The sequence below is a fragment of the Balaenoptera musculus genome, chromosome 1, assembly GCF_009873245.2.
Source record: "Balaenoptera musculus isolate JJ_BM4_2016_0621 chromosome 1, mBalMus1.pri.v3, whole genome shotgun sequence".
In the NCBI taxonomy this organism is placed as follows: domain Eukaryota; kingdom Metazoa; phylum Chordata; class Mammalia; order Artiodactyla; family Balaenopteridae; genus Balaenoptera; species Balaenoptera musculus.
The window spans coordinates 164180424-164324602 of NC_045785.1; the positions used below are offsets into that span (position 1 = coordinate 164180424).

The following is a 144179-nucleotide window of genomic DNA, read 5'->3' on the forward strand; positions in this document are numbered from 1 at the left end:
AAGGCAGCACAGCTCTTGAAAGCAGGGATTAAATATTAACACCAGATCCAAACCATATACTATACACATTTGCACATTATTTTGTATACATTTTAAAGAAAAGCAAAACTTAAAATTGTGTTTTAGGATTTAAAATATTTTTGGCCAACCTCTCTTGGAACTTCTGTGGAAAGAGAAAGAATGATGGTGATTATCTCAAAACCTCCAATTTTTTGTTTGCAATCAGACTTTTGTTATTTTGTTATCATTTATTTTTCATAATTACCTTAAACACATTTACTATTCTTGACAAACATAAACAAACCAAGAATGACATCTAAATGTGTAATAAAACAATTTGCACAAGAGCCCTTATCCCCTTAGGTTGAACTGTAGGAAAACACAGTTGCAGAACATGTAACTTGTTTAGGCAAATGTTTCTCACTAGAGCTCTATTGGCATTTTGGGTGGAATATTCCTACCAGTTGCAGGATATACAAAAATCCTAGCCCTGGCTATGAAATTTTAGTACCATCCTTAGTCATGGTAACAAAATAAAAATTGCCCCCATGCATCCACACCCCTCCCCAGTAGAAAGGACACCAACCTCCCAGTTGAGAAGCACTGCTTAAGGCTTTTGTTAAAATCTGATCAGTTAACAAAGCACCTGCGGTTGTGAATATTCTGTAAAAGAAACGAATTATAATATCAACCTAAGAAAAAAAATCCCTATATATCAAAGTTACTTGGATCTACAAGGGAGATATATATATATATATATATATATATATATATATATATAAAATTAAAGCTAATACTACCTTACTAGATGTCTTACATGTCTGAATTTGAATTTTCTCTCCTCTGAGAGGGGTCTTATATTGTTCTACTTCCACATTCCCACATTTGTTCCCTCTTCCGCATTATCTTATCTTAAATTTACACCTGAATTAATTGTATTTTTTTCTTTGTATTAATAGTCAAATCATGGATATATTTTGAATTATTTGGAATGACTGTAGAGGATTTTTTTCCCTTTATTCTTAACAAAAGAACATGCTTCTCAATTAAAACTTAGGAGAATATAGGTTGAGATGCAGTATGTAGAGTTATTTGGATAATAATTGTCATTAAGTGGGAATTCCCCGGTGGTCTAGTGGTTAGGACTTGGCTATTTCCTTGCTGTGGCCTGGGATTGATCCTTGGTGGGGGAACTAAGATCCCACAAGCCGCGAGGTGGCGTGGTAAAAAAAAAAAATTGTAATTAAGTAAATATACATCATCTTCATGACGGCTGATCTCATTTACCCCTTATAACCAGGTTTCTCCACAATAGAATGCAGTTACTCCTCGGCATTAACAGCTACCAGTTGTATGTTAAAGCACCCAGGAGAAGCAATATAGTCAGTGACTATCATAATGATTGAGATGTATGATGATATCAGTAATTATTTTTAGTATAGATATCTTTTGGATACAACAATCATCACTAATATGATCATGTATCTTTAAAATTTTATGTATGTATGTATGTATACTAATCGAATCTCTGTTGGGAGCATAAACATTAATTGGTACTCTAGAACAACTGTTGGCAAACTATGGCCAATAGGCCAAATCCAGCCTGCCACCTGTTTTTGTAAATAAAGTTCTATTAGAACACAGACATTCTCATTCACTTACATTTATCTATGACTGCTTCTGTGCGGCAACAGCAGAGTTAAATAGTAGTGGTGACAGAGAGACTGTATCACCTACAGAGTCTAAAATATTTACTGTCTCTTTAGAGAAAGAGTTTGTTGACCCCTGCTGCAGATTGTAAGTTAAAGGTCAGCAAAAAACCTACACAAATGATTTTTCTTTTCTTATGGCTAGAATGAATTTTATGGAATGAGATCAAGGAGCTGTTAGTTGTCTTGGGCCAAGGTCTCTTCCTTATAAAGGAGCATTTAGGACTGGAAATCTTGACACTGTCTCATGTCAGAGGTGAGAAAACCTGGTGAAGTTCATTTTAATGAGATTTAAGAAGTATCTTTTCTAGAGAATTTTCAGGTGAATCTAATCTTTCTAATTGGTGTCTGAAACATTCTTTATTAGATTGCAGGGAATCTAATAAAGCTTCACAGGAATAATCGAAAAGTTTGTGGGAATAATATTGTCTAAATAAGAGTTTACAGTTTTTAAAAAAATGTAATTCATCATGTTAAGTTGCTCTTTGGCACAATGCAATTGTAAGAACATCTTTTTGTTCCTTAGAACATGTTTTCTCCTAGATTGGAATCTAGAAGTCTTTGGTATGCTTTGCTTTGTTTTATGTTTGCATTTTTGTCATGCCATGTCTTTTTTTCAATCTTGTTTATGCTATCGGTAGTATAGTCATTTTCTTTTTACTCTCTTCTCTCCAACATTTTCTACCAGAATTGTACCATGGAAAAGGAAAGAGGTAGGTAGAGGACAGAAAGATATCAGTGTTAGTTCTTAACTTTCTGTCTTTTGTCTACTGTTGTCTACAGTTGTCTGATAATGTTAAGGTAAATCGGAAATATCTTCTCCATTTTTGTGGGAGCATGAATTTCTAGCCAGATAAAATCCATTCTAGTTTGGCTTTGATGAAATTATACTTCATAGCAGGGGAAGAAATGTAGCCAGACCAAACCTTTATACAATAAAAGTATGGCTATATTATTTTCTGTGTGTCCTCTTGGACCACAACTGTCATTTAGGTCAGCCTTGCCTGTGGAGTTAGAGCAGGGGCTTGAGTGAGACCAAGGATTTATGACACAAAAAGCAGCAGGAGAATTTTTCTCACAAGCCCATAGCTACTGCATAATATTTATGAAGACAACATATAATCAAGTATTTCAGCATTTTAAGGAATCCCTGTACAAATTCTCACTAGACCCTTTAATCACCTGTACAATATTGTGATTCTGCTCAAATGGTTCACTTTCAGGGCAGGGGAAACTCAAAAGATTCCTGTGGGAGCCCATGCCATTATTTGTGCAGCCTTAGTTATGAACAAAACTCTTGTAATGACTTTAAAGCTGCTTCTCTTTAACTTTCACTACTTAGTCCGAGTTCCGTTCTCTGATGCTACGAAAAAAGTCTGACTCTTCCTTCACAGATGAACCCCCCAAATTTTGGAAATATTGTGTTCCAACGAGTCTCTGCTTTTCCAGGGTCATCTTCCCTAGAACCCCTCAACTTTCCCTCATTTCACATTTAACCATCTTACTTTCAACCCTTATTTCATAAGTTCATCAACGTTCCTCATGAAAAGTGACTCCAGACCGGTGGACAGAACCACTCCCGCTGAGAAGGAAAAGATATTCTCGTCCAAATTTTGGGGGAGCAGTCAGAGTCATTTAAATTCAAAGCTAAACCTTTAATGAAAAAGGAAAAAGATTTCAAGGAAGCAATTAACAGGCTGTGCAGAGATTTATCTTGTTAGGGCCACGAGCCGCGCCTCCGAGGCTCGCGGCACGCGCCAGCAAGCCAAGCAGTAACTGAAAGGTCGTCGTACGGGGGACTACTCGAGTAAACTGACATTCTGCTATTTGGACTGTTACCCTCATCCAGCCGACCTCCCGTTGCATTAATCTTCATTTGCAACTAAAGTCTCCCACTTCTTTCCGCTGAGACAGACTAAGATGTACACCTGGGTCCAATCCAATGGGAAGGCGGCTGCCCACGGCCACTTCCGGGTCACTTCCGGGTCGAGGCGCCTCCAGCGCCCAATCGGGAGTTAGGGGCGGGGCTGCGTCTGCGCGCCGCCGTAGCGTCGGGGTCAGGTTTTGTACACTTCCGCTCTCAGGTCGCTAACTCCGCTTCCCGTGAGAGTTTGCTCACGCTGGTCCGGAGTCTGGAGACTGAGTTTGGTGTCGCAGAAGAACTCTGGCTTTAGGCAGGTAAGTCCCGCGGTTGTCTTCCATCTCGTTGCCTGCGTTCACAGTGGAACGGGAATGGCTGTAGTAGGTTTCACCCGTGTTCTCCTCATATTTTCTCCTGATCCTCTGAAACCTTGAGTTCTGAGGGCGAGCCTGGAGGGGTGGGGCAGCTTTGGTTACCGTGACAACTGCAAGACACCAGTTTAGGCTTCGAGAATTTGGGAAGGGAGAGCATCTTCTGAAATGACTCCTTAAAATATGTGTGAGTCGGGTTCAAACTCAAGTGTTATTTCAAACCCGTGCTCGTAACCACAGAATTTGATTTTGAAAGGTTTATTCGGGTTGTGATGTGGAGAAGCCAAATTTGAGGCAGGGTAAATAGTTAGAAAGCTAATGCAGCAATCCAAACACAGTTTGAAGGTGTCCCGAGCCAGAGGAGTGGTGTAGAGTTGCGGAGCAGAGAGAAGATAGGAGAAGTACTAGCAGGTATTACCAGCAGGACCTAATAGTCAATTGGATATGTGGAAGGAGGGAGAGGGGTTCTGAGCATCTGGACGGTTAAGTCCAAACTCAGCTTGGCACAAGGCTGTTTTTGTAGATTCTTTTCCCGTCATCTGCCTTCCGCCCCCCTCCTCCACTCACACCCCAAACTCTGTTCATGCCAAGTGTGTTTGGTGTTCTAGTTCCCAGAATATTGTCCTCACCTTTTTGTGACACTGAGCCAGGTTACATAGTTTCACTGAGCCCTTCAGTTTTTTTCAGCATGAAAATGGAAGAAAGTAATACCACTTACCTCCGGATTTCTGTAAGGATTAATAGCCCTGGTGTATAGAAAGGGCCCAATAAATGTTAACTACTACTGTTATTATTTGTCATATTGTTTTATTATATATTATTTTGATGTTTCTTCCTCTAGATGACTTTTTTTAAACTTAAAAGGTTAGTATCTTATCTATCTTTGTATCTTCTTGAAATATAGTAGTAGTTGCAGTTGTCTTTTTTTTTAATGGGTCATTCATTTTGACTGCTGCTGACATAATTAAATTCATTTCTTTAAAGGAACTACCAGGTACAATTAATTTTGTTGATCATTGATATTTATTAGATAAAAGATGGCTGTCTTTCTGTATAACTCAGAAGCCTGTGGATTAAGATGTACAAAAAGTAACTGATATTCTCAGTCTGGAATAGGTATGAGTGATTTCAGTGAAGAATTGATAAGGCCCACAACAGAGGATGAACAGGAGGAACCGCATGTGCCCTCTGGTACAGGAATGTGTCTTCCTTGGCTCCAAAAGCATATAGAAACCATAGGTAAGTAAAATAACATATAGCCATTTCAGCTCTAATGCAAGGAGATGATAAGATTCAATATGGATACAAAAATGGATAACCAAGCTGGTTCAACTTTCAAAATAAGAATGTATGAGGATTTTTTTTAGGCTGTTAATAAAAAAGAAATAATAAAAATAGATTCTTTTTTTTCTTTTAGAATTCTTTTCCTTTGAATTAATAACAGTCTCTATTATGGTAGATACACTTTTTTTTCCCCCAGTAATACTTACTGAGCATTTATTATATCCCTGGCATTGGTTAAATATTGGGGATACATAGTTGAAGAAGATATGATCTCTACCACTGAGGAGTACATACCAGAAGTTTCTGTTGAATTGCATTGAAATAAGCCCTAATAGAATTGATTTATAATAGATTTCAAGAAAGGAATATTTTCTTCTATTTTCATCTAATGTAGAAATAAATAAGTTTTTCTATGGAATAAATTCCTTATCAGAATATATGAAAGAAGCAGTTTTCTGTATGTTGGCATGTTGGGTCGTGTAGTCCTGGGAATACATTTGAACCAGCACTTTTCTAATTGCCCACAAATATATCTTTCTTAGCCTGGCTTTCTTTCCCTTGACTGAGATTCCCTGGCTCCTAGAGTTTAGCCCTTATTTCTTTATTTTTTAATCTAAATATTATCTCATTTAATTATCTCGGTAAATTAATCCACAGTAAATCTATGTGCAAGGCATTTTAGAGATGAGGGAACTGAACTTCCGAAGAAGTTAAAATTCTTAATGCCGGTATCAGGAGTCAAATCCAGGCCTATCTGATCTCAAAGCCTACATTGAGATACATATATTGAAAAAAGGGATAATATATGTAAAGTGCCTAGCATAGAGCCTCATGCATAGTGAGTGTTGAAAAAATAATAGTTTACTTCCTCTTTCCTCATTTTATTTTTGCTGAATTAATGTACATGGTTTGAGCCAGGTTTGAATGAATGGTACTTCAGAGGGCATGCTACCTCACCCCTTGTAGGGAACTAGTAATCTAAAGTTTCTGCTAGTTTTAAGGCATACCTGGGCATGTGTCTGTCACCAGTGTCCTATAGAGAGCTTGAGTCAGTCCACAAACAAGTAGGTTTAAGACCAGAATTTACATGCTTAGACATGTTTCATATAGTACAGATAGCCTGTTAAACCCCAAATACTTTCTGTCTGCAATGAGAATATAGTTGCAGGTAATATTGACATTGTAGTGGTAATTAACCATAGTAGGAAAACACAATTGCCTAACAATTATTTATTTTTTATTCTCTTAAATTTCTTTTGGCGTTTTGAAGGGTGTGTCCCCTAGAATAAAAACTTGGAAGGTGGGCACCAATCTGGAATAAAGCTGTATGTTGAGCACCTAGAATAGTGCTTGGCTATGGTAGTGCTCAAAAAATATTTGTTGACAGGCTGACAAGTTTCCAGGTTATTTCAAGGAAATTAGAAATTAGGTTGATGGCACTGGTTCTTTATTGTACCTCATTCCATCAAATTTATTTTCCTTGACAGTTATTCTTAAAGTTTATCAGCAACAAAGAAGATTATCTTTTGCTCACGAAGGATGAAATGAGAGCTACTCCTGAGGTAATTAGGCTCAGTTGGAAGACAGGAGGGGAATTTTCCAAGGATTTATGTATCCTAGTCTAAAGTTGATTTCCAGTTTGAGCTGTGAAAACTTGAGAGGTAGAAGGGAGTCTGGCCTGAGATCAGTTTTCCTTTAGGTGAATAACCGAGGTTTTAGGGAAGAGGTATTTTGTCACTTTCTTGGCCTAGCTGCCTGGTGTTGCTGCTGATACTGGGAGTTTGGGTGTAGATCCTGTTAAATGCAGCTTCTAATTCAGAGAGGTGGATGGGACATAGTATTCTGCATTTCTAATAAGCTCCCTGGGGATACTAAGACTACATCAGGAGCCCCAGCTGATTTGTATGTACATTTAAAAAGTTTGAGAAGCACTGGTCAAGAGAAATAGTCTTTGGGACTTCCCTGGTGGTCCAGCGGTTAAGACTCTGTGCTCCAAATGCAGGGGGCCCTGGTTTGATCCCTGGTCAGGGAATTAGATCCTGCATGCGGCAACTAAAAGATCTGGCACACCGCAACTGAAGATCCCGCGTGCTGCAATGAAGATGCCGCGTGCCGCTACTAAGACCCAACACAGCCAAATAAATAAATAAATAAATCTTTAAGGGAAAAAAAAAAAGAGAAATAGTCTTCTACTTTTTTTTTTCCTGAAGAATTAGGTACTGTCTTGCACAGTTTTAAGGTGCCATCTAAAAATTGTATCATAAGTTTGAGAGTTGCAAAAGGCATAATTTTTGGCATATATTGGCAATTTTAAATGAAATTATCGTGTGACTTAAAAAAATAGTTTGGTGGAATCTAAATAATATAGGGATGTGATACCTTTATCATCCATTTAGTATTTATGAAAAAGCTTTTAATAGATGGAAATTTTATATTGTTCCTTTTTCTTTATACTTTTATTCTTGCCATAAAGTATGTATCTACATTTAATTAATTTTTGTTAATATCCTGTAAGGTTTTAAGTATTAAAATCTCTTCTGGATTAAGAAATCATTGTAATTGATTTTTGTACCCACCTAATCAAAATAACATAAGTAGTGTTACAATTTTTGTTAAATTTTAAGTATTAAAGGTAAATTTTTATTGCTTATTTATCTCAATAAAATGGGTAAGGTTATCACTTTTTTCCGGTTCTTATATCTGTGGATGAATATTACGTATTCCTAGAATGAGAAAAGATTTAGCTTCAATTCTACCGTATTTTGTTTTAAATGGTGGAAATTCTGAGAAACTTTAGTCACATAAGTAACTAGCTGGCAATGAATGGAGTTTAATTATAGCAATGTATCATGTCTTTGGATTCCTTCTGAATTATTTATGAAAAAATTACTTAGTGATCTAAAATAAAAAATTATTAGGTTCTCCTACAATTTTGATAAGCAAAGAATTAAAAATCACCTGACTTGCAAATGGATGTGTTAGAGTCGTTCACTTTCTCAACACTAAACACCTGTATTTTCACCTTAAGGTAAAATATAATGATTTTGATCATGAAGCCTTGTGTATAGGCACAGTTTTCTAGGAGATCAATTTTAGGAAAGAATATGTGAGAAAGTTGAAGATCTGCAGGTTGATTGCTGTAAAACTATCTTTGCATGGTACTTACTAGTCTCTGTGTACTCCCAGGGGTGACGGTACCCCAAATGGAAGACTGCTGGCCTGTACGCGTCTTTAGTAGCGTGGGAAGGGAAGAAGAGGTGGCAATATGCCACCTGTTACTCATAACCGGGGTTGTAACTAAGCCCAAATATTCTTAACAAGAGGATTGTCAGTACTTTAGAGATATAAATGCTAATGTCTACAATTATTATCTCATTTGCATTTACATCACTGAGTTACTGGGAACTCAGTCCTTAAAAAATAAAAGTGCACCTCTTGGTGTTTTCAGAACATAGGTAGGTAAAAAAGACCATACTTTCCTAGGATGACCCTGATGATTTTTACCCATTCTAAATACTTGGGACTGTGCTTTTGGGGCCCTCTTTAAGAGATTCTTCCCAGATTGTTTAGTGCAAGGATGAAAGGACAGTTGAATCAGATTTGAAGGATCTGGTGATCCCAGTAGCCCGAGAATGTCAAATTAGACATCTTCTAATTAGACATTTTTTTCATTTGCTAAAACTAGTTAAAATGGATGGAAGAGTTTGTTTCAAATGGAGCCAGCTTTGGAATTGGGGATGGGTTGGGTTAAGTAATACCTACTGCTCTACTTGTTAAAACTATGCTTATCAGAAATAAGTTTCTTAAATTGTTGATTTGGGGTCACTGTGGGTCAAGACTCTCCTCTTTAACCTTTATAGCGACTGGAGGAAAACAGGAGAAGGATTTTGCTCAGACAACAAGTGCTTGTTTAAGTCTTATCCAAGAAGCTCTGCTGAAGCACCAGTGGCAGCGAGCTGCAGAATACATGCACAGTTACTTTCAGATCTTGGAAGATTCAGATAGCAACAAAAGACAGATTGCACCGGAGGTAAGTAAGGTCTGAGTCTGCTGGAAGATAGGACAGAATCCTGGGAGTTTCTGCCTCTTGAACTCCACCCAGGAGAGCTTTTGCTATTGACTGATTTTACTAAAAGCTACTAAAAGTGGTTTTGGGTAGAGAGTTTGTATGAGGACATTTTTTTGCACACTTCTTTTTCCTATTATCATTTTAAAGGAGACAAAAATAGCTTTAAATCTGAATTCTCAGATTCCCCAATACTCATTCACTTAAATAATTCTTTCCCTGTGTCCTTATTTTCCCCTTTCTGTAGGACGTTCCCCATCTTCAAACAAAGATGTTGTTATTTCTCCCATTTAGCATCATCTCTTGACCCCTACTTCTTCCACAGGCTGTGCCCCATTTCTCCATTCTGCCTTTCAGCAAAACTCCTTGAGAGAGTTGTGTGTACCTGTCCATTCCAAACCCTTCCCAGTTAGACTACCCACCGGCCATCACCATTTCTACCAAATTGCTTTGTCAAGGTCAACAGTGATCTCCATGTTGCTGAATCCAGTGGCAGATTCTCAGTGCTCATCTGACTTGATCTGTCAGCAATATTAAACATAGTAGATCATTCCCTCCTGTGTGACATAGTTTCTTTGTCTGGCTTCCAGGACACGGTACTCTCAGTTTTTTCTCCTACCTCACTGGCCATTCCTCGGTCTCCTTTTCTGACTGCTCCTCTTCTCCTTTGCTTTCTGACGTGGGACTACCCAAGAACTCTAACCCTTAGTTGTTATCGTTATCTGAACTCACTCTTGATGATCTCATTCAGTTTCATAGCCTTACATTCAGTCTGCATGCTGGCAATCCCCAATTGTGTATCTGGGGTCCTGACATCTCTCTTCAAGTCCAGATTCCTGTATCCAGCTGTCGACTCAACGTCACCTCTTGATGTCTAGTATCAGCTAGTATGGTACGTCACATCATAGTAACATATCTAAACTAGGTCTTCTGATATCCCTGTCCAGCCTAATTTTCCTCATCTCAGGTGACATTTCCTTTATGTGTCTAATTGCGAGGGCCAAACTCGGGGGTGTTTTTTCTTTTATACCCCATATCCAAACCATCAGAAAATCCTGTTAGCTCTACTTTGAAAACACGCTCCCTGCAGTCTGAGTACTTCTCACCTCCTCCATTGCTGCACCTGGACTCAAGTCCCTCTCACGTCACTTAGATGACTTCTTGCCCTCCCCTACCCCCGCAGTCTATTTTAAGCATAATAACCAGACTGATCCTTTTTTAAAAAAAAACTGGTTTTATTGATATATATTAACACACCATACAACTCACCCATTTAAATTGAGCAGTTCAGTGTTTTTTCATATATTCACAGAGATGTGCAACCATTACAGCAATCTAGATTTAGAACATTTTTCATCTTGCCCAAAAGATGCCCTGTACCCACTTGTAGTCGCTCCTTTCCAACCCCCAGCCCCTGGCAACCAGTAATCTACTTTCTATTCTGGACATTTCATATAAATGGAATCATATAACATATGGCTTATTGTGAATGAATTCTTTTACTGAACATAATGTTTTCAAGCCTTTCCATATTGTAGCGTATTAGTACATCATTTCTTTTTATTGCAAAATAATATTCCAGTGTATGGCTCTATCTCACTTTATGTATCGATTCATCAGTTTTTAGACATTTGGGTAGTTTCCACTTTTGGTTACTATGAATAATGCTGCTTTGAACATTTATGTACAAGGTTTTTTTTTTTTATGTACAAGCTTTTGTATGGATGTTTGTTGTAATTTCTCTTGGGTGTATACCTAGGAGCGGCATTGCTGGGGCATAAAATATATGTAACCTCTTAAGGAACCACTAGACTGTTTTCCAGAGTGACTGCACCATTTTACGTTCCCACCAGCAGTATACGAGGGTTCCAACATCCCTACATCCTCGCCAACCGTATTATTGTCTGTTTTCTTGATTTTAGCCATCCTAGTGGTTGTGAAGTGGTATCTCATTGTAGCTTTGGTTGACATTTTCCTAATGATTAATGATGCAGCATAGTCCTTTTAAAACATAAGTCAAATCATGTCACTCCTCTGCTGAAAACAGTGCTGTGTCTTCCCATTTCACTCAGAGTAAGAGCCAGAGTCTTTCTGATTGCCTGCAAGTTCTCCGTGCTCTGCCCACTCCCTTTCCCCCTTTGACCTCATCTCCTATTACTGTCCAACTTGCTTTTCCTTCTCCAACCTCACTGGCCTCCTTGCTCTTTCTTGAACAACCATACTCCTTCCTGATTGCCTTTGCCTTTGCTATTTCTTTTACTTAGGAAGGTCTTTCTTCAAATATCACTATGGTCACCCTCCTTCAAGTCACACCTTCAGTGGGGCCTACCTTGACTATTTAAAATTGCAACTGGCGCTTCCCTGGTGGCGCAGTGGTTAAGAATCATTGCCTGCCAATGCTGGGGACACAGATTCGATCCCTGGTCCGGGAAGATCCCACGTGCCGTGGAGCAGCTAAGCCCATGTGCCACAACTACTGAGCCTGCGCTCTAGAGCCCATGAGCCACAGCTACTGAAGCCCGCGTGCCTAGAGCCTGTGCTCCACAACAAGAGAAGGCACCACAATGAGAAGCCTGCGCACCTCAACGAAGAGTAGCCGCTGCTCACTGCAACTAGAGAAAGCCTGCACGCAGCAACGAAGACCCAATGCAGCCAAAAATAAATAAATAAAATGAAATTGCAACTGCACACCAACCCCCTTCACTTTCCAACTGGCACTCCTGATCCCTTTATTCTGCTTCATTATTTTCCCATAATACTTGCCAATTTAATTATTATATTTCTTGGTTATTGTCAGTCTCTCTACAATAGAATGTAAATTCCACAAGGGCAAGGATATAGAACAGTGCCTGGCATATATTGTTAAATTTATTCTGTAAACACTTTATCCACAAATAACTTCACATGAATATCTCAAGTAACTTTTACTATTACAGTAACCATTGCATCAGTTAGATATTTAATAGAGCCAAAAAATATTAAAGAAAAAAATTTAACCATTGATTGAAAGTTTAGTTAATGGACTAAAGTTATATAGATCTGTAAAACATTGGGCAAGTTACAGTCTCTTTTGGTCCAGAGTTTGTTTTACAAAATGAAAGAATTAAATCAGTGGTTTCCAGACACTTGTTTGGGCTCTGTTTAAATCACATGGGGCTTTTGTTTAAAGTATAGATTCCTGTGCTGCACTCCAGTTCTACTGAACTGAAGTCTGAATCCCTAGAATATTTATTTTTTAGTGGTGTCCCAGGTAATTCTTACATACAACAAGGTTTAAGAACCACTGTGATAGGATAATCTCCACATTTTCTGTAAGCATCAAAATACTGCAATTTGGTGTTCTGTAAATGAAATCTTGATCTTTCTGAGTTGGGAAGATGAGTATTATGATTACACAAAACAATCAGTATGTATGTTCAGAGAAAGAATTGATTTAAAATCCACTTAAATTTACTTTGAACTCACTATTATTGAAGTACTTTAAATTGGGGTAAGAGAATAGACCATGCAAAAGAAGAGCTCCAAGTTCTGTCACCAAAGTTTTGGTGCTCCGGGGCAAAAATATTTTTATTAAAATTTGTCCATAGCTGATGAAAATTCTTAAATTGGAGCTCTAAATATAGACTAAATATAGTCAATAGTTGTAGAACTTGATGGGATCTCAAGAAACATCTAGTCCATATCTCTCATTTGGTAGATAATAAATATGAGGCTGAGAGCAGTGAAGAAGCCAATATTAATAGAACCCAAGTTTTCTGACATTAATATTCTTCCTGCTATACTAGTTAAAAATGTTATTTTCAATATGTATCTTAACTGCTTACCTTCTTTAGACTACTAACTACTATTATAGTTACCTGGTATTTTTATTTAATCAACAGAAAAGATTTTTATCCCATAAAATATAATATTAGTTTCACTGGGTAAAGTACAGTAAAATGTTTACGGTAGTGGTGTCTAGAAAAAGGAACTATAGGTGGTTTTTTAACGTTGTAATCAGAAAAAAATAGCTTTCTTAGATATTGGTTTAGGCAAGGATTTTACAGTTTTGTTAGTAATTTCTGTTTTGACAGATTATTTGGAGGCTTGGAAGTGAAATACTTTATTATCATCCCAAAAGCAATGTGGAGACTTTCAATACCTTTGCTGACCGGATGAAAAATATTGGTGTCATGAATTACCTGAAGGTGAGTATATAGGTTTTGTGAATTTACATCTGCGGCATTCATTTCTAAAAATTGCTTGTCTCAGTGATGAGGTAGGTAATAATGTAAAAAGCATGAGAAAAGGGGTAAGACACCTGGGTCAATAAGAGAAGCTGAAAGAAAGCAGCATCGTGAGAACCATTTACTTCTCCATTTCCTGTTGCCTACCACGTTGTCTGAGTGAAAGTATCTTCTCTTTGTGTATCTCTGGCTGCCAGAATCAGTCCTTCAGAGATGGCAGTAGTGCGTCATTATGATGATGGGCCAAATTCTAATATGTTTACTTAAGTCAGTTGAGGTCTCTGAGAATTGATGCTTTTGGAAAAGGGAAACAGCTAAACAAATTGGGAATTTGAATACTTGAGAAAAAAATTGTTTCCAGCTTTGTTGAGATATAATTGACATATATCATGTAAGTTTAAGGTGTAAAATGTGATGATTTGATGCATGGATATATTGCCAAATGTTTACCATAATGAGGTAGTTAACGCCTCCATCCCCTCACATAATTACCATTTTGTTGTTGTTGTTATGGTGAGAAGGTTAAAGCTCTATCCTCATAGCAGTTTTCAAGTTAACAGTGCTATAGTCACCGTGCTGTACATTAGATCCTCAGACTTACTCATCTTATGAATGAAAGTTTGTGTCCTTTGACCAACATTTCCCCATTTTCTCCACCCCTCAGCCTGTGGCAGCCAGCACTTTACTCTGTTTCTATGGGTCGGATGTTTTTAGATTCCACATAAAAGTGAGATCATACAATATTACGATTTTCTGTCTGATTTATTTCACTAAGCATAATGCCCTCAGAGCCCACCCATGTAGTCACAGATGGCAAGATTTCATTCTTTTGTGTGGCTGAATAATATTCCACCGTGTGTGTGTGTAACATTTTCCTTATCCATTCATCCATCAGTGCTCACTTAGATTGCTTCCATGTCTGGGCTTTTGTGAATAGTGCTGCAGTGAACATGGGAGTGCAGGTATCTTGTCGAGATAGTGATTTCACCTTTGGATATATATGCAAAAGTGGATTGCTGAATCATATGGTAGATCTACTTTTAATTTGTTTGAGGAACCTCCATACCATTCTCCATAGTGGCTGGACCACTTTACATTCTGAAGAGAATGTACACCAGCAGTATACAAAGGTTCCCGTTTATCCACATCCTCACCAACACTTGTTATCTCTTGTCTTTTTGATGCTAGCCATCTGACAGGTGTGAGGTGATGTCTCATTGTAGTTTTGATTTGTATTTCCCTGACAGTGATGTTGAGCACCTTTTCATGTACTTGTTGGCCATTTGTGTATCTTCTTTGGAAAAATGTCTGTTCAAGTCCTCTACCCGTTTTTAATTGTAATGTGTTTTTTGTTGTGTTTGCTATTGAGTTGTATGAATTCTTTATATATTTTGGGTATTAACCCCTTATCAGATACTTGATTTGCAAATATTCTCTCCCATTCAGTAGGCTGCATTTTCATTTTGTTGATGGTTTCTTTTGCTGTGCAGAAGCTTTTTAGTTTGATGTAGTCCCACTTGTTTATTCTTGCTTTTATTACTTGTGCTTTTGGTGTCACACCCTAAAAAATCATTGCCAAGACCAATATCAAGGAATTTTTTTCTCTGTTTTCTTCTAAGAGTTTTATAGTTTCAGATCTTGCCTTTAAGTCCTTAATCCATTTTGAGTTAATTTTTGTGAGTGGTGTAAGTTAGGGGTCCAGTTTCATTCTTTTGCATGTAAATATCTAGTTTTCCCAACAACATTCATTGAAGAGACTGTCCTTTGCCATCTGAGTATTCTTGGCTCCCTTGTCAAATATTAGTTGACGATATATGGATGGGTTTATTTCTGGACTTCCAGTTCTGTTCCACTTGTCTGATGTGTCTGTTTTTATGCCAGTACCATCCTGTTTTGATTACTGTAGCTTGGTAATATAGATTGAAATCAGGAAATGTGATACCTGCAGCTTTGTTCTTTCTCAAGGTTGTTTTGGCTATTCAGGGTCTTTTGTGGTTCCATACAAATTGTAGGATTATTTTTTTCTATTTTTGTAAAAAATGCCATTGGTATTTTGATAGGGATTGCATTGAATCTACAGATGGCTTTGGGTAGTAAGGACATTTTCACAATATTGACTCTTCTGATCCATGTGTGAAAATGTTTCAATGTTTCTAATGTTTAGGTGGAACTTTCTCCTTTAATAAAAGCCTTATCCAAAAGAATTGACACACTCCAAAATGTTATGACATCTCCCTCTGTCTGGTATATATGAGACTAAAAGCACTTTCTCAATAAAGTTTTTAAATGCTTTGCTTTTTAATTTTTTTTCAGTGCCTCTAAACAAAGTTTTATTGGAACATTGCCACACTCATTCATTTCCATATTGTGAGTAGCTGCTTTTAGTAGGACAATGGCAGAGTTGTGGTAGAGACCATATGGCCTGCAAAGCCTAAAATATTTACCCTCTGGTTTTTTGTTTTTACTTTTCCTATTTTCCAAATATTTTTAAATTGCTGTAAAATATGTATAACATAAAATGTGGTATTCTAACCATTTTTAAGTGTGTAATTCAGTGGCATTAATTACATTCACATTGTTGTGTAACCCTCACCAGTATTTCCAAAACTTTTGCATCACCCCAAATAGAAACTCTGTACCCATTAAGCAATAACTCCTCATTCCCTCCTCCTCCCAGGCCCTGGTAACCTCCGATCTGTTTTCTATGTCTATGCATTTGCCTATTCTAGGTATTTCATATAAGTGGAATTGTATAATATGTCCTTTTATGTTTTGCTGTTTCGCTTAGCATAATGTTTTCAAGATTTATCCATGTGTTGGCATGTATCAGACTTTATCCCTTTTTATGGCTCAATACAATACAATATTCTATTGTATGTATCTATGAAATTTTGTTTATCCTTTCATCTCTTGTTTGGTTGTTTCCACCTTTTGGCTATTGTGAATAACACTGCAGTGAACATTGGCATGCAAGTATCTATTTGAGTTCCTGCTTTCAATTCCTTTGGATATATACCTAGGACTAGAATTGCTGGGTCATATTTTTTGTCATATATACAAATACATATATATATATATATATATATATATAAAGTATGTATGAACATATAATTCTATGTTTAACTTTTTTAGGAATCACCAAAATGTTTCCTATAGTGGCTGTAGCATTTTGTATTCCCACTGCTCTCTAATTTTGAAAAATGATTTTACCTAGTTTAGGATTCTTTTCAGATTTTATTAATTTAGGAAAAATTTTTTGCTTCTCTTATGTGCCAGGTTCTCCCTTATGATCTTATTTTCTGGTAGACCACATACATTATAAGTAGAAACTAAATGGAGGCAGCATATGGTTCTACTTTAGGAAGAATTTTGTAAGTGGACAATTGGAAAAAGGGAATGGCCTGCCTTGGTGTTGTGTGCTCCCATTTTCTTCTTTCAGGGAGAAACTGGATAGCCATTTGATTGGGGAGGGAAGGTAGAGTTTTAAGTAAATTATTGGTTAGATCCTTTTAAGCTCATAGAATCTACTCAGTTGAAGTAAAGAAACCTGAGAGGAACCTTATTTCATACTCTGGAGTCTGAGGGTGGTAGTTAGGATAGGCAATAAAACATGTTTTGCCGTTAATAATTTTAAAAACACTTGCTGCTGTTTTCCAGACAATGTGCTAGCCATGGTTCTTGCAGTAGGGGGAGACAGGCATGTAAATGGAATAAATGGTTATGGGTGCCATAGTAGAAATGTACTGTACAGTGAGAAGACAAAGTGGAAAATGGTCGGCTCTCTGGAATTTTGGAAAGGGCTGGGATTGAATGAGTGGGGGAGTCCGAAAAGAAAGGAAATGAGGCTTGAGATGAGTCTGATAAAGCTAGTGGGTATTCACAGTGCATACTGTGGGAAAGAGTAGTCTAGCATGGCAGGGGGTAATAAAGAGTTTAATAGCTCTGTGTCTAATGCTTTAGTTACTCTAAAAAATCACGTGGGGAGAAACCAGGGGAAGTAAGCTGAACTCTGTGTGCCATTTCTAAGGAGCTTAGATATTTATTCTGTAGGCAATGGGAACTCTTGAAAGATTGTACGCAAATGACTAATGAGATTTCTTTGGCGGTCAGATCCATCTTTGAAGATGGATTGTAGTGGGGCAGGATTAGAGACACCAGTTGAGAAATTATTACAGTAGTTTAAGATGAAGGTTTGAACTCTGACTCTGTTCAGATGATTAACTGTACTTCCCATTATTCTCCTCCTTAATGTCCTCCCTACTTGTACTGCTCATTCTTTGTGTAATTATTCTTTTTTTTTTAAATTGAAGTATAGTTGCTGTATAATACTGTGTAAGTTACAGGTGTACAGTATAGTGATTTACAGTTTTTAAAGCTTATACTCCATTTATAGTTAATGTAAAATATTGGCTATATTCCCTGTATTGTACACTGTATCCTTGTAGCTTATTTTACACATAATAGTTTGTACCTCTTAATCTCCCACTCCTATATTGCCCCTCCCCTCTGTGTGGAATTATTCTTATTGCTTCTCCTGTATCAGGCATACACTTCCCATTTGAACCAGTGCCATTCTTCAACACCCCTTATTAAGATGTTTTCTCTGAGTTTATATAACATGTATAAAATAATTTATTGTCTGCTATGGGCTAAACTAGGTATTAGGTGGTATACAAATATCATCTCACTTAATCCCCTTAATGGCCTTCAAAAGAGTTAATAATAATTGTTCCATATGAAAGAGGAGACTCACAAAGGGTAAGAGTAGCTTACTCAGGTTTGTGTAGCTTTAAAGTAGCATTTGAGCCCGGACTCTGTCTTCAACGTCCCTGTTCTTTTCACACTGCCTTCTGTTTGTAAGTTTATATAATTTAGTTCTCGTTTATGTAATGATAATTTTTTCATTTGTCTTTCTGCTAGATTGAAATTTTTGATAATGAGGACAATATTGCTCCATCATTTGTGTCCTACCAAGGTCTTAGCCCGAATGTATCATATATTTACTGAGCTTTTTGACTGAGGGTTATCTAATGACCTATATGACGGTGGGCTTTTTCTTACTGTTGCAGATCTCCTTACAACATGCATTATACCTTCTGCATCATGGTATGCTTGAGGATGCGAACAGAAATCTCAGCCAGGCAGAGACATGGCGATATGGTGAAAAGTCATCTTCTCAGGAAGTGTTAATCAACCTTATTCAGGCCTATAAAGGGCTTTTGCAGTATTATATTTGGTCTAAAAAGAAGATGGAATTGTCTCAGCTTGGTGAGTGAATATGAGTGATAAGTAGTAAGACTGACTCAGAGGGACAGAAGGGGTCTGGAGGAGTAATCTAATTCCCCTACTTCCAAGCCAGGCTTTATCCAGATAGTACAGAGAACAGACATTTCTGTGGATGTAAAATTCTTGATCATCCTTTATAAAATTTCTGATATTTAAAAAAACTTTTCAGACATCAATTAGGTGATTTATAGATTAAGTTCATGACCATTTTAGATTCACTGCTTTCTTAAACATGATTTCCAAGATAGGTTACAAATTTTCTTCAGCAGGCATTATTGCATATAAGAAGCATTATTTCCTCTGTGTTTACAGTGGAGTTTAGTTTGTTTCATTATGTTGTTTCTTAGGAAAATACGTTTAAAGAGTAGGGCAAGATAATGTTGTTTCACTTCTGTATAAAGGTCAGAACAGACAGTTTTCTTGATTTACTGACCACCCCAAAAATTGACTATGTGTTCTTCTCAAACTGACTTTCCGTGGTGATGTCATCCTCTCCTGTCCCTAAATTTCTGTTCTTTGGAGCAGTGTGATTCTCTGTACTTTTTTCCCCTTGTATAGTTTTTCTCCATAACTCCTCTAGGATTGACCCCTTCCTTTCTATTTTCACATCCTCCACCCAAATCTCAGTTCTGACATTTATCACATCATTTGTGTTAAGCAGTGTTTCCTTACTGTCCTTATGTGATAGTATTTCCTTGGTCTCTGGGCATGTGGGTTCACTAATCTCAAAATTCCCTTCCTGTTTCCCATCTTTGATCTCCCCCAAGACACTTCTGAAATGCTGTCTTCATCATGATAATATTGTGAGGCCTTTGTGCATTCTCCTCCTCTAGAATGCCATCTGCGCTTCAAGACTCATTAGACCCTGCCTTCTTTTACCTTAAGTCTAACGTATCAGCTGCATGTTCAGCCTATATCATTTGGCTCTTCACCTCTTGCTTTTTAATCATTCTAAGTTTTTTCATGTGTGTTTTGTGTTGTATCTCCCTGTCTAGATTCATCAATCTTTTGAGGTCATATATCTGTCCTCTATTTCTTTTGCTAACCGTGCCATAATGCCTGCCGTAAAGGCTTGCTGATACTGATTTAGGTAAGCTTTAAAGTCAGTATTTACTTTTCTTCTTACACTTTAAGTAGAACTCAAGCAAATATATGATGATTAAAGCAGTTGGAATGTGGCATTTACACCATCACTGCCATGGATAGATAATTCAGTACCTTCTGCAGCTGACACTCTTCTGTAGCAACAAGAGATAAAGATGGGATAATATGTGGCGCTCTTTAGATGGTCTTTAATCTCATGTGTCTGTTTAATGAGAAAAAAAGTTAGGACTAGTTTTGTATAACCAACTCATAAGAATGGAACATGTGAATGTATGCTTAGAGCTGGTTTGGGATTTTTCCTTGCTGCTGTGGCCTGTGCTCGTTGGCTTTGAGGCACTTGGTGGCTGGGAATCCCCTTCCATGGTAAATCCATACCTAACTTGTACTTACTCAGGGATCTGCCTTTCTTTCTTAACCATTTTTTTTTATATCATTTCATACCTACTTTCCTGTTACCACTTCACTTCCAGGTTCATATTGATATTTATTCAATTGATCCACTGGGAAGAGAATACCAATCCCTGTTTGGGGGTGGGGGCTACTTTTTTGGCCAAAAAGTGGCACTGGTACCAAAAAGTGTCTTGTGCTTCTATCAGCTGTTGCTTTCGAAAGACTGATTCTCCTTTTAAACCTTTAAGATTGTGAAATATATCCCGAAACAGTGTGTAAAACAAATGTCTGGTAGAATGGATAATTATAAAGCAGACATCCGTGTAACTGCACCCAGATTAGGGAGCACAACATGGCTGACCCCCTAAAAGTTCCCCACGTGTGCCTAATCGCACTTCCTCCCAGTGTCTCAAGAAGACTGTCCTGACTTCAAGGGTAACTACTCCCTTGTTTTCTTCAAATACTTTTACCACTCAAGTATGTATCTGTAATTTAGTTCTGCCTATATCTCAGTGTCATATTTGGATTCACACTGTATATATTCTTTTGGGGCCTTGCATATTTTGTTCAGCATTTAATATGTGTTCATACAGTTGAATTAGCTCTAGTTTGTTCATTTTTATTGTTGTAAAACCATACATTGTATGATATTCATGCAATTTATTTATTCCTTCTATATATTGATGGCCATTTAGGTTGTTAATAGTTTGGGGCTATTATAATTAATGCTGCTTTGAAATTCTTGGGCATGTGTAGTGATACACATATGTGTGTATTTCTAGGAGTAGAATTGTTGTCACAGAGTATGTATGTCTTCAGCTTTACTGTATAACAGGCTGAACTCTTTCCAAAGTGGTTAACAATTTATATTCCACTAGTAGTCTGATTTGGGCTTTCTTTTGTCTGTCTTCTCCTCATTGTTTGTTATTGTCAGAGTTTTCATGTCACCCAATTTATTGGGTGTGGTAATCTCATGTTTTTTTTAAGAACAACAGCTTTATTGAGAATTGAGATCTGATTCTTAATATGGTTCACCCACTTAAAGTATAAATTCAGTGGTTTGTGGAATATTCATAGTTGTGCATCGGTTACCACAATCAATTTTAGAACACTTTTATCACCCCAAAAAGCAACGCTGTAGCCATTAGCAGTAACTCTCGACTCTCCCCAGTTCCTCCTGTCCTAGGCAACCACTAAACTACTTTTTGTCTCTAGAGATCTGTCTATTCTGTACAGTTCATACAAATAGAGTCCTAAAATATGTAGGACTGACTTCTTTGTTACTGACTTCTTTCACTTAGCCTAATGTTTTTAAAGGTTCACACACATTGTAGCATGTAATGGCACTTCATTCCTTTTTATTTATTTTATTTATTAATATTCCATTGTATGGATATACCATGTTTATGTATCCATTATCGGGTGATGGACATTTGGGTTGTTTTCCACTTTTTGACTATTTTGAATAATGTTGCTGTGAACTTTTGAGGGACCTCTGGACTGTTTTCCAAAGCAGCTGTGCCATTTTCCATTCCTACCAGCAGTGTATGAGGAGGGTACTAATTTCTCCACGTCCTTCCCAACACTTGCCATTATCTGTCTTTGATACAGCTATCCTACTGGGTGTGAAGTAGTATCTTGTGGTTTTGATTTGCATTTCCCTAGAGGCTAATAATGTTGAGCATCTTTTCATGTGCTTGTGGGCCATTTGTATATCATCTTTGGAGAAATTTGCATTCAGATCATTTTCTCCTATTTTAATTGAATTACTTATTATTTTATTATTGAGTTATAAGAGTTCTTTATATATTCTAGGTACAAGTCCCTTTTCAGATAGGTGTAGGATTTGGAAATGTTTTTTTTTCTATTCTGTGGGTTATCTTTTTTACTTTCTTAATGGTGTTTTTTGAGTCACAAAAGGTTTTAATTTTGATGAAGTTTAGTTTGTTTTTTCTTTTGTTGCTTGTGCTTTTGTTGTCGCATCCAAGAAACCTTTGCCTACTCCAAGATCACAAAGATTTAGACTTACGTTTTCTTCTGAGAGTTATATAGTTTTACAGTTGTTTTTCTAAAATTCATTTTGAGTTAATTTTTTTATATCACGTGAGGTAGGTAGGGGTTCAACTTTATCTTGCATGTGGGTATTCAGTTGTTCCAACATATTTATTGAAAAGGCTATTATTTTCCCACTGAATTGTCTTGGTACCCTTATCAAAAATCAGTTGCCCATATATGAATTTTTATTTATGGACTCTAAATTCTCTTCCATTGATCTATATATATCCATATTTATGTCCATATCACAGTCTTAGTTACTGTAGCTTTATAGTAACTTTTGAGGTCACAGTGTGAATCCTCCAAATTTGTTCTTTTTAAAGATTGTTTTGGCTATTCCTGGTCCCTTGCATTTCCATATGGATTATAGGATCAGCTTGTCAATTTATGCAAACAAGCCAGCTGGGACTTTGATAAGAATTGCATTAAAGCTATAGATTAATTTAATAAATCTTCCAACCCATGAACACAGGATGTCTTTCCATTTATTTAGGTCTTCTTTAATTTCCTTGAACAATACTACTTTTCAGACTATAATTTTATGTCTCTTTTGTAAAATTCATACCTAAGTAGTTTATCGTTTTTGATGCTATTGTAAATGGCATTATTTTCCTAATTTCATTTTTGGATTGTTCACTGCAAGTATATAGATATACAATTGATTATTGTGTGTTGATTTTATATTATGCAACTTTCAACTCATTTATTAGTTATAATAAGCTTTTAGTGTATTCTTAGGATTTTCTGTGTACAAGATCATGTCATCTGCAAGTAGAGATAGTTTTACTTCTTCCTTTCCAATCTGGACGTTGTTTGTATTGTTTTCTTGTTAAATTGCCCTGCCTAGAACCTCCATTATAATGTTGAATAGAAGTTGCAAGAGAGGACATTCTCTCTTGCCTGCAGTCATTCACCATCAATTCTGATATTAGTTGTGGGTTTTTCATAAGATGCCCTTTATCAGATTGAAGAACTTCCTTCTTTTCCTAGATGTTCAGTGTTTTTATCATGAAAGGTTATTGAATTTTGTCAAATGCTTTTTCTGCAACAATTGAGATGGTTATGAGTTTTTTGTCATTTTTCTATTGATTTGAAATATTGTATTAATTGATTTCAGATGTTAAACAACCTTGCATTCCCGGAATAGATCCCACTTTATGTGTTGCTAGATTCAGTTTGCTAGTATTTTGTTGAGAATTTTTGCATCTATACTTATAAGAGATATTGGTCTGTAATTTTCTTGTGTCATCTTTGTCTGGTTTTGGTATCAGGATGATTCTGATCTTATAGATCAGAAGTGTTTTCTTGCTGTCCTTTTTTTAGGGGGAGAGTTTGTGATGAATTAGTACTATACTTGAAGTGCTTGTTAGAATTCACCAGTGAAGCCATCAGGGTCTGAGCTTTTCTTGTGGGTAGTTTATTGATTACTGATTCTGCGGAAGTTCTCGGTACTGAATACTTTAAAAAATCTTTTGTCTTTGGACAGATGAGGATGATTATGCTTACAACACAGCATCCCAGAATATGCTCAACCACAGCTGGAAGACATCTATAAACCTTTGTGCATTGATTCAAATTCCTGGAGTTTGGGACCCTTTTGTGAAGAGTTATGTAGAGGTAAGTAAACTTTTCATAAGGTTTTATTAGTTTCATTTTGTTATAAGCTTAATCTTTATTGATCAGAAAGGAACTAATGGAGAAAATTGTTTAAAAATAAAAAGAATATGATGCTTTTTTTTGGTCTGAATAACTTTTGTTTATTTTACCAATATACTGTAAACGTTACTGTGTTTATTTTCACCACTGGATAATGTGTCATGGCCAAATACAGTAGTCCCTCAGTATCCATGGATGCTGAAGTCCCTTGCTTTTTGAAAGTTTCATTAGTGCTAAAGTGATAATTATGTTGTCCAAAGATAATCTCTGCAACCGTATGCTAGTGAATCTGGAAATTCCTGTGTCAGGATGGGAAGGAATGAAAGGAAAGGAATTATAATTCCTTATGCACTCCTTTTGTGGCTGAAGTTATGTAGGGCACTGAGGTTAGTTGCATCGTTTGAAGACTTTATTTCTCATAGGAACACTTCTTATGTTGAAGTTGCTGCATTTTTCAGTAACAAAATATGATAAGAGAAAAATGGGAAACCATGTAGGCCTTTTTTATGATCTTCTGTGTTCTATGGAGGTTGTAACATATGCTGGTGGAAGCAAAAACTGGCATCACTATTGTTCCCTATAAAATGCTGTTTTTCAGTTGTATGAATTTTTTTGTGCTCATCAATAAAGTTAAGTTGTACATGATATTTCATATAGCTATCTTACAGAATTTAGCTAAGATATCATGACTTATTTTATATAGATGCTGGAATTCTATGGGGATCAAGATGGAGCCCGAGAGGTGCTTACCAATTACGCCTATGATGAAAAGTTCCCATCAAATCCAAATGCTCATATCTACTTATACAACTTTTTAAAGAGAGAGAAGGCACCAAGAGAGAAACTGATAAGTGTACTTAAGGTAGAGAATTTTTTGTTGGTGTTTGAACAGGGTTGGGATCTACTTTAAGACATTCTTAGGTCACTGCTTTCCAACTTCATGTTATAGCATCCAGAGAAAATGACAGTGTATGTATGGTACACTGAGGTAAAGACAGGAGGCTTCAGGCTCCCGGCAGACCCCCCCATCACTACCATTCCCCCATCTTCTGCCCAAGTGAGACGGAGGGGAGAGGATCAGTATTTCAGAAACTGTTTGTCACCCTGGTTGGAAAGTTCTGCATTGCTTTTTTTTTTTTTAGGATATCATCTTTATTGAAATTTAACTTACATACAATAAAACAGATATTTTAAATGTACACTGGGATGCATTTTAACAAATATATGCATCCATGTAACACTATAATAATCAAGATATTGAACATTTCCATCACCCTACAAAGTCCCTCATTTCCCTTTGCAACCAAGCCGCTCATGTACTCTTGGCCCCAGGCAGTCACTGATCTGCTTTCTGTCACTATAGATTAGTTTTATCTTTTCTAGAATTTCATATAAATGAAATCTGACAGTATGTACTCTTTTTTTTTTCTTTCGGTCTGGATTTTCTTGCTCAGTAGAATGTTTTTGAGATTTATCCATATTATTGTATCAATAATTTATTCCTTATTACTGCTGAGTATTATTCCATTTTTATACATTCACTTCTTGATGGACATTTGGGTTATTTTCACTCTTTGGCTATTATGAATACCACTGTGAACATTCATGTACAAGTTTTTGTGTGCACATATATTTTCATTTTTCTTTGGTAGTTACCTAAGAGTGGAATTGCTGGAAGGTATATGTTTAACTTAAGAAACTGCCCAACTGTTTTCTGAGGTGACTACACCATTGACATTCCCACCATCAAAGTATGAAAGTTCAGTTTCTCTTATTTGTCTTCTTATTGATTTGGAAGCTTTTTTTGTTTTGTTTTGTTTTTGTTCTTTGCTTTTTTTTAAATTGTGAGAACGGGTACCATTTTTTTTTAAATTAATTATTTATTTATGGCTGTGTTGGGTCTTCGTTTCTGTGCGAGGGCTTTCTCTAGTTGCGGCAAGCGGGGGTCACTCTTCATCGCGGTGTGCAGGCCTCTCACTGTTGCGGCCTCTCTTGTTGCGGAGCACAGGCTCCAGATGCGCAGGCTCAGCAGTTGTGGCTCACGGGCCCAGTCGCTCCGTGGCATGTGGGATCTTCCCAGACCAGGGCTCGAACCCGTGTCCCCTGCATTGGCAGGCAGATTCTCAACCACTGCGCCACCAGGGAAGCCCTGGAAGTTTTTTTATATAATCTGGGTACAAGTCCTTTGTCAGGTATATGGATGGTAAATATGTTCTCCCAGTCTGTGGCTTGCCTTTTTCTTTTCTTTACAGTATCTTTCAAAGAGCAGAAATTTCTAATTTTGATTAAGTACAATTTACTCATTTTTCTTTTACAGTTAGTATTTTTTGTCCAAGAAATCTTTGCCTACTCCAAGATAATGAAGCTTCTCTTCTGTGTTTTTTTTTTGAGAAGTGTTACAGTTTTATGTTTAGGTCTGTGACAGATTTTGAGCTAATTTTTTTGTGTAGTGTGAGGTAAGGGTCATTGAAAAGACTATCCTTTCCCTGTTGAATTACATTGGTAACTTGGTTGAAAATCAATTGACCATGCATATAGACTCTATTGTGTTCTAGTAATGTGTATTTCCATCCGTATACCAATACTGCACATCATGACTACTGTAGCTTTACAGCGAGTCTTGGAATCATGTCATGAAAGTCATACAAATTTGTCCTTTTTCAAAATTGCTTTTAGCTTCTCTAGGTCCTTTGACTTTTCATGTACATTTTAAAATCAGCTTGTCAATTGCTACAAAAATATCTTGTTGGGATTTTGAATCTGTAGATCAATTTTGAGAGAATAGACATCTTACTAATACTGAGATTTCCAAACTGTGAACATGGTATGTCTCTCCATTAATTTAAGTATTTTATTTCTCTCTGAAATGTTTTGTAGTTTTTAGTGTATATATTTTGTTAAATTTACCCCTAAGTGTTTCAAGTTTGGGATTGTCACTGTATATGGTATTCCTTAAAATTTTTTTTTATTGTGGTAAAATATATGTAATATGAAATTTACCATTTTAACCATTTTCAAGTGCACATTTTTTCTTTTTTTTTGGCCGCGCTATGTGGCATCTGGGATCTTAGTTCCCTGACCAGGGATCGAACCTGCGCCCCCTGCATTGGAAGCTCGAAGTCTGAACCACTGAACCGCCAGGGAAGTCCCTCAAGTGCACATTTTAATGGCATTGCCATTAAGTACATTCACAATTTTGTGCAACCATCACCACTGTCTACTTCCTGAACTTTTTCATCATCACAAACAGAAACTCTGTATCCATTAAACAATACGGCTCCCCCAACCCCTAGTAACCTCTATTCTACTTTTTTTTTTAATATATTGAAGTATAATTGATTTACAATATTGTGTTAGTTTCAGGCATACAGCAACCTCTATTCTACTCTGTCTCTTTATAAATTTGCTCGTTCTAGGAACCTCATCTAAGTAGAATCATACAGTATTTGTCCTTTTATGTCTTATTTCATAATGTTTTCAAGATTCATCCATGTTATAACATGTATCAGAATTTCCTTCCTTTTTAAGCCTGAATAATATTCCATTATGTATATATAATGGAATATTATATATATATTATATAAATATATTCCACATTTTATTTATCCATTCATCTCTTGGTAGACATTTGGGTTGTTTTCAGTTTTTGGCTCTTGTGGGTAACTCCACTATGAGCATTGGTGTACAGTACGTGTCTGAGTCCCTGCTTTCAGTTATTTTAAGTATATACCTAGGAGTGGAATTGCTGGATCATATGATACTTCTTTGTTTAACCTTTTGAGGAACCATCAAGCTGTCTCCATAGCAGCTGTACCATTTTACATTCCCACCAGCAGTGCACGAGGGTTTAAATTTCTCCACATCCTCACCAACACTTTGCTACTTTCCTTTTTTAAGAAATTGATAATAGGTCTCCTGAGATGTACGAAGCAGTGGTATCTCATTTTTATTTTGATTTGCATTTTCCTGATGGTAGTGATGTTGAGCATCTTTTCATGTGCTTAGTGGTTATTTGTGTACCTTCTTTGGAGAAATGTCTGTTTACATCCTTTTTTTGAATTAGGTGTTTCATTTTTTTGTTATTGAATTTAGGAGTTCTTTATATATTTCATGGTCAGTTTCTAATCATATTTTAGAGGAATAAGAAAAAGAAAGGTCCTTTTCAGCCTACACAAATGACTGAGAAAAATCCTTTTCTACCAATCTTCCTTTTAAAAAGTCAGTTAGCTCTAATCTGTACTTGTATAGTCATCAAAATTGACATTATCAAACCTTCAGATGTGGAAACTGTACATTTTATAAAGTTTTCAACAGGCTTTGTTTTACTGCATAATACTTAAAAAAATGTTTTTAAAGAAAATCTGGTTTATTCTTGATTCAAGGCACTTTACATTTTCTTAACAGCTTTTTTGAGATAGAATTTATATAACATAAAATTCACTGTTTTAAGTGCACAATCCAATTTTTTTTAGTATATGTACAGTGTTGTGCAACCATTATCATAATCTATTATAGAACATTTAATGACCCTCCAAAGAAACACCGTACCCATTAGCCCACACCCACCCTCTCCACCCAAACCCTAGGTAACCACTAATCTACTTTCTGTCTCTATAGATTTGTCTATTCTGGACATTTCATATAAATGGAGTCATACAATATGTGGCCTTTTGTGACTGGTTTCTTTCCCTTAGCATATTTTTAAGTTCATCCATTTTGTAGCATGTGTCAATACTTCATTCCTTTTTATGTCTCAATATTATTCCACTGTATGAATATACAACATTTGTTTATCCGTTAACCAATTGATAGACATTTGGGTTGTTTTTACTTTTCAGCTATTATAATACTTCTGTGAACTTTTGTGTAAAACTTTTTGTGGGACATATGTTTTCAATTGTCTTGAATTGAAAGGGTATGCATACCTTGGAGTTGAATCACCAGAATATGCTAACTTTGTTTTACTTTTTGAGGAATTGCCAAGCTGTTTTGCTAAGGAGCTGCACAGTTTTATGTTCTCACCAGCAATGCATGAGGGTTTTAATTACTCCACATCCTCGCTCATATTTGTTACTGTATTATTATTATTATTATGGCCATCCTAGTAGATGGAAAGTAGTATCTCATTGTGGTTTTGATTTGCATTTCCCTAATGACTATAGTGATGTTGACCAACTTTTCATGTGCTTATGGGCTATTCGTTTATGTTCTTTGGAGAAATATTCCTTTGCCCATTTTTTAATTGGGTTGCTTATCTTTTTGTTGTTGAGATGTAAGAGTTCTTTATATATATTCTGAATACTAGACCCTTATCAGATATATGATCTGCAACTATTTTCTGTTTTCTTCCTTTCTGTGGGTTATCTTTATCTTTCTTGATAATGGTTTATTTTTTTTTTTTGGCTGAGTGGTGCGGCTTGCGGGATCTTAGTTCCCCCACGAGGGATTGAACCCGGGCCCTCGGCAGTGAAAGTGCCGAGTCCTAACCACTGGACCACCAGGGAGTTCCCTTGATAGTGTTCTTTGAAGCACAAAAATGATTCATTTTGATAAAGTCCAATTTAGTGTTCTTACTTTGGTTGCTTGTGCTTTAGTTGTGTCATATCTATGAAACTATTGCCTAATCTAAGGTAACACATATTTACACCTAGGTTTTCTTCAGAGTTTTATAATTTTAGTTTTTACCTTTAGGTCTTTGATCTATTTTGAGTTAATTTTTGTATGTGGTGTGATGTAGTGGTCTAGCTTCATTCTTTTGCCATGTGGATATCCAGTTGTCCCAGCACTGTTTGTTGAAAGGAATTTTCATACTCCCATTGAATTGTCTTGGCACCACTGTCAAAAATTAATTGATCATGGATATATATGGTTTATTTCTGGACACTGAATTCTGTTCCATTGATTTATATGTCTATCTTTATATCAGTTCCACAGTCTTACTTGCAAACTGCATAATATACTTTTAAAGTTGCTATTTTAATTTTACTCTCCAAGATTTCTCTTTACCCATTTGTGCAAGAAAATACTAAGGACAGTTACAACAAAAGCAAGATGCTGAACTTCACTCAGGTTGTCAATCATTAATGGTGTTTTGAAAAGACTTTAAAAAATGGAACAGAAAATAACTGTATTCAGCACTTATCTTCAAGACAAGATAGATTTAGAGAAATTCCGGTTTTCCTTTTGAAAAATACAATATTTGAAATTAACTCAATAAATGGGTTTAAATAGATTGAACATAGCAGAAGAGAGAGTTAATGAACTGTGTAGAAAATCAGGCTAAAGAAGGAAGAGCAAAAAGGATAAAAAGTGTGGAAAAGAGTGTACAAAGGACTCGGTGAAAGGTCTGAACTACTTGTAATTGGAGCCCAGGGAAAGGAGAGAGAGAACGGGGTTCAGAAGCAAACAAACAGGCAAAGACAATATTTAATGAGTCAATGGCTAAGAATTTTACAAAACTGATGAAAGACTTCCAGAGTTCTGATAGTGTTCTGTCTTTTGATCTGGGTGCTGATTATGTGAATGTGTATAACTTGTGAAAGTTTATTGAATGGCACACTCATGATTTGTGTACCTTTCTAGTACATATGTTATATTTCAATAAAATATTTTTTAAAAATCTAAGTGAATTGAACCATGTACAGAATTCCCTAAATCAAAAAAAAAATGTGATTTTGTAAAAACTGAGTTTTAATAATACTCTCTGATATTGGTATATTGATCATGTTGATTGATCTCTAATTTAAAAACTATTAAGAGAAATTAACAAATTTACTTTTCATTTTGTGGGAAATTATTTCAGTGTAAGGTTAAATTACCTCAGCAGCAGACAGAATAAATTCATCTCTAATATTAAATGTGTTTAAGTGAGAAATATACTTTCAATCCTATTTTTTGCATATTCATAAAAATTGTCCATCCTATTTTTAGAAAGAAAAACCTTTAACTTCTCCCTATTGTGTAAAAAGATATTTTTAAATATTGACTTGAATACTCTTAATGTACTGTGTTCCTGAATACAATCTCCCAAGATAACTAGCCTTGCCTTTTTTGGGTTTTGTTTTGTATATTCTGTGACCTTTTGTGATCAATAAATATTAAATCTCTTTCCTATGTGATATTGATTCTCTTTTTCTTTATTTTTTTCCTCAGTCCTGGCTACTGAAAAGAAATTAAGTTTTTAAGTGTGGTAAACAGTATAAGTATAGAGAAAATAAAAAGTCTCCGTCTATCCACATCCCCCCACCCTCCCAACCAACTATCTTGTTACTAGGAGGGATTTTTTTTTTTTAAATAGCTTTACCTAGAACACCTTTCTATACCAAAATTGAACTGGATAAAAGCAAAGTATCTTTTAAATCCTTGATTCCTTTACTGAGGGCATATTAGATAGTAAGAACTTTATTTGAAAGTAAGCTGAAATTAGAGAAACGCCTTTCGAATGTGTAAAAATTACAAGATTATCCTTTCTTCCAGATTTTGTATCAGATTGTACCATCTCATAAACTGATGTTAGAATTCCATAGATTACTGAGAAAGTCAGGTAAGTAGTTTGTTTTAAATCTCTTTGTGCAGACAAGCTGTAGACTGGGGCTCAGCAGACTGTGGCTATGGGCCGGATCCACCTCTTGCCTGTTTTTGTTTTTTTTTTTAATATTTCTTTCTTTTCTTCCTTCCTTCCTTTCCTTCTTTTCTTTCTTTCTTTCTTTCTGCGTTGGGTCTTCGTTGCTGCACCCGGGCCTTCTCTAGTTGGGCCGACTGGGGACTACTCTTGGTTGCGGTGCGTGGGCTTCTCATTGCGGTGGCTTCTCTTGTTGTGGAGCATGGGCTCTAGGCGCGCGGGCTTCAGTAGTTGTGGCTCGCAGGCTCTAGAGCTCAGGCTCAGTAGTTGTGGTGCACGGGTTTAGTTGCTCCGTGGCATGTGTGATCTTCCTGGACCAGGGGTAGAACCCGTGTCCCCTGCGTTGGCAGGCGGATTCTTAATCACTGCACCACCAGGGAAGTCCCCTCTTGCCTGTTTCTATAAATCAAGTTCTGTTGGAGCACAGCCATGTCCATTTATTTATATGCATAAATATAAAAGCAGTCTTTGGCTGCTTTTGCCCTACGACAGTAGTGTTGAGTAGTTATGACAGCCTGTAAGGCTTGCAAAACTTATATAGTGTCTGGCCCTTTACAGAAAAAGTGTGCTGACCTCTTCTATAGAATTTAGGCAATGGTTGCAAAAGAAAAACGGCTTCAATTTATATGATTCAGCTCATTTTAATCTTTACTAGGGTTCAGCTCAGTATAGAAAAGAACATAATTCTTCATAGGAAATCCGCTTGTTAATAAGTCCAGTAGGTACTGGGACTACCTCGGTTCTTCTCCTAATAGAAGAGAACATATATAAAATGCCCAAATAGGGCCAGTACCTTAAGTAATGTTCTCAGTAGTATAAACCATATAGAGATCAGACTCACCACCCTGCCTTCATTAATGTGGACTAAATTATCGAATTCTTCAGATTCATCACAGGAGAGTATGATCACAATGAATTGTTTTAAACTGTTAATCAAACTAGAAGGCTTATGATTCTGTGATACTTTATCAGTGGAATATAATCTTTTAGCTTTGCGCTCTTCAGTGCTTTCTGTAAACTCTAGCTGTTGTGACCATTGCAGAAAACGAAGAACACCATAAACTGGGGTTGGAGGTATTATTTGGAGTCTTAGATTTTGCTGGATGCACTAAAAATATAACTGCCTGGAAATATTTGGCAAAATATCTCAGACAGACTTTAATGGGGTAAGTAAGAAACATACAGTGTTTATTACTGGATCAGCATAAATAATGTTTTATAATATTTTAGCTAATAAAGTTCTTTGTTTATGTTTTTGGATTTCTTGAACTGTGCCTTCAGCTGTTTTTTTCTGAGTACGTCAGAAGAACAGGAAATAAGAAGTCACAAGTAAAACATAAAAAATTCTATCCAGATTTTTTGTCTATCAAAATGGGTAACAGCCCTTACCACTACTCTGCTAAGAGCTAAGTTTGTGCTTTCTAATTGGAAATAGGGACCAGAAGGGGTCACCTCCACTCTTCACTAGATTCTTTGTAAAGCTGTTTGTGATTTGTGTCATCAACTTGTAAGATCACATGGGAAGCAGCTTTTCTCCCAACTGTTCTCAGTCATTTTCAGTGGGTTTTTTTAGGACCTCATAAAATCGTCACGGTTATTCATTCAGCAAATATTTATTAAGTCCCTTGTGAGCTGGGTATCTAAAGCTATCCCTCTGATCAAAATAATCATCAGTGCCACATTTTGAGCAAAAGAAAAGGAGCGGCCCTTGTCATTTTTACCTTGCGTGTGAGAGAATAAAAGATATCACAAAAAATTAAATTTCATTGATTTATTATATCCATTTTAGTTGCTTAGGAAATTCATTATCAGTGGGAACTTGCTTCAGGCTTCAGACCTGACTCGACCTTAGAACAGTCTTGATTAGGAAGTATTTTTGGTGTGATATGTTGATGTACTCACTGTAAACCACTTTCCAGATCTAAAGCACTGTACAAACCCTTACTAACCCCAGGGTTCTTGAAGGCAGAGAAATGTGCTGCTCACTTTTTAAACCTCTAGAAGTTTTGCCACAGGGGCAAATAGGTACTAAGTAAGTCTTTGTCTATTAAATTATTGATGAATACTTAGCATTGCCTGGGTTCAGCTGTCAAACCTATTTGTTCCTGTGTTTGTATAATAATGCCATCTCAATTTGGATAGTAATTCTTTGTAGCATATAATTTTAAAGTAAGGTTTTAAAGTAACTTTTAAGAAATAAATAACAATAGCTAACATTTGTTGAAAATTTACTTTGTACCAGACAGCATGCAAAGAGCTTTATATGACACTTGCTATACTGTGGACCAGTTTAATACTAATAACAATGCTACGAGATGGGCACCATTAATATCCTCAAGGAAATTGAGGCTCAGAGAAATTAAGCAACTTGCCGAAGATCACATAGATAGTAGATGGAGGATCTGGGATTTGAATCTGAGATTTTGACCTTAGAGTCTGTGCTGTTAACTGCTGTGCTGTACTGAACTGGCTCTTTCATTAAATGGAAAATGGGACGTGGAGATCAAAGAGAACGAAAAAGGATTTGCTTTCATGCGTGTGCTATGCCATGGCCATACTCAGAAGCTAGTTTGGAAACATCTTCCTTGTCATCTTTCCACAGACCCTACTTAAGTTCAGATTCTGACACTATAGGTCTGTCTTCATCAGTGACCTTCCCTTTTAACATTTTTCTTTTCCAGGAGTCATCTTGCCTGGGTTCAAGAAGAGTGGAACTCCAGGAAAAACTGGTGGCCAAGCTTTCACTTCAGCTACTTTCGGGCAAAAAGTGATTGGAAGGAAGATAAAGCTTTGGCTTGTGAGAAAGCTTTGGTAGCTGGGTTATTGTTAGGAAAAGGTACATGTTTTGTTTTCTTTTTATCTAGCCATAGCTTTCAGGTGATTCTGAAATTACAAAGCGTGACCATTCATTCATATTAGAGTTTACCTAAACAGTATCTAAGGGTATTAGATGCTGGAAAAATAACTGCTGAGTGGAAAAATGAATACTGAATTCGGGCCAGGTGATCTGCTTGTAGTGAATTTCCATGGATTAGAAACAGTGATTTCATATTGTTCATCGTCATTGGTTTTTATGCTCTAACTTGAGTATCTTTAGGGGCCATTAAGATAAAGGATGCACCGTTTTCACAGCAAATGACCATTTGGCTGTGCTGTAGAGAAAGTTTACTGAGTTTGTCTACTATATTAGACATAAAAAAATATTCTTTATTGACCTCATTTTTTTATGACAGCTTTGTTATTTATATTTACTTACCTGTTGCTGTAAGGATGAGACATTTTCTTCCCTTCAGAAAAGAAAAAAAAAAATACCTCCTATTAACTTACTTAAAAGTCCTCTTAAAAGAAAGGGAAATTGGTCTTTTCTTTGGGGAATATCTTGGCTGTTAAAACGCTTACCTGCTTTGTACCACTGAAATATAGAAAGGTAGCCAGTACTGAAATGAGACTGCCACAGAACGTGTCCAGAGATGAAGAAAGTGACCTCACAGTGGCCATGAGTAAGCAGTGTGTGGCCAGGGAGTTTAAAGTATCCTAAAGAGATTCTTCAGGTCGGTTTAGATATAATTTGTATTGATTTGGAATTAGTATTCTCAGTTAATGTTTCAGATGGTTACTAAGATTAGTAAAATACTGATTTTATGGGAGGAAAGGGATTAGTAAACATGAAAGTAGTTTTAAAAATTTCTCTCTGATGTACTGATGACAAGAAACAAATGTGATTTGGATTGTGACTTTCTACTTCATGAGTATAGAGGTTTCTGGTACAGATATCAAAAGGTACCTGTGTTTGAGTGGGGTCTGAAGACCTGGGTTAACTTTCCAATTCTGTCCCTTACTTGCCAGGTCACTTAGGTCAAGCAGTTAACCTTTGGGAGCCTTCTGTTTGAGATGGGCAGTGTAACACCTGCCCCGTTTGCTTACAGGATTGCTGTAAGCATCACACAAACATCACATCAAAGTGCTTTATACATTCTGAGGTATCCTGCGAATATCAGGCATAAAATGTCTGAGAATGGGCTCACCTTTTCTTCTTTCCGGGTGTTAGTATGGGGGTTGAGTCAGTCTATTGGGAGTTGTGCTGGGTTTTGTTCTTGATCTGGTTACCCTCATCACATCCTGGGATTCGAATTTTCGTCGTGGCCTCCCTTTGCTTTGTGCTTGGAGTAGGGTGCCGTGGCTGCCCTTCCTCCCATGCTCTGCTCAGGGTGAACCAGGCCCGCTTCTCCTTGGAGGGGCCTTTCCTCCCAGCGCTTCAGGCTGCTTGGCTGCCCTGTGACTGTAGCTCGGTGGGCTTGAAGTTAGGAATGGTAGTTTATTTGGCTTTTTCTCTGTGTGAGATTGGTAGCAGAGTTTTTTCCAGTTTTCTGTATTCTAGACAGAAGCAGAAATCTGTGTACAAAGTATTTTGTTTTTGCTGAAGTGGTAGATGTGTTTAGCAACACAAAGTATTATATTAACACCACACACACCACTGCTTCCCAGCTAATAAAATACTAGCAGTTCTCACCTACTATTTTCAGGGATAATAAAATTGTTACTCTAGGTACAATATATATTCTAGCAATTTCCCAGAGAATATGAATAAATGCAAGCTGAGACTGTAATAAAATTAATTTTCCTATTTTTTTATGGTCTCATTTATTAAATAGAGAAAATCTCTTATAATATCCAGCTTACATTTTTCTTACAGGAATTTGATTCATGTCTCTGAAATACTTAACTAGTGATCCTCTTAGCTTTGTAAGACTATGAAAAGCAGGTAGAACTTGTGATGAGCACCATTGGCACCTTTGGCACATCTGCATGATCACCATCCAGCTGCCTGCTAGATGGCGGGAATGGCTAGATTAAATTTTTGATCTCTTCTAACCTATGATTTGTTTATTCTAATTCTTCACATCAGGGTTTTCTACAGAGAACTTCCTTATTGTCATAGATGTGTCTTTGGCTCTCTTACCAACTTATCATTGAGAAGGAAGCTCTAGTAGTTTGCTTCTGGAGAAGGCTCATTTAATATATGAATATATATATAATATGCATATCACCTTAACTAAGGTTTAGGAGGGAAGGTAGAAAACAAGCTAAAGTATATGCTTTAATTATGATGGATCAGAAATATTTTTGTATGTAGGAAGCAGTACATTTCATTGGTGACAGCTCTGAGAATGGGCTTAGACATATTGGTGTAGGTAATACAAATCCGTCTACTTTTATAATCATCAGTATGCCAGAGTTGAAGCAAAATTTTTAAAATGTAGAAATATACTTGAAGAATTTGATGATAAGTATTAAAACTTTCTGTTTATTTTGCCTTGTTTTGTTTCTTAGATTGTAGATATTTTCGGAATATTTCAAAACAAGATCATCAAGTCTTAAAGAAGAAAATTAAGCAGATGAAGAAATCAGTGAAAAAATACAGCATTGTAAATCCAGGACTCTGATACTGAATTTTAGTTACTTCAGATTAATAGCTACAGAGTAGTAACTCAGTTGATAGCTTTAAATGTATTTATTTATTTGGTATTTTAAGAAGGTAGCTTATTTGGCTATGAAAAGGTTATTTTTATATTTTTTTATATTTTCTTTTACTATCCATTATAGCTAGAGAAACCGTCTCATTGCCTTTGCTCTTTGTAAATATATTTTTTCTTTTTTTTGTACTGTTAAATGTAACATTTATTAAGGAATAATCTTCAAATAAAAATATATTTGTTTAATCAGAGCATATTGCTCTACAGCAGTTATTGCTGTTTGCAGATAATTTGCCTCTGATAATTGTGTAATAAAATATAACTTGTGGGGCTGTTAAATGAACGTGTGTATTCTTTTACATGCTCAATGGTCCATGTTAGGTTTACCACCATGAAGAATATATTGGTGATGAGTTCTGTTGAGGAAACAGAGAAGGATTTAGAAAAGAACTCCTCTTTCTCTTTTTGGTAGTAAGACATGGCAGTGTGGGGTTAAGTGATCTCTGGTAGAGAGCTACCTTTGACTCTGGAGGACTCATTTGGGTCAGAGAGGGTAGAGGGGCCTGGTTGCTTTTAGCTGGCACTGGCCTAACTTTAAAGGATTCCAGCTTTGTTGGTTTGCATGTTTGCCTGGCACAGCAATCTAAGACATGCTCTAGAACTACTGTGTCCCTCTCCTTTCTCTTGGAAACCAGAATGCAGTGCAGCAGTAGGTAGCTGGACAGTGGAGAAATAGTGTCCCAGGGTCATACAGGAAGCCCACTGGGAAAGCTTCGCTCAGAAGCCAAGAAGAACTTTCCTGGAATATCAGCTGAGCTTTATAATATGTTGTGGTAACTGGTGGAGTAAGTGCTTCTTGAAAACTGTCTTGGCTCATATACATTTACTGTTCAGATAACTAGTATTTGAGTTCCATGAAGGCTCCCTAACTTTAGAGCAAGTCCGATATTAAGATGGCAAACCACACGTTTTCCCCATTGGCTTATATTCCTACCAATTTCAAACCATCTGTCAGAAAATTAGGGGACAAATTATGCTTTGTCAATAATTCGATATTTTATACTTCGTAAATAAATGACTATCAACAAGTAACTACCCAACTTTATAATATTTGTGTGAAACAAGTAGGTGCCCCACAGAACCAAAGTAAAGCAAGTGAAAACTACCAATGAATAGGGCCGGCTTCACCACTGGGAGTCCATGCTTGGGTGGTAAAGGAGTTCCGTATAAGAGCAACACTATAAGGGTGAAAGTCCCAGAGGATGTGGACAAAATCTCAAAGCCTAAGCCAAGATCGTCAGGGCATCTACTCCCTGAAACCTATAGTCAAAAACTCTAAAATAGGATTTATGAATTCTCATGATCCCTAGCAGGATGGAGGTGAGAATGAAGGATAAATGAGTAGATATGGTTATCAAATGTTCGTATATAATAGCACAATAAGAGCAATGTGAAATTTTTTTCAACTGTGAAATTTTTTTAAGCCCACTAAGATTAAAGCTAGTTTCATGAGTCATAATGGCTAAAATTTATCAAGCACGTTGGGCTTTACATTTCATCATCTCATCACTGCAGTCCTATGAATTATCCCTATCTTAACAAGAAAGAAAGTGGTGTCCTCAGAGATTAAGTAACTTGCCCAGGGTCACGGCTGGTAGGTGCTGGCTCTAGGACTATAATCCGATCAGTGTGGTTCCAAAGGTCACACTCTGTCTGTGCTATGTGTACTGCCTTCCAGTTTAGTCATGTTTATAACCTGCAGCGCCCTGAGCTAGGGAGCAGGAAAAAGAATAGAGGGGATCCATCACCCATCCTTTCTCCTGGGCATGGAAGGTTCCCTCTCTGTGTCCTCACTGATCCCTCCCCATACAGCCTCTTGTGAAATCACCACATTGTTTAATAGTCTTTGTACATCTGTCTTTCTCAGTTGTATATTACCTAGCCTTAATAATCTCCATATCACCAACACCTAACAGAATTTCTGGCTTATTAAATATTGAGTAGAACTGAATGAAAATTTATGAAAGTTATGGACTGAGCACGCCTGTCCCATAGGCAGTAATAATCTTGGTGAATTTCTGCCAAGGGTAGGGCCTCAGGAGACTGTTAGGTTTGAATCCTGGGTTTATCATAAGCTTTCATTGTTTCTTTACCTACAGGATGGAGACAAGTAAAATTGATTGCTGTACTTTCTTTTTTATTTTTATTTATTTTAATATTTATTTATTTATTTTGGTTGTGCTGGGTCTTAGTTGAGGCACGCGGGATCTTTAGTTGCCATATGCGGGCTTCTTAGTTGCGGCATGTGGACTCAGTTGCGGCACGCATGTGGGATCTAGTTCCCCGACCAGGGATCGAACCTGGGCCGCCTGCATTGGGAGCGCAGAGTCTTACCCACTGGACCACCAGGGAAGTCCGTGTACTTTCTTTTAAAAAAATATTTTTATGCATCATGATGGAATGAGAAAAATCTGGGATGTAATTCAGAACACCTAAATTTTCTTGCCATCTTTTGCAGTCACCTAAAGCGTGACCCTAAATGTTTCATGGAACCTCTCAGACTTAAGCCACTTGTCTATACATTGGTAATGGCATATCTACCCTGCTTAGCTAATAGAATTATTGTGAAGATCACATGAGATGAAGTGAGAAAATACTTCATAAACTATAGTGCATAATACAAATGAGAAGAATTGTTAATACTTTCTCTAAGCTCAAACGTGCCTGCTCATTTTCAGACTGTGAGAGAATGCAGATAGATGCCAGAGAAATCAGTAAACTATATGAGAGGCTACTGAGCTGGAACATTTCTTTTTCTATTTTTTCTATTTTATTCCATGACCTGATTCTAGGATAAACACCAGACTCTTAACCTCTCAACATCGTTTTTAAAAGGAACTTGCTGGGCTTCCCTGGTGGCACAGTGGTTAAGAATCCGCCTGCCAATGCAGGAGACACAGGTTCGAGCCCTGGCCCGGGAAGATCCCACATGCCGTGGAGCAATTAAGCCCATGTGCCACAACTACTGAGCCTGCACTCTAGAGCCCACGAGCCACAACTACTGAGCCCGCGTGCCACAACTACTGAAGCCCGTGTGCCTAGAGCCCGTGCTCCACAACAAGAGAAGCCACTGCAATGAGAAGCCCGCGCACTGCAAGGAAGAGTAGCCCCCACTCGCCGCAACTAGAGAAAGCCCGCATGCAGCAACGAAGACCCAACACAGCCAAAAATAAATAAATAAATAAATAAATTTTTAAAAATAAATTTAAAAAAAGGCACTTGCCATAGGAAACAACGTGTGTGTATGTGTAACTGCTATGGGATGAATTGTGTGTCCCCAAAAAGATGTATTGAAATCCTAACCCCCAGAACCTCAGAATGTGACTTTATTTGGAGATTGGATCTTTATAGAGGTAATCAAGTTAAAATAAGACCATTAAAGTGAGTGCTAATCTGACTGATGTCTTTATAAAAAGGGGAAATTTGGACACAGACATGCACACAGGGAGAAAGTTGTGTGAACACAACGACAGATATTGGGGTGATGTATCTACAAGCTAAGGAATGCAAAACATTGCTGGTAAACCCTGAAAAGCTAGGGGAGGGACGTGGGCCAGATTCTCCCTCCTGGACCTCTGAAGGAACCCACCCTGCCGACACCTTGATCTCAGACTTCCAGGCTCCAGAGCTGTGAGACAGTAAATGTCTGTTATTGAAGCCTTGCAGTTTGTGGTACTTTGTTACGGCAGCCCTAGCAAACTAATACAATAATTTTTAAAGAAAATATCATGCCTGCTTCAAAAGTGAGAGCTAAAGTGATTTCAGATACTCAGTCTTGGCCCAGCTGGTGGTTCCAGGTTTATCTCCTAAGCTCACCTCACAGTCAAAATTTGTCGTCCGTTCTTCCCCATTTGTGCCTTATCTCAAAACCCTGCTCAACCTTCATTAAGATTTTTTTCTTTGTCCCCTCCAGCCTGATGTCATCTCTCCCTCCTTGGAATCCACTGGCAGTTTGTTCCTTCCTTATTATCTTAATATAATCTGCCTTGTATTATTTGGAAACTTATTTTAACTTTTCTTCTCAGAGCATAAGCTTCTTGAAAAAGTTTGTTTCACGCGTCAGTTTTCTGTTCAACATTCCTCTTCCAGCATAAGCTTTGCACATGATCATACAAACCTACTGAACTGACATTGAGACATCTATTATAAAATTAATTACTGCATAATTATTATATAACCACATGTATTATGGTATTATATCTCAAATATTATGCAGTCCCATCTGAAATATTACATATTTTAATAATGAGAAATTCATGCCGTCGTTACATCTGATGGAACCTGCAAGCCAATCTCTCCCTGCTAATTTTGTAATCACTCTGCCCAAAGCAATAAGATCTGTCCTGGGTAGGTAGGAAGATTTGTGTTTTCATATGTCCAAGTTTATTTTTTTAATGCCGAGTTCTAATTCTGTAAACAGAATCATTTAGAATTATTTTCCAAAAAGGAGGCATTCCTTTGGACTCAGTTGTTTTTTCATGGCAAAGGAAAAGTGAGACAAACGTTAGTACAATCAAAAAGTACTCTCAGGTCCTACACGGAACAAGAGAATGCACTCATTCTTACACGTCACAGGGTAAACGGTCACCTCCCATTTCTGAGAAGGCCTCAGGGCTGTAGATTCACTGGCGGAAGTTGGTCCAAGTGTAGCTCCTCCCGCCCAAGGCTTCCAGAGCGATGATGTTATCTGACCTTCGAGCAAACAACCCCGTGGAATCAGCACAGCCACCAATGAATTACTGATGCTGTATTATCTTTTAAAAAGCAACATTCAACGAGGTATGCTGTTGAACAGTACCCCCAGGAGAGCAGGGCTGTTTGGGGATCATTCTAAGCACTCCCTCCCCTTGACTTTTCTCTTAGTTACAAAAACGTTGTTTGTATTTTAAAAGCTACTTTGGGCTTTCATAATCCAGAGCATCATGAGCACAGCCTTGGCTAGATTGAGGCTCAGTGTCCCTTCTTGGTGACGCTCTGGCAAAGGCTATTGGTGGTGGTGACGGGGAGCCACTGAGAAGAATCTTTGACTTTGTCTGCATTTCAAAGGGCAGTTTTTGCCAGTAGGGGCATTTCAAGCTGGAGTGAAACCGTGGAAAATACCCAAAGGAAAGTGAGCTCAGGTACCAAATGTTCCCTGTGAGCCTGAGCCCCTGTTCGTGCCTCTGTTTGGGTTTGGGTTTGGGGCCGTGTGAGTTTGGGGTGCCGTGTCCTTTATCACTCATTCAAGAAATATTTATCAAAGGCCCGTTATGTGCCAGGGACATGTATAAAGCAAAAGATGTATTAGTATTCTTCAGTACTAATGTTGAAACACATGCTAAGTGAGGAGGGATGCCCCCAAAGCAAGTATAGATTTGGCAAAAATAAAGAACCCAGATGTTCCGTGCTTCCTGATGAAACTGTCCCTAAAAGTCCTTGCCGATGCCGTGCTTTCACCTGGCCACCCTCCCTCCTTTTCCTTCACCATCTCCTCTTTTTTTTTTTTAATTTTCTTTCAGTTTTATTGTGTTACAGCACTGTATAAGTTTAAGGTGTACAGCATAATGATTTGACTTCCATACATTATGAAATGATTATCACAGTAAGTCTGGTGATGGTCTATCATGTCACATAGATACAAAATTAAAGAAATAGAAAAAAAGTTTTTTCCTTGTGATGAGAACTCAGGATTTACTCTCTTAACTTTCATATGAAACATACAGCAGTGTGAACGATATTTATCATGTTGTACATTACATCCCTAGTACTTATTTAGCTTATAACATAGCATAACATAAGGAGGAAGTTTGTACCTTTTGACGGCCTTCATCCAATTCCTCACCCCCTGCCCCTGCCAGTAACCACAAATCTGATTTCTTTTTCTATAAGTTTGTTTCTGAAGTGTAATTGACTCACAACACTACGTTAGTTCCTTTTACACAATGTAGGGATTGGCTATTTCCATACATTTCAGAACGATCACCACGATAGTTATATTCACCGTCTCCTCTTAACTCGTGAGATGTCCCCTCAGAATACGCACCCTTCCGGATGGCAGGAACTGCACCATCCACTGCCTCCCCCATCCCCCCTCTGTCTTCCCAGACCCACACCCGTGTTCCCGTGTTGCTGCTGGCACGGCATCGCCTTCCAGTCTGCTGTCTGGGACCGTGTAACGTGTGGCGTTCTCCTTGGAGATCCTGGGCTGCTCAGCTTGTGAAGGACTATAAACAAAGTGGGGATTTCCTGCAGGAATTCTTTGCAGTTTTAATGAACCACGGCATGTCTGCCGTGGACATCACCGCACCTTTCTGCCAGCACCCCAGTAGCTCCGCAGTCAGGGCAGGCCTTGTACCAGCTTCCTGTTTAGGGGACTGGAGGAGAAGGGACGCCTCTCACTGCTTTCACAAGAGACAGCTACCCAGCTCCCAGAAGGGACATGGCTCAGAAACCGCCTCAGTGAACCTGGTTGTGGGGGGGAGAGAAGGAAGGAAGAAAAACTCAGCGCGGGAGGGAGGGAGGGAAAGAGCAGAGAGCAGGAAGCCAGCCTGAGCACACAGCAGCCGGAGTGTGCCAGGACCAGGATGCTCAGTAGGTCCATTCCCAGGGGTGGTCGGGCCCCCTGGCTCCTTACCTCTTCTCGAATTTTCTGCCTCTGCCTCACGGTCTTGTTGGGCCAGGGGGGCTTGCTGCAGGGGCACCCCCAGTGCCTGGATTATGGGCCCCCCTTCCAGCCCCTCCTGCACCTCGAGTTTTGCTCTGACTATGAGACCTTCGGCTGTTGTGACCAGCGTAAGGACCACCGCATTGCTGCCCGGTACTGGGACGTCATGGAATACTTTGATCTGAAGGGCCACGAGCGGTGCGGCGGTTACATTAAAGACATCCTTTGCCAGGTAGGTCTGAGCAGAACCCTCTGGGGAAGTGAGGCAGCCAGCTTAGAAGAGTGCCCTCCAGCCCCAGCTGATGGGGTGCTGGGCTGGCCGGCGGGGGTCCTGGCAGGGAGGGCTCCTTGGGCGCCCAGCCCTTTAGAAGCTTGCTCACCCGCCAGCTGCCTCCACCTGGGGCTTTAGGCTCTGGACAGACACACTGAGGCAGAGTTTGGTTCCCACAGGTTTCCCAAAGCTCTCCCTCTGGGGTTCTGCGGGCCCTGATGCTTTTTCAGGCCCCAGAAGAATGCGATTGGTATTCTTCACGGAGCTCCCTGGGCAGCCGTGGTCTGGGTCCTCCCTGCAGGGCTCTGAGAGCTGGGCACAGCACACACCTGTGGTGCTCACAGAGCACATGGGGGGAGTGGTGGCATCCGTTGGGATGCAGCCCTCGTCTGGGTCATTTGTGCCAGGGGGTCTCTGGTGTGATGATGGGGGCTCTCCCCAGCTTTCCAGACCTGGTCTAGGAGAGCTTCAAGCTGCTGAGTGACAATGACTCAGAGGTTCTGCTTCTCCTGGCTCTCCAGTAGCCAAAACCCACATCCTTGGCAGACGTCACTTCAGTAGGGCTCAGCCCAAACCCACTCTGGATGCAGACTGCACACACTGACTTTGTGGGAAGAGGGGTTCAGGGGAAGAGGGGAGAGTCCGTGTTGGAGAGCAGGTGAAAGAGGTTGCCGTGAGGAGTAGCGCTCTAATGACGTGCTGGGGGTGAGACACAGCAAATCCAGGCAGACCTTTGATCTGAGACCCGTCTGGGCATGTCAGCACAATTACTTGGCTCTCCTGCTGTGATTCCAGAGCCAACTGGCCACCCCAACTTCCAGTGAAGGGAACATAGCAGAGCCTGGCACAGAAGCCAGCCACCTGTGAGGCCTCGCTCCGGGCTGTCCTCTCTCACCTCGGGCTCCACCCCTCGGCTGTTTCCTGGAGAATTAACTCTGGGATAACCATCTGGGCAGAAGCTGGGCTCTTATGAGCAACACTGAGGCTCTTAATTTCTGAGATATTCCCCTGATAAAAATGTCTCTTCCCTCCCTCTCTCCTACCTCCCCTTTCCCTTTTGGGTGAGGTTTCAGAAAGCCAAATTCAACAGCTCTCCTGTTTTAAGGATTTGAGGAATAAGAATAACCTACACATGTCTATAATGGGAAAGAATACGAAAAAGAATATATATATGTATAACTGAATCACTTTGCTGTACAGCAGAAATTAACACAACATTGTAAACCAACTATATACTTCAATAAAATTAAAAACAAAACCAAAAAGGAAACAAAAAAGAATAAGCTACAAGTGTCTATTTATTAAAATTCACAACTTTATTCTCCCTCTTTCTCCCCCCCCCACCACACGTGGTGTGTTCCCAGCAATGATCCTGTAGGCAGCTACTAGGACCCCCCATTTTACTGATGAGGAATCAGGAGTTTTAAAGGACTTATTGAAGGTCAAACAGTGTCGGGGCACAAATCCGGAGGCTCAGGCTCCAAGTCTCGTGCCCTTTTGATCACACCACGCCAAAGTAGAGTCCCAACAGCCCTGGCCCATCCACTCAGTGGTTCTCTGACCTGGGGCAAGCGTAAGCTCCACTAGAACAGAGCCTTTGTGCACCTTGCACACTGCCATAGCCCCCGTGCAGAGGACAGTGCTTGGCACACAGTAGAGACTCTTCCTGGGCCTTCATTTTCTAAGACAGAGAAACGATAGTTCCTGAGCTGATCGAGTAAAGGCAACTGTGCAAACTCTAATATTGCTGCATAAGAGTGTGCCATGGGAGTGATTATATGTCCACAGCCTCCTTTGCTCCTGGGTATTTCATCCTTATTTTTGTCTTCCGTCTCTCTTCTTCTTTCTAGTCCCCAGCGGGGACTTTCCAGAAGCATTAACTGGGTAGAAACCAAGAAGTCGCTCTGCAGTCTGCAATCAGGGCTGAAATAAGAAAGAATGGGGAACTCAGCATATCTGAGAAACGCTGCTGGTCCCTCTGTTAAGTGATGAGAGAACAGATGTGAATGAGTCAGCCCTGAGGGAGGCATCTGTGGTCAGAAGCGGGTTCTGGGCCAGAGGACCCTGCCCTACTCCACAGCCCCAAACTACCCTCTTTAAATTGGTCTTTCTTACTTTCCTCATCTCACTTGCCTCTGCCTTTCATCACTACTGAGAGTTGCTTGTCTGCCCACAATATTCTATTTTCCTCCTAGAAAACGCTATAGTTTCGGGAGGCCCAAGTAGCAGATATTCCTTTGGTTCACAGTCCTTGTATGTTTGTCAAGAGCAGTCATATGGCCCCATAGCCACAATATAAATTTCTGTGGCTCCCAGCATGGTGTTTTGTATATATTAAACCCTTTAATATTTTTAATAAATAAGGGAAGAAATTGCTAGATGCCTAATCTCTGGGAATGATGTAGCGTGTTCATTTTGATCATTTTATTTTTAAATTATACAATATTTTGAACATACGGGAAAGCACAGAAAATTAAGTAATTAACACTACGGATCCAACACTGAGATTCAACAAATGTAAAACCCTTGCCACATTGCCTCAGATGTGCATAAAGAAATTAAATCTTACAGACACAGCATTTATGATAAAGGGAAAGATGGAGACATTTGGTACTCTCTCTTTTTTAGAAAAAATTGATCGTTTAATAAAACTATGTCAAGAATGAACTTAAAATGCTAGAGATAGTGTAGTGAATATGAGGCTTTTTTTTTTTTTTCCTTTCTGCTTTCCAGAAGCATTAACTGGGTAGAAAATTTGGGTCCCAGAGAGGAACTTTACCAGTAGTTGGTAACAGGAGCTCCAGAATCCTGGCTCTTTCCCAGATCTTTTTTCCCACTGTTTGCTCAAAAACTGGTTCCAGCTCCACCGTGGTCAGTCTGCCCGCTGGGGCTGAGCTGCCTCTTCTTTTCCAGGAGTGCTCGCCCTACGCAGCCCACCTCTACGATGCTGAGAACCCGCGGACGCCCCTCCGGAACCTTCCCGGCCTCTGCTCTGACTACTGCTCTGCATTCCACTCTAACTGCCACTCTGCCATCTCCCTGCTCACCAATGACCGCCGCCTCCAGGAATCCCATGACAAGGATGGCGCGCGCTTCTGCCACCTCCTCAACGTTCCCGACAAGGACTACTGCTTCCCTAACGTCCTGAGGAGTGACCATCTCAACCGCAACCTGGGGGTGGTGGCCGAGGACCCTCGCGGCTGCCTGCAGCTCTGCCTGGCCGAGGTGGCCAACGGGCTGAGGAACCCGGTCTCCATGGTCCACGCTGGGGATGGCACCCATCGCCTCTTCGTGGCCGAGCAGGTGGGGGTGGTGTGGGTCTATCTGCCTGATGGGAGTCGCCTGGAGCAACCCTTCCTGGACCTCAAGAGCATTGTGCTGACCACTCCCTGGATTGGGGATGAGAGAGGCTTCCTGGGGTTGGCTTTTCATCCCCAGTTCCACCGCAACCGCAAGTTCTATATTTATTATTCATGCCTGGGCAAGAAGAGGGTCGAAAAGATCCGAATTAGTGAGATGAAGCTTTCTCGGGCAGATCGCAACAAAGCTGATCCCAAATCGGAGAGGTGAGGCATACCCACGAGAATCTGCGGCTGTGTACTGTGTTTCAAAATATTGCCAGTCAGTCCTCTGAGACGATATAGGGGAGCTTTCCTGGGTTTCGAGCTACTAGCTTATAATGATGATAAAGGAGTCATTGTTGATTATTGAGGTTAACCCAAGTTAGCTTCTTGAGTCCATGGCTTATTCATGGCTATAGCCACCCACCTTACAGTTGTCATACCTAGAACCATGCTTGCTTGATTTTACAGAGGGTAAGCAAAGGCCGGCAGCCATAAGGATTTGAGAAATGATTTTAGATAATATCAGTATATTAAATATAATAGCAGCCTCTGATTATTGCGTGACCATTAGATCCCAGGCCCTTTACCATGAACATGGGAATTCTCATCCTTGCAGGAAGCTGTGACGCAAGGCTGTTAAGTTACTGATGCCTGGTCAGATGAAGGGCTCAGTTCTAACTGACCCCACGCTCCTGCTCTTCCACTCTACCATTCCGCCTTTTTTCCTTCTCCTTTCTGCCTTGTCTCTCTCTTCCCATATAGACAGGTTAGGGGATTGAAAAGAGCACGAAGAAGTGATAGACTGACCCCTGTGTGGTTGCCCGAAGGAAGGGACTGAGGGTTCTTGTAGAGCAGAGAGTAAGGCTGAGCCCCAGAAAAGGGTGATTGTTACCCAGCTGTGTCTACAGCTCATGTATTCAGGATATGAAAGAAAAATGATCCATGAGGGAGTCATACTAGGAAACAAGGGGTGTCCCAGAGCCCCCGAACTACCTGCATTGTGATCCTTGGGAACTCTGAAGCAGGTCTTGGCTGGCTTGGACCAGTCATTTCTGGATGTCTCAAGAGGATGCTGTTTCAGTTTGTATCAAAGCATGGTTTCTTTTTCCTTCCAGGGTCATTTTGGAGATAGAAGAACCAGCCTCAAATCATAATGGTGGACAACTTCTTTTTGGCCTGGATGGCTATATGTACATATTTACTGGGGATGGAGGACAGGCTGGGGATCCCTTCGGCAAGTTTGGAAATGCTCAGAACAAGTAAGCTGGATGGAGGCTGGGCCCCTGTCCCTAAAATTTAGGATGAGCCCTGGTGTAACGTTTTTGCTGAGATGGAATCTGCAGAGGGTCAAACCCAGATCACTTACTGTAAGATGTAACCCCCTCTGTTGATGCAATGGGAAGAATATTTGGTTTTCTGTCCTATACATTTCAGGCATAATGTAATTTGGTAATTAATATTATGGGTGCTCAATGTAACTCTCAGAGGGCCATGTAGAGATGAATTCAGAATTTTTAAAAAATATATATTAGCAGGACATTATTTACTATGCCAAGATCTGACCGTCCAGTTCAATTCAACTCAACAGTATTATTGATCACTGTGTTCCAGGCACTGTGTCTCATGTGGAGACACATGAGAAGTCAGTTAATAAGAGCTAATGTATATTGGATGCTCACTGCGTGTCCAGTGCTGTTCGAAAAGCCTTATGTCTGTTTGAGCGTGTAATTCTGACAACCACAAGGGCAAAAATTTTAGTCTGTTTTCTTAATTGACGTATCCCCAGCACCTAGAATAGTGCCTGGCACTGGCATTATGCCATAAATACATTTGGAATGAATGGATTCTATGAAGTGTAGGTATTATGATAGCCATTTTATAGACAAGAAAATAGAGGCAGAGAAGAGTGAAGTAGTTTGTCCAAGGTCACACAGGGAGTCAGTGGCAGAACCAGAATTCAAACTCAGACAATCTGGCACAGGAGCCCAGCGAGGCTGTGCTAGCTAGATAAACGACACCTGATCTTTCTGCCCTTTGCACCCAGCAAGCACGTGGCTCTCAGTATCCCTAGCAATAAAAATATTAGGGTTGGTAATACAATAATAAAGAGATAACATATGTCGAATGCTGACTGTATGTCAGGAATTGCATGACATGCTGTATACACAATAACTCATTTAATCCTTACATCACAACCATGTTGCAAGGTAGTTACAAAGGAGGAAACAGGGGCTCAGAACCACAGTCATTGGTAGAGCTTCTTAAAAGCCTCTGTTCTTTCCACTGATGACATTGTTATATGAGGAAGAATAGAACCAGCTCCTTTAAAAAATTCATAGTATTAGACCAAACCTGAGAGAAACCATCCCGTTATAAAAATAGAAAAATTGAAGCTGCAACTTGCTCTGTGTCACATGGACCAGGACTACATCAAACTTTTGCCTAGTAGCTCTCTTTGAGTCAAAAATCAGGAAGTCTCAACACTATATATTGTATATATAGAGCGAGTATGTGTGTGTATATTACCTCCCCATGTGATTCTTGGTTGTCACTTGAGATCAACTATCAGTAGGCTGTCTTGGGCGGTCTCCTCTAGTTCTGTGACATTTTATTTTATTTAGAATACGTAACATGAGATCCACCCTCTTAAAAATTTTAAGTGTGCAATACAATATTGTTAATTGTAGGGAAAATGTTGTACAGCGGATCTCTAGAACTTATTCATCTTGCACGCAAATGGCCAACAGGTACATGAAAAGGTGCTCAATGTCATTAATCATCAGGGAAATGCAAATCCAAACCACAATTAGATATCACCTCACGCCTGTTAAGATGGGTATTATAAAAAAACAAAGGACAAGTGTTGGCAGGATCTGGATACATTTGAACCTCTGTATACTATTGGCGGGAATGCAAAATATATAGTGCATCTGCTATGGAAAACATTATGGAGGCTCTTCAAAAAATTAAAAATAGAACTAGCATTTGATCCAGCAGTCTCACATCTGCATATTTATCCTGTGCCTGTTTCTTGGCCTTCTTCTTTTCAGAAGTTCCCTGCTGGGAAAAGTGTTAAGGATCGATGTGAATGGGGCAGGCTCAGGTGGCAGGCGGTACCGAGTGCCCCTGGACAATCCGTTTGTTTCTGAGCCAGGGGCCCATCCAGCCGTCTATGCCTACGGGGTCAGAAACATGTGGCGCTGTGCCGTGGACCGAGGGGACCCCATCACGCGCCAGGGCCGAGGCCGGATGTTCTGTGGGGATGTGGGACAGAACAGGTTTGAAGAAGTTGACATCATTGTTAAAGGCGGGAACTACGGCTGGAGGGCAAAGGAAGGGTTTGAATGTTACGACAAAAAACTTTGTCACAACGCCTCTTTGGGTAAGTGCGAAGCTCTCTGATTTCTTGAATGAGTTCAGTGAGTTGCAGGTGGAGGTGGGGGAATAAAACCTGGGAGTGTCTTGCCCTGCAGGTGTCTTTGTTTGTGTCCTGTGGGCTCGTGCTTCTTAGGGTGGTCCTCCAGCCCCTGGCACCTGAAACGCCTTGGTGCTTGTTAACCTAATTAATTTAAATACTGGGTGGATTGGGGGGGGGGTGGGATTGACCTAGGAATCTATACTTTAAATAAGTTACTCATGTGATTTTCAGGCATACAATTTTGAACCACGGGCAGAGGAAAATAGGTGGCTATATGTTTTTATTTATTTACCATTTGGGAGGGCCCACTGAAATGATATTCTGTGTACAATCAAGTAATAGTATAATGCCTAAGCATCAGTAATCAAGGTGTGCTTTAGAAACTTTGGCTTAAAATTCCAACTTTCTGACTTTATCACCATTGCTTAGCCTTTTTTGTCCTCTTGTTACCGAACTCAGGTTTGGCTGCTCTGTTGCTCAAGATTCCAATACTGAGAGACAAGTGTTGGGTAAAAGGAAAGATAGTTTTATTGAGGAAGCTGGAAATCCTGGGGAGAAGGTGGACTCATTTCCCAAAGAACCAATTTCCCCTTGCCACTCAGGTGGAAGAGTTTTAAAGGGGGGTTTCAAGGGTGTATAGGCGGAGGGAGAGGGCTACATGCAGGACAGCACAGGCATCTCCGACGATCATCTTGAAATTGGTCACGCGGTGTGGTCCGATCAGAGTCATCTTGATTGGTTTTTTTTTTTTTTTGATTGTTTTAAATACAGTTAATCTTTAGTTCCAGGGTTGGTTTGTTTCCATTTTCTTGAGGCTAGTTCTTGGAACTGTGGAGGATGGAGCAGCTTATGTCATGGCTGCAGTCTGGCCATCATGTAGTTAACTTCTTCCACCTGGTGAGGGTTTCAGTATCTGTAAAACAGCTCAAAGGATATGGCTCAGTATATTATCTACTGCCTTTGAGGAGGAACTAAATATCCTTGACTTTGTTTAATGACTAAACTATTATTATTTTGTCCTGTTTGACTATTTTCCTTGCTTCTGCATTTTTTCATTTCTCTGATTAAATTTATTCTTTGGCTAACGTTTTTCTACAATCAAAAGGCAGGTGGAGGGCTCGGGGTGGTCTGTCCTGGGAAGGCCTTGGAGGGTCCTGTTCTTTACACTCTTAAGTTACAAAGCAGACATCCAGATCCTTGCAATATTCCAAATCCTTAAACCTGAGGATCTGCCATATCAACCTAGGGGGAAAATTTAGGTGTGTGGATTTCCAGGTCACTGCCCCACATATGGGAGAATTTTAGGCTTCCTCTCTGCTTTCAGAGACCAGTCAAATGGGAAGCTCAAGAATATCATGGCTGGTCTGCTGAGAAAAATAAACATGATTCGCTTGGCTGCCTGTTCTCCCAAAGACCAGGAGTTGAAATAGTCTCCAGTTAGTCAGGCAACTGCATTAAAAAGCTCACTTCTTCCTCTTCGAAGCTCCCAGTTTTTAGCCATGACACTCACTCTTTTTCCTTGTTTCTGGACAGATGATATTCTGCCAATCTATGCTTATGGCCATGCAGTGGGGAAATCTGTCACTGGAGGTTACGTCTACCGTGGATGTGAATCCCCAAATCTCAATGGCCTCTACATCTTCGGGGACTTCATGAGTGGGTAAGGAAGGACTGATGTCCTCTCTCTATTTTTTAATATTTTTATTGAAGTATAAGTTACATATGACAACATGCAGTGTCTTAAGAGCATGGTTGGATAGTTTTACAAATGTATACACTCATATTAAGACCAATCATATCAAGATGCAGAACATTTCCATCACTCTAGAAGGCTCCTTCTTGACTATTGCCTGTGAGTACCACCCCTTTCTCTCTCTCTCTCTCTCTCTCACACACACACACACACACACACACACACACATACACACACTAAGCCAGAGATAACCACTCTCATCACAGATTAATTTTGCTTCTGGAACTTCATATAAATGGAATATATAGTATGTGCTCTTTTTTTGGGTATGCTTCTTTCATTCAGTAATGTCTGTGAAATTCATCAATGTTGTTGCATGTATCAGTAGTTTGTCTCTTTCGTTGCTTTGTAATATTCAATTGCATGAATATGCCACAGTTTATTAATCTGTTTTCCTATTGATGGACGCTTTGTCTGTTCCCAGTTTGGGGATATTGTGAATAAAACTGCTACAAAGTTTCGTAGTTTTCACTGCAAAGGACTTGCACATCTAAGTATTTCATAGTGTTTGATGCTATGTTAAATTTTGTTGAATATATTTATAGCATGTATCCAGCAACCTTGCTGAACTCCTTATTAAAGTGACATTTTTGTTGATTCTATTAGATTTTCTATGTAGAAGATCATTTTGCTGTGAATATAGATACTTTTTTCTTTTTCTGAATTGGAAGCCTTTTATTATTATTTTATTGACTTGTTGCTTCACTTCAAACCTTCAGTACAATGTTGGATAGAAGTAGGGGAAAGCATTCAATTTTTTACCAATAAGGATGATGTCAGCTGTAGATGTTTTGTATAAGCCCTTTATCAGATTTAGGACATTTCCTTCAATTCCTAGTTTGCTGAGAGTTTGTATTAGGTATGGATGTCGCATTTTGTCATATGCATCTTTGCATCTGTTGAGAGAATCATGTGGCTTTTTCATTTTTAGTTTGTTAATATGGTGAATTGCATTGATTGATTTTTTTGATCATTGAAGCAATCTTGCATTCCTGGGATAAACACCACTTGGTCAAGTTGTATTTGATTAACATATTGTTTTTGTTTTAATATATTGTTGAATTCAATTTGCTAATATGTTGTTTGGAGTTTTTGCATCTATGTTCATGAAGAAATAGTGAGCTGTAGTTTTCCTTTCTTGTATTATCTTTGTCAGATTTTGTTATCAGGTTAATGTGAACTTTATAAAATGAGTTGAAGAGTATTTCCTCTTCTTTAATTATCTGGACTAGTTTGTGTAAAATATGTGTTTCTTCCTTCTAAGTGAAGCCATCTAGATCTGATGTTTAATGGTAGATAACATGTAGTTGGGTCCTGTTTTTTGATCCACTCTGACAATCTCTGTCTTTTAACTGGTACATTTAGACCATCAGCATTCAAAGAGATTATTGATATAGTTGCATTAATATCTGCCATATTCATTACTGCTTTCTATTATATTTGTTGACCTTGTTCTTTGTTCCTATTTTTTCTTCTACTCTTTTTTCTGCCTTTTGCAGATTTAATTGAACACTTTATCTGATTCCTTTTTTTCTCCTTTCTTAGCATATCAGTTACACTGTTTTTTGTAATCTTTTTTTAGTGGTTGCTTAGCGTTTGCAATATACATTTACAACTAAACTAAGTCCACTTTCAAATAACATCGCACCACTTCAAGGGTAGTCTGTGTCTTACAATAATAAAATAATCCCACTTCCTCCCTCTTGTCCCTTGTATTACTGTTGTCATTTATTTCACTTATATGTAAGCATACATAAGTATATATAATAATTATAGCAGTGATATATTAAATAATAATTATTAATATAATAATATATTTTATAATTTAATAATACTATTATTTTACTATATACATAAGCATACATAATCAACTACATAGTTGCTATCAGTATGTTGAACAAACTTCTGTTAGATCAATGAAGAATAAGATAAATAAAAGTTTTGATTTTTACCTTCACTTATTCCTTCTTTGATGCTCTTCCTTTCTTTATATAGATTTGAGTTTCTAACCTATATCATTTTTCTTCTCTCTAAAGAACTTCTTTTAACATTTCTTGCAAGGTAGAGGTACTGGCAACAAATTACCTCAATTTTTGTTTGTCTGAGAAAGTCTTTATTTCTCCTTCATTTTTGAAGTATAATTTCACAGGTACAGGATTCTAGGCTGGCTGCTTTTTTCTCTCAACACTTTAAATATTTCACTCCACACTGTTCTTGCTTGCATGGTTTCTGAGGAGAAGTTTGATGTAAGTTTTATCTTTGCTCCTCTATAGGTAAAGTTCTTTCCCGCCTCTGGCTTCTTTTGAGATTTTTTTCTTTATTTTTGATTATCTGTGGTTTGAATATGATATACCTATGAGTAGTTTTTAAAGCATTTATCCTGCTTGGTGTTCTCTGAACTTCCCAGATTTGTTGTTTGGCATCGAACATTAATTTGGGGAAATTCTATATAATTATTGTTTAAAATATTTCTGTTCCTTTCTCTCTTCTCCTTTTGATATGCTTGTTATGCTTATATTATACCTTTTGTAGTTGTCTCACTTTTCTTGGACATTTTGCTCTTTTTTTCTCCAGTCTTTTTTCTCTTTGCTTTTCAATTTGGAGGTTTCTATTGAGAAATTCTCAAACTCGGAGATTCTTTCTTCAGCCATGTCCAGTCTACTAATAAGCCCGTCAAAGACATTTTTCATTTAAGCTATAGTGTTTTTGATCTCTAGCATTTCTTTTTGGTTCTTCTTTAGAGTTTCCTTATCTCTGCTTATATTGCCCATCTGTTCTTGCATGCTGTCTACTTTATCCATTAGAGCCCTTAGCATATAAATCATAATTGTTTTAAATTCCTAGTCTGATAATTCCAACATCCCTGCCATGTCTGAGTCTGGTTGTGATGCTTGCTTTGTCTCTTCAAACTGTGTGTTTTGCCTTTCAGTATGCCTTGTAATTTTTTCCTAATTGCTGGTTATGATGTACTGGGTAAAATGAACTGCTGTAAATAGGTCTTTAGCAAAGTGGTGTTGAGGTGTGGGAGAAGGGAAGTGTCCTAGTCTTATGACTAGGTCTCAGTTTTTTAGTGAGCCTGTGCCTCCGGACTGTGAACTTCATCTGTGTTTCTCAGTTTCTCTCCCCCTTCCATACACATTTAGGTGGGACAGGATGGCTACAGTGGGCTGGAGTTAGGTACTTACCTTCCCCAGGTCTGTGAGGCTCTGATAAAATCCTGGCAGGTTAGTCTCTGGTTAGTTGCTCCTGAGGAGAGACATTTGTTAAGAAAAACAGAAAACACTGGTGTATTTCAAAATGGTTCCTTTTTCCCTCCCCACTGCTGGAAGCACAAGGAGATTTTGCTCTGATATTTACTGTGGGAAACTGGTCCAGTTCCTGGAGGTAAAAGTCACAAAAGTGTGGGGACCCTCGATGACTGGGCACTCCTGCAGCTTCTAACTCTCAGACTTGCCCACACTGAGCTTCTAGAAATTTGTCAATCATAGGTTAGGTTTTCCAACCCCAGAACTGATTCCTGTGAAGGTTTCTGCTTGTGGTTTTCTATAAGTTGTAATTCTCTGTATCTGCCTGTTCGTCTCTCCAATTTTGGGGGCAGTGGTTTGCCCTGTGACCTCACTTCTCTTAGGGATCTAAGAATAGTTGTTGATTTTTCAGTTTTTTCAGCCTTTTGCTTATCGTTAGGATGGTGTGCTGACTTCCAAACTTCTTACATGCTGGACCAGAAACTAGAAGTCCTCTGAACTTTTCCTCGTGGAGATTTTTAACTACAATTTCAATTTCTTTAATAGATACAGGCTATTCAGTTTATTTCTTTCTTTCTGAGTGAGGCTTGGTAGTCTGCCTTTCAAAGAATTCATCCAGTTCATGTAATTTGTCAAATTTATTGGCATAAATATTCTCTGATTATCCTTTTAATAACTGTGTCACTTATACCAAATATTGGTAATTTGTGTTTCTCTCTCTGTCTTTCCTGATCAGTCTGTCTAGAGTTTTATCAAATTTATCGATATTTTAAAAAACCAGCTTTTGGGTTCATTGATATTTTTCCTATTATTTTCCTGTTTTCTATTTCATTGATTTATCCTCTTTTCTTTCTTCCTCTTGCTTTGAGTTTAATTTGCTATTCTAGTTAAAGTTTCTCAAGATGGAAGCAGAGCTCATTGATTTGGGACCTGTCATCTTTTCTAATGTATATGTTTAGTGCTATGAATTTCCCCTCAAGTACTGCTTTAAAAGCATCCCATAAATTTTGATATATGTTTTCATTTTCATTCAGTTAAAAAAAATATTTTCTAATTCCCCTTTTGATTCTTTGTCCCACAGTTTATTGTGAAGTGTGTTGTTTAGTTTCCAAATTATCTGAAGGTTTCCAAAAATCTTTCTGCTATTGATTTCTAATTTAGTTTGATTGTGGTCACAAAACATACTGCATATGATTTGGGAGATTATCCTGTATTATCTGGATGGGTCCTAAATGTAATCACAAGCATCTTTAGAAGAAGGAGGTAGAGGGAAATTTGAAGACAGAAGAGGTAGAAAGCAATGTGACAATGAAAACAATGAGAGAAAAGGCAATGTGACATGGGACCATGAACCAAGAAATAAGGACAGCATCCAGAAGCTGGAGAAGGCAGGGAAACAGATTCTCCTCTAGAGCCTCTGGCGGGAGCACAGTCCTGCCAACACCTTGATTTTGGCCCAGAGAAACCCATTTCAGAATTTTGGCCTCCAAGACTGTAAGAGAATAAATGTGTGTCGTTTTAAGCCACCAGGTTGTGGTAATGTGTTACAGTGGCAGTAAAAATGAAAACAGTTACCATTCCTAATACTCTTCATTCCTTTGTGGAGATTCATATTTCTTTCTGAGATCATTTTTATTCTGCCTGAATAGCTTCCTTTAACATTTTTGGAAAAATGGGTCTAGTGGTCATGAATTCTTTCCACTTTTGCAGTCTTTATTTTCCCTTCATTTTTTGAAAGATATTTTTGCTAGGTATAGAAGTGTATGTTGACATATTCTTTCTTTAATTCTTTAAAAATGTCCACTATCTTCTACTTTGCATCATTTCCAATGAGAAATCTGCTGTCATCCTTATATATGTTCCTCCATATTTATGTGTCACTTTTTTCCTCTGGCTGCTTTTAAGATTTTTCTCTTTACCACTGGTTTTCTGAAATTGCATTAAGACATACCTTGGTGTAGTTATCTTCATATTTCTTGTGCTTGGATTTGGTTGCACTTATTGGATCTGTGAATTTATAACTTTCATCAAATCTGGAAAATTTTATTTTTATTTTTCAAATTTTACTTCTGTTTCCTCACTCCCTTTCTCTCCTCTCATTTGGATACATTTATACTGGGGCATTTAAAGTTTTCCTACAGCTCACTGATGATCTATTCGTGTTTAAATTTTTTGGCTAAATTCATTTTTGGATAGTTTCTATTTCTATGTCTTCAGTTCATGAATCTTTTCTTCTGTAATATCTAGTTTGCCATTCATCCCATCCAGTGTGGGTTTTTAAAAAAAATCTCAGATGTATTTTTTGTCTCTAGAAACTTGACTTTTAAAAAATATATCCTAGGTCTCTATTTAATGTTTTGAACATACAGAATATAGTAATAATCACCTTTTTAATGTTCTTGTCTGCTGATTTTAACACCCGTGTCAATTCTGTGTCAGGTTTTGTTGATTTTTCTCTCTATTATGGGTCATATTTTCCTCATTCTTTACCTGCTTAGCGATTTTTGATTGGATGCCAGACATTGTTTACTTAACTTGTTGGTGCTGAATATTTTTGTATTCCTATAAATATTCTTGAGCTTTATTCTGGGACACATTTCAGTTACTTGGAAATAGTTTGATCCTTTCAAATCTTGCTGTTAATATTTGTTAGGCAGGACCAACATAGAGCTTATTCTAGAACTATCTATTCTTCAGTATTGAGGCAAGACTTTCCCAAGAACTCTACCCAATGCCCTGTGAATTACATTCCCAATATTTCTGACCCTGAGTAAGTGCCAGGTACTTTTAGTTCCAATTATTTTCCTTGATTTAGCTATTTTCCTCACATGTGTCTGCTGTTAAGTATACTGATAGATTCTTGAGGATGACCCTTTGCAGATCTCTGGAGTTCATTCTCTGTGCAGCTCTCTTCTCTCCAATACCTGTCCTACAGACTCTTCCTGCATTGGTCTTCCTGGACTCTCATCTCTGTCTTTTCAACTCAAGGCCTGTGCTAGGCTCTGCCTATGTTTTTCTTCCTTATGCTAGAAACTCTTTCAAGGTAGTAAGCTGGGACAAGTGTAGGGTTCACTTTGTTTATTTCTCTCTTAGGGAACACAGTCCTCCATTGTCTGATCTCTAGTATCTTTTAAACCATTGTTATTCTATTTTGTCTAGGTTTTTGACTATTTAAGGTGGAATGGTAATTCTAGTCCCTGTTACCCCATGTTAGTTACAAAGGATGTTAATATTTTCATGCTGCAATTCTTCATTACAGAGATAAGGTAGAGTTAGTAATTGGGTCAGTTCCTTTGTCATCACTTGTTAGATCTTTGGGATTTAATTGTTCTTTATGTTTTTCCCATAACCCGCATCTACAATGATTCTTAATTAAAGCATATGCATTAGAATTACCTGTGGTTGGGCATCTCTGTTTCTATAAAACTCTTCAGGTGACACCCCTGGTTACCCAACTTCCTTTCTTTTTTCTTCTAAAAACCTGCTTTTAGTTCAGATAGATGACAGAGGGATAGGAGACATCTATCTGCTACTATACAGACATAATAATAATAATAGCTACTGGTTTTGAGCCCTCACTATATGCCAGACACTTAGTGAGATATTTATATATATTATCTTATTTAACATTCACAATGCTTGCCTATGGTAAATTCTCTTACCATCCCCCATTTTATAGATTGATAGATTTTATAGAGGCTTAGAGGTGTAGAGCAACTAGCCAGTTAATAAAAATTAGATTAGTCTTTTGTAGTGGTGCAACCTTCACAGGGCACCAAGCTCCTCTTATAATAGCAAGTGAAATTCCCCATCTAGGGCAAGTGGGTGACTGAAATATCTCTGCAGCAGCTTTTTTGATTCCTGAGGGAGGCTAGTTATTGATCTCCTGTGGGAAACTCAGTCCTAGTAGTCAAGGATTCCCTGATTCTAGGAGGAAAAAATATCCTGCATGGTGGAAATATGGATTCCTAAAATATAAGGTTTTGCTTTTCATCTAGTCGACTTATGGCTTTGCAGGAAGATAGAAAAACCAAGAAATGGAAGAAAAAGGACATTTGCCTGGGCAGCACTGAGTCCTGTGCCTTCCCAGGGTTGATCAGCACATACAGCAAGTTTATCATCTCCTTTGCTGAAGATGAAGCAGGTAACAAACGTACAAGGTTATTCTATTTCTGCTTACTGGAACTTAGATAATCACAGGCATTGTGAACTGAACATTTACTATCATAATAATCATTATTATTACTATTGTTATTATTACTCTTATTATTGTTATTGAAAAAGCAACTACCACTTTTTTCTATTTTCACTGTCATTTAGTCACCTTTTATAATGTACTGGATACTGTTCTAAGCACTTTACATTTTAAAATCTTATTTAGTAATCACAACACCCCCATGATGTAATTATTATGTTTATTTCACCAATGAGGAAACAGATTGACTATGTCGACTTACCCCTTCTTTGTTGAACTGCACAGCTCACTGTGCAGGGCAGACCAAGGTCTACACTGTAGTCTCTTCAATCCTTTGACTATGAAGGAGGTGCATGTGCTCCTTCCTTCCTGATTTTATTCTAATCTGCAATTATACAAATGTGAACAGGGCCAACAGTGGGGCAGACAGTGGGTGTTTACCCTGCTGGTGTTGCCTGAGAGAAAGTACCTCTGATGATCCCCCGGCTGGGCTGGGCTCTTCCTGACCCTGCCAACAGTTTGTTAGGCAATTTCTCTGAATGAACGACGGAGAATTTCTTTCTTGAGAGATCTGAGAAAAGGGTAGACAGCTAGGTAGGAGGCTACTCCCTAGAGAGATTAGGCATATGTTAAGGACATCAGCAAAGCAAGGCATGCGTGCACATAAGAGCGGGGTGGGGGGGGGGGAGGGAGGGAGAGAGAGAGAGGGACTCAGCTTTAATAAATATCCTCAAATTTTGAAATCAGAAGATGAGGTTTTAATTTCAGCTTTACATAAGTTATGTGTCAATTTGAAAGTTAAATTTTTTTTTTTGTTTATGTAAGTGGTAACAAGGCCTGTGATCCTTCCGGTATTTGGCACTGCACCTAGCCCTGCTTGGAGGCAAGGAAGAGAATAAAATGATCTCTTAGGGGTCCCTTCCAGACACAGGACTCTCTACAAGTGTAAACCAAAGCCGTGATGGTTTCCTCAGTGTTTGGTTACTTTCCACTCTGAACCATGGCTGGCTGTACGAGAGCTTCACTTGAGTTGGACGTAAAGAAAACCGGTCAGCAGCTGCACCGTTTCCTCTCAGCTAGCTTATGAATAGATAGTTCAGGATGAATATTTTATAGGAGAGGATATTTTGGAAAATTTAAGCATTCTTAATAGAGAAAAGTCTTTGTGAGTTCCACATTGGAAGTCCAAACATACAAAAAAGCAGAGAAACCACAGGCTGGCCGGTGATGCTTACTGGAAAGTAGATGACGTGAAAGCCACAGGCCGTGGTGGGGCCTCTCTCCTGCTGGTGCCCCAAGGAGGCTGGACCCCCCAGAGGCTGGAGACCCTAGGAGGCAGCCTGCCTGGGGCCCCTGGGCTGCCACATTCTGTGGCTTGCTCCTTTTCAGGATGCCACAGAAAACCCAGGTTTTGGAGGTTTGGTTTGTTGAGCCGGTAGACTTCTTGCAGGAGAAAACAAGGCAGTTTTTGAATACCACTCAAGTACATTTGGCAGACAAAACGAAGTGTCCTTGGCCGAATTTGATGGAGTGGACTTGTCAAAGTGTTCCCAAGCCAGACTTTGCCCAAGGGCAGCCCTAAAGCCAGGGAGGCTCTCCCCAAGGCAAGTTATTTTCTTCCAGAGTTGCTTGCTTTTGTGTTTTTGCAAAGAGTGATTCAGATTTTCTGCATGTGTTATAGTCTTTCCCATTATTGACCTATTTAGAAGTCAGTATTATTTCATTATTTTACTATCAGTCACCAGCTTGAGATAAGCCACATTTTAGTTGCGCCAGAGCTCTGCCTTCACTGTTGCTACAGTTTATTTCCTGAGTTCTTCTAGCCAACAGCTGGCACAAATAAGCGAGTGAGTAAATAAATGAGTGAGTGGCAGGCGTGGGGCTACCTGCGGCTGAGTTCTGATGGGTTGGATTTCTGAATATCAGTCACTGGAGCACATCCTCAAGAGGACTGGCTGAGGTCATAAAGCTTGCAGTAAATTCACATTGCATGCATTTTGCTTTACATGGCCTGTTATAGTTTTTTGGTGTGTTTTTTTTGCCCTAAAATACATTTTTAAAAAATGTCAGACCCTACAGATGAAATTCACTTCTAGCATTGTCTTCCCCTAAAAATGCAGTGGGAAATCTATGGCATGTTTGGAACATATAATTTACACCAACTGTAGTCATGTGTAGGGAATATGCAGCAATGCAGGGTTTCCAATTCTCCTTTTAGACCAGAAATTGTTTGCGTGGTTGGGAGGGACCCCTGCCCGAGGGTGACCTGTGCACATGCAGACAGCTGGTAGACACCTCATTTATCTAATGTCAGTATCACCTTGGATGGTACCTGGGGTTTCTAATCAGAGGGGCAAACTGGCTCTAGGGAAGGGTTTGTCCTAAGTCCTCAGACCCCCTTACAAGGGGAGGATTATAAATACAGTTTGTCAATACACAAAACCGAAGTCTATTAGGCAGTTGTTACCTTGTGTGCGTTACCTCTGCAAAGAACATCAGTCTCACAGTCGGCCGGAGACAAACATTAGTCACTGCTCTCCACGAATTCAAGGAAGAAGATTGTTTAACTAGCTCAGAGCTGTCTAAAGCTCTAGGCTTTTCCAATTTGCACCTTATTAAGACGTTTCCTTCCATCAGGTTGAGGGAGAGCTTGTGTAAAGCACACAACAGCAAGTGCATTAAACCCAGTGCGATAGCACAAAAGTTGTGTCAGGCTCACAAAACTGTCACGGTGCCAGCCTTTAGGGAACACAGACATAAGGAAGTAAGAGGAACTGCCGATGACGGAACACTTTCTCATTTAATACCTAATAATCAGGGGAGATAGTCTTATCTCCCTTTTACAAATGAATAAATAACACGAGGGTTATCCAGGTGGAGAGGTTGCCCAAGACGACACAGATGGTAATGGGTGTTATCAGATTTCAAACTCAGATTTATCTAACCAAAGTTGGGCTCATAAACCCTACACTGTCCCTCACAGGGAACCGTGAAACGAGGTGGAATGAGGTACTTACTATGAGAAGGGAGCGGTGTTTTCTGGAGTTCAAATACGAGGAAATGGGAGGAAACAGGGGCCCCTGGTAAAAGAGATGTGGAAGACGGTGGGTGGAGGTGATTTCTGTGGGGTGTGGAGAAGACCAAGGGGGTGCTGAGGAGTGGGGGGTGTCGCAGGAAATAAGGAACCCAAGACTGAAGAAGGTGGAGCTGGAGGACAGAGTGAGATGGGGGAAGGGGGACTAACACAGTAAAGAAGGGGTAATAGAATATAAAGTATCTAATAAGTGGTCCTCAGCCTGTGGTTTGCCTACCTCTGGGCTTCACGGAGACTCCTTATCAGTAGTGAAGAACTGGGGAGGGAGATGGAGGCTCACCGAGGAGAAGTTTCTGAAAGCAAAGAGGTGATAAATGAGATGAGAAGCCCTTTGGTTCAGGGAACAGGAGCAGAAACGTGCCTCTGCTGGGGGACACCCCAAGCCGGTCTCGGGGGCTGAGATGGACTTTCTCCTTGGGGAGCTCACTGACAGCCTCACTGTCAGTCGGGATTTCAGGGACCCCTTCCTGGGGCTCACGCATTTCAGGGCCACAACCCCTGGTGATGATTTTCTGTGTGTTCAGCTGTCTTGGCCCGGCCTTGTGTCCTGTCCTTGATGGCCTGTTCCTATTTTATCAGGGGAGCTCTACTTCCTGGCCACCTCTTACCCGAGCGCCTACACACCGCATGGATCCATTTACAAATTTGTTGACCCATCGAGGTGAGACTTGGGTTACCTTTTCTTCTCAGGCGATTGGAATTGGTCTTTTTCTCCACGGCAGGTCAGAAAAACAGTCCTCACTCCCCAAGAATTACCAGATATGATCAACGAAGCGTATCTTTCTTTTAGATGCAAAGCAGATCGGTCTGGGACTTCCCTGGTGGCGCAGTGGTTAAGACTCTGAGCTCCCAATGCAGGGGGGCCGAGTTCAATCCCTGGTCAGGAACTAGATGCCACATGCACGCTGCAACTAAGGAGCCAGTGAGCTGCAACTAAGGAACCCGCGTGCCACAAATAAGACCCGGTGTAACCAAATAAATAAAACAAAAAAAAGCAGATTGGGCAGACAAATGTGTAGGACAATGCATCTGTAGGAATTATGGAATATTTGGGAAACGGTCTCTTTGTGGTTGGATATGAGGATTTTGAGCCTTTCTAGGATGACTAGTCTAGACCTGTGGCTCCTGTCTTTTTTTTTTTTTTTTTTAATATGCTTCTGGAAACTTCTGTCTGGGATCATCTGACAGTGGGTGTACACCTCTGCCCACCGAGTAGATATTGCTGCCCTATCCCGTGGGTTGTTCTTTGGCACATACAGTTGGTCCTCCGTATCCGTGGGTTCCACGTCTGTGGATTCAACCAACTGTGGATCAAAAATATTTTTAAAAATTCCGGAAAATTACAAAAAGCAAAACTTGAACTTGCCATGCCCTGGCAACTATTTATGTAATATTTACAACTAATTACATAGCAGTTATATTTATTTACAATTATTTACATAGCATTTACATTGTGTTAGGTATCATAAGTAATCTAGAGATGATTTAAAGTATGTGGAGAATGCGTAGGTTATATGCTAAACACCATACCATATTACATAAGGGACTTGAGCATCAGTCGGTTTTGGTATCTGCGAGGTCCTGGGACCAAACCCCGGGAGCTGTATCTTAAACTGTCAGGTTTCTCAGTGTCTCCACCTGATCCTTTCTGGAATTCAGTGACAGTATTTATTCACTTGGTAGACTCTATGATGTTTAACTCTGCTTCTCTGCCCACCTCTCTCAGAGACTAACCAACCTTCAACTCATCAGGCAAAAGCCATACTACAGCCTCCCATCTGTGAAGCTGTTGAAGGTGTGTCCGTATCTGTCCCTGGGAGAGAGATGCAGTGTATACATCCTGAGAGCTCTGGGCAGTGTGCGGGATTTATCTCAGGATTCTTACCCAAAGCCAGAAAGTCTCCCCTGAGTCAGCTTGAAGGTAGACATGCAGAGGAAGACTTCCCTGTGAGGTTTATGTTACCATATCCGGGGTGGTGTTCAGAGGACCTTTGCTGCTGGTGAGGGCTCAGAAGCCCAGCCCAGCACAGCTCCCCTTGGCAACCGGGCTCGGGTTTGGTGTTCTCAGAAGTTCCCAGAAGAGACTCAGTCCCTGAGGCTGTGCCCGGGGGCTCTCCTGGTGGAGTGCAGGGTTGTCAGGGGTGAATTAGAGACAGGCTGTCTCCACTGCTGAGTCCACTCCATGCAGATCTCCTGTGCTTGAGGGATGCAGCAAACCCAGGGTCTTTAAAGTGTTTCCAGTGGCTGACGGTGCCTGGGTGGGGAGTTTTCTGCTCTTTCTATCAACAGGTTTCCTATGTGAATCCCTTTTTCTTTCCTTTGACAGTTTCCTGATTTGGTTGGGGGATAATTTCGCTTACCTCTAGTGGCATGAGAGGTCAATCATAAAGCAACTGTAGAGGCTGCTCCGCACTGAAGACATCCTTTCTCACGCACCTTTCTCTCAGCTGACATTTATGGAGTCATTTCCATGTCCCAGGCACTGTGCTTGTGCTGTGTGTGCAGGCTGACATTTGATGCTGACAGAATCCCAGTGAGACAGGGTAACACCCTCAGTCTACAGATTAGCTAACTGAGCCTAGCTGCCTTCAATCCCTTGCCCGAGGTAGAGCTGGTGAGAGGTGACAGAGGATAAGAATGCATTCCTCTTTCTGGCTCAGTCATTTCAGCACTACCTGTTCACTTCAGTTATAATGACGACTTGAATTGTACAAACTTCTGTAGCAGTGGTTCCAGATTCTGCTCTGCTTACTTCTTCAGCCCGTCTTTGCACTAGATGCACCCTCCCCAGCATTCTAAGGAGCAGTTGGGTTATTTATGTATGATCTCCCCCTTCCATCTTTTCCTTCTGCCCTTCCCTTAGAATCATAGACCCTGGATGCTGGGTTTGAATCTTGGCTTTACCACCAACTAGCTGGGAGTGTTCCTAGTCTGCAAAGTCCCTTTTATTTCAGAAGATGCACCCAGGGGACAGCAGTTTAAGAATCAGAATACTAGGAGGCAGAGAGGCTGCCATTACTTAAGGGGCCGTGCCATGAGTATCTGAAGAGATTTTCTTTAAAGGGAATCACTTTTGTATGTGCTGAGCACTGCTCCAAGCGTTTTTTAAAATCTCATTTAAAAAATAATTAAAAAAATTATATATCGGGGCTTCCCTGGTGGCGCAGTGGTTGAGAATCTGCCTGCCAATGCAGGGGACACGGGTTCAAGCCCTGGTCTGGGAAGATCCCACATGCCGCGGAGCAACTGGGCCCGTGAGCCACAACTACTGAGCCTGCGCGTCTGGAGCCTGTGCTCCCAACAAGAGAGGCCGCGACAGTGAGAGGCCCGCGCACCGCGATGAAGAGTAGCCCCTGCTTGCCGCAACTAGAGAAAGCCCTTGCACAGAAACGAAGACCCAACACAGCCAAAAATAAATAAATAAATAAATAAATTTAAAAAATAAATAATTAAAAAAAAAAAAGAAATTGCCAAAGTGTTTTAAAAAAAAATTATATATCAATCACTTATGGTGTGCCAAGCACACAGTTCTTATTTAATTCTCCCCGTCTCCCTGTGAGGATGGGTGATATTACTTTTTCTATTTTATAGAAGCGAAAATCGGAACTTAGCAAGGTTTACTTGCCCATGGTCCCCAGGATTTGTACCCTATTCTCTCTGTTGCCAAGCCCATGCTCCAACCCCCTCACTACACTGTCCCCGAAGGGCCTGCAGTGTCCCTGTGATGTCCATGTCCTTTCTCCTCTCTGTCTGGGCTCATCGCAGATTTCCTGTTACATCTGTCCCATCCCTATGGATAAGGGAGGGCTGAACCCAGTTCTTGCACATGTATGCCTTCTGGTGACCGGGATTTCGTGGTTCCATCTTCAGAGTCTTGTATCCTCACTTTTTCTCTCTGTTTTTAGGCGAGCACCTCCAGGCAAGTGCAAGTACAAGCCGGTGCCGGTGAAAACCAAGAGTAAGCGGGTCCAGTTCAGGCCACTTGCCAGTGAGTCCATCTCTGTCTTTAGGCTCAGGCCTTGGCATCAAGGTGCCGGCACAGTGCCCTCTGCAAACAGCTGCAATCCCGGGGTGGCAGGTCTTATTTTCTCACCTAAGGCTCATCCTCTGGTTGAGGGCTATGACCTGTGGCTCAGTCTGTATGTCTCCTCTGTGTACCAGGGTGAGAGGGGGCAGCACCTGCTTCTGCTGTGACCTGCTGCCATTCATTCATTCGTTCATTCGTTCGTTCAAGTATTCATTCATTCATTTAGTACTTACTTTGTGGCAGTCCCTGTGCCAATCCCTGGGGATACAGTAGTGAACCTGACCTGTAGGAGTTTAGAACCAAAGGAGAGGAGGGCATGTAGCTCAGGCAAATGAAGAAGTAAATATGGCATTGATATTATCCTTCTGGCGAGAAGGATGTCCAGGGGACTAAGAGGGCCCTCAGAGTGAGAAACTCTTCCTCCCGGTAGGGTAGTCAGGAAAGACTTACAGGGGAGGGACACTATCTTAAGGGAACTATTCTAGAGCCATGCATCTCTGGAGTGGTCCCATTACAAAAGTAATCTATTTAGATCAAGGCCAGGGAATTAAACATATTAATTTCAAAAGAATTTATATTCAAGAACCCTCAAGTGGGCATAGGATTCCTGGGCGGCACTTCCCTTCGAGCTACTTTCCAGAACTAATATTTCTCCTAAATAAACGCTTGTTTCCCAGAAACGGTCTTGGACTTGCTAAAGGAGCAGTCCGAGGAAGCTGCTAGAAAACTGTCCAGTGCAACTTTAGCCTCCAGTCCAGACCGGGCCTCGTCTCAGAAAGGCACCTCCAAGAAGCCGGCTTCTGCCACAAGCAGCAGGAAGACTTTTCCAAAGTCTGGTGCAAAGCAGAGAGCCAGAGCGTGGTCCCCAGGCCCCCAGGGGAAGAGGAAGAAGAGCCCGAGACGCCCCCGAGGCAGAGGCAGCCAGTCGGCACAGTGGAGGCGAGCTGGCAAGAGTGTCCCTCTTCGGTCTCGGCGGCTGGTCAGGGGACGAGGGCCCAGAGAACCACCTTGCCACGCGGAAGCTGCTACTGCTGAAAGTGACCTTGGACGTATGGGAAGCCGGGGGTGGAGGTGGGAACCGGCGGAGAGAGCTTGATTTAGGCGGCACGGTTGTCCTGTCCACGGGAATTTTTCCATCTAAACGGATGCTCCTTGTCCGCTTCTGCAGGGAGACCAAACCCCATGTTGCCAGGGCACCTGGCTACTCACGTGCGCTGGTCTGTAAACCTGCTTGGAATTCCACTATGCGTTTATGTTTTGCTTTGTAAATGTCTGTGACCTAAGGTAGTAAATCAACACTTGCTCAAATGGACAAGCTCCTTTGAGCTCCTTTATGTTTGTCTGGCGTTAAGAAATGTGACGTGCCTCACCAGTTTGCCTAAGAACGATGTCACTCCCATGCCTCATCCCAGCTCAAAGAGGAGGACTGTAGAAACAGGTTTCCAAGGAGAGCCCCTCTAAAATGGTCATCTCCTTTGCCCCCTGTAAAGATCAGGGTCTGAATAAGGTCAGGTCCTGTTCTGTACCTCCAGTGCCTATTATTTTGCCCTGGCAAATAGCATAATAAACGTGACTATGTTTTGCATACCTGTTGTGTGCTAAGTTTATATATTATATTATCTGAAACCTCAAAACCTTGCTTCTTATGTATTGCCATATAAGTTATGCTGAAGGTGAGGAAAGTGAGGCTTGGTGAGGTTAAGCCATGTGCCCTAGACCACAGCAGCCAGGGAGCAGGGAATTGTTCAGCTGGACTTGAGCCAATGCCCCTGTCAACCTCTGGTGAACTTGCTTCCCTGGAGGGGTCTCAGTGAGGGTTGGTGGCTTTTAACCAGGTATTTGAGGAATGAAAGAGCTAAGAGAGGAAATGATCCCTGTCTTCAAGAAGTTCTCCAAATTGTGCAAAGCATCCAGAACGGTATAGGCAATTTGACTCAAGCAGAGCAAAAACAAAAGTGCCCGGGTTGTTAAGGACTTTTAGAGGTCATGTGATCCTTGCTTTAGATGAGGTTAGACATATCCTGGACAGGTTATTTTAGACTTCCAAAGAAGTAGATTCCATTTTTTTCTTTAGCAAGCTCCATTTGTAGGGTAACCTAACCTAATCTAAATACACCAAGCCTCTCTGATTCTCTTCCTCTTGTTTTGTCTTTACTAAAGATGCAAAACACTGGTCATCATTTTCTGAAGATCATTTTTAGATCATCTCTTAGCTACCTTCCTTTGCCCTGTCTCATGGTTTTGCTTTTCTTTACTTTTGCCTACCTTTGTAGCTCTTATGAACACTCTAGTTGACTGAAAAAAATCGCACAATCTAAAAGTTGAGAATTATACTTTATTTGGCAGACTTACTGAGGACTATAGCACAGGATAGCAGCCTCTCAGGTAGCTCTGAGGGACTGTTCCAAAGAGGTAAGGGAGGAGCCAGGATATATGGGAGTTTTTGCTGAAAACAAACAAACAAACAAACAACATGTGGTTGAACATCAAAAGATTAATGCTAATCACAAAAAAGAGACATTTCAAGTTAAAGATCTTAGTGCTTTTCTATGTATGGAAGATGCAAGAGTCTGGGCTCATTGAAATTATTCCTTAGGTATGCATCTTAACTCTCTAGAGCCAGTCTCCTGTTTTTCTCCATCCTGAATTCCCCTCAGGGTGCACTGTCAGGGGAGGCTGCAGTGGCTGATGGCTTGATAGCCACAACATCCTTTGTTTACTGAAATGGCAGGCGACATTCTTTGTACACACTCTCCAGGATAGAAATGAACTTCAGGGTCTGACCAACCCTGATATTTTACACTTTTAGCTTCTCAGATGAAGATATCAACATAAAGATGGGAGAGCTTACACCCTGCATCATTTTGTTGAAAGATGGCTGAAAATCCTGGTGTAGTTCAGGGAGACTGGATCTAACCTCTGGAAAGAATGTATGAGCTCACTCTGTCTCATTTTTTTTCCTGTACAATCTTTCTTCAAAGACATGTGGCAAAAATAGGGTCTGGCCCTATTTGATGAATATAAATGCAAAAATCCTCAACAAAATATTAGCAAACTGAATCCAGCAATACATAAGAAGGATCGTATTACATGATCAAGTTGGATTCATTCCAGAGTTGTAAGGATGGTTCAACATATGGAAATCAATCAATGTGATATACCACATTAACAAAAGAAAAGACAAAAACCATATGATTTTCTCAATAGGTACAGAAAAAGCATGTGATAAAATTCAACATCCATTCATGATAAAGACTCTCACCAAAGTGGGTATAGAGGGAACATATCTCAACAAAAGCCATGTATGACAAACCCACAGCCAACATGATACTCAATGGTGAAAAGCTGAAAGCCTTCCTGCTAAATTCAGGAACATGACAAGGATGCCCACTCTCACCACTTCTATTTAACATAGTATTGGAAGTTCTGGCCACAGCAATCAGACAAGAAAAAAAAAATAAAAGGTATCCAAACTGGAAGGGAAGAGGTAAAATTGTCATTATTTGCAGATGACATGGTCCTCTATATAGAGAACCCTAAAGACTCCACACAAAAACTATTAGAACTAATAAATGAATTCAGCAAGGTAGCAGGATACAAGATTAATTCACAGAAATCTGTTGTATTTTACACTACCAATTAAATATCAGAAAGAGAAAGTAAAAAAAAAAAAACTGTTTAAAATTGGGTTAAAAAAAACAAACCTAGGAATAAACTCAACCAAGGAGGTGAAAGACCTATATGTTGAAAACTTTAAAACATTGATAAAGAAAACTGAAGATGATTCAAGAAATGGAAAGATTGTTATAAAGCAGAAACTAACACACCATTGTAAAGCAATTATACTCCAATAAAGATGTTAAAAAAAAAAAAAGAAATGGAAAGATATCCCATGCTCTTGAATTGGAAGAATTAATATTGTTAAAATGGCCATACTACCCAAAGCAATCTACAGATTTAATGTGATCGCTATTGAAATAACCATGACATTTTTCTCAGAAATAGAACAAATAATCCTAAAATTTATATGGAACCACAAAAGGCCCAAAATTACCAAAGCAATCCTGAGGAAAAAGAACAAAGCTGGAGGTATAACCCTCCCAAACATCAGACAATACTACAAAGCTACAGTAAAAGCTACAAATCAGACATATAGATTGATGGAATGGAATAGAAAGCCCAGAAATAAATTTACTTACCTATGGTTAATTAATCTATGACAAAGGAGGCAAGAATACACAATGGAGAAAAGACAGTCTCTTCAGCAAGTGTTGGGAAAGCTGGACCGCTGTATGTAAATCAATGAAATTAGAACACACCCTCACATCATATACAAAAATAAACTTGAAATAGTTCAAAGACCTAAATATAAGACATGACACCATAAAACTGCTAGAAGAGAACATAGGCAAAACATTCTCTGACATAAGTCGTGGCAATATTTTCTTAGCTCAGTTTCCCAAGGCAAAAGCATTAAAAGCAAAAATTAAAAAATGGGACCTAATAAAACTTAAAAGCTTTTGCACAGCAAAGAAAACCATCAACAAAACTAAAAGACAACCTATGAAATGGGAGAAAATATTTGCAAATGATGCGACTGACAAGGGGTTAATATCCAGAATATACGAACAGTTCACACAACTCAATATCAAAAAAACTAACAATCCAATCAAAAAATGGGAAGAAGACCTAAACAGACATTTCTCCAAAGAAGACATACAGATGGCCAACAGGCATATGAAAAGATGCTCAACATCACTAATTATTAGAGAAATGCAAATCAAAACTACAATGAGGTATCACCTCACACTGGTCATTAAAAAGTCTACAATAATAAATGCTGGAAAGGATGTGGAGAAAAGGGAACCTTCCTACACTGTTGGTGGGAATGTAAATTGGTACAACCGCTATGGATAACAGTGTGGAGGTTTCTTAGAAAACTAAAAACAGAGTAACGATATGATCCAGCAATCTCATTCCTGAGCATATACCCAGAAAAGATGAAAACTCTAATTTGGAAAGACACATGCACCCCAATATTCATAGCAGCACTATTTACAATAACCAAGACATGGAAACAACCCAAGTGCCCATCAACAGACAATTGGTTTAAGAAGATGTGATATATATATATATATATATATATATATATGTATGTATGTGTATACACACACATACACACAATGGACTATTAGTCATAAAAAAGAATGAAATATTGCCATTTGCAGCAACGTGAATAGACCTTGAGAATATTATACTAAGTGAAGTTAGGCAGAGAAAGACAAATATTATATGATATCACTTATACATGGAATCTAAAAAAATAATACAAATGAATCTATACACAAAACAGAAACAGATCACAGACATAGAAAACAAACTTATGGTCACCAAAGGGAAAAGAAGGTGGGGAGGGATAAATTAGAGTATGGGATTAACAGATACAAACTTCTATACATAAAATAGATAAGCAACAAGGATTTACGTATAACAGAGAGGACTATATTCCATATCCTGTAATAACCTATAATGGAAAACAATCTGAAAAAAATGTATATATATAACTGAATCACTTTGCTGTACACCTGAAACTAACACAGTATTGTAAGTCAACTATACTTCAATTAAAAAAAAAAAGGCTCTGGCCTGGAAGTGGGTTTTTTTGTGTCATGTTTTTATTTAATTTAATGAATTTATTTATTTGGTCACGCTGGGCAGCTTGTGGGATCTTAGTTCCCCGACCAGGGATTGAACCTGCACCCTCAGCAGTGAAAGAGCAGAGTCTTAAACACTGGAAAGTGTTTTGAGCCCTGGGAGAAAGGTGCTCAGAATTCATGTGTTAAAATAGAGGACCACATCCATCAAATTCAAGGCTTTCCGAACACAGCTTTTCAACAGGAGGATAGCGGGTCTAGAGAAGGGAACTGAACAGGTACCCTGGAATGCTGGGAACCTGGGGGAGAGGCAGGGTATTTCTCTCCGGCAAAGTGGCTTTATTTTTTGGAAGATGGCTGGCAATGCCCGTGAACTTTCATGAAGGGGTAGGACTGTGAGAAAACAACCACTAGGTCACAGCCAACATGTATTCAACTTCCTTAGAGCCTGAGGAGTTGAAAGGTTCAGAAAAATGCACACACGCATGTGCGTTTTCTTTATAGAAACCGGCAGGAGGAGGGGGAAGGGGATGAAAGATGAGGACTGGGAATGGCTGGAGGGAGATGGGACTGGAATGCATCTTTTTCTTACTAACTCTGTTACTTGATGACCATGTAAAGCCAGGGTAAGGAGTCTTGGTATAAAGGTATTTGAGGCTCTGAAATGGCTTTGCAGAAAGGTACTCAGCGCCAGTGAAGTGATACCCCTTATGTGATAATTATGTATATTTTTCTTGCATGAATGGGGCCTATTTCTTCAAGACACTCTGACCACTTGTCTCCCAGCACTCCTAGCAGCAGATATCCAGACCATAGAAGGGCAAAATAACCAACAAAAGCATGTGTGTTTTTCCAGAGCGAAAATCTTGCAAGCCAAGATAGAAATTCTTACAGTTACATCATTCTCAAAACTAAACCCCTTTAAGAAATATTCTCTTAATGGACTTGAGGACACGGTGGGGCAGGGGGAGGGTAAGCTGGGACGAAGTGAGAGAGTGGCATGGACATATATACACTACCAAATGTAAAATAGATAGCTAGTGGGAAGCAGCTGCATAGCACACGGAGATCAGCTCGGTGCTGTGTGACCACCTAGAGGGGTGGGATAGGGAGGGAGGGAGGGAGACACAAGAGTGAGGGGATATGGGGATATATGTATATGTATAGCTGATTCACTTTGTTATAAAGCAGAAACTAACACACCATTGTAAAGCAATTATACTCCAATAAAGGTGTTAAAAAACAAAAACAAAAACATTCTCTTGTTCTCTGTGGAGTTTTAGATTACGTTGGGGAGATATGTGATTTCATTTCAACCAATGCCATGCTTACTGCTTGCCAGGCACAGTACTGGCTCTGGGAGACCCAGAGATGAAAGGTTTACCTGGTGTGAGCACAGGTTAAGAATTAACCTTGAACTCAAGGTCACAGGACCCTGGCTCCTTGAACCTGCACCATCCAACAGAAATATGAGCTGCAAATGGGAGCCACATATGTAATTAAAAATTTTCTAGTAGCCACATTAAAAAAATAGGTAAATTTAATGTATTTATTTTAATTAATCCAATATATTACAGTATTATCGTTTCAATACATAATCAATTAAAAATTACTAATGGGACAGTTCACTTTTTTTTTTGGTACTAAATTTTCTAAATCCAATGTGTATTTTATTCTTTCAGCACATCTCAATCCGGAATATCCACGTTTCAGGCACTCAGTGGCCACATGTGGTTAGTGGCTACTTTACAGGCAATCCTTTATCAAGAAATCCTGGGTGGAGAGAATTTATTTATTCAGAACAGGCTCTCGTGACTCTATTGTCACGCGACATTCTGGAATTCAGGGAAAAAACGGAGAAATGAAACCGGTTGCAAAACTTGGCTTCCCAAACAGCCCGAGACTATTTTTATGAATCGCTCCCCCTTCCTCTCGAAGGGGGCAGGACCTTGGAGCCAGGCTGGGCTCCGAAGCCAGGGCTGCCACGTGTCATCACAGCGCGGGCCTCAGTCCAGGCCACGCTGGCCATTCTCTGAGCCCCGGGAATAGTGTCGGAACGTGCACTCGCCGGCCGGGAACAGGAGAGTGGGAGCCTGGCCACAGCGCCGCCCGCCGGCCGCGCGGCGTAACTGCAAGCGCAGCACCGCCTCCGCGCGCCCCGCCCGCCCCGCGCGCCCCGCGCGCCCCGCCCGAGGTCGAGTTCCCAACGCGGGCCGCCCCTCTGCCTTTTGTAACTCAGTGCTGGGAGTCTGCAGGGCGTTGAAAACGAGCCGGTGGAGCCTCGCGCCTCCCTTTTGCCGGTGCTTGGGCCTCAGGTCCGGGTAGCGCTGGGTCGCAGAGGACCGCTTTTCTTTTCTTTTTCCTGCTCTTCGTTGCATTCCAGGATTTTCTCTTCCGGGTCACTTCTAAAGCACAGTAAGGATGCTCATGATTTGCATTTCAGGAGTAACTTTTAACCCTGCCAGAAGTAACGTTTTCAGAAATCACTTTGCATTTTGGTGCGTGTTTACACAGAACGATTTTTAAAAAAAGCACGAGTGAACACGAGGCCCCAGCGAGGATCGAACTCGCGACCCCTGGTTTACAAGACCAGTGCTCTAACCACTGAGCTATGGAGCCTGCTTGCTACCTGCCCTTCTCTAGTTCAGGGACATTGGAAGCAACATCGCTCTCTGGCAGTCTGAAACTGACCCTGTGCATCCTCTATCAGTGACAATTATAAAGACAACATAGTAAGTAGAAAAAAGCCCAGTCTCAAAATTGTATGTTTATTACAAAATACTAAATCATACCTACGATAAGTTATGCATACAGATAAGTGCTGGAAGGGAAAATGCAAAAATGAAATAATGTTCTGATGATGTTATGAGTGGTACCTTTACGTCTTAAAAAATTCTCCAGTCTACTGTTTCTATGACAAATTGTATCAAGTTTCGCACTTGTAGGGAAGTTATGGGGGGTGTCTTTGGTTCTTATAAATTAAATAAGTTATTGATTATGGATGAATTAATTGATTCAACACATTTATTGAGTAATTACATACTATTAGACATCAGAGTGAATCAGTAAAGCTCTGTCCCTGCTCTTTTTTTAATGATTGGGATCATGAAACGATGCCTTATTTCCTTTTGCTTAATTAACTCTTTACTGAAGGAATGAAATTATGCCCGCAGCATGATCCATCAGCGCACGAAGGAGAGGATGATGGTCACGCGCTCCCAGTGGCCTGCAGGCTTCTCTCCCTTACCTTCTTCAGGTGTCTGCTCACATTCCGTTTCTCAACAAGACACCCCCCCCCGCCCCCGCCCCTTTAAAGCTGCACTGTCCTCCTTATCCTGCCCTTTTGCCCCATGCTACTTAACTTTCTTTCCTTCTAGATAATGTGCTTATTATGATGTCTATTATTCTCTCCAGGTTAGGATGTTCCTTCTTTGAGGCCAAGGGTTTCTGTTTTATTCCCCGCTGTATTCCCAGCATCTAGAATAGTGTCTAGCACACAGTAGGTGCTCAATAAATGCTGAATGAATGGCCTCTACGATGATGTTCATTTTGTGAGCCAGGAGAAATCAGGGAGACGTTTTGGGAGGTGTCGTGTCATCATTTCCCTTTACTTCCACTCCCACAGCCTCTCCATACAAGTTGGAATTTTTAACACCCTTTAGTTTCCTTGGCCTATCGGATTTTCTTATTGTCCTGTTTCCCCGCCCTTTGCCCTGAGATTGACTGTCCTATTGCGAGGCTTTCCTCCTTCCTCTGCTCCAGGAGCCTCCAGGGGCTTCTCATTGTTCTCAGGATAAAGGGCAAACTCCTCGGTTAGTTTCATTTTTTGCATACAAACTTCTCCTCCCTCTCAAGCAAGCCTAGGAAACCCCTCCATTTCTCATTTTACGTGGCTTCTTCTGCCTGTAACATCTTAGCCTGATTTTAATGTCTCACGTCATCTTGCCAAAAGCACCAAGAACTGGCTTATTTTCCATCGGAGGTGATTTTGAGGAGTGCATTTGTTTCTAGCTCTGGCAAAATATCAAACACGGGGGGGCTTAAACAATAGAAACGCATTGTCTTACAGTTCTGGAGGCCACAAGTCCAAATTCAAGGTGTCGGCGGGGTTCTTTCCTTCCGAGGGTTTTGAGGAAGGATCCCGCCCAGGCCTCTCTCCTTGGCTTGTAGATGGCTGTCCTCTCCCGGTGTCTCTTTCCTCTATATGCGTCCATTTCTGTGTTCAAATTTCCCCTTTTTATAAGGACACCAGTTATGTTGGATTAGGATCCACCCTAGCGATCTCACTTTAACTTGATTACCTCTGTAAAGACGCTGTCTCCAAACAGGCCACATTGTGAGGTACTGGGGGTTAAGACTGCCGCATGAGAATTTTGAGGGGACACAGTTTAACCTGTAACAAGTAGGTCAGGCGTTGAATCAAGGCAGCAGCAAGGCCTCCCTCCATTCCCTTGATCCCATGCTGCTTCTGGCCTGTGGGAGCTTCACCAGCGATTTTCACCTGCACCAGCCTTCCCCACAGCCCTGGTGCAGAGGATCTGCAGGCAACCGCGGGTGGGATGTGATGGAAAAATGGACCCTCTCCTCTCAACTCAAACTTCTGAAATGCAGGATGAAGGACGGGATGAAAGATCAGTTGGGTGGGCATCCTATAAAGACTTTAATTTGCTCATAAGTAGCACGGCATTAGAGGAACATGCCTGGGAGTGTTTTATATTTAATTTTATATCCCTTCCTCCTTCTCCTGACCCCCTCCATCGAGCCCTAGCTCAAGCCCTTTCACCACCTGTAAAATGGAGGCCATCATTTTGGCTCTATCTCAGAGCACTTTGGGGGATTCAACACGGTTGTGAACTTGACAAGTGGTCAGAGATTGTGAAGTGCCAGATGCAAACATGATAGGCATTGTTCTTCATAGGCTGAACATCTCCCCCTAGTCTATGGTTGACCCAGAGCAGAACATCTCAGGGGGAGATTCCAGCTTGAGGCACTGGGAGTAGGGAAGGCATCCAAGGTCCAATTTGGGTGAAGGGAGAGGAGGAGATGGAAACAGAAGTCCCTCAACTATGCTGTGGTTTTTTTTTTTTTTGCTGTAAGGCAGCAGTTTGCATGGCAGTTTGCTTTGCTTGCCCGTCACCCACAAGCTGTCCTTTCTCTCCAGCTGTGCAGGGCTGAGTCTCCTGCATCCCGGAGGTGGGGAAGTAGGACAGAGGTCAGCTCTCCACCCACCTGGGGCAGCGGCTCTCCTGCACCATCCTCGGCATCACTGTTCCTACATCCGCTGTCCTGGGAGCAGGCCTTATTCTATCCCATCCCAAATCAGGTGAGGATGTGAGGTGTAAGGGTCAGGGGGGACTTTCAAGTTTATGTACCCTGCACTTCATTTTGAAGATGAGGAGTTCGGCCCCGGGAGGGGAAGGGGCTGACGTCCAAGATGAAAGGTAGGCTCTTTAGTGGGGACCCGAGGGTCAGGATGTGAAGAGGGAGGAAATTGGAGGGTCGTCCCTGGGATCTGGTCCCTCTGTACACCCACCCACAACTGATCTAGGGGTGTGGGGTGGGAATAGGACCCCTTAGCTGGGAGAACCCCAGAGTCTGGGCATGGAGAGAGGGAGGGGCAACACTAAAGAAGGGGAGGGGCAGGAAGCCGAGGACCCTATTGCTTTATAAACCCGACACAGATTCACAAGCGGAAGTGACGGCAGTTAGGGACTGTGGCCCCGTGTCTCAGGAAGCATAGAGCATACAGGGTTGTCTAGTTACAGGAGATTCCAAATGAGCAGGATAGGAATCCCTGCCATCCAGGTTTCCATTCAGTGCCAGAGAGGAGGGATGAATACCCGAGTGCACTGCAATGTTCTTGGTGTCCAGTGACGCTGGCTGCCTGGCTCAGGTGTCTGAATTCTGACCCGCCGCCCCCCCCCCCCGGGTTGGTAGGAACTCAGGACACAGGAGGGGCTCAGGGGCTCAGAATCTGGGATGCTGGAGTCAGGGGCCCTGAGTCCTAGATGACCCTCTCCTCCGTTTGCCCAGACCCTTGGTGGGAGGGGCTGTAGCATCCTCCAGAATGACTCAGGGCACACAGCTCTTCTCAACAACCCGGACCCACACCGCTTCCGGCTGTCAAGAGTTCAGAAAAAAAAACAGAAGTAAAACCAATGAAACACTGAAGCAGTAAATAGTAAGAGTATTGTGCACGCACCAAAAGGATAGTTTGCAAGTGGGGAACACTCAAACCGAACCATGGAACGAGGCTCCAAGGAATATTGCTATAGAGCAGCTTATATAGTGTAGAGTCTTTGACTGTTGATTCTTCGCAGCGATTGATTACAGTATTAGAATTGTTTACAATATTAGAATTCTCTGAAATGAAAAAGAATTGGTTTCTTGGTTACCTTGTATCAGTTTTGGGGAACAGTTTAAGTTTTGCTTTTGATTTTCAGCAGCATAAGGAAGAAGTGATCCAGGTCACGTTAACCTTGCTTGTTTGGCAAAAGAAGCTAAATTAAGATTTGCTTGTATAACTAAACTGGTCTTGTCTGCTCAGGGACTTTGTGAGTCTGGTCTCTGTTTGTGTTTGATTTTAACAGGCCAGACGCCTCCCACACGTGGGTGGGCAGAGTCTGACCTTCCTGGGGGCAGTTCAAGAACGAATGCCTCCCTGCCCTATACCGGATGGAAAGCACCCGCTTATTAAAATCATTGTAACAAAATTCAGCTCCTGGATGTTGGTCCCATCTCATGCAAGACAGACTTCTCTCAGACAGAATTTTAATCAGATTGCTGGCCTTTTGGATGGGATTGATGCACGGGCTTCAATTCTGAGTCTGGAGCTAGGTGTGCACCAGCCGTGCAGGGGTGTCATTGGGTCAGGGTGCACGGCCAGTTAGCGGTGGGACAGGGGTTGCTGGTGTTTAGGTTGTCCTGGGGGGGAGGAACCTGGAGGGGTGAAGACCAAAGAGGCTGGAGAAGATGCACCCCTAGCCTCACCACCTGCTGAGCTAATTTACTAGCTCAGACGAGGTCTCGTTTGGTTGGCGCCACTGATCCTGGCATCTGTTCATGAGCTGCTGAGCCAACAAAGACTGGCTCACCCCGGGAAGGTGAGGGTTGATCACTTGCAGATCAAAAGGCAGGGGGAGGGCAGGGCAGCGGGAAGACCATGGACTTCGGGGTCTGGTAACTGAGTTTGAATCGAGCGACACCTGGTCCTGGTCACCTTTTGCTGACTGCAGAGGGCTCCAGGCTGCACCATGGACCAGCTCAGTCTTCATTGTCAGAGGGGCCTGGTGCCCAGCCCAGCTCTGCCCTTTGCTGGCTGCACCGAAGTTACCTAACTTTTGAGGATCCGTTTTTTTCACTCGTGCAGAGGGGCTGAAGTGTCCATCCTTCCCAGGGTGGTCGTGAGGATAGAACAAAATTCTGGTGTAAAGATGCCAGCCCAGGGCCAGACTCACTTCCCCTTCAGGTACCACCATGTGGACCTGCGAGGTCTGGTTGGCTCTCTGGCCTTCCCTCTGGCTGTGGCAGAGACAACTGGGCCCCTGCAATACCCACTCTGCCCTCTATACCTCGAGACATCTCAATCTCCACTGGACACTTCCCATCAGCTTTTAACATGCTGGAGTCTCTCTCACAAAAAGCATAATAAAACAAAACAAAACAAAACAAAACAAACTCTCCCTCCACTCCAGGGAGTTGTCTTCACTTGTTCTGTAACAGGGAAGAAACTTTGTATTTTGCTACAAGTTAATCACTAAAGGGATGTTGCCTATAAGCTTAAATTATACATAATGGCCCCTCTCTGGGAACCCTGCCTCCCAGGTAATGAGCATTAAGCTAAAATACCTTTGTTTAGCTCACAGGCCCAGGCCCATGTGTGAATGGCTGCAGGGACGAAGAAATGAACACATCTCCTCTGGAGTTTGGCTGGAACCAGGACTCTCCCCCCTCGTCTTTTAGTATAAAAGAAGCCTGAATTCCAACTTGAGGAGGATGGTTCTTTGGGACACTAGTCCGCCATCTTCTTGGGCTGCTGGCTTTCCAAATAAGGTCGCTATTTCTTGCCCCAACAATTTGTCTCTCAATTTATTGGCCCATCTTGCGGTGAGCAGTACAAGCTTGGACTTGGTAACGGTTCTCTCCGTTTCTCACCTGCCACTCATTCAACTCTCCAGCTCCTTTCTACCGCAGAGCTCCCCTGAAATGACCCTCCCTGGCCTCGTCATGGATAAAACCTTGGTGTCTTGGCAGCACTTGACGCCACTGGCCATTTATTCTCCTTCGATACTCTCTTTCGTGTCCGTCATGGTCCACACTCCTGACAGGCTGCTCAGCTCCCAGGAAATGGTTTCTCAGCCTTCTTTACAGACTTTCCAGGCACGCAGGGGCCAGCCTACCTGAGTCTGAATTCTGGCTCTTTTCCTGCCAGTCTGGGAGTCAGTGATGAACCAAACCGGATGTGGTCCCTGTCCCTGCAGAGCTCATGGGCCGGTGGGAAACCGCCATCATTCAGATAGTTGGTGGCATCATGGGGACCAAGGCCGAGGAACAGGAACGGTGAACGCAGACAACTCGCTTTCCTCATTTGTAAAATGGGGATAATGATGATTATGATGTTAATAACAATAATGCCTTCTCATGTGGGTACTTGGGAAGAAGAAAGGAAGCAGTGCGTGTCAATACTCTATCTGGAGCCTGGTGTCTGGGGAGCGCTGACTGATGTAAATTACTTTTATTACTCATTTGTACCTGGAAGTACTGAGTGAAGCCCTCCTATCGTCTGTGGAAGTGTTGCTCACAGAAACGGAGGTGGCAGGAGACAAAAGAAGGGATGCAGCCCCATTTCTGCAGCCAGAGCTCCTCTCGGGGACCTGCTGAGTGAGATGTTATCACTCTCCTTTGAGCTGAAATAGGAGGCAGTGAGTCATGTTCAGAAAGAGGAGATTCTCTCACCTCCCCAAAGACCACGGATTAGAATTAACCTTATTGAAGTCAGACAGGGCAAGCGCTCAGTGAGGCCAGGCGGGGGATAGTCTTTCAGTGGACGCAGCTGTCAGCTGTCTTCTGTCATGTTCCCTGCTCTTTGCAGCCTTTTGTAGAAGGAGTTTCCACCCACCACCTGCCATAGACAGTGGGGTGGGATTTCCAGACTTTGGGTTGGTAGGATGAGAGGCTGGAAATATTGAGTTCAGGGACTGGAGGGCAGTTGAGACACTGAGGGGGTCCCAGGAAATTGTTCAAGGCTTTTGGGACAGTCTTAGGAGACAGAGAAGCTAGGCACCCCTGAAACAGCTTTGTGTGTTGTGGAAGGGGGAAAAGAGGACCTCCCATCTAAGGGGAGTTGTTGGGTCCTAAGGTAGAAACACAGAACGTGAGGGGCTTAGTCCCATGAGTCTCAGTTCTGGCCACACACTGAGTTACCTGGGGGCTTAGAAATGTTATTGCCCAGGCCCCAGAAATTCTGGTTTAATTGGTTCGGGGTGACTCCTAGGCATTCCTTTTAGTATGCTCCCCATACGATTTTAGTGTGCAACCAGGGTTGAAAAGCTCATTTAACCCATCCTTTTTATCTTGTAGATGAATAAACAGAGACTTTGAGAGCTTAAATAATTGACCCCAAATAAAGGCCATACACTCAATTATTGACCACAGGGTCTGAACCCAGACCCAGGGCTTTCCCCTGGAGCAAAATCTCCTCTGCCATAACACTTTGGATTGATCTTCTTACAGAGAAGAGCTACAGTCTTTATGTCTTTAAACCTAAATCTGTATATACTATTTTAATGGTGCTAGCACACTCTAGAAGGACTGTGGACAATCAAGACTGTTCCAGAAACACCTGTGATCTGTGGTCCCAGGATCTGGAGGTGGTGATGAGCTCAGGGTTTGGAGTCACAAAAGCCTGGTTTTAAATGGTAACTCTGCCACTGCCGGCTGTGTGACCTTGGCCACATTACCTGACATCTCTGAGCTCCAGTCTCTTTATCTGTAACGTATTTCCTTAGAGAGTCAACACAAACTGGTTTCTTGGTTGTGAAGATTAAATAAGACAATGTCATAAACCTCTTAGCATGCAATTTGTGCCTTTTAAATGGTAGCAGTGGCAGTAGTAGTTGTTGTTGTTAGTATTACTGTTTTTATATTTCCGTGTACTTGCCTTCTAGAAGAGTGGTTCTCAACTAGGGGTGATTTTTCAAGCCCAGGGAACATTTGGCAATGTCTAGAGATATTTTGATTGTCATAACGGGGGAGAGGCGTGCTACTGGCATCTAGTGGGTAGAGACCAGGGACGCTGCTAAACATTCATGGTGCACAGGACAGGCCACCCACCCCCCAAACAAAGAGTCATCCAACTCAATGGTGCCAAGGTCGAGAAACTCTGCTCTAGGTATCTGGAAAGAATTGGGAGCTTGAAGGCCAGAACCACTGAGTGATAATGGGATGATAGACTTTGGTTCTTGCACTGGCAGGGAAGCAAAGGGGCACCGAGTTTACGGGGGCTGTAAACAGCCCCATCTCTGGGTAGTTGCCACAGAGGAAAGACTTAACACCTCTTTACATGTGAGTTCCTGCAGGTAATAATAACACTGAGATTTATACTCCTTAGAGGTTCTGTGAGGATAATCCTACATCCAGAGCTTAGAGTCGCTGGTATGAAAGGCTAAATAAAGCCAAGACGATTGCATCAGGTCCCGCGGGAGGGCTGCCTTTCTCCACGGTTGTGCTTCGGGCACCTGGGGGTTGCATTAGTCCGCCTCTCTCATGAGCTCATCGTTTATAAATGACAGCCACCCAAGTTGGAAAGTATGACCCGGAGTTGGCAAGTAGAAAACTTACTCAGCTTTCTTGTTGGAGCCTTGTGTCTTAACTTATTTATCTTAAAAATAAGACAAATATAATACTGCTAGGCAAGCTCTATTATGCGAGAAGAGAAGAATGCGTGTAGCAGTTCTCCTTGAGAGCACGAAACTTTTGTCAAGGTTAACCACTGTTATTTATCTTGGCTGCGGTTGCGAGAGTGGACACTAGGTGGCGCTACGTTCTCACGCGAGAGGACGGTGCCTTCCGTGTTAAGTTATTAATGTCAGTCTTGGAGTACAGGCACCCCAGAGTGAAAAATATAGTAACAGGAAAGATTTAGTTCTTAAAATAAGTCAGCAGCCCAATGAAGCAAATACTACCATGGCAGGTACATTCTCTTGCTGGAACTGATGGAAAAGGGCATTTATTGCTTACAGGCATCTGGCTACATATATCAAATGATAAAAATACACAATTAAATGAAACCTCCCAGCAGGCCTGGCCTCAGAAGAGAGTGAGAAGCAGCTGAGCTCAGCCATAGGCCTGGGATCTGGCACTGATGTGCCTCTGTCACGACTGTTGCATAAATGTGCAGCCGTCATGCGAAGACCCTTCTAATTGTCTGGTTAGCTCTTCCCGAATTACGAGCGGCCTGGCCCTGCACTTAGACAGCCATGCCACTTCTTTTGACCCTCAGGTTTTTTACCACTTAGAATAGGGATTACTTTTCTGGCCCACGTTAGAAGGTAAGCAGAGTGAAGATCACAGGTGGCCATGGATGGGACTGGAAAGGAGGAAGTGCTGTTTACATGTTGTCATGGTGACGGGGCCAAACTTCTCACTGGCCCCTCTGGCCAGCGGTCACCATGCGGGCTCTCCAACCCAATTGTAAATGGATTTGGACTCACTGGCTCTGACGCAAATTCACAATCATCTTGCCACTGGTCTCCACAATCTGTAGCCACTACTACAAAGTCCCACGTGGGTCAGGGCTTTAGAAAGGGAGGTAACAGGATTGAGAAGGTGACTGCAGACCCAACAGTCCTGCATTCCAGCTCTGCCACCAACTAGCCCTTTGACCTTGGAAATGTCATTTCACTGCAGCCTTCGTGTTCTGCTGTCATCTGTAAAATATAGATTGAATGGGCAGGATGGTTGCGAGAGGGCCTGAACTTCTCCAAAGGCATGCACATCGATCAGAACCTGAGATGGTTTGCAAATCAGGTGGCCAGACAGCCACACGTGACGTCAGAGGAAGTGTTCAAGCCAGTAGAGGGGCCTCGAATTGAGATGGACTGATGCCATTCCCACCAATTCAGTCCCTTTTCAGTTTTGCTTGTGTCTGCCCCGACTCGGTCCCTACACATGCTTAATAAACTGTTACAATTTAGTGTCTGCTCTTCAGTTTCCTGACGTGTAATAATGTACTGACAGCTCTCATGGACGGCGCAGTAGGGGCAGCGCTAGCACTTTAGGGACATCAGCTTTCTCAGTTAATGCTCACGGCACGTGCAAGGTCAGTACATCTGAGGAAACGAAGGTGAATCACTTCGGAAAGTCCTGGGGCAGGTGGGTGGTAGAGCTGGGGGGCTAGCTCAGGTCTCTGAGGAAGCAAGTAGGCAGGAGACTCAACTGCCCCATATGAGAAGCAGAGAGACTCTGCCTTTTCCCTCGGATTAGAAAGTGCCTAGAGGCTGCTCTGGAAAGAATATGCAATGAGTTCTCGTTTAATCACTGATGATAATTCGAAGGACATACAGATATACATCTACTCCTCCACGTAGGTGCAGGGCTTTATTTTTATCCCGAGTTGTACACATTCATCGTGTTATAAAGAGCCATGGAATCAACTGGGTGTCCCACAGGGTGACTCTCCTAATGGCCAGTTTAAGACATCTGTCAGCATGGAAGGGGGACATGAGCTTTCTGGTCCAGGCCAGAGCAAGTGAGCCCCCATCCTCCCCCATTTGGTTTGGGACAGGCCAGTCCCCTTACTTCTGGGCTATTAAACCAGGGCTGTCTGGGCCAGTGATTCTTCGGGGCTGAACATTCACCTTCCTGCCAAAGTGACAGAGTGGTGGACAGTCTCCAGCTCCCTGCTGAGGTCAGACCTTTGAGATGCAAATGATTCTTGAAATAACTCTGATTTTGAACTTGCTAGCATCTCGCCATCTCCCAAACCTCATTTCAGGCCTCCCGAGAGTCAAAGAGCATCTTGTCTTCCACATATTGTCAAAAGAGCTGAGCCCCACCGCCCTCCCCGGGGCCAGGATCTTTGAGCTTTGGAATGTAAAGGACATTTGTCAGCTTTGCCTGTCTCCTCCCAGGTCATTCTGTGTCGTCAGTTTCAGGTAGGGTGGCTGGGCAAGGCAACTAACATTTGTTGAGGGCACACTGTGTTTTAGGGACTCACGAGGTGCATTACATACATTTATCTCACTTACTACTCACAACCGCCCTGTCTGGTAGCACTAATTAGCCTTGATTTAGAGGTGTCTTCAAGGATGACCTTGTCTCTGATTATGCAGCTTGAAAATGTTGTAATTGGATTTTAGGCTCAGATCTGAACTCTTCCTAGTGCATTGTACTATTGAAGTTTATGCCTCAATCAACATGTACTTATTTAGGTCTCTTTTCTGCAAAAAAGTGCTGCCCTAGGTAACCTAGAGAGATACAAGGAGTACAGGACATGGTTCTTGCCCTCAGGGAATTAGAGTTGCGGGAAGAAGACTTACACAGATGGAAGTTAATGAATAATATGAAGAAGTATCACAAATGCCCCGTAGGAAGAGATGACATGTTCAGTCTGAGGGAGTGACACCTGGGTGGTCAGTAGAGGTTCATGGAGAAAATGGGAAATGAGTTAGTTCTTGAAATATGCGTATGATTTGGGCGGGGCCAGAGATCAGATAGAATCTAATTGAAGCAGACCTGCATGGTATGTTCTGAGAGCAGGAGTTGTTTCATGATAGGGGGTTACTGGTGGGGGAGTAGGAAATTTGGGGTGGGAGCCTTAATGCCAGATTCTGGAGTTTGGACTTTGCCCTGAAGGCAACGGGGGAACTGTCAAAGTTCTCCAGATGGGGTGGGGAGTAGGCAAAGATTTGAGAAAAGTAGAACTTTCAGAAATATTAAAGAGGAAACAAAGGGTAGAAAAGAATAGAGAGAAGACAGACCAGGGAGAAAGGAGGAAGGGAGAATAGTCAGGAGGCTAGTCATTTGCCCATCATGTACCAAGTAATATGCTAAGAAACTTTATAATCTCTTATCCTCAGCCTGTCCCTCTAAGACAAATATTATTATCCCAGGTTAATAAGGTATCCGTGTGGCATTATTGTTCAACAAATCTGTTTTCTCTTCTTCCTGGGAATACAGTTAGACCAAAATTTCCAGATCCTCTTGCAATTAGGTGTGGCCATGTATATCGCCTCCAGGCCTGACTCATACCTACTTCTTGGGAAATTGTCTACTTTCTCTCTTCCGTTATCAGCCAGGTGGGCGTTGAGGACCAAGGTGACCAATGTATAATAAAGAATCTGTCTGATCTTTGTCCCAGGTTCCTTGGAGGGAGTGTTTGTCTTTGTTATTCATGATGGGCCCTGGGACCACAGCTGGGTTTGTGCTAATGAGGTGACTCACTATGGGCACGCTGATAGTTTCAGGTTGGCGGTTGGCCATGGGAAAGAACAACCATGAGATCAGAAGATGGAAGTTTTGAGTCATGTGATATCAGCCTGATCTCCTGACTTCTGGGAAAGGGACGGGGGTGGGGGGGTGGGGGGGTGCTGGAGATTGAGTTCAATCATGTGACCAATGATTCAATCAATCGTGTCTATGTAATGGAAACTCTGGATGCTGAGACTTGGGTGAGCTTCCTGGTTGGTGAACACACTGATGTGGCAGAAGGGTGACACATCCTGATTCCCTGGGGAGAAGACATGGAAGCTCCACATTTGAGACCCTCCCAGACCTTGCCTTTATTTGGCTGGTCTTGATTTGTATCCTTTGTAATAAAACTGTAATTGCAAATACAATAATTTTCTAAGTTCTGCAAGTCACAGTGAATTATCAAGCCTGAGGGGGTTGTGGAGACCTCCAAATTTGCAGCTAGTTGGGCAGAAGTGTGGGTGGCCTGAGCTAGCAGCTGGTGTCTTAAGTGGGGTCCATGCCCTAAACTTGTGTGGTCTTTGCTGAGTCTAGATAGTTGGTGTCAGAATTGCACTGCAGTGACCTTGGAAGCCGGGTGTTGAAGATGCCTGACGCTCTCTTAGCCTGGATCCTGAATGCCTATATGGACCAGAACTCCATCCAGCTCTCCAGTACTGAATGGATTTTATAAGAGCAATAATTAACTTCTTTTGGATTAACTCTTAATATTTGGGGGTTTATCTGTATAAAATTTAGCATTACCTTCATTGACAAGCCATTGAGAGGCCTGAATAGCTTAGACTTTGGAAAATATACCCATGTTGGATTATTTTATCGTTGAGCTCCTAGAAAACGGCCAGGTCCTTACAGGTAGGGATGGGATTTTACTGTTCAAGAAATTGATGTTTCAACTGTCAATCATCCTGGGCAAGAGTAAGGCAGTCCTTGGGCTGGGAGAAAGAGCACCTTCCTTCTTTTTCAGGCCCAGACTCTGATTGTGCGAAGGCCTGGGGCACCTCCGATGTTGGGGATGAGCTACCCTTGACCCTGCAGGGTGACTCCCAGCTGTGGCAGTGGGGGAGCAGCTTCAGCAGTGTTTGGCTTGTGCCTGCCAGGTGCACACCTCCGTGCAAAGCCACAGGAGAAGCCAGGACTGATTTTAGGCATCCACAGAGCTGTGCTTGTTCCCTAAAGAATTTGTGGGACTTCCCTGGTGGCACAGTGGTTAAGAATCCGCCTGCCAATGCAGGGGACACGGGTTCGAGCCCTGGTCTAGGAAGATCCCACATGCCGCGGAGCAACTAAGCCCGTGAGCCACAACTACTGAGCCTGCACTCTAGAGCCCGCGAGCCACAACTACTGAGCCCACGTTCCACAACTACTGAAGCCTGCATGCCTAGAGCCTGTGCTTCACAACAAGAGAAGCCACCGCAATGAGAAGCCAGCGCACCGCAACAAAGAGTAGCCCCCGCTCAGTGCAACTAGAGAAAGCCCGCGCACAGCAACGAAGACCCAATGCAGCCAAAAACTAAATAACTAACTAAATAAATTTATTAAAAAAAAAAAAAGAATTTGTGGCTGGAAAGAGGTCATTGCTACGAGCCATTGCCCCTGGTCCAGGCTGTTTCTGCTGAATGAGCAGGTCAGAAGATGAGAGGTCTGGTGGTCTTGGGATCCGTGGGTGAGTGTGGAGAGCACTGGTCACAGCAGCTGTGGCTACTGCGGGCCTTCTCTTGGTCCTGCTTTCATTCTCTGGCCTCCATCAGGGAGCCCAGGCCTCTGCCTTGAGACAGCAAATGGGCAGGAGGCAGCGGAGACCAGCATCAGGAGGGCCATGATTGCAAGAACAGGCCTCAAGGAGCTCCCCTTCTCCACAGACCATGTCCAGCGATGGGGAGAAACTTCTTGCCCTGCTCATCTGGGCAGGCGAGGGCTCCCTGTGATTGTGCTTTGAACCCTGAAGCAAACATATTTTATAGAGAAGAAGACTTGTAATAATAGAGCTGTGAGTGAGGGCGGTGAGAACAAAAACCAAGCGGTGAAAGTGATCGACAGTACGGGGTGAATAAAAGACCATGTTTGGCCATTGATTAAAGACTGAAGAATCTGGAGTGTAGATTAGAGACGAGATTAGGGCTTTAGGGAGGTGTCAACGAGACCCTTTCCTGCTCCTCTTGGAAGTACACTGTCCACAGGCGCGCCGGGTCCTAAACCCTCTCTGCCATCAAGTGCTTTGCTTCTGCAACGACCTCTTCTCTTTTCCCCATAAATTTTCCTTCTCCACTAGATTACACCAGCATACAAATATGCGGTAATCTCCCAACATAACAAACCCCACCCTAGATTTTGTTTTCTTTTAGCTGCTGCTCCAATTCTTTGCTCCGCTGAATATCAAAGCTCTGCGGAAGACTTGCTGTTTCTAGTTCGTTCCTCACCTCTCGTTCTCTCATCCGTCTCTTTCTCCACACGCCACTGTCTCGTCTCCGTGACTTCCATGTTGCCAGATCCAAGGGTCTATTCTCAGTCTTCACCCCACTGGGGCCCTGGCCTCGGTTGACCTTCCTGAAACATTTTCCTGCCTTTGCCTCTAGGCCCTCATTCCTGATTGTCCTCTTACTGCCCTAGCAGCCCCTTCTCGGTCTCCTATGCTGCCCCCCCCCCCCTCCTCATCTCTAAACATCAGTGTGTCCCGCGGTGAGATCTTCTTCTCTTCTCTCTCCAGACTCATTTATTGGAGGAGCGCATCTTGACCTAGAGCGATAAACATCCGCGTAAAATAGAGCCTCTCGCTGCAGCTGTCTCTGAAGCCTGCTGTATTTTCTTTCATCACCATCTGGGTTGTAGTTTATATCTATTTCTTTGATTACTGTCTGAGTTCTCTCATCCCTGAGGGCGGGGGCCTGATTCTGTCCGCTGCTGCATGACCTGCCCTGTGCTTGCGGAACAAGTGGATGGACAGAGACGTGGCATCTCTGACTGGGAATGTGCTTTGGGAAGATGATGAGGAATCCAGTGTTAGAAACATGGAGCTGGCAGGACGCCCAGGTGCAGGTGTCCAGGGCGCTGCTGGAAATTCCAGCCCGGAGCCTAGAGGGGCCCGAGTTGGAGGTTGTGTCCTCATGAAGGGGAGGTGGGAGCCAAAGCAGAAGTGAGCTCTTCAGGAATGAGGGATCAGAGGTCTGAGGCTGGAACTTGGGGGACAGGGGTGGGTTAGGGATGAGGCGGAAAGGGAGCCAGGAGGTGCTGTCCTGTCCTGGCAACCAAGGCAAGAGATTCCGGAAAGAGGGGCTGCTTAGTGGTTTGAAATCTTGTAGAGAAGTCCAAGAAAATGCTAACCAATCTGGCAGTGGGATTGGAGGATGCAGCTGAATGGGAGAGGGTGGCCCCCATTTCAGGAGCTTCAGGTATGGGAGGGCATGATTCAAGTTACTGTGAGCAGGGTTTGATAAGGAAAGGGAGGTGAGACCCAGGATGGCAGTTTAAGAGGGCAGCATGTGTGACAGGAAAGGCTTCTGTCCCTTAGGAGTGGGGAGGCATGGGTACATGAATCACACATCAGGGTTTTTAGAGACTCAAGATTTACAGATGAGTAAAACCAGCAAATTGATATAACAAATTATTTATACTGACAAATAATATTTATACACCAGCACAAAGAAATCAGATTTATATAACGCAACAGCATAACAACTCTGTTCCCATAAACGACTGAAGTCTTATAATTGATCAAGATCTATATTACACATCGATGAGAGTCGTGAATTTGCCCAGCAGCTCAGCTCTGCCTAGAGATGTGAGAGGCTTAGGGATGGCATTGCTATCTGGACGATAGCATCACATTTTGATCTGAATCTAAAAGACTCTTCCATGACTTGGCTATTATAAATAGTGCTGCAATGAACATCGGGGTACATGTAGCTTTTTGAATTATTGTTTTCTCCGGATATATGCCCAGTGGTGGGATTGCTGGGTCATATGGTAGCTCTATTTTTAGTTAAGTAACCTCCATACTGTTCTCCATAGTGCCTGTACCAAATTACATTCCCACCAACAGTGTAGGAGGGTTCCCTTTTCTCCACACCCTCTCCAGCATTTATTGTTTGTAGATTTTTTGATGATGGCCATTCTGACTGGTGTGAGGTGATACCTCATTGTAGTTTTGATTGGCATTTCTCTCATAATTAGTCATGTTGAGCATCTTTTCATGTGTTTTTGGCCATCTGTATGTCTTTTTTGGAGAAACGTCTATTTAGATCTGCCGCCCATTTGTTGATTGCATTGTGTTTTTTTTTTTTTTGATATTGAGCTGCATGAACTGTTTGTATATTTTGGAGATTAATCCCTTGTTGGTCGCTTTGTTTGCAAATATTTTCTCCCATTCTGTGGGTTGTCTTTTCATTTTATTTATGGTTTCCTTAAGCAACCTAAATGTCCATCGACAGAGGAATGGAGAGAGAAGATGTGGTACATATATACACTGGAATATTACTCAGCCATAAAAAAGAATGAAATAATGCCATTTGCAGTAACATGAATGGACCTAGAGATTATCATACTGAGTGAAGTAAGTCAGACAGAGAAAAACAAGTATCATATGATATCATTTATATGTGGAATCTAAAAAATGGTACAAATGAACTTATTTACAAAACAGAAATAGAGTCACAGATCTAGAAAACAAACTTATGGTTGCTAGAGGGGAAAGGCGCTGTGAGGGATAAGTTGGGAGATAGGGATTGACACTACACACTACTATGTATAAAATAGAAAACTAATAAGGACCTACTATATAGCATATGGAACTCTACTCAGTACTCTGTAATGAGCTATATGGGAAAAGAATGTAAAAAAGAGTGGATATATGTATACATATAACTGAATCACTCTGCTGTACACCTGAAACTAACACAACACTGTAAATCAACTATAGTCCAATAAAAAATTTAAAAAAAAGACTCCTTCTGAGATAAGGGGCCCAGCCGGGATTTTCTCACTTGATTGGGAGTGAGGTGTTGACGTCAAATGCTCTTCCTCAGAGAAAAACTGATTCAATTAATATGGGAGGTTTGATTGATTCATACTGGGACTTACTCATTAATCTTATGTTTGTCTCATCTATTGAATACCTACTATATGCCAGACCCATTGCAAGATATTGAGGAATGCCCAAATAAGAGTAAAAATAAGTGATCTCTGTTCTCAAGGAGACCTAACGTTATCTGAGAGATGGGTTTTATTATCTTAATGTTTATAGTTGAGGTTAAGTGGATTGCCCAAGGTTGCCCTGGGCAGAGCTGATCCTGGTAAGCAAAGGAGAAATAATTTATGGAAATTTAAAGGGGAAGATGCTGGAGGGAGGGAGAAAGATTGGGAGAAATCAAAATAAGGAGCAGGGTCCTGAGCACAGGAAAGGGCAGCCTTTGGAAGGAAGAAGGCTGGGTCTCCTAGCAATGTGGGGAAGAGGGGAGGATGGGCGTAAGTGGGAGAAATGGAGGCATTCACTCTGGTGGCCCCAGGATAATGGTAAAGTGTGCCATGAGGTGGTAGGCCTTGAGAGACTGTGCAGTTTTTAGGGAGGGCAAAGAAGGTTTGAACTATGTGCTATGGGCATATGGGAAGGCCTCATGAAACCGAGCAGGACCCTGTGGGCCTCCTGGGCACAAAAGCCTTTCTGTGTCCCCCATTTCTTGATTACAGGACATAAGCTTCATTCAGCCTCCATGAACTTCCCTGAGTTCCAAGGGTAGGTTCAAACAATTGCTAATTAGGGAAGGGAGGGTTTTCAGAGACAAGGGAAGAACAGCCAAGAGAAACAATACTGCAGCCTTGGGGCAGGGTCCTGGTTCTCAATTAATGGATACACACAACAATATCTTTGCAGATACAGTACCCCCCACCAGGTGGGAGAAGTTAACTGTATGCTGCCTTCAAGCACTAGACTCCAGACCGGTTGGACCCAGAAGGTTGACGACGCTGACTCCCACTTACCTCACCACCAACCCATCAGAAGAGTGTCCACGAGCTGATCACGCCCTCTTTGACCCACTATATAAAACTTCTCACTACACCCTCCAAGTTGGGACACACGGTTTTGAGGCCATTAGCCCGATGTTGCCCCTTTTGCATAGCAAATCAAAAAAAGCTATTCTTTTCTACTTCACCCAAAACTCTGTCTCCAAGATCTTATTTGGTGTTGGGGTACAGAGGCCAGATTCGGCTTCACTCACAGAGCTGCTGGGTTTGGGGTCTGGTTGGAATTGGGTGCCTGGATTCTCAGGGGACTTGGTGACTGCTACAGCTTCACCTCCTGGTCCTGGAGCAGAGATGGGGGAGCATTCTAAGCTGCACATGGGCACTGGGCATTTTTCTTGATTATTAGATCCTACAGTGAAGGAATTGAATCTTTCTAATTAAAAAAAGAAACAATTCTGTGTTGCTTTGTGCAATGTCTTGCACATAATAGGTACTCAGTAATTTTGATACTGAGCAGGGCCCTGTGGGGCTCCTGGGCACAAAACCTTTCTGTGTTCCCCATTTCTTTCATTACAGGAAATAGGCTTCGTTCAGCCTCCATGACCTTCCCTGAGTTCCAATGGGCAGGTTCAAGCAGTTGTTAATTAGGGAAGGGAGGGGATGCGAGACCAGGGAGAAACAAACAGTCAAGAGAAACAATAGTGCACCCTTGGGGCAGGGTCCTGGTTCCCCATCAATGGATACACACAACTGTATCTTTGAGCTGTTTTGCAGATACTGAACCCCCCTCCAGGTGGGAGAAGTTAACGATTAATAATGGTATGCTGCCCACAAGCACGTAGACCGCAGACCAGTTGGAACCAGAAGGTTGATGATGCCGACTCCTACTTACCTCACCACCAACCCATCAGAAGAATGTCCACGAGCTGATCACGCCCTCTTTGAACCATTACTATAAAACTTCTATCTTCTCCAAGTGGGGAACACATAGTTTTTTGAGGCAGGAGCCTGCTGTGTCCCCCCTTTGCCTGGCAAAGTAATAAAGCTATCCTTTTCTACTTCACCCAAAACTGTCTCCGAGATTCAATTCGGCACCGGTGTACAAAGAAGCTGAGATTTTGGCATCAATTTTGGGGGAGGGGAGTTGAATTGATGATCTCCTGTTTCTTTAAACAGGTTATTGTAAGAGGCCAGAGAGCCTCTTTCTCCTGGTTGCTAGACTAAATTCTCCTTCATTTATTCCACACTTATTTATTGACTTCATACTATATGTGAGAGATTATACTGTGGGAAACATACAGATGAATAACATACTGGTTCTGTCCTTAGGGAGCTTCAAGCTAAGGTTTGAGTTATACAGTATTAAATGCTATATGAGAGGAAAAATGAAGTGCCCTGTGAATTGAGGAGGGGGCCACACCCACTGGGATTAACCTGGAAGGCTTCATAGGGGAGGTGGTTGGGAATTCAAAGAGTTTGGATTTGGCCGTGCAGAGAAGGAAATATGGTCTAGGTGGGAAAGCTCTGAGGGCAAGTACAGAGATGATCAGGTAGTTCAATTTATTGTGCACTTAAGAGGTATCTCTTAAAAACAAATATCGTATATTGACGCATATATGTGGAACCTAGAAAAATGGTACAGATGAACCGGTTTGCAGGGCAGAAAAAGAGACGCAGTTGTAGAGAACAAACGTATGGACACCAAGGGGGGAAAGCGGCGGGGGATGGTGGTGGTGGTGGGATGAACTGGGAGATTGGGATTGACATATATACACTAATATGTATAAAATAGATAACTAATAAGAACCTGCTATATAAAAATTAAATTAAAAAAATTCAAAAAAATAAAAAGAGGTATCTCTTGGATGAAAGAAGGAAAGTTGAATGAACTAGGGCTAAGAGAGTCTGATGCCACTTAGGTGATCAGAAATGTGGACTGAAATCCAGATAATGATAATAACAAACTTATGACACTTATCATGTGCCAGACACTGTTCCAACACAGTTATATACGGATAGTAACTTAATCCTCATGGCGGCCCCATGACATGCAGTCATGATAACCCAGTTTACAGGCAGGGACTTGCCCAAGGTTTCACAGCTCTTATGTGGTGACCTGGGATTTAACTCCAGCCAGTCTTGTTGGATGACTGAACGCTAGGCTGTGATACTGTGATTTATAATAAGAAATATATATTTGGTCTTTGTCTCCGTTTCCAGCACAGAGCTCCTAAAACCCTTGGAATTTCCTAAGTGATGAGAGTGATAAAGATGTCTTTTGTTGTATTAATGAGATGACTTTTGGTCCTCACCTAAGGATGGGGGCTGGTTGGCAATGGAGCCAACCATATGATTACAGGGCTGGAACTTTCAGTCCCACTGTAGACCTCCAGGGAGAGGAGAGGGATTGGAGGTTGAATCAATCAAGGTTGGCCAATGATTTAATCAATCATGACTTTGTAAAGAAGCCTCCATAGAAAACTCAAAAAGAGAGAGTTAGGAGAGCTTCCTGGTTGAAGAAGACATGGAGATTTGGGGAGAGCGGTGAGCCTGGAGAGGGCATGGAAGCTTTATGCCCCTTCCCCATACCTTGCCTTACGCATCTCTTTCATCTGGCTGTTCCTGAGTTATAACCTTTTTTTAATAAACCGGAGATCTAGTAAGTAAAATGTTTCTCTGAGTTCTGTGAGCTGCTCTAGCAAATTAATCAAAACTGAGGAGGGGGTTGTGGGAATCTCCGATTCATAGCCAGTTGGTCAGAAGCACAGGTAACAACCGGGGCTTTTGACTGGCATCTGAAGTGGGGTGAGGAGGGCAGTCTTGTAGGACGGAGCCCTTAACATGTGGGATCTGATGCTATCTCTGTGTAAATAGTGTCAAGACTGAGTCGAGTTGTAGGACACCCAGCTGGTACCTGAGAATTGCTTGGCGGTGTTGGGTTCCAAGTCCCATTGGAATTGAGGTGCTCAGAACATTTTACAGGCCAAGAAGTCTGGATCCTTCTTATACTTCTATCTGCTGTCACCAGGCTGCTCACACAAGGCCTCACCTCCATTTTCATCTCATTATTATACGCACCCTCTCCCTCTCTCACACCGAACATTACTACCCTCACTCTGTCCGCCTTACTGAGGATGGAGGTGGCATCGGGAGGCTGCAGGTGGCACCAGAGACCTCAACAGGTGGCATGCAGAGCCCCAGGGGAACACTGGCTATTTCTGCACAGCTCACTGCAGATTCAGGCAGTAAGTGGTAATTGCAAGTAACTGCAGGAGGGGGTCTTGGTTTAAACTTGCCCATTACCAGAATTCTGCATTTTTTTTTCATTTTATTTATTTATTTTTAAATTGAAGTATAGTTGATTTATGATGTTATATTACTTTTAGGTATATATAGCAAAGTGATTCATATATATATATAATATATATGTATTTATTCTTTTTCAGATTCTTTTCCACTATAGGTTATTACAAGATATTGAATATAGTTCCCTGTGTTATACAGTAGCTTCCTGTTGTTTATCTATTTTTAATATAGCAGTGTGTTTCTGTTAATCCCAAACTCCTAATTTATCTTTTCTTCCCCCTTTCCCCTGTGCTAACCGTAAGTTTGTATTCTACGTCTGTGGGTCTATTTCGTAAATAAGTTCATTTGTACATTTTTTAAAGATTCCACATATAAGTTATATGATATATTTGTATTTGTCCGACTTACTTCTATGATAGTCTCTAGGTCCATCCATGTTGCTGCAAATGGCATTATTTCATTCTTTTTTATGGCTGAGTGATATACCATTATATATATATATGTGTGTGTGTGTGTGTATACACACACACACACCACATCTTCTTTAGCCATTCATCTGTTGATGGATATTTAGGTTGCTTCCATGTCTTGTAGACTTTGCAGTGTGGTGATAAAGCCAAAATAATTTGGATAAATTTAAGCTGTGCAAACTCCTTGGCCTGGGATCAAGTTTTTCCTTTTCCATATCTAGTTTTTCACGTGCACTGGCGAATAGGCCAATCTGTGTGTCTGTATTAATGAGTCATCACAGTGATGAAAATGCTTCATTGTGGGACTTCCCTGGTGGTCCAGTGGTTAAGACTTCACCTTCCTGTGCAGGGGGTATGGGTTCGATCCCTGGTCGGGGAGCTAAGATCCCACATGCCTCGTGGCCAAAAAAGCCAAAACATAAAACAGAAGCAATATTGTAACAAATTCAATAAAGACTTTAAAAATGGTCCACATCAAAAAAATCTTAAAAGAGAAAGAAAGAAAGAAAATGCTTCATTGTGCCTCTGTGGGTCAGAGACCTGGGGATGAGAAGGCCGAGGTGGTGGGGACAACACTGAAGTGTGTCAGTAGCCTGGTGTCTGGGGAAGGAAAGTTGGCCTAAGAGGGATCCCATGTATTCTGATTTATATTTTAACAGCTTATGGTGAACCCCTGTAAAGGCACAAGGACCTTCTGACATCTAAGACCTGGGTAATGTTCCTCACTTTGGCTTGATGGTTGGACTTTAACCCGGACCACCAACGTGAGGACCAATCACATGCCAGGAGCAGGGCAAGATGTTGGAGATCTACTGATGCCTAAGACCTGGACCTTGCCCTGAGGGTATCCCAGCTTAGCAGAAGAGACAGATACATACATGAATGACTCATCTGCCGTGTGCACGGACTCGTTCAGAGATGTGTGGGTATAGGGTGCTCAGGAACACAGGTGAGGGGGCATGAGGAGGGAGGGAGGAAGGGAAGGAGAGAGGAGCTGACAGTTGCAGGATGGGTGAATGTGAGCCTCCTACTAATCACGTGTTAGTAGATCTACAGTACTATTTAGTTTGAAGGGTCTGCTTCGGCTATTAAGTTGTTCTGCAGGTGAGTGATTGGGTGAGACACAAATATCCATACCGAGGTTGATTACAGTTGCTGTAGTCTGAATCATGCCACAGTTCCCTCCATGACCGCACCATTGCCTCCACCAAGGACCAGCCTCCCTCCCAGGACCAAGTTCAGGTGGTCTCCGTGGTGTTGATTCCTTCTTCTGTGATGAGGGAGGCTGACACAGGTGGGAGAGACCCAAGGAAGGTGGGGACACTTCTCTCTAGAGTCTTGCTGGAGAGATTGGGAATCAACTGAATCACCTCGCTGACTCCATCCTGGGCTCCTGAATCTGGGCGAACTGGGAGGATTTACAGCTGCTTCCCTGAAACCATGACAAGGTCATATTGTTGCCCTCAACACCCCGAAGCCGGGGTAGGGCGTGGAGGGTCTAGTCTGTGGTCATCCACGCTCTCTTTCTTCTAGCTCCCCCTACAGCTGTGAGTCTCTAATCCAGAGTATTCCATACCTTGCCTTGGAGGAGTGGGGTGAGAAGGCACAGACTCCGTATCAGGGAGCCCCACCATTTACTCACTGCTTGACTTTGGCCAAGTTACTGTATAAGCTGCAGTTTCCTCATTTGTAACATTCAAGTCGAGTTAATCCTAGTTTCTACCTTTTTGTAACTCTGAAGCTTTTAGTTACTCTGAAGCTTAGGTTAGATTGTGTATAAATACCTATTTATACAATGCTGAGCACATGCCTGGACATTACATAAAATACATGAGATCATAAAAATATGTAGCTTTTTTTTAAGCTCTTAGTTGCTCTGATGAAATGCTTATTTATTTATTTATTATTATTTTGAAAATTGATGGTATAGTTGATTTACAATGTGTTAATTTGTGCTGTACAGCAAAGTGAATCAGTTATATATATATATACATATTCTTTTTAATATTCCTTTCCATGGTTTATCACAGGATATTGAATATAGTTTCCTGTGCTATACAGTAGGACCTTGTTTTTTATCCATTCTCTATATAATAGTTTGGAAATGTTTGTTGGTTGAGTCGAGTGCTTTTGGAATATTTGTGGCCTTAGTCATCTGAGTTATTTTCCTCCCACAGACTTTTTGAGAATTTGTTGACTGTCCTGCTTGAAGTGTTCCCGATATTATGACTCATTTGACACATGTTTATTGAGAACCTACTACATGCCAGGCATCGTTCCAGGCTCTGCGTGTGCAGCAGTGGACAGTTCAGACATTGTGCCCGTGTTGTGAGCACCCCCTGGGGTTCCCACCGTGGGCTGTGCTGGCTGGACTGTTACCGGGTGTCCTGGGGTGGGGCTGGGGGCAGAAGCTGTTTCCATGGGGTGGGCTGGGGAGTGCCACGTTGACCCCATAGATGGTGAGCTGGTGATTTTTAAAGTCTTCAGCTGCTGCTGACCTGTCTCTGCAATGGACTTACCTCAGCTCTCTGTCTTCTCAGTGGGCAGAAGTCAGTCACCCACCAATACACCTTCTGTTTGTGAAGATGCCCTGAGAAACTGAATGAAAACGCAACACCATTCCAAAGTGAGGACCTATGCTTTGGGCTGTATTTGTAAGGAACATTCTTTGAGTCTTTCCACCGACAAATCTGTCCCGCTCTGAATGCAGTATATTGAGGCTCGACCTTGGCTACACTTACTTGGAAGCTTTGAAAAGAGGCTGATGTGCCAGAGGGGAACCACCCCCCACACCCCTCCCCGGACCAACAAAATTGGCCTCTGAGTGGGCCTGAGCATAATTTATTTTAAGTTTCCCAGGTGGTTTTAGTGGCAGTCAGGGCTGAAGTAGGTCTTGTCAAAATCTTGCAGGATAGAAGCTCCTAGATTTTCTTCAACCATCAGCAGGCAGTTTGTCGATGATCATTGGTGAAAGTGAGTCATATCAGTTCCCCAAATTGCTTCCCTAAACTTCCTCCTGAGAGTTTGGTGTGTTTGTTAAGAAGAGCTTATTTTCAGATGTGGCTTCTGCTATTTTGTTCCAAGTGGACTCCCTTTTTATTTTTTGATGAGTTCTGAAAGCTGTTTGGAAAGAGATGAGGCAACCTCTTGCCTATAAAAATGGGACCAAAATAATACAGGATTTCTCACTTACAAATTAGGAACATAAAAGAGACAGTCAGGTAGAGTTAACTAATGTAAGAATTAAAATTTTACGAGGCACTTATATGCCATGTATTGTGCTAAGAGTGTGTTTGTGTGTGTTTATACATACACATATATACAAGATGAATAAAATTTGGTCACTACGCTTAATCTAATGAGAAAAGAAGTCCTCCCTGCCATGAGAGTAAAGCAGGAGGGTGGGAAAATGGAGGGCTTGGAGTCTGTGTGGGCTCTGGGGCCAGGCTGCCTTGTCTGGATTTGAATTCTGGCTCTTGCACGTTTCAAAATTCATTTGACCTTTATTTACTTTAGTCCTCTCCTCTCTGAAATGAGAGACAAGAATCATACCTAGTTAATTACGTTGTTGTGGGATTAAATATGTAACATATATAAATTATGCAGAATAATGCCTGGCAAATAGGAAGCACTTGATGGATGAGGGAAATTATTGTGTCAAGATCACAAACGGAGCATTACTGTTTCCCATTTTCAACGATATTCGCAGTTTCTGGAATGGCAACTCAACAGTGACTGAGTCAGATGTCCTCCACTTCAGACATGGGGAGGTTGGCTGTCCATTTCCTCAGTCCTCTCTGGCCTTGCCTGGGATATAGATGCTGTGAGAGCATCCTTGGGTATGTTTTGAACGTGTCTGAGCCATGATTTTATCATCTGTCAAATGGGAAGACTATCTATTTAGCAGAGCTGGTGTGAGGATAAGATCCCCACACAGGGCTTCCTAGCATAAGAGCTCAACAGATGTTCTTCATTCTGCAGAAATGACCGTGTGTTTTGTTGGAGCAGGCACTGCTCTAGGCATGGGATGGTACTGAGAGGAAAGCAGCTGGAGGGAGCTGGGAGGGGTATGCGGGGACAGGGGGATATTGAGGTTGCAACTTGGTAACATTAACACTTATTTTTAAAGCTCTCGCCTCCACCTGGCCCAAGTCGATACCATTACGCTTTGCATTTGATTTAGCGGCGGGATTAAGTGTGCCCCGGGATTCAGGGGACGGTGGTGAAGGCGAGCCGTCTGACATTCTCATCTGCATGAAGGGATAAACTGTCCTTGCATCTAATCCACAACCTCGTGTGAAGCTTGTAGGCAGGTCACGAGGCAGAGCTTGATTGGACCACGGCGTCTAGAGGGGCTCTTCACACCTGGCAGATAGTTTTGGAAAGACGGAGCATGCGTGTTAATTCCCTTCCTCTGCAGGGTGAAATTTACTTACAAGCAGGATTGGCGTGTTTCACAGCATGCCAGGATCCGCAACTGATGAGTAGAAGTGACGATGACAATAGAAGACAATTTTAAGCCTAAACCAGAGCCTCAGGGAGGCTATGCCCTCCTCTCGTGGTGGTTTGCTCTCCAGCCGCACTATCTGGCTGTCTGTTTCTAGCTCTGCCAACCGGGCACGCAAGTCTTTAGCCTGCTTCCTTTACAAGGGTGTGAAAACTTAATAAAATGGCTGAAGATTTCTCTGCTGCTACAAATTGGCCCAGAAATCCCTATTTAGAGTACAATCATATATGAGGCATCCAATCAGACAAACACCTAAAAAAATGCTGAATCATTCACCCCTCTACTTTTATTTTTGGCCCCTGATTCTTCCAGAAAAGCAAGTGCTGGGAAACATCAACAGAGATAATTAGCAGTGAAGCCGAGGCAGCGGGTACTGCTAGATGGTCCATGTCTAGCAAAAAGTTAGGGCTGGGATAAGCACTCCTTTTATGCCGTAATTTTGGGGGAAGAAAACGGAGTTCGACTTCTCTACTTTGATGATGGTTTCCCTAAAGGGAACCAGTGGCTATTTACATATTCCAGAAGAGGTCGTCTGAACAGTGTGACATTTAGTTGCTATATTCTCTTTAATTTAAAGCATCATTTCCTAAATGATAAGCCACAGAGCACTGCCCCTGAGTGGTGTCTATGAGGAGGGTTTTGTGGTCACAGTGGCCTGGGAAGCCTTGGTACTATAGTACCTCCTGGAGATTCACAGCTCATATTGGCAGGTTAAAGGCTCTGAAAAGTCCTGCAGAGAAGAAATGGGTTTCAAGTTGTCTAACCAAGCATGTTCCAAATTTATTTGACTATGAGGCCCTTTTTACACATATAACACCTACCTTCTGGGAACCTGGGTCAAAGTGAAGGGAGTAGCATTTACTGAACTTCTTCCATTGCAGGAAACCTGCTAGATGCTTTATAGACATTAGGTTGTTTCTTACATTAGCCTTCTGAAGTGTACATTTTCATTCCCATTTTACAGATGAAGAAAATGAGGTTTGGCAAGATCAAGGAGCTTGCTCCAGGTTACACAGGTAGTAAATGGTGGAGCTGAGATTGGAACCTTGGTCTCTGTTACTCCAGATCACATTCTCTTTTTACTTCACCAATTCATAATGCCGTTCCCAGTTTTAACCAAGGAGGCAGAAAGGGGATAGATGGGAAACACTAAAGGACTTAGTTTGAGGGTCAGTCAGATGCAAGTTTGATATTTTTTTCTTCCTGATGGAGGCAGTCAAGACCTTCCACCTTGTAGGAACATCTCTCTGCTAAAAGAAATGTTTGAGAGGTGGCCAGGTCCCATAAATTTAGGAGTTATTGTGATGAAGAGGTGGCTTCCCTTGAGTCTGGAGTACAGAGATATTTAGATGGGTTAACAGAGGCCCACAGCCTATATTATGATCCTCCTATTTCGAGTGATTCTTTTTTTTTTTTTTAATTTTTATTGGAGTATAGTTGATTTACAATGTTGTGTTAGTTTCAGGTATCCAGCAAAGTGAATCAGTTATACATATACATATATCCACTCTATTTTTTTTTTTTTAGATTCTTTTCCCATACAGGCCATTACAGAGTACTGAGTAGAGTTCCCTGTGCTATACAGTGGGTCCTTATTAGTTATCTATTTTATAGATAGTAGTGTGTATATATCAATCCTTATCTCCCAATTTATCCCTCCCCCTTCAAGTGATTCTTTCATCAAGTCATCCCCATCAAGTTCTCCATCTGCTGAAGTTCTGGTGGGTGATGAAATGTATCGTCTAGTTCTGGTAAAGAATAGTTGGCCACCAGCAGCCAGCAGGGTAAACATGTCTGATGAAGCGTCCTGTTCCCTGTGGGCTGCCCCTCATCCTCAGATGCCCTGTGTGGGAGGCGCTTCTGCCTAAAGGCCCTCGGGGGAAGGGTCTGCTCTGGGGCTTGGGGAGCTGGCACAGGGTTGGCATCCTCAGGACATCGCTGCTGTCAGGTCAGGATCCGAGGCCCTTCTCCTGCTTTTCCCTCTTCTGACTCTCTCCTAGTGTGTTGTTGACCCTCCTGGTGTGACAAAGGGGTTTTGCTACCAAACCTGGTTTCCAAAGCATAGTTTAAAGAGATTTCTTTTAGGTGGCCTGTCCTAGGACGTTATCTGGAGTGAGAGGTGTGACAGAAAACTGTCAGGGATGGTGAGCATCCTTCATGACTTCCCTCCCTGCTCTGAAAAGCAGGGCGGGAACGCAGCTCCGGCTGAATAATGCTGGTCTTGGGAGAGAGTTGGAGAATTAAGTAGAGAGACCAGGGTCTTGGTCAGTGTATTCAATTCATCTAAAATGCTTCTCATGCTGGCTGGGGGCAGAGCAATGAAGAAAATAAAGATGAACAAAATCAGATACTCCTGGGAGGACACATGTAAACACATAATTGCAAAACAGTGTAGTCCAGGCTTTAGGAGAGGCACTTACTTACAAGGTGGGAAGGCAGTGAGGAGTCAGCACAGCCTGGGAGCGGGGGTCCCAGCTGAACTTGGAAGTGGGAATTTCTTGCTGGACAAAAGGGCAAGGAGGGAGAGAAGGGCGTTCCAGGCAGAGGTAACAATGTGTGAAAGAGAATAAGGAGGTTTCTGTAGCCAGTGAGGGTTGGGGAGGAACTTCCCCTGGATGGAAAACACAAGTTCCTGGATGCAGGCTTGGGGTAGGGCTTGGAAAAGCAGAAAGGAAGGCCACAGTTCAAGGATACAGGGTAGGGAAGAGGACGTTCAAATACCTTTAATATAACAGGTGTTACGCCGAGTCACCGCATGGAGAACGAAATTATCTTTGGCGGAGAATCATGGGCTTGGTTTTGTCTAAGGGGCGTGAGATTTATCATCTCATCCTCCATCTCTTTTCCCGGAAAGACAGTGGGAGAGGGAATGACAAGGCCCCTGTCCAGACTTTTGCAAAGCCATGTGCTACATCTAAAGCTGAAACTTAATATGACTGTTCACCACGTGGCCCAGGCAGTGTGGAGGTGATGGCAGGACCCTTCAGGATCCTTACTTCTTCCCGAACCTTCGGGGCAGACAAGTGAGCCCTTTTCCCAGCTGTGGTTGAGCCACCTTCCTGCTGGTGCCTGAAGGCCAGCTCTGTCCCAGCTTCGAGTCGCAGGGCGCAACAGAGAATACCCGTGTTGTGTGGGGAAAGGCATTCTGCGGAGCTGTCAGGGCCTGAATATATATATATACAGCGACTGGGTTGTAATACGTCCAGAGTTGCCATGGAAAAGAAAATAAGGGAGATCTCCGCATTCGTCAAGATGTCACACCTCGTGTATTTATAGCTGGACAGAGTGACTTGCTGACCTCCATACTACTCACAGGGGCCGCATCCATCTTGCCCTTCTCTAATCCTTCAGCCTCCCTTTGACGCCGCAGCTGGGCCAGGCTCTGCTGATAAACACTGGCCTGAGGCCGCATGTCGCTCTAGCAGCTCTGCCTGCGGACGAGGCCCATGCGTCCCCGGAGAAGGATGCCCGAGGGACTTTGTTTGCTTTTTCCTATTTCTCTGCATCACCCTCAGTGACCTTCATCACGGTTTTTATGGAATGGAAACAGTAGGAAAATGTATGGAAGAGAACCCGGGGCGATAATGACAAACACCAGCTCCGTGGCCTCCTGAGTTCCTTCTTGCGCTCTGAGTCGAGGCCGTTCACGGAGGCCTCCCCAGGATGAGCTGGATCAGGGGGTGTTTCCAATGGACAGGACTGGGATACAGCTGGGGGAGCAGAGCCAACCAGCATATGGGCCTACAAGCAAAAGGCAGGAGGGAGGAAAGGCTGGGTACCAAGGGGCCTCGGAGAGAGGGGCAGGGAGGAGTGAACACATGTGTCGCAGGTGAGGCCAAAGCCAGGCTGTGTGGGCCCAGGGGTTGAGATGGAGAGGGCTTCCAGAGAGCCAAGGGCAGGGAAGGAGCTACAGTTTTCCTTCTAGGGCTCTTTCTCAAAACCCTTAGAAAGGCTATGGTGGAGGAGGATGGTCATGAACTTGTGAAAAGAAGACTTGACCCAAAAGAGCAGGGTCTTATGAACCAAGCTTTTTCTTTTTCTCCTCCTTCCCTCTCCCTCCTCTTCCAGGCTGCCCCACTCTGCACAACTCCAGGTTTGAGGGGAAAACCTGCATTCTGTTCCCACCCTCAAGCATGAGGTTTCATGGGTTCAAAGGCTGAGGCTCTAACGTAGATACTTCAGGCTTCTGATGATGGGCTGGCGAGTGTGTGTTTCTCCCCTCAGGGTAGGAGAGGCGGTGAGACTGCACGAGAGGTCTCTTGTTTGCTGCCTTTTCTCTTGCAAACTGTCCATCTCTATTTGGGGGAATTGGGTGGGTCCGGGAGCTGAGGGGCAGTCATGGCCATCAGTGGGAGGTGTGAATGTTGTGAACAGGCAGGGAGAGGGCAGGTGTGACACATGGGTGAAGCCAGCTTGCAACACTGAGTCAAACTTTGGTCCCCCTCCCTGTGAGGAGGGTGAGAAATTTCGATGTCAAAGCAGAATTCCAGGTTCCAGAGGCTCTGGTGGTTGACACCTGTCTCTGCTTGGAGGCAGCAGCGATGGCCACCTGGCTGTCTGAAAGGCAGGAAGGGGCCCAGGTGCCTCCAACGACTTGCTCCCTATTCTGCTTTGGCAAAGGAAAGTGGTTCCACAGCCCAGAATTAGAATAATTCGATTCTCTCTTGGCACCATTGAATCATGAGCCCAGGGTGTTTATCGGGTGGAGTAATCAATCACACAAATCCTTTCTCTTCCTCCTTCTATTCCCTGGTTTTTCAAACACACACTCAGATGAACAAACTGGGAAAACAAACAAAAAACAAAGCAAAAAAGGGTACAGCCTGGATGCAAATCATAAGCACTTAGAATAGAAATCGTCTTCTTCATAGGGTCCCCCCATTTAACTGCCATCTCTCCTACCCCACCCACTTGGAGTGATGTTGAAAGCTGGAATTTTCATTGTAGGAAGCCAGAGTCTGCTTTCGGATGGCTTCATGAGGTTGGGGATAGTGTATTGCCAGGGAGTATCAGCCTGGGGGCAATGGAGACCATCCTTTGCCTCCCACTGGGCGTGGTGGGGAGGAGGGTGGGGTGTGAGCGTGGGACTACAGTCCTTGAGCTCAGAAGCGGCCCCTGGGCGAATGGGGATCTTTGCTCTTGACCTCGGCTCTCTGGTTCCATTCATTTCTGCCATTTTGTAAAACACTTTTGAAAGCACAGTTTATAATTTTGAGGTGTTCTAAATGTTTTAATGCTGGGTAAACCCTGGTGGCCTTGTCCTTGTCATAGCTCTGGATGCAGAAATAAGGAATTTATGCAACTAGCTACCTTATTTAAAACAACTGAAAAATAGTCAAGAAATATTTTATATTAATACCAAATCCTTTAAATATGTCAAGTCCTTAAAAAGTCCTGTGGGGAGTCAATAAACTTCTAGGATTTGCATACCTTCGTCCTCCACCACTAGACACAGTGTTAATGGTTTTGACCCTGGCAAATCGAGTCTCTCCCCCATGACATGGTATCCTTGGCGACAGGAGGAACTAATGGTTGTTCATTTCAGGCACGCTTGGATGCTTCACATTTGTTATCTCAGTCCCTCTGCCCTGTCTCCCAGCCCTCGACACAGGTAGGTGTCTCTCCCTACTCTGCAGGCGAGGATGGTGAGGCTCAGAGTCTGGGTAACCTGTCCAGCTAATCAGTGCTAAGCGGCAGGAGTTAAGGAGGGTTAATGCTGGCATTTGAGCCCAGGCCAGTCTGACTCGAAAAGCTTTGCTCTTTCCATTACCCCATGCCATCTCTCAATGGCTTTGGTTCCTGTTTTAAAGGTCACACACACAAAATTCCATCTTTTCAGGTCAGGTGTGCCAAAATTCCTGGTTTGGCATTGGACCCTTGGACTCTGTGAGTGCCTTTGAGGGGAAGACCGTGATCTGTGTGTATGCCCCCCTTTGCTTCCCACAGGTGTGGGCTAAGTTGGGTTGGTAGGGCAGGTGGCACATAAGGTGGATAATTGATTTTCTTCTCATGAATATTTATTTGAGGTTACTTCTCCAACTGCTCTCCTTCTGTACTTTCAGAACGGTCACTGAGCACTGCACAGGAGCATGCCCGCCCCTCTCCTTCTAGGTCACTCCTCTCACCACTGGAGGAACAGGGCTGAGCCAGTGATCACTGGAAGGTCTGAATGGAGAGCGCTGGGTACGCTGTCTGGGTTTGGGGCTTTTCCACATTGCATATCCTTAATTGCACAGAGCTCTTTGGAGCCATCTGATGAACTGATTCTCAGCACGGCCATCTGCACAAACATGCAGGGCTGCTTGCAGGACTACGAGACAGTTATGCCCGAGTTATGTAGCTGAGCCCCTGGGCAGCTCTGGAAAGAGGAGGATACATAGGTCACCGATAATAGCCTATGATGGAGAGGAGGAACCATAAAGTACAGAAGGCTCATTAGTTTTGATGGATTGGGCTCAAATAATACACCATTTTAGTCCCTTGTGTAAAATCTAGGCTAAGTACAGAATAGAAATGTCTCTTTGGGCCCATGGTAACTGCCTTTTGGGGGAAGGGAAAATTGGTGATCCTTTTATTATGGTTCAGGGGTTCAAAAGTGACTAAGTTTGTGTAGAAACCATGTCTTTGCCTCAGAAAAGGCTGTTTATCCGGTGTTCTATCAACAAGAATTGAATATCAAGCGACTCATCGCCCATCAGTGAAATGTGAGAATTGATATTCCTACTTATGTCTCTGAAAGATGGAAATACCTTAAATGCCCCCCCCCCCATATTATTATGGATGGACAAACTATGTTCATTGAAGTTTTAATGTAAGATGTATTTCATAGGTTCAATTCTGGGACCAATTACAACGTAGGGGCTTTTTTCTCCACACCATCACACAATTCTCAGACACCTGCTGGGTGACCTACAGTTCAACTCCATTCTGACGCTATCTACCTGGAGATAGTGTCAGATCCCTCAGGCTCAGGGTTCAGTCCCACAAGACTGCCCGCCACTTCAGATGCCAATTGTAAGTCCAGGTTGTCATTTGTGCTTCTGACTGACAGGCTATAGATCAGAGGTGCCCACAACCCCTTCGCTGGGTTCAATTAATTTGCTAGAGGGGCTCACAAAACTCAGGAAACCAGTTAACTCACTTGATTTCTGGTTTAATACAAAGGATAGTAAAGGATAGGAATCAAGAACCAGGTGAAGAGATACATAGGGTGAGTTCCCGAGCAAAGGAGCTTCTGTCCTAATGGAATTTGGGTCCCAACACAATGGCACATGGAAGCGTTCTGGTTCACCAACCTGGAAGCTGTTCAAAACTTGTCCTTTTTGGGGGTTGTTATGGAGGATTCATTACATTGGCATGATGGATTAAATCATTGGCCACTGGTGACTGATTCAACATCCAGCCCCCTCTCCCTCCCCAGAAATCAGGGGGTGGGACTAAAAATTCCAACTATCTATTCAGCTTGGTTCCCCTGGCAACCAGCCCCCATTCTTAGGTGATTTCCAAAAGTTCCCTCATCAACATAAACTCAATTGTTGTGGAAAGGGGCTGATAACATGATACCCATTTCACCTTGAGGGCTCTGAAGGGATTTCTGGAAATGAGGATAAAGGACAAAATATTATAACAAAAAGTGATCCCATTTCTTTTATTTTTCAGGAAATTCCAAGGGTTTTGGGAGCTGAGCCAGGAACCCTGAAGGATGACCCAAATATATATTTATTATAATCACAATATCACAACAGGATACAAATTCTTTACAAATTGTTAGTCTTTGCATTGCATATTTAGGAATATGCTCAGTATTGAGATAATTAGTATAATTCTGACCATGATGGATAACATATAGCTTATATTAGGTTTCCCATTCAATATTCATTCATTCATTCCTCATTAACAGGTTACCCTTTCATTCTTTCTTAACACAGTGCCTGGCACGGGGTAAAAAGTTAATAAAATTTAGATTTTAGTATTATCAAAAAAAAGAGTATTAATTGAACACCAGTCTTAGGCACTGTGATAGGCATAGGTGATGGAGTGCTGAGTAAGACACAGCTAGTGCTGGAATGGAACCTACATCTAGTGGGGGAGACAGGCCAGGACACCAGGCAATGAATGCCTCTGTGGGGGACACATGGGAGGGGCACCTTTCCCAGACTTGAGGTGCTCAGAGAGTCTGAAAGACAATTGGAAATTATCCAGGCAAAGAGGACGTGTAGCTGGGGGAGCAGAGTATGCCTGAAGGTGAGAGTACGTTGTGTTCCCAAATAATGAGTGCGTTCCTGGAGAGAGACCACTGACCTCTATTTTGGAGTGATCACGCTGTAGCCTCCACACTTTCCTTCTAGGTGTCATCTGTGTGAACTCTTGGTCTACACCAGTGGTTCTCAACCGGATTTTGCTCTCCCTCCTCCCCATCTCCAGGGACATTTGGCATCATCTGGAGACATTTTTGGTTGTCACAGCTAGAGGGAGGGGGGGCTGCTACTGGCAGCTAGTGGGCAGAGGCAGGAATGCTGCTAAATGTCCTATCTATGCACTGGACAGCACCTCAACAAAGAATTCTTCAGCCCCAAATGTCAGTAATGCTGCAGCCGAGAAACCCTGGTCTGCATTAAATCTCTGTACTAAGTCTCTGGCCTCTGAAGTTCCTTGATGAACAGTCCCTGAAGGAGGAAGTGGGAGGTGGGCCCTGGTGGATGGGATATGGGGGCACCAACCAGGAGCCTTTGGTCACGTTCTCCGCTAGATGCTGGAGGAATTTCCTCTCCACCCTTCATGTTCCTGTCTGTACTAATAGAGAGCAGTTGGCTAATAACTCTAAAATGTATCAGAGTATTGTACAAGCTGCTGCCTTCCCAATGGCATTTTAGCCTTAATCGTCATCCTGAAGACTTTGTGTAAAATGAGATAGTGATGTCACATTGAGTGATTGTGACAATTAAAGAGATAACATATGTGAAGCATGCGGCATGGAATGATCCACAGGTGCATCTTCTTCTTCTTATTGTGTTTACTATGGTGTGATGGCTTCTTTGATGTGTCAACTTGTGTAGGCTACAGTCCCCAGTTATTCAACAAACACTAATCTAGGTCTTGCTGTGATGGCATTTTGCAGATATAGTTATCTATCATGTTGCCCCCAAGGAGGTGACTTTAACTAAGAGAGATCATGCTGGATCACCTGGGGGGGACATGACTGAATCAGGTAGAAGGCCTTAAAAGCAGGGCTGCGGCTTCCCAAGGAGAAGAAGGAATTCTGCTCTTGGATGACAGCTTGAGCCTGTGCCTGTGTGTTCCAGCCCCACCGACGTAAGCAGCTTTTGGCAGGAAAGAGCTCTCTGCGGGAGGCCGCTTTGGTCTTGTCACTAACCTTTAACCAGGCCCCGCCCCCCACTCCCCCCAATGCTCTACTCATCTCTGGTCCAAGCACACCTTTCAAATCTTTTGATCACACAATACCTTGCCTAAGGTGTTGGTTCTCTCCGTAGATCAAGTAAGTGGAAATGAAGAATAAGTGATTAACAGATGACCAGATCTCTTCCCTAGATTCCCCTTCAGTAATCTCCCAAACTGTGTGACTAAACTGGGTGAACAAGGTAATATCTAGAGGGAGATCACAAGGAGTCAACAAGCCTGCACACAAGCCTGCACACAGTGGAGCATGGTAATGACTCTGACCCCCTAGCTCAATGATTGAGATTACTTCCCTTTTTCCCTTTAAAAACTTTCATGGCCGAGCAGAATCTTCGGAGATGGTTTTTGGGGGACACTGAGTCCACCATCTCCCCAGATTGCTGGCATTCTGATTAAAAGCAACTTTCCTTTCTACCAACATTTGTCTCTCTTTCGAGTATTGATTTTTGAGCGGTGAGCAGCTCGACCTGAGTTCGGTAACGCTGAGATCTTTCTCTCCTGACTCACTGCCTTAGGGATAGCGGTGTGCTCAGCCAGTGCCCACAACTGCATAGGTAATTTCTTGTAATGAATCTCTTAATATAAGCTCTTACTGCTTCTGCTTTTCTGATTGAACCTTGACTGAGATGATTAGTATTCAAAGTATTTGATGTCCACTTGGTAAGAGGTATTTCAAGGTTCTTGAAACGTATTTAAAAACAATTTCTGCTGAAACCCCTGTCCCCCTCCACTTCTGGGCGGACAGGTGATCATCACAGAATACACAGAATAAAAGGAAAGATCTTTTTGTCAAATCTTTCAGGAGTGGAGGCCAAGAAGGTAGATTGGATGTGGAATTGGTCTGGCTGGTTAAGTGGACATGATCTGTACCCTCTATGAACTTGCAATCAACAAGTAGGTTTCAGGGAAAGCTTATGTAATTTTGATATATAGTTCAGCTTTCTAATGAGGGTGGATCCCAAGGTGAAGCATTTATTTGTTGGGCTGGGTGATGATGGGGCAAATGCAAGTTGGAATGAATCTTTGCTACCTAAAGCATGGAGATGGACAGAAGCTGAGGAAGGGCTGAGAGAGGAAGGGGGCTGTGTCCAGGGGGCTTCCGAGGCTGGAAAGGGGGCTGTGAGAAGAGAAGATGGGTGATGTGGCTATTAGGAGAACTTCATGGGAAAGAATAGAAAAGTATGCAGGGGATTTTAAAGAAAATTTTCCTTATGGTATGAGAATGTAAACCTTATTCCTTGTCTTCCCATGAACTCTTCAATAAAGTATTCACTTTTATTAATGAATTATGAATTTTAATCAATTTTTGGGGTATATTGAGGTGTTGAGCCCTGCTGTAAGAGGAGTGGATAGTGTGATGGAGGCTTCATATGCGACCTGGTCACACATGGCTTATAAATTTTTAAGGATGCACATTACATTGTTCTGTTAATGCAGTCAAAAGTTTGTTATTTATGATAAAATGGCTCACCCATGCATTTCTCATCTATTTATTGCACTGTCTGGGGGCACTGTGATGGGCATTGGGCATAATGTCTGAAACCAAGACTGCCATGGGAGTTATGGTCCGGTTCAGGGAACATGGTACAGATAAATAAAAGGCAACTATAATATAATGATGAAATGGCAAGTGAGAAGGTGTTATAGCGGCCCTTGAGAGCTTACAACCTGGAACTGGTGGGTCATGGAGGCTTTCTGGGGGAAGTGATACTGCATTTTAAACCAGAGGATAGGTAGGAGGTAAGAAGATAAAGAGCCAGGGACAGGTGATTAAAGCTCTTAGTCTAGCAAACAATTTGTTAAATAGGTGCCATGTTTCTTGTTGCCACTTTTCTATTTATATTCTTTCCTGGAAGTTCCATATGGACCTCATACCTTGATATAAAGTGGGGACTTAATGTGAGGCTAAGGCTTTTAAAGTTTTTTTTTTCTGGTAGAAAATCATCCACTGTGAAACCCTTCCAGGAAAAAATAATAACAGTCCAATCTGTCTGTTTTTCTGGCTGTCCAGTATGTACAGGTTGAGGATGGAACACTAGAAGTTAAGAAAACTGTAAGGGAACAAACAAAGCACAAACATGGACTTGATGGTAAATTTCACAGTAACAGAATTTAGAGGCAACCCTTAAAGGCTTAGAGAAACAGTTTAAGGACAAACACAAGCAAAGCCTTCATTGACTCTGTTATATGGAACTTTTATTCTCTAAAACACATCACAGATTGAGATTACAGAAAAGTCCAAGACCTTGGACAAGTTAATATATGATGGCTTCATAATGAGCTATTAGAGGAATCAAGGGATATTTGGAATAAATCACATTACCATCAAGTTTTGACATCATGGAAGTCTTAAAATGCCTCAAATGCTACCAAAGGGAGACACTGGAAGAGATGGTCATGAGACTCCAAAAGACAATGACAATGCTTTTCCCCCAAGCAATATATATCTAGAATGTTTTTATTTGCACACTCTCTTGAACTTCTCTCTCTCTGCCTCTCTCTTTATCGAAATAGTTGACATACAATATTATATTAGTTTCAGGTGTACGACATAGTGATTTGACATTTTCATACATTATGAAATGATCACCATGATAAGTCTAGTAACCATCTGTCCCCATACAAAGTTATTACAATATTATTGACCATATTCCTTATGCTGTATATTACATTTCCATGGCTTGCTTATTTTATAACTGGAGGTTTATACCCTTTAATCCCCTTTACTTATTCCCCCCTCCTGCCCAACACCCACTCCCCTCTGGTGACCACCCATTTGTTCTATGTATTTATGAGTCTGTTTTCTTTCTTTTTGCTTGTTTTGTTTTCTAGATTTCACATATAAGTGAGATGATATGGTATTTACTTTCTCTGTCTGACTTATTTCACTTAGCATAATATCCTTTAGATCCATTCATGTTGTTGCAAATGGTAAGATTTCATTTTTTTTAAATGGCTGAATGATATTCCATTGTGTATATATATATATATATATATATATATATATATATATACACCACACCTTCTTTATCCACTCATCTCTCTGTGGACATTTAGATTACTTCCACATCTTGGCTATTATAAATAATGCTGCAACAAACATAGTGGTGCATATATCTTTTTAAAATAGTGTTTCTGTTTTCTTCAAATACCCAGAAGTAGAATTGCTGGATTGTAGTTTTAATTTTTTGAGGACCCTCCATACTGCTTTCCATAAAGACTGCAACAACTTACATTCCCACCAACAGTGCATGAGGGTTCCCTTTTCGCCACATCCTCGCCAACACTTGTTATTTGTTGTCTTTTTGATTGTAGTCATTCTGACAGGTGTGAGGAGGTGACATCCTGTGGTTTTGGTTTGCATTTCCCTGATGATTAGTGATGTTGAGCATCTTTTCATGTGCCTGTATGCCTTCTTTGGAAAAATGTCTATTCAGCTCCTCTGCCCATTTTTTGATTGGATTGTTTATTTTTTTTTTGATGTTGAGTTGTATGAGTTCTTTGTATATTTTGGATATTAACAGATGTATCATTTGCAAATATCAGATGTATCATTTGCAAATATCTATTCAAACTGTCAGAAAGAGAAATTAATAAAACAACTCCATTTACAATTGCATCTAAAAGAATAAAATACTATTCTCTTATTCAGTAGGCTGCCTTTTGGTTTTGTTAATAGTTTCCTTCATTGTGCAAAGGCTTTTTCGTTTGATGTGGTCTCATTTGCTTATTTTTGCATTTATTTTTCTTGACTGAGGAGACCCCCCAAAAATATTGCTAAGACCAGTGTCAGAGTGTACTGCCCATGTTTTCTTCTAGGATTTTATGGTTTCAGGTCTTACATTTAAATAACTTTAATCAATTTGAGTTTATTTTTGTATATAATATGAGAAAGTAGTCCAGTTTAATTCTTTTACATGTAGCTGTCCAGTTTTCCCGGCACCACTTATTGAAGAGACTGTCTTTTCCCCATTGTATATTCTTGCCTCCTTTGTTGTAGATTAATTGACCATTAATTGTGTGCCTGGGTTTATTTCTGGGTTCTTTAATTTGTTCCATTGATCTATGTGTCTGTTTTTATGCCAGTACCATACCTTTTTGAGTATTGTAGTTTTGTAGTATAGTCTGAAGTCAGGGAGCATAGTTCCTCCAGCTCTATTCTTTTTTTCTCGAGATTGTTTTGGCTATTCAGAGTCTTTTGTTTTTCCATACACATTTTGAAATTGATAGGGATTGAACTGAATCTGTAGGTTGCCTTAGGTAGTATGGTCATTTAAAAAATATTAATTTGGGACTTCCCTGGTGGCCCAGTGGGTAAAGACTCCACGCTCCCAAAGCAGGGGGCCTGGGTTTGATCCCTGGTCAGGGAACTATATCCTGCATGCATGCCACAACTAAGAGTTAGCATGCTGCAATGAAGATCCTGCAGGCTGCAACTAAGACCCAGGGCAGCCTAAGTAAATAAATAAATAAATATTGAAAAAAAAGTATTAATTCTTCCAATCCATGAACATAGTATATCTTTCCATCTGTTTGTGTCATTTTCAGTTTCTTTCATCAGTGTCTTATAGTTTCCCGAGTACAGGTCTTTTACCTCCTTAGGTAGATTTATTCTTAGGTATTTTGTTCTTTTTGATGCAATGGTAAATAGGATTGTTTTTTTAATTTCTCTTTCTGATAGTTTGTTATTAGTATATAGAAATGCAACAGATTCCTGTATATTAATTTTGTATCCTGCAACTTTACTGAATTCATTGATGAGCTCTAATAGTTTTTTTGGTGGCATCTTTAAGATTTTCTATGTATAGTATCAGGTCATCTGCAAATAATGACAGTTTTACTTCTTCCTTTCCAATTTGGATTCCTTTTATCTCTTTTACTTGTCTGATTGCTGTGGCTAGGACTTCCAATTTTATGTTGAAGAAAAGTGGTGAGAGTGTCCATCCTTGTCTTGTTCCTTATCCTAGAGGAAATGCTCTCAGCTTTTTACCATTAAGTATGATGTTAATTGTGAGCTTGTCATATATGGCCTTTATTATGTTGAGGTATGTGCCCTCTACACCCACTTTCTTGAGAGTTTTTCTAATCATGTATGGATGTTGAATTTTGTCAAAAGCTTTTTCTGCATCTATTGAGATGATCATATGGTTTTTATTCTTCAGTTTGTTAATGTGGCATATCACATTGATTGATTTGCAGATGTTGAAAAATCCTGGGATAAATCCCACTTGATCATGGTGTATGATCCTTTTAATGTATTGTTGGATTCGGATTGCTAATATTTTGTTGAGGATTTTTGCATCTGTTCATCAGTGATATTTGTCTGTAATTTTCTTTTTTTGTGATATCTTTGTCTTATTTTGATATCAGGGTGATTCTATGCTAGCCTCATGGAATGAATTCAGTAGCTTTCCTTCCTCTGCAGTTTTTTGGAATAGTTTGAGAAGGATAGGTGTTAACGCTTCTCTAAATGGTAGAATTCACCTGTGAAGCCATCTGGTTCTGGACTTTTTTTATTGGGAGTTTTAAAGTTACTGATTCAATTTTATTACTGGAAGCTGGTCTGTTCATATTTTCTGTTTCTTCCTGGTTCAGTCTTGGGAGATTATACATTTCTGGGAATTTGTTCATTTCTTCTGTCCACTTTATTGGCATATAATTGTCCATTTTATTGGCATATAAATGTCCATTTTATTGGCATGTAATTGTTCATAGTAGCCTCTTATGATCCTTTGTATTTCTGTGGTGTCAGTAGTAACTTTTCCTTTCTTAATTTCTGATTTTATTGATTTGGACCCTCTCTCTTTTTTCTTGATGAGTTTGGCTAAAGGTTTCGTTTATCTTTTCAGAGAACAAGCTATTAGCTTCACTGATCTTTTCTATATTTTTTTAGTCTCTATTTCACTTATTTCTTCTCTGATCTTTTTGATTTCTTTCCTTCTATTAACTTTAGGTTTTGCTTGTTCTTTTTCTAGCTCCTTTAGTTGTAAGGTTAGGTTGTTTATTTGAGATTTTTCTTGTTTCCTCAGGTAAGCATGTATTGCTATAAACTTCTCTCTTAGAACAGCTTTTGCCATTTTGGATAATTGTGTTTTCATTTTCGTTTGTCTCCAGGTATGTTTTGATTTTCTCTTTGATTTCTTCAGTGACTCATTGGTTATTTAGCCTCCACGTGTTTGAGGTTTTTGCAGTTCTTGTAGTTGATTTTGTCTCATAGCTTTGTGGTTGGAAAAGATGCTTACTATGATTTCAATTTTCTTAAACTTACCAAAGCTTGTTTTGTGGCCTAGCATGTAATCTATACTGGAGAATGTTCCATGTGCCCTTGAAAAGAATGTGCATTCTGCTGTTTTCAGATGGAAATCTCTTTATATATCAATTAAGTCTCTCTGGTCTAAGGTGTCATTTAAAGCTAGTATTTCCTTATTGATTTTCTGCCTCAATGATCTGTCCATTGGTTGTTGTTTTTTCTTTTCATCATTTGAACACATTGTGCACTTACTTCTGGCCTGCAAAGTTTCTGCTAAAAAGTCAGCTGATTATCTTATGGGATTTGCCTTGTATGGAACTAGTTATTTTTCTCTTGATGCTTTTAAGATATTTTTCTTTATCTTAAATTTTTGCCATTTTAATTATAATGTGTCTTGGTATAGACCTCTTTGGGTTCATCTTGTTTGGGACTCTCTTTGCTTCTTGGACCTGTGCGTCTGTTCCCTTCCCCAGGTTAGAGAAATTTTCACCTATTATTTCTTCAAATATGTTCCCTGCTCCTTTCTCTCTCTCTCTTCCTTCTGGGACCCCTATAATGTGAATTCTCTTAAACTATCCTCATTTTTTAAAATTCTTTTTCCTTTTTATTCAGTTCAGCTTGCGTGATTTCCACTTCTCTGTCTTCCAGATTGCTGAGCCATTCCTCTATCTCATCTAATCTACTGTTGATTCCTTCTAGTGTATTTTTTATTTCAGTTATTGTATTCCTCAGCTCTATTTGGTCTTCTTTATATTTTATAACTTTATTGAAATTATCACTCATCCATTCTTCTCATGAGTCTGGTGAACATCTTTATAATTATTACCTTGAACTCTTTATCAGGTCGTTTTCTTAGCTCCACTTTGTTTTGTTCTTTTTCTGAGGTTATGTTTCATTACTTTGGAAAATAGTCCTCTGTCTTCTCACTTTGCCTAATTCTCTTTTTATTTCTATGTATTTGGTCAGTCGGTTACATTTCCTGATTTGGAGAAGTGGCTTTATGTAGAAGATGTCCTATGGGGCCCAGCAGCATGCTCCCCTTGGTCACTAGAACAATATGCTCTAGGAGTGCCTCCTATGTAGGCTGTGTGGGACCTTCTTTTGTGGCAGGGCTGACTTTTGTGGGCACACTGGCAGGCGGGGATGAACCCCACCATGGTTTGCTACAAGCCCATGTCTTGTGCAATGGCTGCAGGTCTGCTGGAGGGTGAGTTATGCTTCTTTTGTAGTTGTCTGCACAGCCCAGAGGGGCTCTGGGCTGGTTCCAGCCTGTTGGTGTGTGGGGCCAGGTCCCTGATGCTTATAGGCTAGAGGGAGGATTCCAAAACGTGTGTGCTTGCTACCATTTGTGTTATCACAGTAGAACAAGCTCCCCAAAATGACTGCTGCCAGTGTCTCCATCCTTGGGGGGGAGTGTCCCAGTTGCCTCCTGCCTCACCAGGAGGCTGTCCAAGATCAGCAACTGGGTCTGACCCAGGCTCCTTTCAAACTACTGCTTCTGCACTGGCCTTGGAGTGTGTGAGATTTTGTGTGCACCCTTAAGAGTGATGTCTCTGTTTCCTATAGCCCTCTGGTTGTCCACATGCAGGCCCTGCTGACCTTCAAAGCCAGACATTCTGGGGGTTCATTTTCCTAATGGGAGACCTCAGGATGGGGAGCCAAATGTGAGGCTCAGACCCCTAGCTTCTTGGGGAGGACATGTATGATTTTGATATTCCTCCCATTTGTAAGTCACTGACCTGGGGTGTGGGTCCTGACTATATTGCATCTTTGCCCCCTTACTAATCTTGTTCTGGTTCCTTTTTTGTGTCTTTAGTTGTGGGAACTCTTTTCTGCTAATCATTAGGACATTCTCATAAATAGTTGCTCTGTAAGTAGTTGTAATTTTGGTGTCTGTGGCAGAAGGTAAATTCAGAGTCTTCCCACTCTGCCGTCTTTTTCTTTTTCTGGAAGAGGGACTTATAGCATCAGAGAGCTATGATTAACTGCAAATAGCAAACTGAAGCTCTGTGACATGTCTCACTACTCATTTCCACCCATCATGCTTTATCCATATGTCCTCTGTCTATCTCCTCTTTCCTTGCTTCCTTTCCTTAGAACTTGAGTCCATACAGCTGACTTTTTATTTATTTATTTATTTAAGCAGAGGGAGCTTTTTTTTCTTGGGGGGGTAGGAAAGAAGGCCGTTAATCTTTATGGTGGAACAACACACTGAGACTGTCCCCAGCCAACCCCACTTGTCACTTGGCCTATTTCAGGGATTACTAGAGCTGACTTTCCGTGTTCGTCCATCTGAGGGCTCTGGTTGAACTGAAGCTCTTTGAGGGCAGAGGCCCTTAGTGTTCCCCTCTCCTTGTGCCTCACACCATGCTGACATGGGGTGGTGTCACATTTATTTCAGTATGATGGATGTCCCAGACTGCCCTTTACTCTCAAGTGGTTGGTTTAGGGAGTTTTAAAAAAAATTTATTTATTTATTTATTTTTGGCTTCGTTGGGTCTTCATTGTGGTGTGTGGGTTTCTCATCATGGTGGCTTCTCTTGTTGCAGAGCACGGGCTCTAGGCATGTGGGCTTCAGTAGTTATGGCACACGGGCTCAGTAGTTGTGGCTTGTGGGCTCTAGAGCACAGGCTTAGTAGTCGTGGTGCACAGGCTTAGTTGCTCCATGGCATGTGGGATCTTCCTGGACCAGGGCTCGAACCTGTGTCCCTTGCATTGGCAGGTGGATTCTTAACCACTGCACCACCAGGGAAGTCCCACAGCTGACTTTTTAAAAAAGTCACCAGTGTCTGCTGATTTATTCTTTTCAGAACTCTGGTATTGAGTCATTATTGTGGGAGTCTCTTTCACATGTTTGTAAGAGAGTCTGCCGGATCAAAAGGCATTAGCTCATCATTTGATATGGCTCATGGATGAGTTGATTTGTAAGTGGAAGTCTCTTACGTTGATTACAGGAGGACATGGAGAATAATCTTCAGGAAAGGACTATGGAAAATAATTTCAGCTGAATGGGAAAAGAGTTGTCATGCTATCTTTTTTTTATTATTAAGATTTTACTTTTTAGAAGAAGTTTAAGGCTTCCATTCTATCTTGTTTTTAAGGGGCCTGCTTTCCTAACCTCAGTGGAATGGAGAACCAGTTATTTAGCCAACTCTTGTTTCCAATTAATTTCTCTGAATTATCCAGGTGTATGTTTTAGGCTGTATTTTTGTCAGCATTTTTATTGACACAGTTTTCCATTTTACTTTGCAGTGTGCAAAGATTAAGCCATAATTTGATGAATTACAGGAATAGGAAGATTTGTCAAGTGGTAGTGGTGAGGGTGATCTTGAGGATCTACTCTGAGCCCTCCTTGAACTCCTTTCTCTAGCCGTTTGCTGGCCCCTCTCTGCTGGGATGGGTTTGGGTTTGGTGATCCTTATCTACCTTCAGAACTATATTGATACCCTGCTGTCCACTACCCATTTCTCAAAGTAGCCTTTGGCCTTGGTCTGACTGGGGCAATGTCTTTTTACTTCTGCCTGCTATTAAGTGACTTGTTAAGTTCTGGTGTTTTCATTTGAAATGTGGAGAGAAACTTGGGTTAGGAAGGCTGTTGGTTTGGAATGGGATTCCTGACAAAGGAGTGACCTTTTAGCTCTGGCTATATCTGGTAAGACACCAAATGTTTTCCTTTCAAGCTGAGGTGGAAGAATTTCTTTGATGGAGCAGGAGGAGGAGTTGACTTCTGATTCTCCAATGTTCTTTGATTCTAAGATTCAAATAACAACTTATTATTTTTCTACGTCATCTCCAAACAGATTTGTTTTTGTCATTAAGTGTGTTGAGTTAAATATAAAATTTCTTTAATTTGCTTTCTTTCTGAAAGCTTGTGCTCTGATTGCTGTATCAAATAAAATTCTCCTCTTCTTAAACCCATTGCCCCCCAGCTTTTGCCAATTTATTTGGTAGATTGAAGACAAAGTAAAAAATTAATACAGACTCATTGTAATGTGTGAAACAATACAAAGATGTATATAAAATAGCTAGCAATATTCTATCTACCACCCAGCCCATTCAAATCGTATTCTCATGAAATAACCAGTGTTAAAAGCCTGATGTACATACTCTTTAACATCTTTCTTCATACTCATCCAAGCCTACATAAACACACCTGACATGTGTAGGTTCCTTTTTCCCCTTAAACATGAACTCTTACTATCTAATATCCTCTACCTTGCATTTCCCCCCTAAAAACACACCATGAGCATCCCCTTGAATGAATACATTTCTCTAACCTTGTTCTGTTCAATAGAGAGCCACTAGCCACGTGTGGGTATTGAGCACTTGAAATGTGGCTAATCCAGATTTCCAGGACTTAGAATGAAAATAAAAAGGATGTAAACTATCTTGTTAATATTTTTTTTGTTGATTACATGTTGAAATGATAATATTTTGGATACACTGAATTTAAATAACATATATTATTAAAATTAATTTCACCTATTTCCTTTTACTTTTTAAAATTGTGGTTACCAGAAGATATGAAATTACTTGCATTATATTTGTATTGGACAACACTGCTTTAATCCATTCTTTTTAATAGGTAATTATATTCCAAAGAACTTCATGTAAGTTGGTGATCTATATCTGCACAAAAGTATTTTGTTTAAAACTCTTTCCATGGAGAACTCTTTGACCCTTATAGTCTAGAAAAGTGGCCTTTTTTTCTTAAAGACTACATCAAAACAGTCATAGATAATGCCAAATACACATTTCTTATAGGGTACTGAGCTCCTTGCAAAATCCCAAACTACACCTGTTGTACCAGCAATTCCTCTGAGACCTGTTCTTTTTGAATAGCTGTCATGCAAACAGAAAAATTATACAGAACTCCATATATTTAGTACTGAGACTGGAGGCACTGAACCTGTTAAAATAGGTAGAACTTTAAAGTCAGGGAGGCTTTAAATTTGATATAGAGTTTGCTCAGCAAGATCCATGTGGTATTGCAATTTGGAAGAATATTCTAGGAGGGGCAATAACTGGTGAGTTTCAGTAATAAGTTGTGCAGAACCTGCAGCATTTTCCTTTTGTAGAGAATGAACCATATTTTGGAATCAGAAGACCTGGGCTGGAATTTGGACTTGGCCATTTAAAAGCTGTGAGATCTTGGATAAGTCTTCTAATTTCTCTGGGTCTTGGATTTCTCACTGGTGAAATGAATTCAGATGACTCCCCGGATTTCTCACTGGTGAAATGAATTTAGATGACTCCCCATATAGTACTCTTTTCTTTCATGCCATGATGCTTCTCAAAGTTGATGGAAGGAGCAGATGATTTGAAATGAATAAATTAAGTCATCAAATTATTTAGTTCTTTTTATTAAAAGTAAGGTCCATTTTATAAATATGCAGCAGTAATAATGTCATGGATATATATGTATATATATTCACATATATATGAATTATATATACGTGTGTATATATATATATATAATTTACTTCTAGTTACCTGCATTGTGTTCCTAGTTCCCTAATTTTTCTTTATTTTGTGGTCACGGATACAGAGAACTCCAACTTGTCACTGTTGTATGTACATTAGTGGTGGAGACAGGTCCAGGTTCTCAGTCCTGTTCTTAACTGGGTTCCCTGCCCTTTAATACATACCACCACACTGTTTCCCAATAACTTCAAGCCTTCTTCATGTATTTCAGTGACTAAATCCTTCCAAGAAGGAAAACTATTTTAGGAGTGGAAAATCTGGGGCTTATATATCTTGGACATAAAGTTTGGCTAAATCGTATAAGCAAGAGCTTTAAAACATGGCTTTACTTTACTAATGACTATTACAGACGGTCTCACATTCACTGGCAGGAATCTTCTTTGGGGGATTCTGGCTGCCCCTGTGCAGTGGTCCTCGCTCTTAAGTTCCAGTGTCTCGCATCTGTGATGCTGTAGGCTAGAGGAAAAGTGGAGTTACTCCATGGCTAACAGAGAGCATCAGCCTTGTGATTGCTGCATTGGGTTTGGCTGACTGTCCAGGATTAATGACCTTGTTGCAAGGCCTTTATCAGTCACTACACAGGGTTGGATGACTTCTATCAAGCAGGCTGGGCAAATATCAGGGCTTCAGACTGAGCCTCCCAGGGAGAAATGAAAAAGCAGAGGAAGGGAGAGAGGAACATCAGAGATTCTGGCTGGGGCAAAGTAAGCTGTGTGTGTGTGTGTGTGTGTGTGTGTGCGTGTGTGTGCATGTGTGTATGTCTCACTCTCCAGATATGGTTACTCTTGGCTACCAGGCAAAGATCACCCTACTCTTGTAAGTTATCTTCAAGTCCTCCAAGAAGAAATTTTTCTATTGTAACTCTGATAGTCCCGGGGCTGACTGTACTTTCCCAGAGTTTCACATTATTCATTTCCAGAAAGTAATTTTAGTTGATTGCCTTGTGGTCTTTTTGAATGAGGCATTTTAAGAAAGAGGAGACAATTGAAAGGTTTGGCTCACCGTCAAAATACATCTCTTCTGAATGCTCCTAAGGGAAGTTCAATTGCCAATTTGGAATGGAAACTTGTTGGAATTTCCATCTCTGGAGGATTTTAATGGGCGATGAGACAACTATCTTTCTTGGTCCATTTAGTTGGATGCCTGCCTGGAACAGAGGCATCTGATGACCTCGTAGTCCTTTTCAGTATTGACTTTTATGATTGGGTAGTAGATTCATGAGACAATACTAGGCTGAGGATTTTACTCATCTGCTTTATTATTTGGCCCAATGTCTCTCCACCTTGTCTTTCTAAGCAGATTTTAAATTATTTGAAGGCTGGTATGCTGATTTTTGTTTCTTTCATGTTCTTCATGGAAGGGGTGGGGGGTAAGTTATGGAGGTTTCTGGAGGAGACCATGTCCAGGGAGATAAGAGCAAGGTCCTAGGTGGAAGGACACCACATCTTCTGAGGTTGGAGGGAAGGAATCAAAACTAATATGGGTGTAAATAAATTAACAGATAATTGTGAGAAAAGATGAGGAAGATCACACTTCATAACCTCAGCTTCACTGATGAAGAATGAGGTAAGATCATCCACTGAAAGAAAGAAATCTAAGGGATAGAAAGAGAATGGTAAACATTTGGAATAATTATTGCAGAGAATGGAAGAGGGCACTGACCAAGGACAAGTCAAAGGTTTGCTGGTTGGTGCTAGAGCTCAGATGAATTTTGAAGCCATGAATATGTAGTGGAACCAAGCCTGAGAGCTGCCTTATTTTTGTCAGTGGTGCAGTTGGTGGATACAGGGATGGAGAAGGAGGATTGGAGGGTTGACTCAAGGTTGGAATATTCCTAAGTAATGTGGTAGACAGATAACAATGCAAGGTAATCAAGGTTAGCAGACAGGATAGTTCAGGTAACCTATTCAGGGATGTAGGCTTGGATGGGAAGGAAAAGTACTGCTGATTGCAAAAATTTGAGAAGCCAAGAGACTAGAATACTCTGTGAGCCCAGGGAGTAAGTGTAGTAGGAATGAGAAACTATGGGAACTTAGAGGCTAGAAGAATGGCCAGAGAGTAGAATATTGGAGTTCAAGATTTTTGGATGATGACAAAATCAGGGTGTGGCCATGAGGATAGGTGGTCCAAATGCAGTGGAGTAAATGAGCAGAGTTAGGGAGATCCATGAACTTCAAGATCACATTGCTGGATGTATCATCACGTGGGTGGTTTACCTTCCTGGACATGCGTATCATCTAGGATTTGGTTAGGAGTAAGAGTGGAAAGGACTGTGAGTGAGGACTTAAAGGGCTATAATGGGGGGAGAATACAGTACTTTGTGGGTCCATAGGCAGGTCTTCTAACCCAGACCTGGGGAGTCTATAGACTTCTTGGGAAAGTGATAGCTAACATGAGTCCCAAAGGATGAGTGAAATTAGCCAGGGGAGGGAAAAGTAGGGCAAGGAAGAGGGTATGATTGTTTCAGGTAGAGAGAAGAAGAATGTTAAATAGATCAATGTTTTATAAAGTGCCTAGGTTCATAAAATTAATGATAATCTGGAGATGTAGAGCCTATTATTAAATAATATAGTCTATAGCTTGGCAATTTTTTCCACTTACAGTAGCCCTTATTCTGTTATTTTTAATTAAAAAACTTTTTATTAACTCAGACTTCTGGGGGCTAAAGTTTATATCCTCACATTCATAACATCTGGTGAAACCATTTAATATTAGGAGGGAGATGAAATGTTCCCCAGGACCTGTCCTCCTCACATACTGTACAACTTAGCCCTCTGTTTCCAGATTAATTTTCAATTATAGAACAAGTGTATTATTTATCCTACATGGCTGAATTGGAAAAAGGAAAAAGAAAAAGAAAACATGGAACTGGCAAAGCAGAGGAGAACATACAGTGGAAGATAGATAACATACCCAAGAGCATTTTGACTTGTGTCTTGGTAAGATGCAAATGAGGGGGTGTTATTTATATGTGCAAATATTCTCATGCTAAAAGTAGATTAAGAAAAGAGAAAAGCACTCAGAGAAGAGAGCCAAAATGTCTGCAAGGAAAAAAAAAAGTCATAAAAGAGGCCAACTCTATTTCAACCAAGTACTGGGGTCATAAATTACATCCAAGGAGATTTAGTTAACAGACGGGTTGGACTTGGAACCCACATTCCTTTTTCCACCTTGTTCTCACTGTGAGAAGGGGTTGGTTGTGGCGCAGTGTGAAGAGCCCAGGCATTGGACCAGAATGGAGCTGGACCTGCATCCTGGCTCTGTCTCTGCTGATGAGCAGTGTGACTTTGATCATGTGTCTAAGCTTCTCTGAGCCTCCATTTCAGCATCAGTAGAAGAAGAAGCAAAAACTCAAGTCAAAGCGTGAACGTGATGATTGGAAATTATGGATGTGAAGCACTCAGAACAATATCTAATACATAGGAGGCAGTTAATAAATGGTAGCTATTAGCTATTACTACTGATGCCACAACTACTTCTATTCCTAAGGATACCAGCACTCTGTTGGATAAATGAATCTGTGCAACAGAGGGAATGCTTGCCAGGGATATGTCATATGTGTATGTGTATGCTACACTCTTAACAAATTCTTGCCCTAATAAAACAATTCAAAATACAAATGGAACCTCTGTAGTCTTGCAGGCAGGGCCACACTTCCTCCAGGAGGTTAATAGACATTTGTCCGTGACCTTATATGTGTGTGTGTGTTTGTGGGGAGAGAGTACTGGGGAGACAGGAAGGTGATTGGGAAGTTGGAAGCAGCTTCCCTTCCTCTAAATAGAGTCTGGAAGTTTAGCACCATAAGACCCAACCCTGGTATCAGTGCACACATGCCCCTGGGATCCATTTTCCAGATGGAAGATGTGATTCTTGGCAATATCCCCAGCTCCTTCTTCGAGGAAGGGCTCAGAAAAGGAGTGTCATTGGAGTGGTTGGCATGACGGTGACCTGGTGGAAGGGGAGATTAGTGCTGAGCCTCCTTGTAAGAGCTCGTGTGTTACAGGTCTGGATGGGGCTCCAATGCTCACTTTCTTGGCTTAAGCCACGGCATGTGTCCAGCTGGACGGAGTGCAGTGCACCTTTTGGTTCTAATTGTGCACATGTCCTGAGTTAGGTGCCAGGGAGCTTCTGTCTTCCTGCCTGATAAACAAGTCAAGTTTAGACTTGGCTGTTTACATAGTCTCTGGCACATACATTTTTAAGTGTATAATATCTGTTTTGATGCCATTGGAAATAAAAAGCAAATTTGGTGTGCTAGAAAAGCTACGTGAGAAGGGGTCATTAGAAAAATATAGCAGCGATCAAGAAAAAATGGAGGAGGGAAGGCAAATATGGGCTTGGTGATTTTAGAACTGGGAAGCACAATCCCAGGAGAAGTCTCTTTTGGTAAACGTGATTAAATTTATAGGAAAATTACCTGGGGAAGCTGTGAGTTTGTCTTCTTCAGACTTCTTGAGGATAGACCTTTGTCTGCTTGGAATAAATGAAGGAAGCCTGCCTATAGGCAGGAAGATTGATTAGATAATTGCTACTCCCCTCCCACACTGTACCTTTTTGATTCCATATTAAAGAGTAGAGAAGCACATTTTAAACAAGGTAATTTAAAATATTTAGATGAGCAGATTTCTGGAGTCATGCAGCTCACAAAGTATTACATCGTCTTAATTCACTTAGGTGATCCTGGCGCACACTGGCAAATGGATGCTGGCAATTGATAAGATGGTCTCATAGATAATGACACTGGGACATATTGTCACTGCTCGATGTCCCTTTTTGGCCCATTGTCTTTATTCCATTGCTGGCTAAATCCTCAGGGTTGACAGCTTGGTCTGACATCCATTTCCAATTTGGCTCCGGCTCTCCTGCAGGACACGGCACATGACTCTCCTCACTGGTCTCACCTCTGTGACCCCCTCCCGCCCTCCATGGGCTCCACCCTGGACCCCAAGGAACTGAACAACCAGGACCAGCCAACCTCTTGTCCCCTAACACTCTACTCTGTCAGAGGAATGAGAAAGAGTTGCATTAGTCTTTAGGGTTAATATATCTGTTAAAGGAAGAATAATCAGGTACTTTATATAAAATAAATAAGTAAATGAACACCAGATGCATGTATCTTTTTGAACTATGGTTTTCTCTGGGTATATGCCCAGGAGTGGGATTTCTGGGTCATATGGTAGTTCTATTTTCAGTTTTTTAAGGAACCTCCATACTGCTCTCCATAGTGGCTGTACCAATATACATTCCCACAAACAGTGTAACACTATTTACAATGGCCAGGACATGGAAGCAACCAAAATGTCCATCAACAGAGGAATGGATAAAGAAGATGTGGTACATATATACAATGGAATATTACTCAGCCATAAAAAGGAACGAAATTGTGCCATTTGCAGAGATGTGGATGGACCTAGAGACTGTCATACAGAGTGAAGTAAGTCAGAAAGAGAAAAACAAATATTGTGTAATATTGCTTATATGTGGAATCTAGAAAGATGGTACAGATGAACTTATTCACAAAGCAGAAACAGAGACACAGATGTAGAGAACAAACTTATGGACACCAAGGTGTGGGGGGGGTGGTGGGATGAATTGGGAGATTGGGATTGACATATATACATTACTATGTATAAAATAGATAACTAATGAGAACCTACTGTATAGCACAGGGAACTCTACTCAATGCTCTGTGGTGACCTAAATGGGAAAGAAATCCAAAAAAGAGGGGATATATGTATATGTATAACTGATTTGCTTTGCTGTACAGCAGAAACTAATACAACATTGTAAAGCAACTCTACCCACCCCAATAAAAATTAACTTAAAAAAATAAAATAAATAAGTAAAAACATAAAATGTAATGTACAGCATGGTGACTATAGCTAATAGCACTGTATAGCAGATTGAAAAGTGGCTAAGAGAATAAATCTTAAAAGTTCTTGTCACAAGAAAAAAATTTTTGTAACTATAGTTGGCCTTTGAACAACATGGATTTGAACTGCAAGGGTCCACCTATACACAAATTTTTTCACTAAATACGTATTACAGTACTAGGCAGTACATGGTCATGGTTGGTTGAATTCAGGGATGTGGAACCATGGCTGTGGAGCGGAGGGCCGACTGCAAAATTATGCACAGATTTTAGACTGTGTGTGGTGCTGACGTCCCTAACCCCTGTATTGTTCAAGGGTCAACTCCATGTAAGGTGACAGATGTTGACTAGACATCTTGCGGTGATCATTTCACAGTGTAGACAAACATTGAATCATTATGTTGTACATCTGAAACTAACACAATGCTATATGTTAATTACACTTCAATAAAAAACTAACCAAAAAGGTAATTCTTAGAGTCAATGCAATATCTTATTTAAGAATCCATGAGTTCCTATTGATAGTTTCAACTTAATTTTAATCGTAGTATGTACAGTATATTTAATTTCTTTGATTTTTATAATTGCACATCTTTCCGATTACCCTGGAATTATTGATTTCTAACATCAATGTATGAGTTTCCCGTGGCTGCTGTAACAAATGGCCACAACTTGATAGCAACAGAAATTTACTCTCTCACAGTATCAGAAGCCAGAGGTCTGAAATCAGTGTAGTTAAACTGAAATCAAGGTGTTGGCTGAGCTGTGCCCCCTCGGGAGGTTCTAGGGGAGAAACCATTCTTTGCCTCCTCCAGCTGGGTGGCTGGGACCTTCCATGGCTCATGGATGCATCACTGCAATCTCAGCCTCTGTGCATGGTCGCACTGCCTTCTCCTCTATCTGTCTGTGTCAAATCTGCTGCCTTGCTCTTATATGACACATGCGATTATATTTAGGGCCTGCTTGGATAATACTGGCAGGGCAGTCTCCCCGTCTCAAGATCCTTAACTTGATTACCTCTGCAACATAGTTTTCTATGTGAGGTATAGTCATGGGTCCCAGGGATTAAGTTGTTTGTTGATTACTTATCCATCTACCTATCAATCTATCATATATCTATTTTACTGAGATATAACTGACATACAACATTGTGTAAGTTTGGGGTGTACAATGTGTTGATCTGATAAATTTATATATTGCAATATGACTGCCATCGTAGTGTTAGCCAATACCTTTGTCATGACCCATAATTATCATTTCTTTTTTGTGGTGAGAACAAGTAAGAAAATTAAAAAAAAACTTTATAGTGCCTGTGACTCTTTCCTAGAACAAGGACATTTGTCTTCTTTACAGACTTCAGGAAATAAAAGTATACTTGCAATTCTGCAAATTACATTTAAATTTGCAAAATATTGCCAATCAAGCCAGGGAGTCAGGCTCAGCAAACCAATTTTCAAAGCTAATGGTTTTAATGATAAGTCCTTTTAATTGAAAATTTAGCATGAGAAAGAGAGATACACATATGCCTGAACTTACTAGTTGCTCACAGACATTGACCTTTAGCCGAGAGGACACGGCATCAAACTTCCCATTGCCTCTTGACTGGGCCTTGGAAAAGTGAGGAATTCTGGAATCTAGTCTCTTCCCGCTATGGAAGTTCAGTGCAGGATTATTACCGAAAACTCATTTACAGAAAGAACATCCTGTGAGGAGTAAATCTGTTTCACAAAAGTCTAATTGTGATTCTCCTGTTCACGGAAGATGAATATGATAATGAGGACCGTACTAGGTCTGGGAAGGAAGGACGCCATCAATCAATCAATCGATCGATCGATCAATCGTCACTATCATTGTGTCATCGAAACCACTTTATGTCATATCTCCGAGTTCATAAAACACTGTCACGTGAGTGATCTTGCTTGATTCTCCCAACAATCTCAGAGGTAGACAAGTCAGGTATCATTTATCGCCATTTTGCAGATAAGTAAACTGTGGCCCAGAGAGGTAAGACACTTGCCTGAGCTCTCACAGCTAGAAAGTGGCAGGTCTTGGACTAGAAACCAGCTCTTTGAAGTCTGAGCCTATGGTTTTGCTCTGTGCCATTCTGCGTTGAAAGTGTATATATGAACTCCTCAAGGGTCTTGCTAAGTGCTTTATGAGGCCGATGAATCATCGTACTAAGTGCCTAGGAACTATCCAGCGTTATTAATCGCTTCACTTCTGATCCCTGTCTTTAGACTCTCCAGAGAGGGAATCCAGCCTATTAACACTCAGCATCCTTTGGTCATGCCCTGCATTAAGCTGATGGAGGTTCATTTGTTCTTATGTGGGGTCTGCTGCTCTGGGGTCTGGTTCTGGCAAGCCATGAGCTGCCCCGGCCAGGGGAGGCAAGAACACAGGACCACTATCTATCACGCAGATTGACTGCGGCTCTCTAATCCTTGGAACTCATGTCTGCAGCTAATGATTGTAGAACGAAAACGGTGCATCCAGGGGAAGTAAGCCACCACAGGAAAACGGGGAAAATAGAGTCACAAAAGTGGGTACATGATCATGATAATGATGCACTTTGCTACATCTTTTACTCCAGTCCAGAGATGATAGAACAGGGCATTATATTATGTGCTGATGTCCACAGCAAAAAACAAGGATGTAAATGACTAGAAAAAGCCCTATGAGCTGGCAGCCGGCAGCATTCTGGCTCTGGTTCTCCTCGTCAAGTGCCTTCAGCTATAACTATATCCCCCTGCCCCTTACATATTTCTCTACTTTGCCATGCTTTCTCCATAGGTAAACTGGGGAAGATTTTGCCTAATTTCATCTTTACTATAGGATGAAGCAGATGGCAGATGTAAAGTGCCTGAATGAAGTGTTGCATAGACAAGATGATAACAAACATCTCTGGCTACCTGGGCGTATGTGAGGGAATATTTGGAAGGTATCATTAGCTGGTATCACAGTATTTTATGTAACATTTTTGCATACATTTTTCCTTTGTATGCCCCAAATTATTATTCCTTTTTGCCTTTTAGATCAGGAAACGGGGCTAATGCTCAGGTCAGATCACTGGTAAAAGGCAGGGTTGCAGTGGCTCCTGACTCTGAAATACCTGCTGCTTCCACTCCGGATGCTCCTCCCCCCATGGAAGGTCCAGGTCAGGTTTTGGGCTTTACTCTGATATAAGATTCTGTGTTTTGGCCAACTGCTTGGGTGTTTTATTTCCGTGTTCTCTGTTGTTTTGAAATACTGGGAAGTTTTACCTTCTACTTAGTTTTGGTGGGAGGGACAGCTCCCTGATTGGGGTCTGCATCCCTGCACTGAGCAGAAACCCAGACCCAAGATACTTCTTGCATAGCTTCGTGAACACTGCTGGGGCACAGACTCTGAGGCTGTCTCAGGGCCAATATTGTGAGGGTATCTGTGATTCTACCACGGCTTTGGATGAGAGATGAGAGATAAATGAGGTGCTGGTTTATGATACTCAGACCTTGGGGTTTACCCTCATCATTCACTGTAATATTGCTTTACTAAGAAAAAAATTGGAAACAATGTAAATGTCCATCAAGAGGGGATGGATTAAATACATTATGATATATCATTAAAGAGAGTAAGGTAAATTTGTATGTGCTAATATGGAGAAATAGCCAATTAATAACATTAAGTAAAAAAGGAATATATATTTTACTATGATTCCATTTTTATAAAGAAAAGAGCTATCTATCTCTCTATCTATCATCTATTTTACTGTCCTAACTGATGAATAAAACACTTTGGAATGATATTCTTAAAATAAGGAAGGATTCACAATGAAATTTTAATAGTTATTAATTTTAGTGAATAGTCTGAGGGTCGGAGGGGGAGGGGGATTTTAACTTCTCGTTTAATACCTTTCCATATTGTTTGAAATTTTAACCATAATCCTTATTTTCTCTGTGCCTTGGTTTCCTCATTTATAAAATGGGGGTAATAATAAGTGGCTGAAGTTTCGGTTTGTGACACCCAAACCTTGGGGTTTACCCTTGTCTTTCATTGTAATACTGCTTTTGTTAAGAAAAACATCAGAAGCAATCTAAATGTCCATCAAGAGGGGATTGGTTAATATCTCATAAGATATTTGAGGGGCTTGAATAATTAAATGCATATAAAATGCTTAAGTTCTCACTAAATGTTAGTGATTGGTTTCAGAGTTTTTAGTAGAGAGGAATAACTGCTTACATTTGAGTTCTGCCAGAACCATATGTCTATTAACAGAACAAGCACAGGGCTTCATTCCTAGGTCTGTCCTCACTTGAGCCTAGTGAGAGATGATGACAGAACCCAGACTCAACGATCCTGTCTGTCCCTTTCCTCTTACTACTGCAGATGGCAGCTGCTTTGCATCTAGCAGAGTACTATAGAAGATACTGTGAGGTCAAGTTGATGACATTTAAAAAAGTTTATATCAGATAGAGGAATAACTGAGTGCATTCCTGCCTAGGGACGGCGTGAGGCCAGATGTCTTGGGTTCCCTGTAAAACACCTGTGCTGGTCAAGTGTGTGGTGAACACAGGAGATGGGACGGGACTGGGTGATGGAATTTGGGTGTGTTTGTCCCTGGTTCCTGGCACAGAGCTTCAAAAACCCTTGGAATTTCCTGAGTGAAGGAGTGCCTTGGTAATGCGAATGAGGTGAATTGTGGTGGATCCCTCCATAGCTTCAAGATGGATATTGGTCACCAGAGAGACCAGACACGTGATCAGAAGGTTGGAACCTTGGACCAACTCACCCTCTGAGGAAGGGAGGGGGCTGGAGATTGAGTTCAATCATGTGGCCAATGATTGAATCAGTTATGCCTGTGTTATCAAATGCCAATAAAAACTCTGTCCACCGAAGCTCAGTGGAGCTTCCTGGCTAATGAACACACTGATGTGCTGGGACGGGGAGGTGCCTGATTCTACAGGGGAAGGGCACGGAGGGTCTGACTCCCTCCCAGACCCAGCCCTGTGTGGACCCTCTGTAATAAGCTGCAATTGTAAGTTAGCACTTTCCGGAGTTCTGTGAGTTGTTCCAGTGAATTATTGAACCTGAGGGGGTCCTGGGAACCCCCAAATTTGTAACAATTTTGTCAGACATGTGGGTGGCCTGGGGACCCCTGAAACTTGTGGCTGGAAGCTGGAATAAGGGTGGTCTCGTGGAGGGCTGAGTTTTTAAGTCTGTGGACTTTGATAATAACCCTGGATGGTTAGTGTCAGAATTGAGTTGTTGAAGAATACCCAGCTGGGGTAGAAACAGAGGACAGAGTCACTTGGTTTAACTAATCATTAGCAAGATCTCTCACTCTCTTTTCTATCAACTAGAGAGCCCATTTCACTGTAGTCGTTATGGAGTAGAGTAATCCAAACCAGAGGCTGGAAGTAACTTGCTGTTACCATAAGCCCTTTTCCCTCACTTCTCATCCTCTGCCTTTTGATGCTTGTGAAAAGTCATCAGTAAAAATGATGGTGAAACCACTTAAGTGCCATTTTTCCATTTGTACCCAGGAATTTTTCTACGCATAGATCAAATGCAGTCCTTCTTGGTGTACAAATTGCAGTAATTGGTTTTCCTTGTTTTTGTTTTCCCACTGACTGTCCTCAAATAGGGACCGCCAAGGACATATGTTTGCTGAATAGCAATTTCATTTACAGGACCTCCCCAATCTGTTAGACTTGGAGATCACACGGAGTTGCTGCTCAGGTTTAAATGTAACTCGTTAATTGTAAGACACGTTACTCATCTCACCGCTTAGATTTTTAAGGAATGCAAATAGCATTTTATTTCAAAGCTGGAAAAAACAACCAAAAAAGTGCCAGGAATTGTCTTGACTGGTTTTAGGTAATTTTTAGTGCAAGACATACGAGCCCTCTCACCATGGATTAAACAGCGTCCTGTGTCCTGATGCAAAGCTTTTTTTTTTTTTTCTTTTCTTTTTTTTTCTGTTTTTAATCTTGATCATCCATCTGCAAACCAGCCACCACTTCCCATTACCATCAGCATATTACAGCATTTCCTCCTGTCAAAAAACAAAACAAAACAAAACAAAACTGGTGGGTACTTAGGAAATGCATACCTGTTCTATTACCAGCATCATGAAACAAAATAAGAAATGCGAATATGTTAGCAAACATGTATATAATACACCAGCACCTCAGGGCAAATAGGTACAGGTGTACAGAGACTCATTAAACCCTATGGCTCTCCTTGGGGGATCAGGATGGGGATGGCGGCAAACCATATTTGTGAAAAACACACAGAATTAAAACATCTTAGAGGTGAAAATATCATCTTAACTATGAACCCCTTGTACCATCCCCCTTATAAAAAGTCATCTAGGTTCTGTAGGAACAGTCAAAATACAGTGAGGGCTTCCCTGGTGGCGCAGTGGTTGAGGGTCCGCCTGCCAGTGCGGGGGACACGGGTTCGAGCCCTGGTCTGGGAGGATCCCACATGCCGCGGAGCGGCTGGGCTCGTGAGCCACGGCTGCTGAGCCTGAGCGCCTGGAGCCTGTGCTCCGCAGCGGGAGAGGCCGCGATGGTGAGAGGCCCGCGCAGCGCGATGAAGAGTGGCCCCCGCTTGCCACAGCTGGAGAAGGCCCTCGCACAGAAACGAAGACCCAACACAGCCAAAAATAAATAAATAAATAAATAAATAAATAAATAAATTTAAAATTACCTTTAAAAAAAAAAAAAAATACAGTGAAGGGTCTCATGGACTTCTGGGTGGTCCACACTCAGTTAGGTAAGCAGCTCTAATTGTTACATGATTCTTTTTATGTTGAGCTGTGTCCTGCGACCAGTGATCCTGTTTCTTCTTGCTGACTCCGCACAGAGGTCGTATACACCCTGTTTGATGTAGCAGTCATTCTCATGTGGGGAGACAGCTTTTCCATGGTCAGCATCAATACTGGTTTCCTACGGTTGCTGTAACAAAGCACCATGAACTGGGTGTTTTAAAAAAACAGAAACTTATTCTTATGTAGTTCTAGAATCTAGAAGTCTGAAGTCAAGGTGTCAGCAGTGTTGGATCCTTCTGAAGGAGAATCTGTTCCATGCTTCTCTCCTAGCTTCTGGTGATGGCAGATGCTCCTTGGAGTTCCTTGGCTTGTAACGACATCACTCCAATCTTTGCTCGCATCTTCTCATGGCATTCTCCCTGTGTCTCTGTGTCTTCACATGGCCATCTTCCCTCTGTGTCTCTCTCTTTTTCTTATCAGGACACCAGTCATATTAGATTAAGGGTCTACCCTATGCCGGTATGACCCCATCTTAAGTAATTATATCTGCAACAGCCCTATTTCCAAATAAGGTCCCATTCTGTGGTTCTGGAGGTGAGGACTTAAACATGTCTTTTCTGGGAGAGCCAATTCAATCTAGAACAGTGCTTGAGTCCCCTTAACTGTTCTTGATAGAGCAGATCTTCCAGGCTCCTCCTTAACCAGTTCATCTTCATTCACAGGGTCCAGGTTGTCAATGTCCCCCAGGGAATTATCTTTTACTCTCTCTTTTTCTGAGTCTAGGAATAAAACATTTCTAGTTGTAAATGGTAGAAAGGGTCTGTTTCAAAATAATGTTTTCAGGCAAATGAAACTTTAAAAAGTCCTGTTTATCTGTTAATAAGAAAGTGCCTACATGTCTCGCGGAACTGAAACCTCCTTTGCTCAAAGGCTGCTCCTCCCCTGCCCCTATCCCTGGCTTTCTCAGGATCCCAGAACACTGTATCACCTGCTCTTCTGTTTGCAAAATGATTATTCTGGAAAACGCATGAAAGTGAACCATACTCAGAGGGCAAAGGAAACCACAAGAGGGCAACCTGTGGGGTGAAGTCTGGATGGGAGGATGTGACCTTCCAGAGCATTTATGTTGGTGGGGTGGGCTGTTTAAGATTGATTTGTGGCCACGATGAGCGTTGAATCCTTTCCATATAGAGATCATCCCCCCCGCACTGAACCCCAGTTGGTTGTGGGGCTCCAAAACACGAGTTCAGGGGAGGAGGGCTGTTGTCCGTTAGCTGTCCTATTGCTGTGGCTCTCTCCATGCTCTTTTCTGCAGAGCCATGTGCAGCGTTTTGGAAATTTTCCCTGTTCTTGTCTCATTTTGGGACCCTGACTTGTTGTTACTCACTTTGCCATGTCCTAAGCCTCTGGCTATAAGAAAAAGATCCTCTACAGAGAGTGGGCCACAAGTGAGGATTTGGTGGTGGAGGCATGGGAAGGGGGTTATGGAGAGTGGGTAAAAACAACAAGTGAATCACTGCTTATGCTAAGGTAATGGTGCTTGTAAGTATCCTGGCATAAATATTCCCAACGTTACAACAACAGTGCCTTTGAATCAGAAAATCCTCAGGAAAAGAATCTAAAAAAAAGAGTGGCTATATGTATATGTGTAACTGATTCACTTTGCTGTACACCTGAAACTAAGACAACATTGTAAATCAACTACACTCCAATAAAAATTAAAAAAAGAGAAAATCCTCAAATTTATTTTTATAGCAAACATTTTAATTCTTGCCAACTACACTATCCTGCATTTTTAATAGGAGGGAGTGTAATTACTGAATGGGCATTCTTTACACAATGCATCAATAATGCATTGGATTTTGTAATATTTTTCCTGTTGTTATCATTGTAGTGATAGTTTGTGAGTCTAAGGAGATTCAGTTAATGCCACTGTGATTTATGAGAACATGCTGTGTTTGGAAACATCTAGAAGTACTCTTTACACAGAGGTGGAAGGAGGACGTTGTCATGATGGTGGCAAGGGGGTGGTAACTCTGTTATTCTATTAAGGATTTAGAAATATTAACTGTCCCCTCGCCCCGTCCTTAATTAGCCATATGTTTTCTCTGCCTTTCTGCATCCCCACGAAGTTGTTGCAAGTATTCATATTTCTATTTATAGTGAGGTCCAATGGAACAAAGCATTGTTTTGTGTCAATACTTCTGGGAAAAGCAGAAATTGGAGTAGAGTTTTGAAGGTAATATAGTTTATGGGGCCAATGGGACAAATATATTTTGATCACTAGAATGATTGTTTTTACTCATTGACTTGAATTTAATGATACAAATTTAATTTCATTTAACTATAGCACTATTGAGTGTCCACTACATATAAAGTACATAGCAAATGGTTTGGGTGGATCCATCAGAAATAGCTTTAACACAAAGCAGAATGAAAAGAGTATCATCAATGAGATGTTAAAAGTACAATTTGGGGGCAAAGGAAGAAGAGATCATATTTATTTAGTGTGTCAGCTGAAGTTCTAGGAAAAAAGAATCAGAAACAAAATCTTATAATGTAACACTCTATTGGGGGTGCAATCCCAGGGAAGCAGCAGTGAGGCAAAAAGGGAAGTGAGGCAGGAAGGGAAAGCAAATGCAAAATGGTGCATTGCTAAGCTGGTTGCAGCTTTGCAGGGAACCAGAGGGCTGCTCCATCACATGGGCCATATCCAGAGAAACAGCAGGGAACAGTCATAAAAAAGGAAGAGGTAGCTCTTACCTCTCTCCTCTTTGTCTTTAGCTAAAGTCTGCTCCGTGGACACCAACTTCCTCCCAATTTGGGGTTGTGCTATCCCGCCTTCAGGGGGTCACTTGGGAGGCCAGAGCCTCAGTGGGTCCAGTCTGTCCAGTGCACAGACATGGTCAGTTTTTAACTGTGAGTGCCTTTTGGTCTGTGGTGGCAGCAATGGTGGCTTGGGCTTTGTAACCACAGAAACAACATGAGCTATCACTAAGGTAAGTCTGGCCTGGATGTAAGACAAGTGAGTAAGGCTGGGGGTGAGGAGATAGGGTTGAGCCAGTCTAGGGTGGTTCACATCTCTACAGTTAGAATTAGGAAAAGCTTTCGAGGAAGGTAGCACATGAGATGAGTAGGATTTTGATAGGCAGAGATAGAATGATGTTGGTAGTGAGATTTGAATCAAATAAAGACACGAATGTGGGAAAGCAGGGCTGGTTGAGGGCCCAGTGAGTAGTCCACTTTACTTGGACTGTAAGATATGTGTAGAGGAGAAGTAGGAGATAAGGTTGGAAATGTAGACTGTGGGTTGATTAGGGAGGGCCTTGAAAGTAAGTGTATCAGTCAGCTATTGCTGTATAACAAACACAAACACTTACCGACATGTAACAATAGGCATTTATTTCTTGTATATCTGCTGGTCAGCTGACGTTCCTCCAGGCTTCAGGTCCATGGATTGGCTGGGCAGCTCTGCTCTATACATGTTCATTCTGGGTCCAGGCTGAAGGGGCAGGAGGTCTGTGGGGGAAGCTCTTCTCATTGAGATAGCAGAAGCTCAAGAGAGCTTGTCCAACCACACAAGCACACTTTAAACTGCTGCTTGTGTCATGCATAAAGAATTGTGACCAATTCAATCTAGCAGAGCCAAGGTGAGCAGTTTGTGGACTCAAGGAAAATAATGGTATTTTATTCATTATATTCGTACTCCTAGTGCCAAGCACAGTGCCTGGAACATAGTAGGTACTCCATGTTTTCTGAACGCATGACTGAATGAAGGCCAACTGCTGTGCACACAGCACTGTGAACACTGCAAATTGAGTTTGGGGCTTACCTCCTCCAGCATTTTCTCCAGGTTAGGCTTCAAGATAAAACTCATATCCAATTAGATAAACACACTTATTTCAAGATGGTCTTTTCAAAACTTTGCTTTTCTATGTCCTTTCCTTACTCAAGAACTAATCATAACCTCTTTTGATGACCTTGTCAAGCCTACCTTCTCTGCCTGACCTTCCTTAATCCGACTCTGTTTCCCACCACTCCTGACACAGACTGTCCACACCATCATGCCCTGTCTTTGGTGTTCCTTCCATGCTCCCAATTCCTGTTATGGCTGTTGTTTCCTCAGAGCCTCTACCCCAACTGCTGTCTTTGTAAAGAGTGTCTTCTCTCTCAGCTCTGCCCAAATACTAATTATTCTTCTGGCTTGGCTAAATGTCTCTTTTTCCATAAAACCTTCTGGGACTGTTCCAGACCTCACTGACCCCTCCTTTTTCTGAACACCCATTCCTGCCTGTGAAGCATTTTGACTCTTTATTGCTCAACAAATGTCACACGTGGGTGAATCCCATTTGCCCAAACAGCTTGTGAACATTTTCAAGTCAGGTCCTAAATCTTTTGCTTCTTTGAGTCTCTCATAGCATCTAGTGTGGTGCCTGATACAATGTAGATGAGTAATAAATAAATATTGATGGATTGATCCTATATGCACTATGGACATTTAAAAAAAATTTTATCTATTTATTTTTGGCTGCGTCGGGTCTTCGTTGCTGCACGTGGGCTTTCTCTAGTTGCAGCTGGCGGGGGCTACTCTTCATTGTAGTGCACGGGCTTCTCATTGCGGTGGCTTCTCTTATTGCAGAGCAAGGGCTCTAGGTGTGCGGGCTTCAGTAGTTGTGGCATGCAGGCTCAGTAGTTGTGGCACACAGGCTTAGTTGCTTCGTGGCATGTGGGATCTTCCTGGACCAGGGATTGAACCCGTGTCCCCTGCATTGGCAAGCGGACTCTTAACCACTGCGCCACCAGGGAAGTCCTCACTATGGACATATTTAAAGGACTTGGCTATTGACCATCTTGCATGCATTAGAAGGAAGACTTCTTGAGGGCAGCAATAAAACCTTCTCCATATGTGTGGCTTCCACCCGGTTGTCCCAACCTAGCCCTTGGATCAATAATTATTGAACTTCTGATAGGTAATCAACCCATTCATCATAGTGCATTATCATTTAGATGCCCCATGATTTAGAGGCTGATGGGGACCAATATAATTATTATCAACAAAGCAAGCTAAGGTCTTGGTGCCCGCTGTTCGTGAACCTGTGGGAGTGTGTCCTCCCTCTGCTGGGCTTCAAGGATGGAGCAGATTCCATCATCCCAAGGACCTGAAGAGGATGCCCATCTTCCTCTGGGCTATGTGTTCTCTCTTGTCCATTCTGCAAATGAGGTATGAAAATAATAGGCTGTTTTTTATTTCTCCCCCTGAAACCTTGAAAATAGTGAACATATGTTTCTAATTCTGCCTGGGATAAAAGGAGAGGTTGAAATTGTCCTCTCTGGTGAGGAAGATTCAGTGTTTCTCTTGCCACCTCCTAAAGTGATGTTCTTGCTTAGAGCACACCTGACTCAGGGGCTATTTTTGAAGCTGTCATTTCAAAGGAGGCTAGCTTTTGGGTTACGCTCCTTAGAAGTCTGAATAAAAGCCTTAGCTCTGTCTCCTCCCTATATTATGTGCTATTGACTACAACTTTGTTGATCTGGAGGAGGACTGGCCAAAATCGTGAACAATCTAACTTTATCCTTTGTATATTTCTACTGCACCCTTCTTTCTCCTCTTGCCATGCCTTCCTAGTGCCTTCTTTCTCCGGATATCCATTACTCCAGGACGTTTTCCCCCACAACTGTCTAGGACTCCATTACAACATCCCTTTGTAATGGAAGGGTTGTATGTTCTCAACCTTCTTATCCACCTTCTTCCCAAATTTAAAATTTACCTAACTTATGCTTCATTCTCTCAGGACCTGCTCTCTGCTAAGTCTGACCTGAGTATGTGTCATGTCATGGTCTTTAATGGCTTTGTGAGATACTTTTTAAACAGAACTTCCTGGTGAAATGCAAGGAGGTACTCTAAGTCACAAGATAATCCTGACATTTCCTCTTCGAGAATCAATTTTATTCAGTGGCAGGTGATTTTAAATATCTTAGAAAACTAAGATGGATGCTGACAAACTGTGAAATAGAAGGCAAAGTTCAAGTGAAAGTTTAAGTTAAAGCATGAGACAATAAATTTGTGCTCTTTGTGGGGTGTTCTGGGCTATGACCTCTACTCTCACACGTTTTAGTGCCTGAAAACTTTGGAGGTGGACGCCTAAAAAGCATTTTGTAAACACTTCCTGGCATAAGGGGAAGATGGTGCAGAAAAGCAAACCAAAAGGGTCAGGTGAGTTCAGGACATTAGTGAATCAAAGACTGAGTCAGTTCATATCCCAGAGGCAAAGCAACCAAGACTTGTACAGAAATAGCTGGAAGAAACCTGGAGTCCAGCAAGGTGGATGCTGGAAGTAAATCAGGAAGGGAGGAAAGATTGAAAATTAGGAAACAAAGTCAAAGTCTGGGGGACTCTCAGTTGGTTCTGTTGAATTCAACTGCTCTGCATGGGGTGGCTTTTCTCCCAGATGACTTAAAGGAATGCTCTTCACATTGTGCACATATGTTCATGAAGGTTCACAAAGACTTTCCAGAGAACTTTTAAGGGAATCAATATCAATATCCTCAATTCCTACACACGTTCTCTCCTAAAATTTCTCTCTCTTAAAACAGGCCTCTAGTGTTTCTCTCCTGTCTTCTTATTTACAAGCACCCTGCTTCCACTTTACAAAGTAAATGAATAACTTTCTCCCATTTGGAGTCTTTCCCTGGGGCTCAAAACTGAAGGAGGACTAAATTGAGTTTAGTCTGAAGACCATTAAAATAAATTTTGATTATAGATTATTACATGATTTTTGACCTATACTCAGAACATCAGATAGAGTGACTTTGCTGTAACTAAACTTCCATTCTCATCTACCTATCATCTATCTGTCTATATCTATCTATCTATCTATCTATCTATCTATCTATCTATCTATCTATCTATCATCTATCTATCTCATATATATGAACAAATTTTCTTAGTGCTTTTGTCTATAAAAAAAAGTAGAAATATAACTGATTTTTACAACATAATTTTCAAAAAGGAAAAATCCTGACATACATATATACAGGCAATCATAAATGTTGTAATGAATCTGCTAATAGATGCAATACTGCTTATAATCTTCTAGGGCAATGGAATCTAATGTTTGGAATCATGTTTTCTAAAAAGCAGAAATCAATTGTATCTCTGTTGGACAGAATTAGTTTACATTTTCTATGGACAAGAATAATTTTTATTACTTTCAATGTGTTACAGTTTGCAGAGTTGTAAAGTAAACTGTCAAAGACAACCAAAGGCATATAACCCTATAGAATCAGATAACCTTCGTGGGAGCAGGGGCATCTTTCTAAGCAACACACAGATTTTCATTGAAAGAACACCCCAAAATCTCTTTTGCCCATGTCAAAATCTTTCAAAATTTTCCTAAACAGATCCTAAACTCTGTCTCAGTCTAGCTATAAGTAATTTTATCCACATATAGAAGACCTAATTGAAAAAAACCAGCCTCATCAATCTTATGAAAAGATGTAATTTTAAAAATGGCATTTGTTTAATAATTATTTAGTGAAAATTTTAATATATTCATGTTATTTTGATCAATTTTATATTAAGAAATATAACAATAACTCAATCCAGGAGAAAATTTAAAAACTCTTAAAACCTTATAGTTATCAAATACTTAAACATATTTTATTGCAGTGAATTATGATAAAACACTTTTATGCAAATAAAATATTATATTAATTAGGATAAAACCTTGCAGAGAAATAGAAAGAAACTAAAATCAAGGAGGAAAAGGAGTGTTGCAAATATTCTGACATAAAGGGTTGCTCATTTATTTAAAAAAAATGGATAATGGTGGCTATTAAATTGTTACTTGAATTCCATCTCATATACTTACAAGACTAATATGAGTATTTATCTTAAAATATTAATATTTATAACATCCCATAAATCACACCCTTTGTGATTCTAAACTTATGATGAAAAATTTTAGATGTCAACTAAAAAAATACATAGATTTTCAAAAACATTTTAGGGAGCATGCAAATGAACGTTTGAAGAGGAGTGTTATAAAGAAACCAGTTGGCATCTAATAGGAATATTAACATTTTTATTTTGATAGTTTATTTCAGTATAGAATTTGCATACAGGTAGCATCATGATATTTTCCCTCAGTGTCAATGGCAGACATTGGTAACTGATCACAGAATTCTTTGTTGTACAGCCTGAAAGTGGCCTCAGTATTTCAACACAGTGCTTGACATAGTCACTACTTTGCTCCATAGTCATGTCCTTTGCTCCATGGAGTATCATTTGAAAATCAAGGTCCCACCTCTAGGATGTATGTCTAGAACCTGATGTTCACTCCCAGCTTTCTAGGACGGACCTCACATGACTTGGGAAGTCAAGCAGCCCAAGTCCGAACTTGACTTTCCATCCCCCTTCCCAGCACTGGGCACTTTCCCCAGGCTCTGTGGCTCAACTGCAAAACCAGAGGTTGAAGTAGTTCTTGAGATCCGGAAGTAGGTCTTGAAGAGCCTTCAAGGCAGTGTTTCACTTGTCTGTATGATTGTTTGCCTGATTAAGGTCAGGAAAGACTGTAAGTTTTGGACCTGGTTCTTCTCTAATCCTTCTCTCCTTATGACAATAATGACATTGTTTCAGTGGCCCCATCATAAAATGGGACTGACTACTTTTTCTTATTTTAAGGAAATGTCAAAAGACAATCAAGATTTTATCCATTAGTTCTCTAGTTAAAACCAGTTGCCCTGTAAACCTCTGATACTATAACTTTTTTATGCTAGACAAGGACTGAGTGTTTATATGGACCTGAGGGCAGACACAGGAATCCAAAGAATTGCTAAGAGAAGTAGTGCAGGTATTTGTGAGTGGACCTCTGATTAGAAGTGCCTTATCA

General features: G+C 41.4%; 2 protein-coding genes and 1 non-coding gene across 6 annotated transcripts; 2 read left to right on the forward strand and 1 right to left on the reverse strand.

Moving 5' to 3' along the window:
* Positions 1 to 3786: 3786 nt before the first annotated feature.
* Positions 3787 to 37442, forward strand: TAF1A (TATA-box binding protein associated factor, RNA polymerase I subunit A). Of its 4 annotated transcripts, none has more exons than XM_036829461.1 (11): positions 3787 to 3887; positions 5048 to 5180; positions 9086 to 9255; positions 13365 to 13478; positions 18587 to 18785; positions 23839 to 23969; positions 24712 to 24870; positions 31485 to 31551; positions 32672 to 32795; positions 34311 to 34465; positions 36961 to 37442. In XM_036829461.1, the coding sequence occupies exons 2-11, from the start codon at positions 5060 to 5062 to the stop codon at positions 37071 to 37073; spliced, it is 1353 nt and encodes a 450-aa protein (XP_036685356.1). In that variant the 5' UTR covers positions 3787 to 3887; positions 5048 to 5059; the 3' UTR covers positions 37074 to 37442. The 4 variants fall into 4 exon arrangements, with proteins under 4 accessions (XP_036685356.1, XP_036685383.1, XP_036685366.1 ...); XM_036829471.1 differs by having other exon boundaries at positions 3802 to 3887; positions 5058 to 5180; XM_036829481.1 differs by lacking the exon at positions 3787 to 3887 and adding an exon at positions 6713 to 6787 and having other exon boundaries at positions 5093 to 5180.
* Positions 37443 to 43726: 6284 nt separating this feature from the next.
* HHIPL2 (HHIP like 2) lies at positions 43727 to 68249 on the forward strand. Its single transcript, XM_036828552.1, has 9 exons — positions 43727 to 44038; positions 46991 to 47643; positions 48537 to 48680; positions 50472 to 50803; positions 52373 to 52499; positions 59836 to 59981; positions 63706 to 63787; positions 67032 to 67114; positions 67831 to 68249. Exons 1-9 carry the CDS (start codon positions 43727 to 43729, stop codon positions 68247 to 68249), a joined length of 2298 nt encoding a protein of 765 aa, XP_036684447.1.
* A 7104-nt stretch (positions 68250 to 75353) lies between these two features.
* TRNAT-UGU lies at positions 75354 to 75426 on the reverse strand. Its single transcript has one exon. It is a non-coding gene; the product is annotated as a tRNA-Thr (tRNA).
* Between the last annotated feature and the right edge of the window lie 68753 nt (positions 75427 to 144179).

Bases quoted from the DNA above. Each gene is read 5' to 3' on its own strand.
- TAF1A (XM_036829461.1), top strand. From the start codon at position 5,060: ATGAGTGATTTCAGTGAAGAATTGATAAGGCCCACAACAGAGGATGAA. The intron at 24,871-31,484 runs GTAGAGAATTTT...CCTTTCTTCCAG, and splicing joins AACTGATAAGTGTACTTAAG to ATTTTGTATCAGATTGTACC. The intron at 34,466-36,960 runs GTACATGTTTTG...TTTGTTTCTTAG, and splicing joins TGGGTTATTGTTAGGAAAAG to ATTGTAGATATTTTCGGAAT.
- HHIPL2 (XM_036828552.1), top strand. From the start codon at position 43,727: ATGCTCAGTAGGTCCATTCCCAGGGGTGGTCGGGCCCCCTGGCTCCTT. The intron at 47,644-48,536 runs GTGAGGCATACC...TTTTCCTTCCAG, and splicing joins GCTGATCCCAAATCGGAGAG to GGTCATTTTGGAGATAGAAG. The intron at 67,115-67,830 runs GTGAGTCCATCT...CTTGTTTCCCAG, and splicing joins CCAGTTCAGGCCACTTGCCA to AAACGGTCTTGGACTTGCTA.